General features: G+C 44.3%; 5 protein-coding genes and 1 long non-coding RNA gene across 11 annotated transcripts; 3 read left to right on the forward strand and 3 right to left on the reverse strand.

Annotated features, from left to right (window-relative positions):
- Window positions 1–52867: 52867 nt before the first annotated feature.
- Window positions 52868–68384, reverse strand: LOC123449305. 4 transcript variants are annotated; one of them, XR_006631991.1, is made up of 8 exons: window positions 68075–68379; window positions 67870–67959; window positions 67364–67424; window positions 64136–64165; window positions 63062–63246; window positions 62210–62341; window positions 53456–53559; window positions 52868–53359 (listed from the first exon to the last, which is right to left on the reverse strand). It is a non-coding gene; the product is annotated as an uncharacterized LOC123449305 (long non-coding RNA). The 4 variants fall into 4 exon arrangements; XR_006631989.1 differs by having other exon boundaries at window positions 63062–64165; window positions 68075–68384; XR_006631992.1 differs by lacking the exon at window positions 67364–67424 and having other exon boundaries at window positions 68075–68377.
- On the forward strand, window positions 54406–56612 carry LOC123449304 (zinc finger protein 8-like). The gene has a single exon (XM_045126469.1). The coding sequence runs from the start codon at window positions 55670–55672 to the stop codon at window positions 56519–56521; it is 852 nt and encodes a 283-aa protein (XP_044982404.1). The 5' UTR covers window positions 54406–55669; the 3' UTR covers window positions 56522–56612.
- A 233-nt stretch (window positions 68385–68617) lies between the features above and the next one.
- LOC123446786 (pentatricopeptide repeat-containing protein ATP4 homolog, chloroplastic) lies at window positions 68618–70882 on the forward strand. The gene has a single exon (XM_045123329.1). The coding sequence runs from the start codon at window positions 68690–68692 to the stop codon at window positions 70739–70741; it is 2052 nt and encodes a 683-aa protein (XP_044979264.1). The 5' UTR covers window positions 68618–68689; the 3' UTR covers window positions 70742–70882.
- Window positions 70883–72195: 1313 nt separating this feature from the next.
- Window positions 72196–76259, reverse strand: LOC123449306 (cysteine synthase 2). 2 transcript variants are annotated; one of them, XM_045126470.1, is made up of 6 exons: window positions 75970–76259; window positions 75799–75873; window positions 74979–75122; window positions 74118–74546; window positions 73795–74030; window positions 72196–72776 (listed from the first exon to the last, which is right to left on the reverse strand). In XM_045126470.1, exons 1-6 carry the CDS (start codon window positions 76183–76185, stop codon window positions 72557–72559), a joined length of 1320 nt encoding a protein of 439 aa, XP_044982405.1. In that variant the 5' UTR covers window positions 76186–76259; the 3' UTR covers window positions 72196–72556. The 2 variants fall into 2 exon arrangements, with proteins under 2 accessions (XP_044982405.1, XP_044982406.1); XM_045126471.1 differs by having other exon boundaries at window positions 75977–76175.
- A 25681-nt stretch (window positions 76260–101940) lies between these two features.
- Window positions 101941–103689, forward strand: LOC123449308. The gene is made up of 3 exons (XM_045126474.1): window positions 101941–102093; window positions 102908–103023; window positions 103122–103689. Exons 2-3 carry the CDS (start codon window positions 102927–102929, stop codon window positions 103346–103348), a joined length of 324 nt encoding a protein of 107 aa, XP_044982409.1. The 5' UTR covers window positions 101941–102093; window positions 102908–102926; the 3' UTR covers window positions 103349–103689.
- Window positions 103690–104003: 314 nt separating this feature from the next.
- LOC123449307 (microtubule-associated protein 70-4-like) lies at window positions 104004–109252 on the reverse strand. Of its 2 annotated transcripts, XR_006631993.1 has the most exons (10): window positions 108910–109252; window positions 106800–106885; window positions 106594–106659; window positions 106313–106483; window positions 106034–106204; window positions 105769–105924; window positions 105542–105688; window positions 105386–105457; window positions 104627–105291; window positions 104004–104388 (listed from the first exon to the last, which is right to left on the reverse strand). XR_006631993.1 is itself a non-coding variant. In XM_045126473.1 (9 exons), the coding sequence occupies exons 1-9, from the start codon at window positions 109013–109015 to the stop codon at window positions 104689–104691; spliced, it is 1578 nt and encodes a 525-aa protein (XP_044982408.1). In that variant the 5' UTR covers window positions 109016–109247; the 3' UTR covers window positions 104489–104688. The 2 variants fall into 2 exon arrangements, 1 of the variants encoding a protein (XP_044982408.1); XM_045126473.1 differs by lacking the exon at window positions 104004–104388 and having other exon boundaries at window positions 104489–105291; window positions 108910–109247.
- Window positions 109253–144179: the final 34927 nt, after the last annotated feature.

Consider the following 144179-nt stretch of genomic DNA (forward strand, 5'->3'; position numbering starts at 1 on the left):
CCCTCTCTTGATGATTTGCCAGCATATTCGATATGCTGACCTACACGGCTGCAACGTATCATGTTGCAGAGTACTTTTCCGACCAGGAGTGAGGCTACGGTTCTACGCTCAGCAACATGCCCTTGGAGTCGGATGGACTCATCTACCTGATGCTTCCGCTTAGTCTTCGTTAGATAATCTCATGAGTTTGGCTTTCAGCCACTTTATTGTACTCCGTTATTGTAATAAGGTACTCTTTATGAGATTTCGATTAATAAAGCTGTGTGATTGCACTCTTGAATATATACATTATGTACTGTGTGTGTACCAGCATGATCTTGGGATGGTACAGAAACACCAGAGGCTTGACTCGTTGAGTCGGGTCGCTACAGAAATGGTATTCAGAGCACACGCTGACCTTAGGACGTAACCTCTAGGAATGGAAAAGCCTTAGGAAGAAAACTATTTTCTCTAAAATCTTCTATTTCCTCTTCTGATCATTTCTGACTTCTCTCCGATTTTCCAATGTTTAGATGGCCACCTTCATCCCTGTTATGTTCACGGAGTTTTGCCAGCCCGACACCACTATGCCGTTCGGAAAAGAGCTGGTGCAGATCACCAAAGACTTGAGGATTGCTGTGCCGACTATCACAGGGAAGCCAACTTCATCTTACCCGGAGGATTCACGCTACAGGATCGAGGTGCATATTCCCGGAAGGACATTCGAGCCGCGCACTGAGCCGATGGATTTCAAGTTCATCGCACCCAACTGGATTCTCGGAAGGGACATGGCGATCCATTGTGCACTGTGTTACCAATCAATACAATTATAGCATGGATAATAAACGATTATCATGAACAAAGAAATATAATAATAACTAATTTATTATTGCCGCTAGGGCATATTTCCAACATCAAAGGGGTTGTCAATCCCTTCAAGATTGTTTGCAAAGTGAGATCTGAAGGTGGAAAGTGCAACGAAGTAAAAAGTGTAAGGCTGAAAATATGGTGTGGAGTAGACCCGGGGACCATAGTGTTCACTAGAGGCTTCTCTCAAAATAGCAAGTATCACGGTGGGTGAACAAATTACTGTCGAGCAATTTATAGAACCGCGCAAAGTCATGACGATATCTAAGGCAATGATCATACATATAGGCATCATGTCCGAGACAAGTAGACCGATACTTTCTGCATCTACTACTATTACTCCACACATCGACTGCTATCCAGCATACATCTAGTGTATTGAGTTCATGACAAACAGAGTAACGCCTTAAGCAAGATGACATGATGTAGAGGGATAATCTCAAACCAATGATGAAAACTCCATCTTTTTACGCTTGATGGCAACAAAATGATGCGTGCCTCGCTACCCCTTCTGTCACTGGGTGAGGTCACCGCACAGTATGAACCCAAAACCAAGCACTTCTCCCATTGCAAGAATCATAGATCTAGTTGGCTAGACAAAACCCACATCTCGAAGAGAATCATAGATCTGGGGCTGCTTGTGGGGCCCCTAGGCCCCCTGCCTTGGCTCTCAAGTCTCCTCATCTTCTTCCGTTACGGAAAAATTCTTTTCGAGGATTTTATTTCATTTGGACTCCGTTTCAAATCTCCTCTGAAAGGGGTCAAAACATGGAAAAAAACAGGAACTGGCACTTGGCACTGAGTTAATAAGTTAGTCCCAAAAAAATATATAAAGGCATGCAAAATATCCAAAGTTTGACAAGATAATAGCATAAAACTATAAAAAATTATAGATACGTTGGAGAAGTATCAAGAAGCCGTAGGAAATCCATCCGGGTCTCGCAGTCATGGGCCACCTCCTCCATCGATTAACCGGCATCACATCCGACTGGCAACCCTGCCGGCGCTGCTCCTCTCGGCGGGCTCCAAGCCCGCTCCGCCCGCGCATGTGCTTCCGGGAAGCAAGCTGGTCGGAAGAAAGATGATAAGAAGAAGAGTCGGCGAAACACAACAAACAAAAACGACGGCACTTACCAATGAACATGTCGTCCATCTCGTGGAAAAGCTTGAGTGGCAGGGTCTGATACATCTCCAACGTATCTACTTTTCCAAACTCTTTTACCCTTGTTTTGGACTCTAATTTGCATGATTTGAATGGAACTAACCCGGACTGACGTTGTTTTCAGCAGAATTGCCTTGGTGTTATTTTTGTGCAGAAATAAAAGTTCTTGGATTGACTTGAAAATCTACGGAGAATATTTCTAGATTTAATAAAAAATACCGACGAAAGAATCTACGGGAGAGGGGCCACCCCCCAGGCCACAAGCCTGCAGGGTGCCCCGTCCCCTAGACTGCGCCCCCTTGGCTTGTGGGGCCCCTGAAGCTCCATCGACCTTGTTTCCACTATATATATTCCCATCTATGGAGAAAAAAATTAACGAGAAGAGTTCATCACGTTTTACAATACAGAGCCACCGCCACTTCATGTTCTTCCTCGGGAGGGTAGATCTGGAGTCTGATTTGGGCTCCGGAGAGGCGAAATCGACGCCATCGTCATCACCAACCATCCTTCATCACCAATTTCATGATGCTCTCTATCGTTCATGAGTAATTCCATCATAGGCTTGCTGGACAGGTGATGGGTTGGGTGAGGTCTATCATGTAATCGAGTTAGTTTTGTTAGGGTTTGATCCCTAGTATCCATTATGTTTTGAGATTGATGTTGCTATGACCTTGCTATGCTTAATGCATGTCACTAGGGCCCGAGTGCCATGATTTCAGATCTGAACCTATTATATTTTGATGAATATATATGTGTTCTCGATCCTTTCTTGCAAGTTATAGACACCTATTACGAGTTATGATCCGCATCCCCCAGGGTGACAATAACTGGGATTCTTTCCGGTGATTACCGTAGTTTGAGGAGTTCATGTATTCACTAAGTGCTAATGCTTTGGTTCAGTTCTCTATTAAAAGGGGGCCTTAATATCCCTTAGTTTCCATTAGGACATAAGATGTCATGCAAGTTCTTTTCCATAAGCACGTATGGCTATATACGGAATACATGCCTACATTACATTAATGAAGTGGAGCTAGTTCTGCATCACCCTATGTTATGAATGTTGCATGATGAATGCCATCCAACATAATTATCCATCACTGATCCATTGGCTACGAGCTTTCCACTTATTGGTCTTTGCTAAGTTACTTTTCCGTTGCTATTGTTACGATCACTACAAAACTGCTACTGTTACGTTTGTCACCATTAGCTTTACTTCCATACTACTTTGCTACTAAATACTTTGTTGTAGATATTAAGTCTTTCAGGTGTGGTTGAATTAACAAATCAGCTGCTAATACTCGAGAATATTCTTTGGCTCCCCTTGTGTCGAATCAATAAATTTGGGTTGAATACTCTACCCTCAAAAACTGTTGCGATCCCCTATACTTGTGGGTTATCAGGGTCGCCTCCTGCTCCGCCCTCGCCTTAAGCGTCGTTGCCAAGCGCACCTCCTCCCCGAGATGAGCAACCTTGGCCCAAAGAGCCACCGTCAGCTCCTCGCTCATGACTGACGCGTGCGACGCCGCCTCCTTGGGTGTCGTCTCCTCCTGGAGCGCTCCAGCAAGCTGCTCCACCTCCACCTTCAGCTGTGCCACGGCCGCCTGTTCGGCCTCCAGCTCCTTCCTCAGCCGGCCGCGGTCCCCAGAAACCTCATTGTGCTTGCCCCGAACATCGGCAAGCGCACAACATAGCTCCTCCGCCTCGGCCGTCAGCGGGGACGCTGCAAGAATAACAAATCAGCAGCCGGCTCGGTGACAAAACAATACAAAGCAAAGAAGATTTGCCCTGGCTGCCACAAAGCCACGCAGCTGGCCCAAATATCGGGGACTACACCTAGTAGGTGTGCTCGCGTGCACCAACCACAACGAAAACTTACCCTTGTCCTTCTCCAGCTCGGTCGTCTGGGCTTCGATATCCTTGTGGATCTTGAAGTAGGAGTTCTTGTTGTAGCGACATAACATGGCCGCCTCCTGAAACAGCGCCTCGTGCTTCGCCAGGTCGGCCTAAGGAAAGACAACAAAGAAGATCATAAGTGAAGAAGATTTGGCCCGGCTGCCACGAAGCCGCGCACCCGGCCCGAATCTCGGGGACTGCACCTAGTGGGTGCGCTCGCGCGCACCCACCACAGAATACACGGAAAGAAAGGTTCCATGAAGAGCTTACCTGACCCGCCTTCTCCACCAGCACAAAGTTGCTCATCGCCGACTAGGCGAAGCTGGCTCTCCCGTGGTGGTACCGGTCCATCACGTCGGCGGGCGTAGGAAGCACCACACACTGCCCGCCAGTCGAAGAGCTCGCCTCGGTCGTCGCCGGGGCGCGGCTCAGCTTCCCCCACTCCTCCAGGACGGCGAACATTGATCGCATCCGACCGGCTTCGGCAGCACGAGGCGCCCCCATCGCAGTCGAGTTTGTTTGTGCCTCCGAAACGACCAAGGCCGAGCGTCGACACTCCTCGCCTCGGACTCGGCCCAGCGCCCCTGGCCGGACATCGGACTCAACACCTCCTCGGTCGTCGGCTCCATAGCCGACGGCACCTCCACCTCCTCGGTCGTCAGCTCCACAGCCAGCGGCGCCTCCACCTCTAGGGCCGGCTCCTGAAGCACCTCCACACACGCCGGTGAGGCCCCCAGGGTAGGAGCCTTAGGGGTCGCCGGTGTCATGGCCCCGTTCGTCACCCTGGCTAAAGGGTTTCCCGAGTCGACCGCCGCAGCCGATGCGACCTTCGCCTTGGCCGCATGAAGCTGGATGGCACGCTCCCGATCGAGCCGTGCCATTGCCGCATGCTCCACGGCAAGCGGCGCGACGATCTCGGCCCCAAGGACCGATGCCTCTGGCATCGGAAGTTTGATGACCTCGTTGTCAGAAGAAAGAGACGAGCTCAGTGCCACGCATCAGAGAAAGAAAGAAAAGAAAGAGGCACGAGCCTCCAAGAAACCTCACCCCAAACTGAGGGGAATCTCGAGGCCACCCCACCTAAGCCTCCTCCGCATCGGCAGAGAGGCGCCCGGTGGCAGCGCGGCCGACTGAAACTTCTTGGCGGACGGGCCAACGACCGGAACCTCGGTCGACCGTTTCTCCGTGCGGCGTTCCTCCGCTGTCTTGCGATGGGCCGGCTGGCTGGTAGTCGGCCGAACACCAGCCGGAAGCTCCGTGCTCCTCCCTCGACAACGGCCCCGAGGCAGCCACATAGCAGCCGATGGTGCCTCTACTACCCGCACGTCATCGTCGTTGTCGTCGGTCCAATCCTTCATAGTCCCGTGAGGGTCAGGATTGTTCGACGTCCCCAACCCGACGACCGTGGCGCCGACCGGCTTCTCCTCGTCCTCCTCATCCTCATCCTCCTCCGCCTCCTACGGCGCGTCCGGAACCTCGGGGCCGGCGGGGCCACCCCCATCCGACTCATAATCCTCGGTGTCGGAATCCGCGCGGTCCGGATCAAAGTTCTCCGGGTTTGGCCCGTCCACCGTGTTCGGCCGAGCAAAATGCAGAGGAAAGGTGCGACCACCTGTTAGATACCGCAAGAAATAAAAAGTAAGGATGACATGAGTCGGACGAGAACTCACCGCCAGCGCATGATTGCCACGGTGAAACGGGTCCATGCCAAACTTCCACTCCTCCTCATCCAGTTGGAAACTGCTGATGGTGTTCACCCTGGCGGCGACTTTGCCCGGGGGCAACTCCACTGTCAACAGCCAACATGGATCCGTGTGGTCGCTCATGTCGCATATCCGGTGTGGCCGTGCCTGTAGTGGCAGCACTGGGCATGAAATGAAGGCCGCCACCACATCCGAGGGCATCAGCCCCTCGGAACCCTTGAACTCCTGCAACAGGCACCCGATCGCCAGCAGCTCGCCGTTTGATACGTCCATTTTGCATCATGTTTACCTACTATTATTTATAAAAAAAATATGTTTAATAATGTTTTGGGAGTATTTCTAATGCCTTTTCTCTCATAATATGCAAGGTCTGCACAAAGGAGGAGGAATCCGGCAGCTGGAAATCTGGACCTAAAAAAGCTACGTCAAGTTACCTATTCTGCACAACTCCAAATAAGCTGAAACTTCACGGGGATTTTTATGAAATATATGAAAAATAATGGAGCAAATGGGTACCTGAGGGTGCCACCTGGGTGGCCACCAGCCACCAGGGCGAGCCAGGCCCCCAGGCGTGCCCAGGTGGCTGGTGGCCAACCCAGCCCACCTTCGGTGCCCCCTTATGGTATATGGCTGACTGAAGGCGGAAAGTGCAACAAAGTAAAAGAGTAAGGCCGGAAATATGGTGTGAAGTAGACCCGAGGGCCATAGTGTTCACTAGAGGCTTCTCTCAAAATAGCAAATATTATGGTGGGTGAACAAATTACTGTCGAGCAATTGATAGAACCGCACAAAGTCATGACGATATCTAAGGCAATGATCATACATATAGGCATCACATCCGAGACAATTAGACCGATACTTTCTGCATCTACTACTATTACTCCACACATCGACCGCTATCCAGCATGCATCTAGTGTATTGAGTTCATGACGAACAGAGTAACGCCTTAAGCAAGATGACATGATGGAGAGGGATAAATTAAAACCAATGATGAAAACCCCATCTTTTTACCCTTGATGGCAGCAACACGGTGCATGCCTCGCTACCCCTTTTGTCACTGGGTGAGGTCACCACATGGTATGAACCCAAAACCAAGCACTTCTCCCATTGCAAGAATCATAGATCAAGTTGGCCAAACAAAACCCACAACTCGAAGAGAATTAGAAGGATATGAAATCATGCATATAAGAGATCAGAAGAAACCCAAATAAGATTCATAGATAATCTGATCATAAATCCACAATTCATCGGATCTCGACAAACACACTGCAAAAGAAGATTACATCAGATAGATCTCCATGAAGATCATGGAGAACTTTGTATTGAAGATCCAAGAGAGAGAACAAGCCATCTAGCTACTAGCTATGGACTCGTAGGTCTATGGTGAACTACTCACGCATCATCGAAGATGTCATGGTGTTGATGAAGAAGCCCTCCCTTTCCGAATCCCCCCTCCGGCAGGGCACCAGAACGTGCCCAACATGGGATCTTGCGGAGACAGAATTTTGCGGCGGCGAAAAAGTACTTTCGATGATCTCCTGATTTTTCTGGAATTTTGGGGAATATATAGGCGAAAGACCTAGGGCAGAGGAGACCAAGGGAGCCCACAAGTCTGGAAGGTTCCCCCTGGCCGCGGCTAGGGGGCTTGTGGGGTTCCTGGTGGCCCCATGCCTTGGTTCTCAAGTTCCCTGATCGTCTTCTCTTTTAGAAAAAATCTTTTTGGAAGTTTCATTCCGTTTGGACTCCGTTTGTAATCCTCCTCTGAAAAGGGTCAAAAACACGGAAAAACAGGAACTGGCACTTGACACTGAGTTAATAAGTTAGTCCCGAAAAAGATATAAAAGGCATACAAAACATCCAAAGTTTGACAAGATAATAGCATGAAACCATCAAAAATTATAGATACGTTGGAGACGTATCAGTGCCGAACACTACATGCTCATCGGCGCGGGGCTCCGGCATGCGCTCATCGTCGGGCACGTGCGCCTTGACGTGCTCCGTGGGCAGGAGCTTCTATGTCCGCCCGAGATAGGCGATGTGCTTGTCGGTCATGACGGAGCCCTCCCACAAATAGGTGGGTAAAACGGCCATCTCGTCGTTCGCGGCGACGGTGCAAAGAAGAAGAGAAAAGAAACGCGGCTCCCCGGCGGAGCAACCGCAGGGAGGCCCTGCGTGCTATGGAGGGAGGAACGGTAGTAGTGAGCGCCGCGGGGGCTGCGGGCATGAGGAGGAAGGGCAACGACGGCGAGCACCAAAGTGATGGCAAGGCGGAAGAGGGAGTATGGGAAGCCCATGGTGAATCGGCCTCCCCACGTCCCCCTTTTAAAGCCCGAGGGAGATGTGGGGCGTGGGATTAGTTACACCCATGTCCCCCACTATCAACGATCTCCGCGAGAATTAAACCGCGCGGGAAACTCCATCCGGTGGCCCACGGACGCATAAGATCCCACGCGTGGGCCGAGGCATGTCAGGCGGGCCTGCGGGGATGTCTCATCACATGTGTAGTGGCAGGGCCTCCATCCACCACCGGCCCACACGTGGCACACGCCAGCCGGCGCCAAGCCCGAAGCGTCGCTGCGGGGCCCGAGGCACCACAACGTTCGACTGGGTCGTGGCCGACAGCTACCCTAGCCGGCTAAAGATACGTGTCTCCATTCGCCGGCTCCGGCACGCGCATCGACTTCAACAGCAAACCTCAGGAACGAAAAAAACCATTGGCTCCCCTTGTCCGGAGGCCTCCGGACCCCAACGGTTTCGGGGGCTACTTACGGGATACTACCCCTGGGTATACTCAAGTGGAGAGAACCCATCTCCAAGACATTTGGGGCCGACTGGCCACCCCTGGGCCGGCTGGCGGCCCGATTGACCGACGCGCTCCTGGCCGAATGATGCGCTCCTGGCCGTTTAGCGGAACTCGGCCTCGCCGGCTGGACCGTCGCCAGCTGGACGATTGGCTCCCATCCCATCCGATCGTACCCACGTATGGTGAAAAGGTCTGACGCATGATACAGAGGCGCTCGTGGTATCAGTACGCGCTCACAAGCTCGGCATGGCCTGCTACTGCAACAAAAGACCTTCCAACGGCGCCAGAAACGAGCGTGTTGACGGGAGACTATTCTTGTCTTGATACTCCTCAGCAACGGCACCAGGAATCCTTCTGCTACGGCTACGCCTTTAGGGACTTCCTTGGCAAATATGCAAAGGATTCCCCCATGGCCTTGGAGCCTTGCGTTGGTGTTCCCTCGAAGCGGAAAGGGTGATGTAGCACAACGGCGGTAAGTATTTCCCTCAGTTTTGAGAACCAAGGTATCGATGCAGTGAAGGAAGATCACAAGTACCTGCACAAACAAAAAGAGCTTGCTCCCAACGCTATGAAGGGGTTGTCAATCCCTTATAGATTGTTTGCCAAGTGAGAACCGAAAGCAAAAAATAAACAAAGCAAAGAAAAAGCGAAAGTGGAAATGATATGTGTGAATAGACCCGGGGCCGTAGTGTTCACTAGTGGCTTCTCTCATGAAAGCAAGTATACGGTGGGTGAACGAATTACTGTCGAGTAATTGATAGAACCGCGCAAAGTCGTGACGTTATCTATGGCAATGATTATATCTATAGGCATCACGTCCAAAACAAGTAGACAGATACTTTCTGCATCTACTACTATTACTCCACACGTCGACCGCTATCCAGCATGCATCTAGTGTATTAAGTCCATGAGAACAGAGTAACGCCTTAAGCAAGATGACATGATGTAGATGGAAAATCTCATATCTACGATAAAAGCCCATCTTGTTACCCTTGATGGCAACAACACGATGCGTCCCTTGCTGCCCCTTCTGTCACTAGGAAAGGTGACCACACGGTATGAACCCAAAACCAAGCACTTCTCCCATTGCAAGAATCATAGATCTAGTTGGCCAAACAAAACCCAAGACTCGGAGAGACTTACAAGGATATCAAATCATGCATATAAGAAGTCAGCAAAGACTCAAATATATATCATAGATAATCTGATCACAAATCCACAATTCATTGGATCTCGACAAACACACCGCCAAAGAGGATTACATCGGATAGATCTCCATGAAGATCATGGAGAACTTTGTATTAAAGATCCAAGAGAGAGAAGAAGCCATCTAGCTACTAACTACGGACCCGTAGGTCTGAAGTGAACTACTCATGAGTCATTGGAGGCGCGATGATGTTGATGAAGAAGCCCTCCAACTCCAAAGTCTGCTCCGGCAGGGCACCGGGAAGGGTCTCCAGATGAGATCTCGCGAAAACGGAAGCTTGCGGCGGCGGAAAAGTGTTTTTGTGGATCCCCTGATTTTTTCTGGATTTTTAGGGAATTTATAGGCCAAAGACCTAGGGCAGGGGAGCGCTAGGGGGGGCACAAGCTTGGTTGTCGTGGCCTCCCCCCTGGCCGCGGCAACAGGGCTTGTGGGCCCCCTGTGGGCCCACTTGCGTGGCCCTCAGCCTCCCGATCTTCTTCCGTTCTAGAAAAAAATATTTCGGGGATTTTATTCCGTTTGGACTCCGTTCCAAAATCAGATCTGAAAAGAGTCAAAAACACAGAAAAAACAGGAGCTGGCACTTGGCACTGAATTAATAAGTTAGTCCCAAAAAGATATAAAAGGTAAACAAAACATCCAAAGTTGACAAGATAACAGCGTGAAACCATAAAAAATTATAGATACGTTTGTGACGTATCATGGCCATGGGCGCAATGATGTAAGGGTCGGGGAGGCTACACGGCCCCGGTCAGTGCCGAGGCTGACCGAGAAAGGCGGCCCTATAGCCATGCTCACCCATACCTACTCCATGACAACTGTCGAATTAGCCGCTGAGATGCACGGTAGGCCAGCCCCGTGCTGGACAAGACCCGACAGCCGACGGACACCGCAGCCAGCCGGAGAGGCTGGGAGCTGGATCCCACCTCTTGTTTTACCCCCACCATTGTACACCTCAGGGTGCACTATAAAGACTCATCTTAGACCCCAGAGGGGGAGGGAGGGGAGACATCTGAAAAAGGTTCACACGCAACACACATAGAGAGACACACACCACGGAGGCACCAAGGACGACAACAAGAGATCCGCCCCCCTCCTCACGAATAGCTTAAGGAGCACCATTTGTACTGTGATCTCATATAGTCACACAAGCAGGACTAGGGGTCTTACCTCATCGTAGGGCCCTTAACCTGGGTAGATCGGCGTCATGTGTGTTGCGCCTGCACCCGTTCCCAGACGTCGCCGACGCCAGTCGGCCCCAAACCACGATCTAAGCCACCCCGTGGCATCTGCTGCGGAAATACCACAACAGTTGGCAACAGCGATGCGGCGGGAGATGAGCAGCACGGCCGCTTCGGTTATATTCATGCCACGTGGAGCTTGCGGCGGTTCAAGGGGGCGACGAATTGCTTTGAGGGCTCGGGAGTAGCCTTTTATAGGCGTGCGACGTCGATTCATCGGAGCTTGGGGATAAGCACGACGGCGACAGCTTCTGTTGTGGGACACGGGCGGCAGGGCTAGCTGGCAGGGCTGTCAGAGGAAGAATACACCGAAGGGGATAAGCTAGTCGAGCTAGGATGCTCAGAGGCATGGCATGTGGCCTGCTACCTCTTGAGCTTGCATTGGTTTTTCCCTTGAAGAGGAAAGGGTGATGCAGCACAGTAGCAGTAAGTATTTCCCTCAGTTTGAGAACCAAGGTATCAATCCAGTAGGAGTATCAGGAAAAGTCACCAATGTACCTGCGCAAAAACAAACAAACGTGCACCCAACGCTATAAAGGGGTTGTCAATCCCTTCACGATTAATTGCAAGGTGAGATTTGAAGGTGGAAAGTGCAACAAAGAAAAATTGTAGAGCTGAAAATATGATGTGAAGTAGACCCGGGGGCCATAGTGTTCACTAGAGGCTTCTCTCATCATAGCAAGTATTATGGTGGGTGAACGAATTACTGTCGAGAAATTGATGGAATCGCACAAAGTCATGATGATATCTAAGGCAATGATCATACATATAGGTAGACCGATAATGTCTGCATCTACTACTATTACTCCACACATCGACCGCTATCCAGCATGCATCTAGTGTATTGAGTTCATAACAAACAGAGTAACGCCTTAAGCAAGATGACATGATGTAGAGGGATAAATTCATGCAATAGATATAAACCCCATCTTTTTACCCTTGATGGCAACAACACGATGCGTGCCTCGCTACCCCTTCTGTCACTGGATGAGGACACCGCACGGTATGAACCCAAAACCAAGCACTTCTCCCATTGCAAGAATTATAGATCAAGTTGGCCAAACGAAACCCACAACTCGAAGAGAATTACAAGGATACGAAATCATGCATATAAGAGATCAGAGGAGACTCAAATAATATTCATAGATAATCTGATCATAAATCCACAATTCATCGGATCTCGACAAACACACCGCAAAAGAAGATTACATCGGATAGATCTCCGTATATCATGGACAACTTTGTATTGAAGATCCAAGAGAGAGAACAAGCCATCTAGCTACTAGCTACGGACCCGAAGCTCTATGTTGAACTACTCATGCATCATCGGAGAGGCAATGGTGTTGATGAAGAGGCCCTCCGTGTCCGAATCCCCCCTCCGGCAGGGCACCAGAACGTGCCCCAGATGGGATCTTGCGGAGACAGAAGCTTGCGGCGGCAGAAAAGTATTTTCGTGGATCTCTGTGGCTGTTTTGAATTGTTGGAGAATTTATAGGCGGAAGAAGTAGGGCAAAGGATCCACGGGGGGGCCCACAAGCCTGCTAGGAGCGCCCCCCCCCCAGGATGCGGCTAGGGGCCTGTGGCCTTCCCCTGGGTCCTTTGCCTTGGTTCTCAAGTCCCCTACGTATCTTTTGTTATGAAAAAAATCATTCCGCAGGTTTTATTCCGTTTGTACTCCGTTTAATATTCTCCTCTGAAAAAGGTCAAAAACATGAAAAAAACAGAAACTAATACTTGGCACCGAGTTAATAGGTTAGTCCCAAAAAAGATATAAAATAGCATATTCATGCATAGAAAACATCCAAAGTTGACAAGATAATAGCATGGAACCATCAAAAATTGTAGATACGTTGGAGACGTATCAAGCATCCCCAAGCTTAACTCCTGCTCGTCCTCGAGTAGGGAAGTGATAAAGACTGAATTTTTGATGTGGAATGCTACCTAACATATTTGTCCTTTGTAACTTCTTTCTTGTGACATGAATGTTCAGAGCCGTAAGATTCAAAGCAATAGTTTGGTATTGACATGAAAACAATAATACTTCAAGCAAACTAGCAAGGTAATCATGAACTTTTGAAATAACAAGGCCAAGGAAAGTTATCCCTACAAAATCATATAGTATGGCTATGCTCCATCATCCCCACACACATAGAATTTAAATCATGCACAACCCCGGTATTGGCCAAGTAATTGTTTTCGCACTCTTTCTTTCTCAAACTTTTTCAACTCTCACGCAATGCATGAGCGTGAGCCATGGATATAGCATTATGGATGAAATAGAGTGTGGTGGAAGTTGTGAGGCAAAAAGGAGGAGATGGTCACATCGACTCGGCGTATCAACGGGCTATGGAGATGCCCATATATAGATATCAATGTGAATGAGTAGGGATTACCATGCAACGAATGCACTTAGAGCTATAAGTGTGTGAAAGCTCAAAAGGAGAACTAGTGGGTGTGCATCCAACTTGCTTGCTCACGAAGACCTAGGGAAATTTTGAGGAAGCCCATCATTGGAATATACAAGCCAAGTTATATAATGAAGATTCCCACTAGTATATGGAAGTATCAAAACAAGAGACTCTCAATCATGAAGAACATGGTGCTATTGTGAAGCACAAGTGTGGAAAAAGATAGTAGCATTGTCCCTTCTCTCTTTTTCTCTCATTTTTTTGTTTGGGCTCTTTGGCCTTTTTTCATTTTTTTTGGTGGGCATCTTTGGCCTCTTTTTTTATTTCCTCACATGGGACAATGCTCTTATAATGATGATAATCACACTTTTATTTACTCACAACTCAATACTTAAAGCAATGATGACTCTATAGGAAATGCCTCCGGCAGTGTACTGGGATGTGCAACGATCCAACTTAGTGTATGACGTTGAAACATCTCGCTAGCTATCTTACGATCATGCAATGGCAATATGAAAGTGACGCCACAAGTCATGAGACGGAATGATGGGAGTTGCATGGCAATGTATCTCAGAATGGCTATGAAAATGGCATAATAGGTAGGTATGGTGGTTGTTTTGAGGAAGGTATATGGTGGGTTTGTGCACCAGCGAAAGTTGCGCGACACTAGAGAGGCTAGCATTGGTGGAAGGTAAAAGTGCATCTATACCATGGACTCACATTAGTCATGAAGAACTCATATACTTATTGCGAAAGTTTTATTAGTAATCGAAACAAAGTGCTAAGCGCATACTCACACAAAGGATGACAATTAATAAATCAATTATGCTCCGACTTCCTAAAATAGCGGTTCACCATACGTGCATGCTACGGGAATCACTAACTTCAACGCAAGTATTTCTAGATTCACAACACCCTACTAACATAACTCTAGTATTACCAAATCCATATCTCAAAACAAAATTGTGAGGAATCAAACTTCTCTTACTAATCAATGCACAAGAATATGGAAGTTTTTATTATATCCTCTTTGGATGCCTATCGTCTTTAGGACTACTTCCATAGCACAAGCCAATTACCAAGTTACTTAGAGAGAGCACTCTCAAAAATATATAAGTGAAGATCGAGAGTTTTTATTTCTACAAAATATGACATCGTCGTGCTCTAAAAAGTTCTAAGTGAAGCACTAGAGCAAAGTTATCTAGCTCAAAAGATATAAGTGAAGAACATGTGAGCTAAATTGCCTAACTCAAAATATATAAGTGAAGCACATGCGAGCTAAATTGCCTAACTCAAAATATATAAGTGAAGCACATGCGAGCTAAATTGCCTAACTCAAAAGATATAAGTGAAGCTCAATGAGTATTCTAGAAAATTCACGATGAGTGCATGTCTCTCTCAAAAAGGTGTGCAGCAAGGATGATTGTGACACAAAAAAAGCCTCCTATAATACACGACGCTCCAAGCAAAACAGATATCATGTGGTGAATAAAAATATAGCTCCAAGTAACGTTACCGATGGATTGAAGACGAAAGAGGGGATGCCTTCCCGGGGCATCCCCAAGCTTAGGCTTTTTGGTGCCCTTGAATTTGGCTTGGGATTCCTTGGGCATCCCCAAGCTTGATCTCTTTCCACTCTTTATCCCATTGTCCATGAGAACATCACCCAAAACTTGAAAACTTCACAACACAAAACTTAAACAGAAACTCGTGATATCATTAGCATAAGAAAACAAACTACCAACTCTTTAGGTACTGTAGCAAACTTAATTTCTATTTAGATTGGTGTTATATTACTGTATTCTCACTTTTCCATGGCTAGTACCCCCCCCCATACTAACCATCGTTTCATCAAAATAAGAAATCAACACAACAAAAATAGAATCTGTCAAAAACAGACCAGTCTGTAGCAATCTGTATACTTCGTATACTTATGGTATCCCAAAAATTATGAAAATTAGGGAAATTTGCATATCAACCAGCAGAAAAAAGAATCAACTCAAAAGCTCTTTCTGGATAGGAATTAAAAATAATTGCGTGAGCGCAAAGTTTCTGTCTTTTTTAGCAAGATCAAACAACCATCACCAAAACTAGTCATAAAGGTTTTAGTTGGCACAAACACAAAAATAAACACAAAAAACACAATAATAACAGAATTATGATGGTGTGGACACAACAAAACAGAAAGCAAAAAAGCAAAGATAAATTCATTGGGTTGCCTCCCAACCAGCGTTATTGTTTAACGCCCTTAGCTAGGCATAAGGCGATAGAATCAAGTATCGTCGTCTTTGGTGCTCAAACCATAAGTAGCCCTCATCATGGATTCATAACGCAATCTTATTTTATTTCTAGGAAAATGTTCCATGCCCTTCTTTAATGTAAATTGAAATCAAATATTCCCTTCCTTCATATCGATGACAGCACCAATAGTCCTTAGGAAAGGTCTACCAAGAATGATGGGACATGTCGGATTGCAATCAATATCAAGCACAATGAAATCTACGGGTACATAGTTCCTATTTTCAATAATAAGAACATCATTGATCCTTCCCATAGGTTTCTTAAAAGTATAATCCGCAAGATGCAAATTAAGAGAGCACTCATCAATCTCATTGAAGCCTAGAACATCACATAAAGACTTTGTAATAGCGGAAACACTAGCACCCAAATCACACAAAGCATTACATTCATAGTTTTAAATCTTGATTTTGATAGTAGGTTCTCACTCATCATGAAGTTTTCTAGGAATAGATATCTCCAACTCAAGTTTCTCTTCAAGAGATTTCATCATAGCATCGACGATATGATCGATAAAAGCCTTGTTTTGGCTATAAGCGTGTGGAGAGTTTAGCATGGATTGCATCAAGGAAATACATTCAATCAAAGAGAAACTATCATAATTGAATTCCTTGAAATCCAAAGTAGTAATTTCATCACTACTCAAAGTTTTGATATCCTCTACTCCACTTTCAATGATTTTAGCATCAAGATAAATAGACTCCGAATCATTGGGGAGTTTCTCAACCAAAGTGGATTCATATCCAGCCCCATCATAATTAGGTTTGACATTAGAAAACAAGGATTCAATAGGAGTCACACCAAGCACTTTAAGATCTTCGTGATTCTCATCACGAGAACACGCCTATTTTAGCCATTCATGTCTAGCACGAATTTGGGCGGTTCTTTCTTTACTCTCATTCATGGAAACATGCATAGCTTTCAAAGTTTCATCCATATTAATATTGGGAGGAGCGCATCTGAACTTCAAAGCATCAATATTAAGAGACATTCTATCAACGGTCCTAGCCAAGTCATCAATTTTGAGCAGCTTTTCTTCTATGGATGCATTGAAACTCTTTTGTGAGTTGATAAAATCTTTAATATTACTCTCTAGATTAGAGGGTAATTTATTGTAATTTCCATGAGCATTGTTGTAGGAATTGCCAAAGTTATTAGAGGGATTACTAGGAAAAGGCCTAGGAATAAAGTTTCCTCTATAAGCATTGTTGTTGGCAAAATTATTCCTACCAACAAAATTAACATCCAAGCTCTCATTGCTATTCTCAATCAAGGAAGACAAAGGCATATCATTAGGATCTAGAGGAACACCTTTACTAACAAACAATTTCATTAACTCATCCATCTTAGCACTCAAAGAGTTAATTTCTTCTATAGCATGCACTTTTTTACTGGTAGGTGACCTTTCAGTGTGCCATTGAGAATAGTTTGTCATGATATTGTCTAGGAGTTGTGTGGCTTCTCCTAATGTGATTTCCATGAAAGTTCCACTAGAGGCGGAATCCAAGATATTTCTAGAAGCAAAATTCAAACCAGCATAGAAGATTTGTATAATCATCCAAAGATTCAAGCCATGAGCGGGGCAATTTCTAATCATCAATTTCATTCTCTTCCAAGATTGCGCAACATGTTCATGATCTAGTTGCTTAAAATTCATGATATCATTACAGAGAGAGATAATCTTAGCCGGTGGAAAATACTTGGATATATAAGCATCTTTACACTTGTTCCAAGAATCAATGCTATTTTTGGGTAAAGATGAAAACCAAGTTTTTGCTCGACCTCGCAATGAGAACGGAAATATCTTAAATTTAATCACATCATTATCCACATCTTTCTTCTTTTGCATATCGCATAACTCAATGAAGGTATTAAGATGGGATGCGGCATCTTCACTAGGAAGGCCGGAAAATTGCTCTTTCATAACAAGATTCAGCAAGGCAGCATTGATTTCATATGATTCCGCACTAGTGGCGGGAGCAATCGGAGTACTAATAAAATCATTATTATTGTTATTCGAGAAGTCACATAGTTTGGTGTTTTCAGTCATGGTGACTTCAGCAAGCAGACAAGCACACAAGCGAACAGAAAGCAAGCGAAAGAAAAGGGCGAACGAAAAAGCCAAACAATTTTGTAAATTTTTGTTTTTCAGAAGTGGAGGAGAGGAAAACGAGAGGCAAAAGGCAAAAAAGTAAATGCAAGAGATGAGTTTGCGAGAGTTACTTGGATAAGCTTCACTTAGAATAGTCCCCGGTGCCAGAAATTGACACGTTGAAAGGAGACTATTCTTGATACTCCCCGGCAACGGCGCCAGAAATTCTTCTTGCTACCTCTTAAGCTTGCGTTGGTTTTTCCCTTGAAGAGGAAAGGGTGATGCAGCACAGTAGCAGTAAGTATTTCCCTCAGTTTGAGAACCAAGGTATCAATCCAGTAGGAGTATCAAGAGAAGTCACCAATGTACCTGCGCAAAAACAAACAAACTTGCACCCAACGCTATAAAGGGGTTGTCAATCCCTTCACGATTAATTGCAAGGTGAGATCTGAAGGTGGAAAGTGCAACAAAGTGAAAGTGTAGAGTTGAAAATATGATGTGAAGTAGACCCGGGGGACATAGTGTTCACTAGAGGCTTCTCTCATGATAGCAAGTATTATGGTGGGTGAACGAATTACTGTCGAGCAATTGATGGAATCGTGCAAAGTCATGATGATATCTAAGGCAATGATCATACATATATGCATCACGTCCGAGACAAGTAGACCGATACTGTCTGCGTCTACTACTATTACTCCACACATCGACCGCTATCCAGCATGCATCTAGTGTATTGAGTTCATAACAAACAGAATAACGCCTTCATCAAGATGACATGATGTAGAGGGATAAATTCATGCAATAGATATAAACCCCATGTTTTTACCCTTAATGGCAACAACATGATGCGTGCCTCGCTACCCCTTCTATCACTGGGTGAGGACACCGCACGGTATGAACCCAAAACCAAGCACTTCTCCCATTGCAAGAATTATAGATCAAGTTGGCCAAACAAAACCCACAACTCGAAGAGAATTACAAGGATACGAAATCATGCATATAAGAGATCAGAGGAGACTCAAATAATATTCATAGATAATTTTATCATAAATACACAATTCATCGGATCTCGACAAACACACCGCAAAAGAAGATTACATCGGATAGATCTCCATGAAGATCATGGAGAACCTTGAATTGAAGATTCAAGAGAGAGAAGAGGCCATCTAGCTACTAGCTATGGTCCCGAAGGTCTGTGGTGAACTACTCACGCATCATCGGAGAGGCAATGGTGTTGATGAAGAAACCCTCCATGTCCGAATCCCCCCCTCCGGCACGGCACCAGAACGTGCCCCAGATGGGATCTTCCGGAGACAGAAGCTTGAGGCGGCAGAAAAGTATTTTTGTGGCTCTCTCTGGCAGTTTTGGATTTTTGGAGAATTTATAGGCGGAAGAAGTAGGGCAAAGGAGCCACGGGGGGGCACAAGCCTGTTAGGCGCCCCCAGGTCACGGCTAGGGGGCTTGTGGCCTCCCCCGGGGTCATTTGCCTTGGTTCTCAAGTCCCCTGCGTATCTTCTGTTATGGAAAAAATCATTCCGCAGGTTTTATTCCGTTTGGACTCCGTTTAATATTCTCCTCTGAAAAAGGTCAAAAACACAGAAAAAACAGAAACTGGCACTTGGCGCTGAGTTAATAGGTTAGTCCCAAAAAAGATATAAAATAGCATATTCATGCATACAAAACATCCAAAGTTGACAAGATAAAAGCATGGAACCATAAAAAATTATAAACACGTTGGAGAGGTATCATGGTCTGCATGGCACCGACCACAACAGACAACGACGGCTTGCGCTCTGGCACGGCAGGGGGCTTGGCGGGACGAGGCTGCAAAGCAGGGATAAGGCTGGTTGGGGTTCGGCTCAACATAGCGTGGCTCTGCGGGCTAGCAAGATGCAACGGGCGCGGGGGTTTCGTGGACGCGGCTGCTCGGCAAAGTTGTGTGCAACACATGCGCTCGAGCCGCTCCTGGAGCACGCACTCCACGTGCTCGGATGAATGCCTCGCACTGCTGGAGGGCTCTAGTGGGCCTGCAACTTCCCAGGGCTAGGTTGCTGGCTAATACAAATCTCCTAGACATGATGTTTAGGTGAGGGTAGAAACTTCACAATGTAAATGCAAAACCATGCCAAATCTAGCCACGCACCCTAGGTGTTTGATGAAATGTGAGTAGCATCAATAGGGCTTTTCTAGCACCCAAACTTCCCAGGGTGATATCTCTTTGTACACTAAGAATGATGGTGGGGTTTTCTTTGAAAAATAGAGAACTTGCTAATGCAATCTTTGGAGAAAAATAGTTCTGGTCAAAAAATAGAGGTTGTTGTTTCAAGCACCTAAAATAATCCAATGTGGCTAAGCTCCTGGACTTAAGGGTTAGGTAGGATGAATTTCAAGCAGGAAAAATCTCATGGCCAAAAGGGCAAGTTAAATTAGGGTTGCAGTTCAAATTGCAAAAGAAGACCAGAATAGAAAAGGGGTTGCTTTGCTCAAATTTTCCAAAGAACACAAATGCGTTTCTGCATAAAAGGGAATCACACACATCACTTGACATATCCAAATTTTTGTGGAATTTTGGAATGAGTTCATGAAATGCTTGTAGTGCAATAGAGGCTCTTTAAAGAATGAAAATGCCTTTAAAAGAATTAGATTTGGTAAATGTTTTTATAAAAAATACTTCCCACTGAATTTATAAAATGGAATTCAGTGTATGCCTAAAAAGCATCCTAGAATGATAATATAATAGCATGGAACAATCAAAAAAATATAGATACATTGGGGAAGAGCATCACTTAATAATAAAAACTGAATTTTTAATGTGACATGCTACGCAACATGTAATCTCTTGCAGGTATGATCATTGATAAATGATGAATTAACAAACATCAACATAGTAATATCCATGAACATAAGTAACATAATCATCAATGTTCAGAATATACGATCCTTAAAGAATGTTTACCCCCATTCATTTTCTCATATTAGAATGGCATGGCTCCGTGTTCACCACATAAGTACAAATATCAAGCACCACAGTGTTAAGCTAGGCAATTGGATCGTACTTCTTAACGCGCTTTAACTAGGCAGATCAACGGGCTATGGAGATGTCCATCAATTAATATCAATGTGAGGAGTAGGGATTGTCATGCAACAGATGCAGTAGAGCTATAAGTGTATGAAAGCTTGACTTAAGCTAAGTGGGTGTGCATCTAACTTTCTTGCTCGTGAAGACCTCGCGCATTTCAGGAAGCCCGTCATCGGAATATACAAGCCAAATTCTATAATGAAAAATTCACACTAGCATATCAAAGTGACAAAACATGAGACTCCCTATATGAAAAACATGGTGCTACTTTGAAGCAAAAGTGTGGAAAAAGAGGTAGTAGCACTATCCGTTCTCTCTTTTCTCTCAATTATTATTATTATTTTCATTTCCTTTTTTTCCTTTCTTCCTTTGTTCTCTTTTCTTCCTCTTTTTTCTTTTTTTTTCTTTTTTCCGTCGAGAATCTCATCTCGGCTTGTGGGGGAATCATCGTCGCCAACATCCTTTCCTTAGTGAGACAGTGCCCTAATACTGAAAAGCATCATACTTCTATTTACTTTCAACTCGATATGAAAAACTACTAAACAATATGACTCTTTATGAACAACTCTCAAAGTATACCAGAATTTTTAATGATCTAGAATAAGTGCAAAACATGTATGATAATGATGAACGATGGCTTTGCCACAAATACTATGTCAGCTACATGATCATGCAAAGCAATATAACAAAGAGTGTACTAGTCATATGATGTGATGGTGGAAGTTGCATGGCAATATATCTCATGATGGCTATGGACATGCCATGATAAGTAGGTATGGTGGTTGTTTTCACGAAGATATAAGGTGTCTTATTTAAACGTCTCCAACATATCTATAATTTTTTATTGTTCCATGTTGTTATATTATCATTCTAGGATACTTTTTGGTAGTTTATCTACCATTTAATATTACTTTTCAACACTAAACTATTGACCCAGTGCCTAGTGCTAGTTTTTGTTTTCTACATGTTTTTGGCTTTTCAGGTTTATAGTACCAAACGAAGTCAAATTGCCACGAAACATTTTGTTTGTTTTTTCTGGACCAAAAGAAGACCTGGAAGCTTTGGTAGGAGGCTAGCCTCACTAAAGGAGTACCACACAACAGGGTGCAACGAGGGGGTGGGGGTGGCCAGGGGGTAGGGTGCGGCCAAGGGGGTAGGGTGCGCCCTATTGCCTTGTGCCCCCTCGATTTCCTCCTCGCATACCTCTTCGTCCTATAAATTCAAAAATAGCCCAATAACCCTAGAGGGCCTCCTGAAACAGTTTTTTCGCTACCGGAAGTCCCCGTTCCGACGTGTGCCCATCTGGAGCCCTTTTCCGGTGCCCTGTCGGGGGAGTGGGGTATCTATCACGGAGGACCTCTACATCATCCTTGCTGCTCCCATGGTGATGTGTGATTAGTTCACCATAGACCTATGGGTCAATAGTTAGTACCTATATGGCTATCTCTCTCTCTATCTTGATCTTCACTAAAATGATCATCGCATCTTCCCGTTGATCCATCAGATGTAATTTTGGGTTTATGTTTAGATTATTCATGATAAATATTCGAGTCTTCTCTGAATTCTAAATATGATTTGTATGTGCATGATCATAATAGCTTCGTAGATCTCTCTGATATATTATTTTCTTTGGCCAAGTAGATTGATCTTTCTTCAGTGAGAGGGGTGCGTTGTAGTGGGTTCAATCTGACGGATTTTTTATCCAAGTGACATAGTAGGGGACAAGGTACGTTTTTGAATTGTTGCCACTAAGGATAAAACGATGGGGTTAGTTCATATTAATTGAATTCTCTTTCTCTACATCATGCCATCGTTCTCCAAGCATTACTCTATTTTAGTTAATACTCTAGATGTGTGGTGGGTAGTGGTCGATGGGTGGAGTAATAGTAATAGGTGCATGCAAGAATCGGCCTATTTGCTTATGGATGTGATAACTATATATACATGATCGTTGCCATGAATATCACATAACCATGCGCTTTTCTATTAATTGCCCAATAGTAATGTGTTTACCCACCCTATACTTGTTTTCATGAGAGATGACACAAGGGAAAACTATGGCCCCCGGGTCTATTCACTTATATGTTTACATACGCTACTCTTCCTCGGTGCCTTCATTTACTTTTTATTTATTTTTCACTTTGCAACTTTCAACCACACTATTTACTTGCTTGCAAATAAGGAGACAAGGGGATTGACAACCCTCTGGCCCGTGTTGGGTGCAAGTATTTGCTTGTCTTGTGTGTAGTCGCTAAACACGGGGGTTGGTTGTCACACCCATTGGTTCGATAAATCTTGGTTCTCTACTGAAGGAAATACTTACCTACATTTTGCTAAATCAGCCTTTCCTATTCACGGAAAACCCTACGCAGATCACAAGTATGAGGAAGGATTTTGGGCGCCTTTGCGGGGGGAGTATCATCAACCTACTATCAAATAGCTTCACAAAAAATATCATTCACTTGTTCTTATTTTTATTTTATGTTATATTTTGCTTGCTTCATAAAAATTCAAAATACAAAAATATTCATCTATGCTTGTTGCTAGTTTACTTGTCCTGCTTGTTACTTTGCTTGCTTGAAACTTGTTATCATGTGTGAGTTTGAAATTAGTGATGCTTCTGCCTCTAGCGCGGAAGCCCATGAGTATCCAACTTCACCTTGTGATTAGAATGTTAAAAGAAATTTTGATAAAGTTGCTAAAGCAAAACTTGATAATCTTGCAAACGATGATCCAACTAAGGACGAACCTATTATGCAAGCAAAGAAACTCCGCATAGTTAGTGGTAATATTATTGGAAAAAGTGTGATTCAAGATTTTTTTCCACTTCTCAAGAATCGTTGCCCTTGATAGAAAGTTCTATTGTTTCTAGAACTACAAGTTACGCAGATGCTATATCTTTACTTATAGTACAATTGGAAAGGCAATTTGTGCACATGCATCCTTTCATGCAATGGTTGTTTCTAGAGTTCTCTAATATTCAGGAAGCATCTACCGAACATCTAGCGACTATATTTATTGTTCAAGAATTAGTAATATCATGCAAGAGGCTAGGGATATCTTTGGTCATTATAGGGTTAACAGTGAATGCCCACCCATAGAGGGGATTCTTTATGAGTTGGTGGAAATAAGAAAACTAAGATCCACGGACTATGTTGCTTATGATGAAAACCTTAATAAGAAGGTTTCCACCTAATGTCTTAGTTGCCAAGATTTCTGAACATAATGAACAATTTTCTTTACCAAAACTTGGATTGGGTTATGATCTTGAGAGAGAATTCAGAAAATATCTCTATGGAAACCTATGCAATGAGGAGTTGACTATCACTTACGAAAAACCTAAAGAAAAGCATCATATTCCTCCCGAGGTAGACCTCAAGGATCATTGTGTTGTGCAATTCTGTTCCTTCAATTTTTTCTTACCAATTAGAAAATTTTATGCTGAAAGGAGGAAATATGTTTATAGCATGTCGGGTCGTCTTCGAGATGAAAACACTTGAATCATTTGCATTATGCCTAGCTAGGGGTGTGAAACAATAGCGCTAGTTGGAAGGCAACCCAATAGTTATCTTTATATTTTTGTTTTTACTTTCTGTTTCTGTGTCATAACATGATTGTTGCCTCTATAATAATTGTGTTTTTGTGTTTAATTTAGTGTTTGTGCCAAGTAAAGAGTTTGGGATGATTTGGATAATAGTAGAATTGATGCAGTGCAAAAACATAAAATTTAGTGTCTACTGGAGAATTTCTCTGATTTTACAGGAATACATTTTTGATCGGTATTTTTTACATAGTATTACTACACAAATTACCAAGGTTTTCCTACTTTTTCAGAATTTGTGGAGTTACAGAAGTATTGTACTTAACTATATCTTTACAGATTGTTCTGTTTTAGCAAAATTCCGTTTTTGCTTGCATAGTTTGCTTGTTTTGATGATGCTATGGATTATATCGGGGGTGTAAGTCATGGAGAAGTTAGAATGCAGTACCCTATACAATAATAATATATGAATCAATTTAAAACAGTACCTAAAGTATTTGATATGTTTATTATACTAGCGGATCTCACAAAGTTTCTGTTGAGTTTTGTGTGTTGAAGTTTTCATGTTTTGGGTGTTATCGCGATGGACGAATAAATAAGGAGCGGCAAGAGCCTAAGCTTGTGGATTCCCAAGTAACCCTAGGGTAATATTCTAGGAAGACTCAAGTGTCTAAGCTTGGGGATGCCCCGGAACACATCCCTTCTTTCGTATCAATCCATTGGTATGTCACCTCGATCTACATTTTTATTCATCACATGATATGAGTTTTGCTTGGAGCGTTGTTTGCTTTAGTTTTCTTTTAGTTTTTATTTTCCACAATAATAGTTCTTTGAATACATCCACTTGAGAGAGACACACGATCACCATGATTTATCAGAATACTCGCTTCACTTATATCTTTTGAGCTTAGAAGTTGCTCTAGTACTTCACTTATATCTTTTAGAGCACACTCGCATATAGATTTTCTAGGAATAATTGCACTCTTGTTATTCACTTATATTTATTTGATAGTTAATAAACAGCGACGGTAATTTGCATGGGTTATAAGATTAGTTCAAAAATAATAGGTATTCAATGAGTGCATAATCAAAACCACATGTAGCACATAAAAGAGAAATCATGATTAATGATATTAATGTGGTGATGTGAAATAGAATTAGTGCGTGATCATTGGTTAATATAGGTATCATGAATTGGAGGTGTTAACTTGCCATTCATCCAAATATTTTTATGGCATGGTGATTATGTATGAGCATACTTATTCCTCTTTGAAATCCTAGTGTTGTTTTAGTTGGGGACGTCTGAAAGTTAATTCCTACCAACCTCCTCCCTAGGGGCATGCGAGTAGTGCTTTGCTTCGAGAGAGATAATAAAATCTTGCAATAAGTATACTAGTTCTTTATGACTAATTTGAATCCATGGATATACGTACTCTCACTTCCAGATATTTGCTAGCCTCTTCTATACCGTGGATTGCCCGTTCTCACCTCGAGGATCGGTGCAACTTTCACCGGTGCATCCAAACCCCATGACATGATATGCTCTATTCCACATAAGCCTCATTATATCTTCCTTAAAACAACCACCATACCTACCTATCATGGCATTTCCATAGCCATTCCGAGATATATTGCCATGAAACTTCCACCATCACATCATATGACTTATACTTTCATTGTCATATTGCTTTCCATTATTATAAGATAGCTAGCATGATATTTACATGGCTTGTTCATTTTTTGTTATCTTTTGCTATGCTAGATCATTGCACATCCCGGTACACTGCCAGAGGCATTCATATAGAGTCATATCATCATATTAGTTCTTCATATCGAGTTGTAAGTAAATAAAAGTGCAATGATTATCAATATTTAGGGCATTGTCTCAGTGATAAAAGGATGATGGAGTCAATGTTTCCCCCACAAGTCGGGAAGAGACTCGATAAGAAAAATTAAAGAAAATAAAAAATAGAAAGAAAAAAGGAATAAATGAAAAAGAGAAAAAGGAGAAAAAAGAAATAAAAACAAAAAGGAAAAAAAATAAGATAAAATAGAGAAGGGACAGCTCGATTACCTCTTATTCTACATTTGTGCCTCAAAGTGGTACCATGTTCTTCATATAGAGAGTCTCTTGTTTTTCACTTTCATATTCTAGTGGGAATTTTTCATTATAGAACTTGGCTTGTATATTCCGATGACGGGCTTCCTCAAATGCCCGAGATCTTCATGAGCAAGCAAGTTAGATGCACACCCACTTAGCTTCAGTTGAGCTTTCATACACTTATAGCTCTAGTCCATCCGTTGATATCTATTACAGACATCTCCGTAGCCCGTTGATACGCCTAGTTGATGCAATACTTTCTTCTCCACTTTCACCCCTTTGAAACCTATCATCATATTCTATTCCACCTTTATGTTATATCCATGGTTCACGCTCATATATTGCGCAAGTAACAAAAATCTTAAGCGTGTTAAATAGTACGATCCAATTGCCTGACTTGATGCCATGGTGCTTAACATTTGTATTTATGTGGTGAGGATGGAGCCATGCTATATTTATATGATAAAATGAATTGTGGGTGAACATTCTTCAAGGATATGATGCTTTGAAACTTGATGATTATGTTGCTTATGTTTATAGGAATTGTTATGTTGATGTTTGTTAATTCATCATTTCTCAATGATCAAACCCGCAATAGATTACATGTTGGCTAGCATGTCACATCAAAAATTCTCTTTTTATCATTTACCTGATTGAGGACGAGCAGGAATTAAGCTTGGGGATGCTTGATACGTATCTATATTTTTTGATTATTTCATGGTATTATATTATCATTCTAGGATACTTTTGTGAGTTTATGTACCACTTAATATTATTTTTGAACACTAACCTATTGCCCCAGTGCCTAGTGCGAGATGTTATTTTCTACATGTTTTAGGCTTTTCAAGTTTACACTATCAAACGAAGTACAATTGCTACAAAACTTTTTGGTGATTTTCCTATACCAAAAGAAGACCTGGAAGCTTTGGAAGGAGGCCAGAAGCCTCATGAGAGAAGCACCACACAACTGGGAGGGGCCAACGGGTAGGGCGCACCCTGTTGCCCCGTGCTCCCCTCGGTTGCCTCCTGGTGTACTTCTTCGTCCTATAAATTCATAAATATCCCAAAAACCCTAGAGAGCCTCCCGAAACACTCTTTCTCCCGCCGCAAGTCTCTATTCCACTGTGTGCCCATCTGGAGCCCTTTTTCGGAGCCCTTGCGAAGGGGGGTCAATCACGGAGGACCTCTACATCATCCTTGCTGCTCCCATGGTGAGGTGTGAGTAGTTCAACACAGACCTACGGGTCGGTAGTTAGTACCTAGATGGCTATCTCTCTCTCTTGATCTTCAATAGAATGATCATCGCATCTTCCCTTTGATCTATCTGATGTAATTCTTTTGTGCGGTGCGTTTGCTGTGATTCGATGAATTGTGGGTTTATGTTCAGCTTATTCATGATAAATATTTGATTCTTCTCTGAATTCTAAATATGATTCTTATGTGCATGATCATCATATCTTTGTAAATATCTCTCATCTATCGATTTGCTTTGGCCAAGTAGATTGATCTTTCTTCAGTGAGAGGGGTGTGTTGTAGTGGGTTCAATCTCATGGATTTCTATATCCCACTCACATATAGGGGACAAGATAAATCTTTGTATTGTTTCCACTAAGGACAAAAAGATGGAGTTAGTTCATATTAATTGAATTCTCTTTGTCTACATCATGTCATCCTTCTCCAAGCATTACCATATTTTACTTAATACTCTAGATGCATGTTGGATAGCGGTCGATGGGTGGTGTAATAGTAATAGGTGCAGATAGGAGTCAACATATTTTAGTATGGACGTGATGCCTATATATACATGAACATTGCCGTAAATATCACATAACTATGCGCTTTTCTATCAATTGACCAACAATAATTTGTTTACCCACTGTATGCTTATTTTCATGAGTTATGCCGCTAGGGATAACTATGGCCCCAAGGTCTATTCACTTATAAGTTTACAAACGCCACTATCCTCACTTCCTTTATTTACTTTTCACTTTGCAACTTCCAACCATACTACTTGCTTGCTTGCAAATAACGAGACAAGGGTGTTGACAACCCTCTTGCCCGTTTTGGGTTCATGTGCTTGCTTCTTTTGTGTGCAGTCGTGGAAGACGGGGGTTGGTTGTTACTCCTATTGGTTTGATAAACCTTTGTTCTCTACTGAGGGAAATACTTACGTACATTGTGTTGCATCACCCATTCCTCTTCATGGAAAACCCGACGCATATCACAAGTATCACTTATGTGCAACAAAGCATATCATCTCGCGGGGTTTGGGCGCACCGGTGAAGTTCGCACCGATCCTCGAGGTGATAATGGGCAATGCATGGTACCAAAGAGGCTAGCAAATATGAGGTGGTGAGAGTGCGTACGTCCATGGATTCACATTAGTCATGAAGAACTCACATACTTACCGCAAGGTTTTATTAACTCTCTCGAAGCAAAGTACTACTCGCATGCCCCTAGGGCGGAGGTTGGTAGGAGTTAACCATCGCGCGCCCTCGACCTAATCAGCACAGGATTTCAATGAGGAATAAGAATGCTCACACATCATCACCATGCCATAACCAATATTTAGATGGGCAGCGAATTACCATCCTTTAACTATCGATATTTTTACTAACCAACAACCATGCACTCACACCTTTTCATATTAGACATCAATATCATTACTCACAATTTCTCTTTTATGTGCTACATGTGGTTTTGATTATGCACTCCTTGAACACCTGCTATTGTTTGACTAGTCTTACAACCCATGCAAATTAATGTCACTATATATTAACTCTAAAACAAACATAAGGGAAGAACGATAGTGCAATTATTGATATAAAATCTATACTCCACCGTGCTCTAAAAGATATAAGTGAAGTAGTAGAACAACTGCTTAGGTTAAAAGATATAAGTGAAGCACATAGAGTATTCTAACAAATCATGGTGAACATGTGTCTCTCTTAGGTGGGTGTCTCCAGCAAATAATGATTATGGAAAACTAAACGAAATCAAACTATGATACAGGACGCTCCAAGCAAAACTCATATCATGTGATGAATAAAAGTATAGCTCCAAGTGACATACTAATGGATTGAGACGAAACAGGGGATGTCTTTCGGGGCATCCCCAAGATTAGACACTTGAGTCATCCTAGAATTTGACTTGGGGTGACTTGGGCATCCCCAATCTTAGGCTCTTTGCCCCTCCTTATCCCTTCATACATTGTGATAACACCCAAAACTTGAAAACTTCAGCACACAAAATTCTACATAAAACTCATGAAATCCATTAGTAGGATAAGTGAACCATAAACATTAGGTATTGTTATAAATTGATTCATAATTTATTATTTCATAAGGTATTGTATTCTAACTTCTCCATGGCTTATACCCCGCAATATAATCCATATCATCATCAAAACAAGCAAACTATGCAAGCAAAAACACAATCACACTAAAAAAGAACAGCCTCTAGTGATCAACAAATACACCCTACTTATGCAACTCTTAAATTCTTAAACATTAGGACAACCTGAGGAATAGTAATAGCAATACTATGTAAAAAACTTTAGATCAAAAATATGTTCCTGTAAAATCGGAGAAATTCTGCATTGGACGCAAAAGTTTCTATTTATGCACCGTATCAATTCTCCTCATCATTAAAATCATCACAAAGACTTTACTTGGCACAAACACTAATTTAAACATAAATACACAATAATTACAGTAGAAAAATCATGTTATCTCATACAAACATAAAATATTGGGTTGTCTCCTAACAAGCTCTTTCTTTATAGCCATGAAGATAGGCTTGGGATAATGATGATTCTCACGTAATAGATAAGAATTAAAGCACAAAGAGAGCATCATAAATTATGTGAGAAACACATCTAAGTCTAACATACTTCCTATGCAAAGGAATGTTATAGGAAAATAAATTATCAAGACAAGTAATATCTTTCATATGCAAATAAGAAGAGTAAAGCATTGATAATTTCAACACAAGGATAGGTGATTGAGTAACATGAAAATTCTTATAACCATATTTGCCTCTCTCATAATAATTACATGTAGGATCATAATCAATCTCAACAATATAACTATCATGTAGAACATTCTCTTTATGATCCATATGCATACAAGTCTTGTAATCTTCCAAGGTAGTGGGAATAACATCAACTAAAGCCATGACCTCTCCAAACCCACTCTTATCGATAATTACATAAGATTGATCATTCTCCAAAATAGTGGAATTATTATTACCTAAAGTTGTCACTCTTCCAAACCCACTTTTAGTACTACTACAAATATTATTATCAATAATATATTCATCATGAAGCTCAAATGAATTTTCAAGATCACAAGAAACATCATTAGCATAATTGATATTAATATAATTTATACTAGCAACATTGCAATCATGCTTTTCATTCAAGAAACTATCATGAATCACTTTATAAATTTCTTTTAATACTTCATCATAATTTTCAGATTCACATTTTGGAGGCAAGACCTCATAAAAATAATCTAGTGCACTCAACTCGCTAGCAATTGGTTCAACATAATCGGGTCTTTTGAAAAGATTAGCAAGTGGATGAGGATGCATTTATTTTAAACTTTTTGATTTATTTTCTGTTTTTGTGTGAAAAAGATAAAGATAGCATTGCTAAGAAAGTAGAGAGTAGAACAAGTGAATGCTAATTTGTATGAAGGTACTTGATAGGAAATTGATGATAGTCCCCCGCAATGGCGCCAGAAATCCTTCCTGATACTTGTGATCTGTGTTGGGTTTTTCTCTGAAGAGGAGGGGATGATGCAGCACAGTATAGATTAGTATTTCCAATGGTGAGAACCAAGGTTATCGAATCAATAGGAGAACCACGCAATTTCTTGTCTTCAGTGCCTACACACAAAAGAGCACACATTTGCACCAAACGCGGGCAAGAGGGTTGTCAATCCCCTTGAAATCGTTACTTGCAAGTAATAAGTAATGATAGATAGATATCTGAAATATATTAAATATAGAAATTAAATGCAAATAATAAAAGGCAGAGAGGTATTTTGTATTTTTCTATATATATTTGTGAATAGACCCAGGGGCCATAGTTTTGCTAGAGGCTTCTTTGTCATAGAAAGCATACAGTGGGTAAATAAATTACTCTCGGAAAATTGGTAGAAAAGCGCATAGTTATGCAATATTTATTCATGGCAATGGTCATTACATATAGGCATCACGTCTGTAAGCAAGTAGATCGACTCATGCCTGCATCTACTACTATTACTCCACCCATCGACCACTGTCCAGCATGCATCTAGAGTATTAAGTAAAACAGAGTAATGCTTGGAGAATAATGACATGATGTAGAGAAAGAAAATCCAATTAATATGAATGAACCCCATCGTTTTATCCTTAGTGACAGCAATACACATATGTGTCTTATCCCCTACTTTGTCACTAGGATATAGAACATCATAATATTGAACCCACGACAATGCACCCCTTTCATTGAAGATAGATCAATCTAGTTAGCCAAACCAAATCAATAGATGAGAGAGAATTACGAAGCTATCAAAATCATGCATATAAGAATTCATAGAAGAATCAAATATATTTCATGAATAATCTAAACATAAACTCACAATTCATCGAATCCCAACAAATGGACCGCACAAAGTGATTACATAAGATAGATCACCGAAGAATCACGACGATCATGGCAATGAGTAACATAGAGAGAGCCATCTAGGTACTAACTATGGACCCATAGGTCTGTGGTTAACTACACACTCCTCCGTGATTGATCCCCCCTCCGGCAGGGCTCTGGAATAGGGCCCCAGATGGGCACACGGCGGAATAGGGACTTGTGGCAGCGAAAAAGTCTTTCGGGAGGCTCTCAAGGGTTTTTGAGATAATTGAGAATTTATAGGACAGAGAGGGGCACCGGAGGCCAAGGGAGGTGACCTTAAGCCATTAGAGAATAACCACCCCCCCCCGGCACGCCCTATTTTCTTAGCGCAACCCCATGGGGCCTCCAGTCTCCTTCCAAATCTTCCAAGTCCTTATTTTGTCCAGAAAAAAATGTCAAAAAGTTTTGGAGTATTTGGACTTTGATTCGTACAATATTCGTGAAAAGCCAAAAACATGTATAAAACAGCAACTCGCACTTGGCACTGGGTTAATTGGTTAGTGCTCAAAAATAATATAAAACAACAAGTAAATGCCTAAAAAGCATCCTATAATGAAAATATAAAAGCATGGAACAATCAAAAATTATCGATACGTTGGAGACGTATTAGGGATCACGCCGGAACAGAGGTTTGCGGCGATAGAAAATGTATTTCGGGTGGCTCTCTAGTGTTTGATGTCCACTACGAAACCTTATTATTATTGACATTGTTGGGCCTCCAAGTGGAGAGTTTTGTAGGACAGCAACAAATTTCCCTCAAGTTGATGACCTAAGGTTTATCAATCTGTGGGAGGTATAGGATAAAAAATGGTCTCTCTCAACAACCCTGCAATCAAATACAAAAAATCTCTTGTGTCCCCAACGCACCCAATACAATGGCAAATTGTACAGGTGTGCTAGTTCGACAAAGGGATGATGATGCAAGTGTACTATGAATAATAGATATAGGTTTCTGTAATCTGAAATATTAGAACAGCAAGGTAACAAGTGTAAAACAGAAAGGAAAACGTTGTAGAAATGCTTGGAAATAAGGCATAGGGTTCATACTTCCACTAATGCAATCTCTCAACAATGCTAACATAGTAGAATCATAGGGTCATCACTCAACATGCAACGAAGAATCACTCCAAAGTTCTTACTAGCGGAGAACATAAGAAGAAGTCGGTATAGGCAGCGAACCACCTCAAAATTATTCTTTGTGGTCAATCTTTTGAGCTATTCATGTAAGTGTCACAAACAGCCCTATAGTTCGTACTAAAATAAAACCCATGATGCATATCAATCAACCCTAATTTCACCTAGATACTTCAATGTCACCTCAAGTATTTGTGGGCGAATTATACGACATGCATCAAACAATTTCAGATTCATCATATTCAATCCAACACAAAGAACTCCAAAGAGTACCCCAAGATTTCTATCGGGAACGTAGGATGAAAACGTGCAAACAACCCCTATGCATAGATCCCCAAGGTCACCAAAGTCCGTAAGTTGATGCCATAACATATATCAAATGAATCAATAGAATACCCCATTGTCACCACAGGTATCCGCATGCAAGACATACATCAATGTTCTCAAACCAAAATATTCAATCCAACATAACGAAATCTCAAAGACAAAGATTCAATTCATCACAACAAGATAGCAAGGGAAGAACACCATAGATCAAACTATATTAACAAAGCCCATGATAGATCAAGATCGTGCCATCTCAAGAACACGAGAGAGAGAGAGAGAGAGAGAGAGAGAGAGAGAGAGAGAGAGAGAGATCAAACACATGAACACTTGTACATATCCTCAGCCCCGAGGGTTTATATATATATATATATATATATGATTTTTTTGCGTTGGGATCATGCTAAACAGAGCCACATGGGCCTCACAAGGCATTAGGGCGCGACCGGGGGGTGGTCGTGCCCTTTTGCCATGTGGACCAAAGGTGGCTCCCCTCTGGTGGTTCTTTGCTCCAATATTGCTCATATGTTCGAGAGAAAATCGTCAAAAAGTTTGAAGCAATTCCGAGATCTTCCATTTTCTGCACAAAAAACAACACCACGGTAATTCTGTTGAATACAACGTCAGTCTGGGTTAGTTCTAAATAAATCACAAAAGGTGCATCAAAGCCATATAAAAATATTGTAACCATAGGAAATCGTGGTATGAATAGTTTATAAATTATTGATACATTGGAGACGTATCATCATCCTCAAGCTTAATTCCTACTCATCTTCGAGTAGGTAAATTATAAAAGAAATAATTTATGAAGTGTGAATGGTAGCATAGCATATAAGTGTGATCAATGATAATTCGAATAACTTTTTCTAGCATCATAACGAGAAAATGTTTGAAATATCATCATACTTGAGTAGCAATCAGTTCACATGTCATGGTTCAAACACTGCATTCTCTTGAAACTTAACAACCCATGTTCTTAGTCACCAAACAACTTCAATGCATCATCAAGCCTAAGTAAGAGCTCCACATACTTAATTATCATATACTATTATATGATTTCTAATACTCGAGGCATATTTTTAGGACAAACAACAGCCATCGAACATAGAGAAAGATAGGGGCTTAAAGTTTTCCTCCCAACATACTTATCATAAAGATAATTGTCAACAATAATGAATCATTATCAAATATACTTGACTAGATATATGTGTTTGGATTTTTCCCCACCACATGATGCTTGCCAACTAATAGATTGGGTTGGAATAAGAAGTTGACTCAACATGAAAAGTAAGTAACATGAAAATAAATAGATTATCTCTTCATAGAGGGAAGCAAGGATTTGCACAGGTGGGAGAGCTCATTGTTTTAAAAGAGAGATGCATATGTAATTTTGGGTAGTGTGTCTTTCATGTCAACATCACAACAGAGTTTTCAATATCTTTCATGCTAATCAAATTATTAGTGGTTCCCTAAGAGAATTGAAATTTTACTCCCCCTCAACCATTCAATCACATTCCATCGCTAACCGTATCCACGGGTGCCCTCCAAACAATCAACTTTCTAGGGGGGAGTTCTTGTTTATATATTTTGTATTATGTAGGTCCGGGAATCCTTTTTACCAACCTTTCTCATGCAATGACAAGTGAAAAAACACTCATCTTGAGAATAACTCACTTAGCATGGAAGATAATGACCGCCCTGTCGCTCCTTGAGCGGTACAAGCACACAAAACGGATGTTTATTTGAATGTTTAGAGGTGAGACATGCAAATTTACTTGGAATGGCACTGAAATACCATATATATGTAGGTATGGTGTACTCTCATGGAAGAAAATTTTCTCAAGGATTTGGATGCACAAGTAGTATCTGTACTTAGTACGAAGCTTTGGCTAGCAAAAGGTTCTAAACAAGCACCAAACGTTGGAGAATCCATGACAATATAACTTCTATGCAAATATACTCAAACATAATTGTTACGTTGTCTTCCTTGTCCAACTTCAACTATCTGATCAAGTTTGAAAATAATTAATGGGTATTCACAATCATAAAAGATGTCCAAGATAATATATTTGTATGTGAAAGTTCTCTTTCTTATACTAATCATTCATTATTTTCTTGTATGACCAATATTGTAGTTGTCAAACTTCAATAGTTCTTACTTTCTAAACCAAATGTGAAACTACTACTAATCATAAAGCACATTTATGATTTCAGATTTATGATAGTTCATTCATTCATAATTTACTCTTAGGATATAAGTGTAGCACAAGAGTAAACATCAAACTACTCTCCAAAAGATATAAGTGAAGATTAATGAGTAGTCAAATAAATAGGTAGCTGCGTGAGGACTCTCTCTCAATAAAGATTTTCAGATCTGATATTTTATTACAAACAACAAAGAAAAAATACACTCCAAGAATAGCACATGTTATATGGACAAATAAAAACTTAGGATGAACATAGGCTAACCGATATTTGTTTGATGAAGAGAGGTGGGATGCATAGCATCCCCAAGCTTAGAGGCTTGAGACTTCTTGAAATATTTACTTGGGGTGCCTTGGGAAACCCCAAGCTTGAGCTTTTGTATCTCATTCAATCCTCTCATATCCCGATTTCACCTACATCTCAAAAACTTCATCCACACAAAACTCAAAATGAACTCATGAGATAGGTTAGTACACATATAAGAATAAATCAACACTTCATGTACTACCAAGCCAAGTTGCATAATAATTTTCATACATTAGGTACTGTATACTATCATTTCCACAATTTATATATACCAATATAAGCTATGGAAACTATAGGATAAGTAGATAACAAAACTATGACAGCAATCTATCGAAACAGGGCACTCTATAGAAATTAATTCGAAAAGTGTACACATGTAACTCAAAAAATTATGAACATTTAGTACATGATAAATAATTTTTATAACAACACTGTGTAAAAACTTCAAAAAATTTCTATGTTCCATTAAAATCTAATGATTCAAATACTACAACAAACATTTCTGTTTTTGTACATCACACATCACACATGCAATTCAAGCATTCTAAAGGCAATTTTTGGAAATTTTTATTCAAAAACAAGATTATAAATAACATCTAACAGATAAATTCAAAATAAAATGACACTCCAAGCAAAACTCAAATTATGTGATGAATAAAAATATAGCTCCAACTAAGATATACTGATAGTGTTGGAGACGAAAGAGGGGATGCCTTCCGGGGCATCCCCAAGCTTAGACGCCTGAGTATTCCTTATATATTACCTTAGGGGTGCCTTGGGCATCCCAAATATTAGGTTATTGCTGCTCCTTATTCTCCTCATATTGGCATCTCACCCAAAACTTGAAATCTTCAATCACACAAAACTTAACGGATCTTCGTTAGATGGGTTAGTGTAATAAAGATATATCATTCACTTAGGTACTGTCAAGACAAGATTCACAATTGTTCTCACATAATAACTACTTTATTGTGTCATTACCATAATTTATATCACTCAATATAAGCTATGTAAACACTACAATAAGCAAACTATGCATGTCAAACAGAATCTGTCAAAAACAGAACAGTCTGTGAACATCTGAATGAACACCATACTTCCATGACTCTAAAATTCACACAAATTAGGAAAGCGCAGAGAATGGGCATAGAAAAATTTTGTAAAAAATCATAATTTTTCAATGCTCCAGTAAAATCATAGAAATTCTGCACTTGACGTAAAAGTTTCTGTTTTTGCACAGAATCAAACAAACATGTATCCACACTATCCCAAAGGTTTTACTTGGCACTTTATTGAAATAAAATGCATATAACATGATTAATACAATATATTAATCATGTGAACGCTCAAAAAACAGTAGGTAGAAGTATTGGGTTGTCTCCCAATAAGCGCTTTTCTTTAATGCCTTTTAGCTAGGCATGATGATTTCAGTGATGCACGTATAAGAATAGTAATAATTCAAACATTCAAGAGAGCATCATGAATCCCATGACAAGCACATTTAATTCTAAACCACTTCCTATGCATAGGGATTTTTCAAGCAAACAATTTATTTTAGCAAGAATCATCTTGCATAGGAAGTTGAAACAAGCATAACTTCAAAAGTTTGAAGACATGGAGAGGAAACTTGATATTGTTGCAATGACTACAAGAATGTGTTCCTCCCTCATAATAATTTTCAGTAGCATCATAAAATAACTACACAACATAACTACCACATAAAGCATTCTTATCATGATGCACAAGCATAGAACTTTTATTACTCTCCCCATAGTCAAGCTTCTCATACATAATAATGGGAGTATCATATGAAACTTGAATACTATAAATTTGTTCCACACTAAAGGAGTAATGTTCAGAAAAAGGGTATTCATAATTATGACAAGTTTTATAATAATAATCATCACTACTTTTTATAACATAAGTATCATCTCAATAGTCATCATAAGTAGCAACTTTGTTCTCATCATAATCAATTGAAACCTCTTCCAAGATAGTGGAATCATTACTAAATAAAGCCAACTCTCCAAATCCACTTTTATCATTATGAAAATATTCAACGCCCTTCAAAATAGTGGGATCATTAATACCTAGAGTTGACACTCTTCTAAACCCACTTTCATAAAAATTGCAATCATCATAAATAGGAGGCATGCAATCATCATAAAAAAATTGATCATTCAAAGTAGGGGGGCTAAAAATATCATCTTCATTATGCGTAGCATCCCCAAGCTTGGGACACACATCAATTGCATCAAATATATTCTCATATATATCATTCTCATCAAGCATAACATCCCCAAGCTCGTGGGTTTGCATATCATTAGCATAATCATCAATAGCATGAATAGCACCAATAGTGTAACAATTATTATCATCATAATTTTCCAATTTGGTGCCAAAAAGATTTTTAATATTATAAGGGGTATCATTATCTTCCCAATCATCCTCATCACAACAAGTAGTAGGTATAACAAAATAATCATCAAGTGTATCATCGTCCAGGAGGGTATTGGGAGACCTTAACCCCTTCATTAGTATTCCTTTTATATTCTATTGGTTTTCCCATCTTTCTATAGTTGGCAATATAAGCATTTTCATTGCAATTTACTATGCAAAACATATAGATTTCTTGTAGATTAGTTTCATTAACATTAGTGATAAGGAATATATCAAACCCCAAAAATAAACAAAGTTCATTGTAGAGTTCACCGAAGATCAAATTATCACATATTTGGAGAAGGTTTGATCATGAAAATGCATGCATTGGGAATTAAGATGACCAACCCTATTACAAAGTTCACAAGTAATGGGATGAAGAGAGCATAATCTTGTGGCAAATTCATCTATCACATTAAGCCACCAATTGGTTTTTATCATGTTTATGCTTCTTACAAAATCTGGCATCCCTATATGGCATGTCTTCACAAATTTTATTCACTCCACAAAAATTGACATGCTTATAGGAAATCTTTTTATCAAGACTAGTGAAATCATCATTAGCATCATGAATATTCAGAGAATTCATACTATCAACATTGTTATCATGCTCATCATTGAAGGACTTCACACTAAACATTTTCATAAATTCTTCCTCTACCATTGGGCAAAATTTTCTGAACCATCATTTTCACGGAAGACATTAAAAAGACAAAGCAAATGAGGCAACCTAAACTCCATTTTTTGTAGTTTTGTTTTATAAAACCAAACTAGTGAAAAACAAGAAACTAAAAGATTTAACTACAAGATATAAAGATATACCTTCAAGCACTCACCTCCCCCGCAACGGCGCCAGAAAAGAGCTTTATGTCTACTACGCAACTTTATTCTTATCGACGTTGTTGGGCCTCCAAGTGCAGCATTTTGTAAGATAGCGGCAAATTTCCCTCAAGTGGATGACCTAAAGTTTATGAATATGTGGAAGGTGTAGGATGAAGATGGTCTCTTTCAAACAACCTTGCAATCAAATACAAAAAATCTCTTGTGTCCCCAATGCACCCAATACAATGGCAAATTGTATAGGTGCACTAGTTCGGCGAAGAGATGGTGATGCAAGTGTAGCATGGGTAGTAGATATAGGTTTTTGTAATCTGAAAAAATAAAAACATCAAGGTAACAAGTGTAAAACAGCAAGCAAAACATTGTATAAATGCTTGGAAATAAGGCCTAGGGTTCATACTTTCATTAGTGTAATCTCTCAACAATGTGGGTTCATACTTTCACTAGTGTAATCTCTCAACAATGCTAACATAGTAGAATCATATGGTAATCCCTCAACATGCAACAAAGAATTACTCCAAAGTTCCTATTAGCATAGAACACAAGAAGTTGTTGTTGGCAACAAATCCTCAAAGTTATTCTTTTTTATCAATCTTTTGAGATATTCCTATAAGTGTCACAAACAGCCCTAGAGTTCGTAGTAGAATAGCACCCGTGATACATATCAATCAACCCTAATTTCACCTAGATACTTCAATGTCACCTCAAGTATCCGTGGGCTAATTATACGACATGCATCAAACAATTTCAGATTCATCATATTCAATCCAACGCAAAGAACTCCAACGAGTACCCCCAAGATTTCTATCAGAGAATGAAGGAGGAAAATGTGCAATCAACCCCTATGCATAGATCCCCAAGGTCGTCGGAATCCACATGTGTTAGGGCATATTTCTCCTAAGTGGTTTTAGTGATTGATGACAACTGTTGTGCGGACTAATCTTGTGTTTTGAGCATTTCAAGCTATTCTCTTCTAGGCACAAGATGACTCGACGCCCCTCGGAGGTTCTCGAAGACAGTCTTTCTTCTACGTTTCTCTTCTTAGTCTTGAGTCATAGGAAAGTCTTCTTATTAAGAGGGGGTCCGCATCGGAAAGGTTTGGGTGGAATCTGCACGTACACTCTTCATGCACCCTCCTATATTTTGGCCACAGTGGAGCTCAATGTGTGTTCTCAGTGTCTATGCGAAAGGGGTAAGCGGTAGTACCGCTGTACCAGCGGTAGTACCACTGACACAGCGGTAGTACCGCTCTCAGAGCGGTACTACCGCCCCAGGTGCGGTAGTAATTTTTTTACTACCGCTCCAAGGGCGGTACTACCGCCCTCAGTGCGGTACTATTATTTTACTACCGCTCTGACGGGCTTTTTCGCACACTCTTCCCCACGGAGGTGTTGGCACGGTAGTATCCCGATACTACCGTGGTTGGTGAGAAGCTGAGCGGTAGTAGCGCTCCAGGAGCGGTAGTACCGCTTGTATTTTTATGTGGTAGGTCGGTAACGGGTGGATCTGCCCCCCTACTATATAAAGGTATCTTCTTCGTCCTAGAGCTCCCCTTTAACCCCTCTAAGCTCCATTGTTGCTCCACAAGCTCATTTTAGCCCGATCTCTCTCCCTAGCCAATCAACCTTGTTGATTTTCTAGGGATTGCTTCTGAAGGCCTTGATCTACACTTCCACCAAAGGATATTTGATTCCCCCTACTAATCCCTTGCGGATCTTGTTACTCTTGGGTGTTTGAGCACCCTAGATGGTTGAGGTTACCTCAGAGCCACATTCCATTGTGGTGAAGCTCTGTGGTCTTGTTGGGAGCCTCCATGCATTGTGTGGAGATTGCCCCAACCTTGTTTGTAAAGGTTTGGTCACCGCCTTCAGGGGCACCTATAGTGGAATCACGGCACCTTGCATTGTGCGAGGGCGTGAGGAGAATACGGTGGCCCTAGTGGCTTATTGGGGAGCATTGTGCCTCCACACCGCTCCAACGGAGACGTACTTCCTGTCAAAGGGAAGGAACTTCGGTAACACATCCTCGTCTTCATCGGTTCCACTTGTGGTTATCTCTTACCTTTACTTTGTATGTGTTGTTGTTGTAGAGTATCTCTTACTTGCTTCGTTACTCATTGTAAGTAGCATCATATAGGTTGTTCACCTAGTGTCATTTTAGAGAACTTTTATGTTGCTAATGCTAATTTTTTAAGAAAAGCTAAAAATTGGTAGTTGCCTCAGTTCCACCTCCCATGGTCTATGGAGGACATGTTCCCACACCGCGTCTTAACCCTGTTGGTCCTCCTCCTAAGCTTGTTAAGGGTGATTTTGCTAACTGGGTGTTTTCTATTAGGTCTCATTTGAATCACAGCTCAACAAATTTATGAAGAATCATTGAGCAAGGCTACTATCCTCATGACCCAAGCAACCTCACTCCAAGAGAAGAAGCGGACAATCAATATAATCACTCTGCATGGTTTATTCTACAGTCTGCAGTGCCTCCTGAAGATCTTCCTCACTTTCGCCCCTTCACTCTGGCTAAGGACTGTTGGGAGCACATTATGGTGTTGTACAAGGGAAGCTTAAGCAATCAACGGTCCAACTATGAAGTGGTACTTGATAAGGCCGATGAGTTTGTGATGAAGGAAGATGAGGACCCTCGTGATCTCTATCGAAGGGTGACTGCTATTGTTGTTGCTCTCAAGGATCATGGGAGCAAGGATGTGGATGACACATGGATCGAGCGCAAGTTTCTCAAGGTCATCATGCCTTTCAATAAAGCCATGTCATCAGTCATTCGCCAACGACCAGATTTCCACTCCTTGTCTTCCAGTGAGGTGTTGGATGAATTCATTGCAATGTCAATCATGAATGAGACCGCTGACAATGCACTTGCTCGCGTTCGGTCAAAGACAGCTTCACCCAACCTTGCTTTAAAGGCAAAGGCTGCTTCTGAAGAAGAAGAAGAGGATGAGGAAGAGGAGAGCTGCCCTGAAGACACTAAGTATGCTTATCATGAGCACATGGCTCTTGCGTCAAGGAAATTTTGGGGCAACAAGAGGAACTCAAGACCCAACTTCACCAAGAACAACTCAAGTGGGTTCAAATCCAAGCAACGAGTGAGGACATGCTATAACTGCGGTAATGTGAGTCACTTCATGGAAGAATGTCCCTATGAGAAGAGGGAAGAAAACGGGGGCAAGCTCATTCGCAAAGACAAAACCAAGTCATTCCCAAACAAGAACAACTTTGTCAAGAAACCCCACCCAAAGGGTATGGTGGCACTTGAAGAGTACCCCTCCGATGATGATGACGATGACGATATGGTGGCAACTGCGACTGTCGCCATTGCCACCCCTTCTCCCAAGAATGTGCCTCTCTTCAACGCCCCCAACGATAACCACATCGCCAAGTGCCTCATGGCCAAAGGTATCGATCAGGTAACACCCATCATTAAGACCAACATCACTACTGCTCCTTCATTGTTGAATTGTGTTGATGATAGTGATGTTGTGGAACTTAATGAGCATGATCTTGACAAATTTCTGTGTACAATCAAAGGAGAAACCAAGAAGCACTTTGTTGCTCTTTTGGAACAACTGGGTGAGGCCAATGATTTCATCGAGTCTCATGAGGAGACCATCTCCAAGCTGCAAGGACATAGTCGTGACTATGCCGATGAGATTGATGAACTATCTATTGCACTAGAAAAGGAGCGCACTCTTTGTTTGTCTCTTGAGGAGTCATACAACGATGAATGCGCTAAATTGCAAAAGGAACTAGATCATGCTACTGTTCTTACTCGTATGCTTAAGTCTGAAAAGGATGCTCTTGGGGTTGGCCATGACAGACTCAAAGTGGAGTTTGACACACTTGACAAGGCTCACAAGGTCTTGAAAGGTGCTCATTTCTCCCTGAAAGAGTCTCATGATCAACTCCAAGCAAAGCTTACCAAGAAAATCTCTACTTGTCCTCCTTTCGTTTTAATTGATAATGCTTGTACAACTAACCCTTGTTGTGAGCATGTACATCTTGTGGAGGAAAATGCCAAGTTGAAGGATAAACTTGAGAAGGGCCTTGTGTCATGCATCCAAGGCGAGAAGAACCTGAACGACTTCTTGAGCAATCAAAAGGGTGTGGTAGGAAAGGAGGGACTTGGACTTACATCCAAGTCAAAAAGAAAAAGGAAGAACAGGAACAAACAATCCCCTACCCTCATGGACATCTTTGTCAAAGAGGGCGAAGGGACTCAGGAGGTGAACAGGAACAAGGTGGAAAATGGTAGCGTCAAGAAGGGCAAAACCATTCCTACCAGCACAGCCGGCAAACTCAATCCTTCCTATGTTTTATGTCGTGCTAGTGATGGGCATGTTTATGCCAGATTTGTTGGTTCTTACTATGAGTTCATTGAATGGGCTATTTGGGTTCCTAAGACCCTTGTCTCTAACATTAAAGGACCCATTCAAAAATGGGTACCTAAAACCAAGACTTGATCTATTGCAGGAGTTTGCTTCTGGTGGGGTGTCATGGTTGCTCGGTAGTGGAGCAACAAATCATATGACCGGAAGCAAGGACTTAGTGGTGGATGTGCATCCTTCCCCATCTATGCCCACCCATGTCCAATTCGCTGATGCATCATCGTTAAAGGTATTGGGATTTGGTAATGTGGTCCTCTCTCAAGAGTTATCTATTGAGAAGGTCATGCTTATTGAGTCCCTTGCTTACAATTTACTTTCGGTTCGTCAACTTGCAATTATGGGCTTTTCCACATTCTTTAATATTGATACTGTGGTCCTTTTGTGGAGCAAGACTCTTAAAGTAGCCTATGTTGGATATGTCGAAAATGGTCTCTATGTGGTGAACTTTTCAAAGCGACCCACTAAGACTGCGACTTGTCTAATGGCTAAAGTTGATGTGGGCTAGCTTTGGCATCGCCGACTAGCTCATGTCAATATGAGATCTTTGCAAAGTCTCCTCAAAGGGGACCATATTCGTGGACTAACGAATGTGAGTTTTGCCAGAGATCGTGCTTGCAGTGCCTGCATTGAAGGAAAGATTCATGAAACTGCTCATCATCCAACGACTCTCATTTACACTAAGAGGTCGTTGGAGCTCCTTCATATGGATCTCTTCGGTCCTCCATCATTTGATAGTCTTGGGGGCAGAAAGTACTGCTTGGTGATTGTTGATGACTACTCAAGATACACCTGGGTATATTTCTTCAAGAGGAAGAGTGAGACTCAACAAACTGTCATCAACTTTGCTAATGAAGCTCAAAGTCAACATGAAGCAAATATTTTGATGATTAGAAGTGACAACGGCACCGAGTTCAAGAACTACACCTTGGATGAGTTTCTAGGTGATGAGGAAATAAAACATCAATATTCAGCACCATATGCCCCTCAACAAAATGGTGTGGTGGAAAGGAAGAACCGGACGTTGATGGACGCTGCAAGAACAATGATGGCGGAATTCAAATCTCCATATAACTTTTGGGCCGAAGCCATCAACACAGCATGTCATGCGTCCAATCGGCTCTATATCCGCAAAGGCTTGAACAAGACCCCATATGAGATTCTCACCGGAAACAAACCCAATCTCAAGTACTTCCGGGTATTCGGGTGTAAGTGTTTCATTCTCAAGAAAGGTGCACGTTTAGCTAAATTTGATTCTAGAGCACAAGAGGGTATCTTTGTTGGTTATGCTACAAACTCTCATGCTTACCGTGTCCTCAACAAGTCCACCGGGCTCATTGAGGAGACGTGTAACATGGAGTTTGATGAAAATAATGGCTCCCAAGTGGAGCAAAGTGGTCTATGTGATGTAGGTGATGAAATTCCTCCCCAAGCCATAAGAAGAATGGGGATTGGTCAAATACTCCCCATTGAGGAACCATTTGTGGCCGAAGGAGAAGGACAATGCTCTACTTAAGTGGAGCCATCATCCTCACAAGCCCCACATGCTTTTGATGAACAAAGAGAAGACCCTCAACCAGTTGAACAAGCTCAAGGACAAGATCAATTGCTCAAAGATGGTGATGTGTCACATGATGTACAAGTGCTTTCACAAGATTCCGAATCTGCTCAAGATCAAGATCAAGTGCAACTACAAGATCAAGACAAAATGGAAGCACAAGATCAAGATCAAGAGCAACCACAACAACAAGGACAAACCAGTGAACCTGCTCAAGTCGAAAATCAAGTTGATCAGGATCCTGTCTCTCAATTCCCTTCAGCGGCGCCTAAGAGGGCTACTGGTGCCAAGGGAGGATCAAAACGCGAGGGCATGCAAAGTAATCAAGTTGATGCTCCCCAGTTATCCAATGCAGAACTCTTGGAGCGTTGCGCAACCAAGATTGCGGACAAGCTGAGAGTCAAGTCACATCTTATGAAGAATGTGCTTGGCAGTTTGAAAAGGGGAGTATCCACTCGTCAACAAATTTGGAATTATTGTGAGCATCACGCGTTTGTTTCGTATTGTGAACCTCAACACGTAGAGGAAGTGCTCGATAATGAGGATTGGCTTATGGCCATGCATGAAGAACTCAACAACTTCGAGTGTAATCAAGTCTGGAATTTAGTGCCAAGACCAAAGGAGGAACATAATGTTATCGGGACCAAATGGATCTTCAAAAACAAGCAAGATGCCAATGGGATTGTGATTCGAAACAAGGCAAGATTGGTGGCTCAAGGCTACTCCCAAGTCGAGGGTATCGACTACGGTGAAACCTTTGCCCCTGTTGCTCGTCTAGAATATATTCGCATGCTGCTTGCATTTGCCTCTCATCATAATTTCAAATTACAACAAATGGATGTGAAAAGTGCCTTTCTTAATGCTCCTTTAAATGAGTTGGTCTATGTCAAACAACCCCCGGGGTTCGAACATCCCAAGCTCCCCAATCATGTGTGCAAACTTAATAAGGCACTCTATGGCCTTAAACAAGCCCCACGTGCGTGGTACGAGTACCTTACTGAGTTGTTACAAGATCGTGGGTTTGAAATTGGGAAGATAGATCCCACTCTTTTTACTAAGAGGGTCAAAGGGGATTTGTTCATATGCCAACTATATGTTGATGATATCATTTTTGGTTCTCCTAACGAATCTTTCAATGAAGAATTTGCTGCACTAATGACTGAGAAATTTGAGATGTCTATGATGGGTGAGTTGAAGTTCTTCCTCGGGTTCGAGATTAAGCAAGGCTTAGAAGGGACCTTCATCAAACAAGCCAAGTACACTCGAGCTAGAGGATGTGAAGCCGGTCAAGTTTCCCATGCCAACAAGATGCAAGCTTGACAGTGATCCCAATGGTAAAGCAGTGGATCAAAAGGTATATCGCTCCATGATTGGATCCCTTCTTTACCTTTGTGCATCTAGACCGGATATCATGTTGAGTGTAGGGATTTGTGCACGGTTTCAATCTGTACCAAAAGAAAGCCATTTTATGGTTGTTAAGCGAATCTTTCGATATTTGGCTCATACCCCAAACTTTGGTCTATGGTATCCCAAAGGAGCAAACTTCAACCTAGTGGGCTATTCTGACTCAGATTGGGCAGGAGACTGTGTGGAGAGAAGCCAACCTCTAGAGGATGCCAATTCCTTGGTCGTTCACTAGTAAGTTGGTCTACAAAGAAGCAGAATTGTGTCTCACTATCTTCCACCGAAGCTGAGTATGTGGCAGCTGCAAGTTGTTGTGCCCAGTTACTATGGATGAGGCAAACTTTAAAGGATTCCGGTGTCACTTGTGACAAAGTTCCTCTTCTATGTGACAATCAAAGTGCTATCAAGATTTCCCTCAATCTGGTGCAACACAGCAAGACCAAGCATATTGATATTCGCCATCACTTCATTCGTGAACATATCAAGCTAGGTGATATTGAGATTCACTTCATCAACACTGAAGAGCAACTTGCAGATATTTTCACTAAGCCCCTAGATGAAGCAAGGTTCCTGGAGTTAAGGCATGAGCTAAATATCATTGATTCAAGTAATGTGGATTGAAACTAGGCACTTTGCACCTCACTCTGCATTACATATTTCTCTAGGTGTAGGCATGGACGTAGGGGGAGTGGTGTTCTCTCAATGAACTTTCCCTCCCCCCATTATGCATAAATCGATCACGTCTTTCACTTTGGCCATTATTGAATGGCACTTGTGCTTCAAAGACGAGCTATGGTCATGAACCCAAGGATAATTCTTCTTGGTGTCATACCATTTGTCTCAAACATAGGTGGCTTCGGCCACCGCCCTCTCCATTGGAGATTATGTGTTGCTTCTCTTCTTTCTGTGATCCTTCTTTGTTCCCGTGTTTTGTTTCTCTTGCTTTGATCAAGATCCTTCTACCACCTGAGGAGTTGAGAGCTCATTTTGCGGCTGATTTTTGACTTAGTGCACGGTACTACCACCCCAGCACGGTAGTAAAATTTTACTACCGCTGGGGGAGCGGTACTACCGCCCCCAGCACGGTAGTAATTTTTTACTACCGCTTGGGAAGCGGTACTACCGCGATGACTGCGGTAGTATCGTGCCGCCTCGTCCTAGGGGCTATTTAAAGGGCTGGGGAGGCCTTTTTCTTTCCCCTCAGCCCCGAGTTCATCTCTCTTTTTCTCTCTCCTCTCTCCAAGAACTGCCGAAAGGGATTGCCGGATCTCCCTATTCGGCCATCGTCCTTCGATTCCGACCGGTGGGATTCTTCCCCACGCGCCATGGACCCCGGTACTGCCCCTCATCCGCGTTCTTTTGCTTTCTTGTTGATTCAATCTAGGGTTAGGGGCATATCGTTGTTCCGGTCACTCATGGCATCGTTTCTTCATGTGATTGGGATTTAGTGGCAGTCTTGGTTAGTGTGGTCCCTTGGCATATGGGGTTTGTGTGTCTAGGAGTGCAAAGGGTTCCAGATCTGAGGTTTTAGATCCTAGTTCGCAGTTTTATTGTTCAAAAACATGATTAGATCTGGGCTTATGCTTCCCGTGCGGTACTACCGCCCCTCGTGGCATGGTCCGCAGTTATCAACCGTAAGGTCCCAATCTACGGTCCTTACCTGTTTTTCTTCATCAAGACCACTTGGGCCAAGACTTTTCCCGGTGTTGAGTTTCTTGCTCCTGCTTGGGTTCTCCATGAGCCCATCAAACTGCGCCAGGGTAGTACCGGCCAACACCTCCTCTCGTCCTGCTGCTCCGAGGGATTCTGATGAGGATGTGGCTGATGCTGAGGATGAGGCCCCTCCAGAGGCTCATCGACAGGGTGAGGGTTCTCATATGTCTGCCTCTGCGGAACCATCATGGGCCAAACGGCTCACTGACACGATGAAGACCTTGTTCTGCATGCAGGCCAAGGGCTAGTACAAGACCCATGTTGCTCAGAAAGAGAGTCGCCAGCGTGAAAAATTGATAATGAGGAAGCTTGATCTGCCCTTCTCCAGCGGTTCTGAGCACGAGATCACCCCGGAGGCTGAATGGATGGCGAAGCAACAGTTTCAGTGGGCTGCATATGAGGAGGACACCGACGATGACTCAGATGAGGAGTATCTTGATGAGGAGGACACCGACTGATGCCCTCGTTCTCTACCGTTCGCACTACCACCTGAGTCGTAGGGGTCCTCTCTGCCTTTTTGGTGTTCCGATGCCAAAGGGGGAGAGAGTGTAGGATTTGCTCGTTTTCTAGGTTTCCTGGTTATTTGGTTTGTTAAAACTTTGTTGCTTCCGTTATTTGCTTTTGCTTTATGGTTGAGACTATGAGTCGTCAGACCCTATCATGGTGTGAGACATATGCTTTATCTTCCTTATCCTTTGTCTCAGTATTATTTATCTTGTTATTAGCCTGTGAGACATATTATCTTGTGCCAGTATCCCCTTGCTCGCATGCTATGCCATGCTTCCATATTCTTGCATCTACTCTTACATATGTAGCAAGGATGGCTTAGTCTACATATTCTAGGGGGAGTGTTCTCTGTGTGGTTGGTTGTTGGTATGCACATACCCAGAGGAAACTAGTCTCTAGTTGTGTAAACATTGGAGTTTGCATATGCCTATCTATATCATTATGTGCAAATCCAGCATTGTCATCAATCCACCAAAAAGGGGGAGATTGTTAGGGCATATTTCTCCTAAGTGGTTTTAGTGATTGATGACAATTGTTGTGCGGACTAATCTTGTGTTTTGAGCATTTCAGGCTATTCTCTTCTAGGCACAAGATGACTCGACGCCCCTCGGAGGTTCTCGAAGACAGACTTTCTTCTACGTTTCTCTTCTTAGTCTTGATTCATAGGAAAGTCTTCTTATTAAGAGGGGGTCCGCATCGGAAAGGTTTGGGTGGAATCTGCACGTACACTCTTCATGCACCCTCCTATATTTTGGCCACAATGGAACTCAATGTGTGTTCTCAGTGTCTATGCGAAAGGGATAAGTGGTAGTACCGCTCTTAGAGCGGTAGTAAATTTTTACTACTGCCCCAAGTGCGGTAGTAATTTTTTTTACTACCGCTCCAAGGGCGGTACTACCGCCCACAGTGCGGTAGTATTATTTTACTACCGCTCTGACGGGCTTTTTCGCACACTTTTCCCCACGGAGGTGTTGGCACGGTAGTATCCCGGTACTACCGTGGTTGGTGAGAAGTTGAGCGGTAGTACCGCTCTCAGGAGCGGTAGTACCGCTCTAGGTAGCGGTAGTACCGCTCCAGGAGCGGTAGTACCGCTTGTATTTTTATGTGGTAGGTGGGTAACGGGTGGATCTGCCCCCCTACTATATAAAGGTATCTTCTTCTTCCTAGAGCTCACCTTTAACCCCTCTAAGCTCCATTGTTGCTCCACAAACTCATTTTAGCCCGATCTCTCTCCCTAGCCAATCAACCTTGTTGATTTTCTAGGGATTGCTTGAGAAGGCCTTGATCTACACTTTCACCAAAGGATATTTGATTGCCCCTACTAATCCCTTGCGGATCTTGTTACTCTTGGGTGTTTGAGCACCCTAGACAGTTGAGGTCACCTCGGAGCCACATTCCAGGTGAAGCTCCGTGGCCTTGTTGGGAGCCTCCAAGATTTGTGTGGAGATTGCCCCAACCTTGTTTGTAAAGGTTCGGTCACCGCCTTCAAGGGCACCTATAGTGGAATCACGGCACCTTGCATTGTGCGAGGGCGTGAGGAGAATACAGTGGCCCTAGTGGCTTATTGAGGAGCATTGTGCCTCCACACCGCTCCAACGGAGACGTACTTCCTGTCAAAGGGAAGGAACTTCGGTAACACATCCTCGTCTTCATCGGTTCCACTTGTGGTTATCTCTTACCTTTACTTTGTATGTGTTGTTGTTGTAGAGTATCTCTTACTTGCTTCGTTACTCTTTGTAAGTAGCATCATATAGGTTGCTCACCTAGTGTCATTTTAGAGAACCTTTATGTTGCTAATGCTAATTTGTTAAGAAAAGCTAAAAATTGGTAGTTGCCTATTCAACCCCCCCCCCCCCCCTCTAGTCAACCATATCGATCCTTTCAACATGTTGATGCCATAACATATATCAAGTGAATCAATAGAATACCTCATTGTCACCACGGGTATCCGCATGCAAGACATACATCAAGTGTTCTCAAACCAAAATATTCAATCCAACATAATTAGATCTCAAAGACAAAGATTTAATTCATCACAACAAGATAGCAAGGGATGAACATCATATGATCCAACTATAATAACAAAGCACCTGATATATAATATCGTGCCATCTCAAGAACAAGAGAGAGAGAGAGAGAGAGAGAGAGAGAGAGAGATCAAACACATAGGTACTTGTACATAACCTCAGCCCCGAGGGTGAACTACCCCCCCCCCCCCCTCCCCCTCCCCCTCCGTCATGGCCTCTGTCGGGATGATGAAGATGGCCACTGGAGATGATTTCCCTTCTCCGACATGGTACTGGAAAGGCTTCAGGTGGGTTTTTCATCAATACAGAGAGTTTTGGGGCGCGAGTTTTACAATATATACATTAAACGGCATATTTCCGAGGAAAATACACCCAAACCCCATCTCATAAGGTTTTCTGAAGATAACAAATCCAAGAAAACAGAAAGAAAATACATGGATGTGAGAAAACAGGTGAGCTCACGATTGGCCGAGGTGGGGCTGATGGGGGCCAGCAGACAAGTACCTTGCTCGGCCATCTAAGAGTGGCAGTGCAGCTGCAGCTGTGGAGTTAACCAAGATGATGTACGTACGTTTCACAAGCCCAAGGTGATGGATGGGAACTGCAGGGAGCAGAATAAAGGGGGAAGCTCTGTGCACAGTTATGAGAGGAAGAATAATTGCCTACGAGTCAGGCACTGCATCAGCCCCTCGGTAAAGCGTCCACCATACTCAGTTTGCATGATCATCGGCTTCGTACTCAAAGGATGGGCACTGCCGCATGCACTGGCTACCGGTCAGCAACATATAGGTTCATCATGGATATCTAACACAATTAGACTCTCCATATTTAGTCCATAAAGATGCTATGTATTTGGTTAAGGAAAATGATTCACACACCCTAAGTAAAAAATGTACCTCTCTCGGATGACGACGTTCCTCGAGTGCTAGTCGGGTGTGTGTGGTCTTCGCTGCTTTTTCTTAGTTAACCGTGCAATGTATAATTTTGGGTCCGATTTTCCTCATTAACTGGACCAACTCTCTTCTTTTTAATAATGGTATGAAAAACCATAGCTCTAAGTCTGTTTGGGAAAAAATTCAGGTCGATTTGATGCTTATGCCAAAATGGTCAGGATATATGCCATACATATGGTTCAATTTTAGGAAGCACCACTTGCTAATTTCTTGTTGTGTAACATGCACAGAAAAAAATGTTTAGAAACTTCCTCTGGAAACTTTTCAGGTTCATATGATGTTTGTGCGGAAACGGTCGTAAAAGTGTGGAGAATGCCCCTTGTAAATTCTAGTTTCTTGCCTATTTCTTCAGAGCATATGGTGGCAGCACACCGTATATAAGCATGCACACGCAGAAGATTTAGTCCCCACTTCGTTGAATTTATCATTATAGAGGAGGCCCCGCGTCTTAATGATCAAGTTGCTGTTTTGGTAGGAACACATGTAACGCCGCAGTTAAAAGTCAGTACACCCACATGTACTGCGCACATGCATGCACGAGAGCCGTCGTTAAAGAGGAATAATGAGCAACATTTCCGAAAGAAAGCGAGCGAGAGTAATGAGCAAATTCGCACAGGCAGCAGCCTTTGATCTTGCTAACAAAACTGACAAGATCCAATTTTCTCCTATGCCATATGACCCACCACCACTTTCAAAACAGCAAGGCTTATTGGTAGAGGTTGAACAAGGATGGTGGCGTCTTCTGTGAAGACGAAAGGAAGGTCCCCTTCTGATTAGCACAAGTAGCTGGTTATCAAGTGCTGGAAATGCTAGCTGCTGGTGAGATCTAGACCCGTAACCAACCACTAGGATTTGTATGTATTTGGTTCTGGTCAAGAGAGCCGTAATCAATCAATTTAATTAGCGACCATGCATTCTGTCTGTCTGTCTGAATCATTTGGTACGACTAGCTAGCCACCAGTACGACGCACAGCATAATTCGGTTCGCGAAATTCTGGACCTAGTGACCCTCTGCTGCTAGATCTTGAATTTATACACGCAACAACTGGTTCCACATTCACACTGCCATGCCGTGAACAGCTTTAAAATTTCCACGTAAACAAGGCGTGAGTACTCGGTCCTACGTACGTACACATATAAACACGTATGTACCAACTTGCATGTCCTAACCAACAGCCACACATTCTTCAAGTGCTCCTGATAAATACTCCAAGTTCTTGGGCCACTACTTCAAGTTCTAGTCTGATGCATGGCAAATAGCACATGAAATTAAACCATCTTTTCCGACAACAGAGGAATGATCTCCCGCGGCCTACGCACACAACAAATCAAACTATGTATCGTCATTTGTGCTACAGTGCTGGTCACACAGCTTATAACTAACGATGACCAATCATTATGTGGCTTCGTTTACAGCTGATGCCGAGTGTTATTCTTCTCTAGTCTTGGAAAGACACTAACGATCTCCAGCAGTGGCATGCATGATATCTTGATATGGACACAGGATCTATGCATGAGAGAAAAGCACCTGGGTGATCTTTTAACGGAGGATGTTATGCTTCATAAAAACAAAGCTTGTTGTCTGTTGATGAGAGGAGCACACCTTTCCATGTGATAGCACCCACATTGGCGCAGCAGAATCCCCATCGCCCTGGAACGTGGCTGCCCGGCCGGCCGGAGAAACAGCCATCTGCCTTTTCTTCCACCCTGTGGAACACATACGTGCTCGGTTTGTTTAATGACAATATATCCGTGTGACTATAGTTTAAGCATATTGCATGAAGTACAGTGATCAAGAAGTACGGACCCCCAGAGGCATTGAACCAGCGTGGAATGGAGAATAGCAAGGGAGGGGTCAGGGAAATTATGCAAAAAATTGGGAAATAATGTCAGGGGGATGATGGTAGAGAGAAAAAATCGCCAGGTTTTATATCTAGGAGGTGTGAAAGTTTCAGAAAGGCGCTGCAAATGACCTTTGTTTTGCTGTATCTATACGCACGCCACAAATGATACCAATCTTACAATGGCACCACATATAGATGTGCCCAGTAATGACTCAATGGCAATGCTAAACCATCTGTGATGATGTGGTCTAGTTTCCTGTACTATTGTTTTCTCTTTATTTCCCCTCCATGTCATCTTTAGTCCTATGATACCACCTATAAATACCTCTGACGTCACATCATTGTTTGTGTCCTCAGAGAAAAAGCTATTGTAAAAATTTTATTCTTGGATCATCCAATGAGGCCAGGCTCCCGCAAATCATGCATGTGTCCGCTATCTCAGGTGGCCTCCCTTTAATTGTAGGGACTAAAAACACAAAGTGAGTGCTGAGTAGCTTCATTATAGCAAAAGAACAAAGCAGGGCCTATAGCATGATGAACCTAGCTATACACGCACCGTCTAGTTGCATGTATTAGATGAATATATATTCCGTGGTAAGTACATATTCCCTCCGTTCCTAATATAAGTCTTTCTAGAGATTTCATTAGGGGACTGCATACGGAGCAAAATGAGTGAATCTACACTTTAAAGTATGTCTATATACATCCATATGTAATCCTCTAGTAAAACCTCTAAAAAGAATATAGGAACGGAGGGGATAGCTTGGTAGGTGAACAAGGCAACATGATTCCTGCATGGTTAGTCATGCAGTTCCCGCTTAACAATAACAACAACCTAACTAGCTAGGATAATTGAGGGGGTATAGTTAGTTAGCTTTTGAGATGCATGAATAGCAGTGGTAACAGGAGTAGGGAGATATTTTAGGACGCTCCCATATAAGGTATAGCTTAAGAATAGAGAAAGCAAACAAGATAAGAAACTAAGACAGCAGCAGAGTATAGTCTTTTTTTGGAGGTGGTCGAGAGAAATCGATCAGTCACGCAGCTGCAGCTGTGCTAGCGTAGCCACAAGGAGGCTGCCACCGCTAGATCTGCACGACAGGACCACTTCCAAACACAAGCCTGCAGCTCCAGATGTAAAGAAGCCAACAGCTATAAAGAGCCCCCATAAAACAGCCAGTACCACCCCCACATAGCTGCTATATAGAGCGACAGGCCCACGCTCAGAGCTTGTCACGTACTCACTGATGCCTACACATGCATGAAAGCCAGAGAAATGAAGAAAGCAAAGAAAAAGAGAGAGGAGAGAGAGAGAGAGAGAGCTCTCGTGAGAGTGAGGGAGTGAGAGAGATGGTTTTCCTCAGTCTCAGTGACAGGTACTTGTTTGTTATGTGGGAGAGCCCAAAAGCCTCCTAGTGCAGTGCAGTAGTACTTGCCAGAGCTTATTGTGTACTATGGGCTCCCCCAAGGCCCCAGCCCTTCCCCAAGAATTTACTACTGTACTACGGCATCGCCAAGGCATGGATGGACGATGCATGTATCCACATCTCCCCTCTCCCATCTAGCAGGACGCCCCCACCTCCCCCTAACTAACCACGCACGATAGTAAGGTGACAATTACCCTGCCCCATCCGTCGGCACCCCATTCCTCTCACCAAGCATGCGATGCGAAACCTATCGCTTCTATACATTTGGCACTCCTCCTTTGAGAGACATGAGCGCCAGACCTTCTTCTTGCCCTTTCTATTCCCTACTACCTTCTCTCTCTCCCTGGCTCTCCTCTCATGCCCCCGCCGGCCCCCTCCTTAACTCCATGACATTCAGGGCCGGGGTTCCTCTTCTTCCCAACAGCTACTCACTGCTGATGCCGCTAGACTAGCAGCTGAGCGTGAGATATTGTTTTCTACTTCCAAGGAGCTGTTAGATAGCCTAGGAAATTCTGCAGCTTTCTCGATCCACCTGGTTCTGGTTGCATGGGCGGTGACGGAGGTGGTGAAGGCGGTATCGGTGGTGGCGCGGCGAGCATGCGGGAGCCTCATGACTTTGGCAACGTTGCGTCCTTCTCCGAATTGCCATTCCTGCGCTCCGGTGCTCCTCAGCGAGAAAGCCCCAACTCTGGCATCCGCCTCTTCGGCATTGACGTCCCGCATGCATCACCTGAGGGCAGAATTAAAGAAGACGCCGCTACCAGCAGCGCGACCCCTTCAGCCACCAAGCAGAGCAGCGGTGGCGCTGCCATCACCGCTGCAAGCGCCGCCCCTGACAGCAACCGCAAGTTCGAGTGCCACTACTGCTGCAGGCACTTCCCGACGTCGCAGGCGCTCGGGGGACACCAGAACGCACACAAGCGCGAGCGGCAACACGCGAAGCGGGTGCAGATGCAGTCGGCGATGGCCGCGGCAGCGGCGGCTGCTGGCAGCGCGCACCACCACCACCATCTCCTTGGCTACCCGCAGCACCGCTTCGGCACGACATTGTACCCGTCATGGGCCACGGTGAGTAGTGGTGTCTCCTACGGACACCAGCAGTTCTACAGAGGGATCGGGTCGGTCGGTCAGCCGATCAATGGGAACCCTCTGCCTGGGGCGCTGTGGAGGGGGCCGATGGCTGCGCATGGCAACACAGGCATGCCGTTGGCTGGAGAGCGGCGGACAGTCACGCTGCCCATGTTCAGAGGAGAAGAGCAGAAAGCTTCGGCTTCTCTCGGGGCGGCCTCCCCCTCCTCCTCTTCCTCTTTGGTGCTCTCCCCGCAAGGTCAGTTTGCTTGCGAGCAGCCAGCCACCACCGCAGCACCCGAGGGTGTGAGCTTAGATTTGCATCTATAAATGCCTTCTCCTTTGTTTTTAGTGGATTATTATTACTCTGAGAACTGGTTTCCTAATCTTTTTCTCTGGTTGAAATTACCTTCTTACTGAATTCGGATCGGACCTGGCTGAGATTAGCTTTTTCCACTCGCGGCTCGTGACACGTGAGAAATATGTCCATCCATCAAAGCTTCGATCCTGCAGCTATTTGCATGCACATAAAGAACATTGTGGGTTGTATGATTAGGGTTTACCTTTTAGATTTATAACTTTCATGCAGCATAACAACTTTATACTCAACTGAAAATTCTTTGAAACTCTTTCAGTTCAGTTAAGCTGAATTACACAAAAACTGTTGGATATACAACATGCATGTGATTAGTTTTAGGAAAGATACACATTTTTACTTCTCACCATTAGATAACACTCAGTACAAAGTCTTAAGCATAAAGAAGAGATGAATACTCCCTCTGTCCGGAATTACTTGTCGCACAAACAAATAAAAATGGATGTATCTAAAATTAAAAGACATCTAAGATACATTCATTCTTATGACAAGTATTTCCGGGAGGAGGGAGTAGTATTTTTGTGTTTCTGAATGACAATATAAATTTGAAGAGACCGGTGGATAAAACAGATTGTTGTCTAGCATCCATTTATAGGAAGGTTATCTTCCTTTTGGTGGGAATTTTACCTTTTCATCTTTAATATACTATACATTGAGATAATGACCCATCCTCAATTAGCTGCCACCACCTACAGATCTGTCGTATGAACCTGCAGCTTAGTTAAGAAAATATACATGTGAATGCATATAAAGTTTTAAAAGAATACACACACAGATGCAAATGTTAAAATGTTTTGAGCCCTACCAGGGTTTTAACCAGTACGTACGTTGGTATATATGTGAGCAACAGCCGCTGCAACTTGGATGCCCAATATAAAGGCTGTAGCTTTATAGCGGTAGATTCAGCATTCTGGTGTGTTGATTCAAGATAGTTTGCACGCACTAAAAAAAATATAATATGATTCCATTACAGTTGACTAGGTATGCACAGTGTTGACCCTATCTCTATCTAGAAAGAGCTATATATATATATGTTTAAACTTTAAACAATGTTCTAGTCCTAAAAAGAGAATCAATGTCTCGTGTGGTCTTTTAATATGTGCCTACTTTTGAATGAACTATATTATATTAAGAAAAGACCAGCAAAGTGCATGCACAGATATATGCAAGAGAAAGATAGGCGAGGGAAAGTACAGGCATGAGAAGGGAGAGCAGGAGGGATAACGAGTTCAGAGTTCAGACAGACCAGGCACATGAGAAATCGCAGCTCAAAATGATGAATATATTCCCTGGGTCAGAAAGCTAGCCACCCATAATTATTCCCCAATACCCATCCCAGACATTAGTGCTGCTATAGCATACGAAAGCAAAGATGTATACATGGATCTCAGCCTGTTGTTATCCTAGGGTTTCGCCCTTATTAAGGTATGAGATGTCAGGCTCACATCTTATGTAAATGTCTAGTGATGAGAGACTAGGCAATGAGTACTACTCTTGTGTGATTGTCCAAACTGAAAGAAGGCCATCAGCTGGCTGTGCAGAGATTATATGAGATTCATCTTCTCTCACAGGAGAATAGTTAGGGTCGAGCACTTACCTCAAGATGCAGATTAGTTCGAAGTGTTATGCTGGCCGGGCGGTATTGGGCCATCTTAGCATGAAAACGAGAAGAACTTGTACGGTGGAAAATAGCTCAAGGAAAATGAAACATTATTTAACGCTAATACCAGTAGATGCATGTAGGATTAAACAAAGCTTCCAGAAAATGGGATGTTTACAAACCGTGCAGCAGATTTGCTGGCAGCCTGGTCGTAAACACCGCTTGTTTTAAGTTAAGTCGTCTCAGGGCAGGTTAATTATCATATGAGTGTGCCGTCCATTGAAGCTTTTAATGTCCAGTGGTATCATTTTTGATGTTGCTGCTGCAGCAGTGCTCTTCCTGTCGCTATTATTGGTGATAGATCCGATGCGACTTCAGGAGGTGTCGTTTTCTCCATTCTGCGTGCAAACAGGAACTGTCCACAAAAATTCAAAAACGCTAGCAGCACCAACTTTTTTTCTTGCATGCGCGAAATATATCATTGTACGTATCCTTTTAGACATACCAGTATACCACAGTACCTGGTAGGTAAAAGTAGCCGATGCAATCGCCAGCTGACACCTCGATTATTCTCACTGCATTGCCAAGTAGTCGCCATCTTTGTTGGCATATTCCAGTGACACTAGCCGTGAGAACAAAAACCAAAGCAGGTACAGCTACTCGGCTAGTTGCGAAGGGCAGCAAAGCGAGGAAAAGAAACAAATACGTAGAGGTTGTTTGAGTTATATTTATAACCGTGTATATTATTTGTAATTCAAAGTTTCAAATAACCGGCTATAGCCACGCTATAGAGGTTTGAGCATGGTGCCGTTAAATGGTATCCATGTACAATTATCCGGTAAAGTTACAAAACAGCGGGTTATAGCCACAGTATAGCTGTTTGAACAGGGTGCCAATATTTGACATAGCCCGTTATTTTCCCCTTAAAACTATGATATTTTTCACTGTTGTATAAAGGGATTTCTACCTATTTTCCTTAGATGTACGTGTATATTATGGAAATACAAGTTGCATATTTCCAACATAATATCAAAACCCTACGTTTTCTCCTGAATGCCACAACTTTTCCTTGATTAGACTTTTTTTATCTCTTGCGCTTTTCCTGTCCGAGATCGTCCACACGCGGCGCTCTCACCTAGATCTTGAGGGTCCCTCGTCCAGATCGAAGGTGGCGCTCGTGTGGCTCGAGGGCCAGTCATCCAGATCGAGCGAGGCCACTGCTACAAGCTCATGCTTCACTGTCTTCACCGGGCTCCCCTACCGACCGTTGCCTCAGGCATCTGGCCTCTACCCTAGATTGCCTCCCCGTCGGCTGCTCCTAATGCATTTCCCTGCTGGGCGCCAGAATCTCGGATGTATTACACCCGCCTCCCAAGTTGACTCATGCCGATGCTCACTCATGGGCCACCCCTGCCGAACCGCCACTCCCATGATGCAACGTGTCACTCATGTTGAGTCACGCTGTCCCACGCACCTACCCTACCTATTAGTGCACGGTTGAGACTCCACTGGAGCTCAACGCCCACCTTCGCACTTCTAACGATGAGATTTTGTATGATCCAACTTGCTACTGTCATCTTGTTGGGAGTCTTGTCTAGGTATGTATATTTCCTATCATGTTCACATTCAGTGTCATTTCGTCTCTGCTCCCACTTCGTTCCACTACTAAGGGTGTGTTTGGTTACTGTCATCAAGTGGAATGTAACGGGTCCATTCCATTCCGACGGATCGTTCCCGTGTTTAGTTGGATAGAGGAACCGGAACCAACTGATTCTCCGGAACGGCATATTCCCCCAAGATTCTGAATGCGCTGGTACCTCCAAATCGGAGGAACCATGCGGAACCATCACTCTCCCTCTCCCTCTCCATGGCTCTCCCTCTCCCTCTTCGGCGCTGCCCTCTCCCTCTCCCTTTCCGGCACCGCCCTCTCCCTCTCCCTCTTCGGCGCCGCCCTCTCCCTCTCCCTTTGCGGCGGCTCGAGGAGCAGGTGCACGGCGGCGCGAGCAGGTGCGGCGGCGGCCCGAGCAGGTGCGTCGCCCTCTCCCTCTCCCTCTCTGGTGCCGCCCTCTCCCTCTCCCTCTTCGGCGCCGCTCTCTCCCTCTCCCTCTGCGGCGGCTCGAGGAGCAGGTGCGCGGCGGCCTGAGCAGGTGCGGCAGTGGTTCGAGGAGCAGGTGTGGCGGCGGCGACGGCCCGAGCAGGTGCAACGGCAGCGGCGACGGTAGGCCCGTTCCATCTATTGTTTCAACCAAACATAGGAACGTAACATCGTGGATGGAATGTCATGGAATATCATGGAATCATTCCATTACGTTCCACCTCGTTCTTCAACCAAACACACCCTAAGTCACCTCCTTCGTGTTCTATGATATCTTTGTGGGGACTCTCTCTCTCTCTCGCCATCTCTTCTTCACAGACTCCAGTTCGTTCTAGCTTCAGTCCTATTACAATGCTACTTGGGCTAGTGATCCTTAGATCACCGATCCCTTTTTGCTTATTGTGTTTTTCTTGATGTTTCTCCCATGAGGTCGAAGACAAAGAATTAGACTACAGTGTCCCATTTGAATGCAGAGACCGAGTTGCATGCATGGTATGGCTCTTTTGGCAGTGGCGGTGACTTGGCTACAGTGGTTACTAGAGGATTTGGGAGATTTTGTTACTACACTACTACTCCCTTGTCGGACAATATCACAATACATGTATTATCAATATTGCACGCTTTCAGTGAAGAGCTTACCAAGCCTACTGGTGTTGATGCTTCCTTTGTGTCCTCCAGTGCACAGGATCACGCGATTGCTTTCCAAGTTACGTTTGGTGGATTTCTTCACAAGGCCCAGAAGCACACCACACCACAGGTTCTATCTCTCCAAATTGAGGATAGTGAGGGAGTACTAGAGTTATATAGCCATGAACATCCTTTGTATTTCCCCAAATTGTATGCGCTCCGGATCGCATTTCGTGGATTTCTTACAAGGCCCGGACTAGAGCACACTACAGGTTCTATCTCTCCAAACTAAGGATGGGGAGGGGGTGCTAGAGTTATATAGCCATGAAAATCCTTTGCATTTTCCCAATTGCATAAGAGGTTTTCTGCACATTTTCCTAGTGTATATGTACAGGGCTATATGACTCCATGACAATACATGTTGCATATATTTTAAAAAGTGATAACATCACTATCAATCATATGTATACCACTATACCTCCGTTCATCCCCAACAGTTCCCAAGTCTAGATCGAAATGCATGGCGGGCCTAGTTATCCTAGTACGTCTCTTGCTGCTGTGTTTGCAACCGTACGTACTAGCCCCATACCCATGTTATACTAAACATAGGATCTTGAATGTGCATCGCATCCTGTACATAGGTCCCTCCCTCCCGTACGCAAGTCCTTCGCAGGGCAGCAAGCCTTTATTTACCTCCAAGATTGGTCCACCATTTTTACTTGTGTACTGTACTGCATATATAGCCGACCAACTCAGTACTAAACCTAGCTATGTGTAAGTAGGCTAGATATCCGTCTGAAAATGAAAAAAGGTGCTAAATACAAATAGGTTGGTCACCGGCTACCTCAGCCTACAGGAAAACCGCGTCCATTCTAAGTCGAGCGCGGGGCCTGAAACCGAATTCCAATGTCTCAGTTACAGGGTGCATTTCTTTAATTTGACGTGAAGATGAGTAAGGAGCAAGGACTGGGCCGAAGGTCTGAAACCCAACTCTGAAAACTTGAGGGCATGCAGGAGCCATCCTGTGAGCTCCAGACTACGGCCTTAACAGAATTAATTAGGCCGGGGAAGATGATGCTACAGTCTGTACGTACAATGCTCGTATTATTGGTGCCATGGCAGGCTTTGGCGCAGAGTGCACCAGTTAAATTCTGGTTCATCTGGTCACGAAAAAAGCTGGGCACCTTAACAGGCATCACCATGCAAGGAACACACGCGGCAGGCCTCCTGACACCGAACTCTATGTATTGTTCTAGCTCCAGCTCGCAAAGAAACAGATCACCCGTGCAGTTTTCCAGGTCAGAGTTTGCAACTGCTAACCTTAGTTTCAGCATGAGCCTGTAATGGCCGTGCTCCGCGAGGACAGGCGCCCATGTGCCTTGTGCCGTACACTGGAGTCGGACGACCGATGTGATGCGTGTGCGGCCCGTCTACAGCAACTGGTGTTCCATCCTGCATCCCCACAAGAAAACCAAATAATTGGTCGATTAAACGCAGCCCCCAACATCAGTTAGAAAACAGAATAAACATGTCAGGTAAAACTGAGTAGAGTGACCGATGTGATGCGAGTGTGCTCGTCCACAGTAAATGGTATTCTGCTCTGCAGGCATATAGGGATTAGGGAAACCAACTACTCCGATAATCACACAGCGACAGTTCAGAAACAGAGGAAGAGAAGATATCAGGTAAATATGAGGACAGTAAGAACTGCTCTGAGTAAGGAAACTCGTAACTTCCTGGAATAAAGTGTAGATTAAAGTTCGGATGGCATGCTCTGCTAGACTTAAACAATGACCCTTCTATTAAAATTTATAATTCCTCAGTAATATCAAACTTATAAATCTTCAGGCCCTAAAACTTGTGTGACCTGACATTATTATTATCACTTTAAGTCAGATTCATAAGATACGGAAATCAGCATTTTTTAACCTCTTGGGCCTATATGGGCCAGTCTGAGTACCATAGCACACAGATTGTTTACCATTATTCTTTTCAGATTGGATGTTTAAGCCAACGAATGATTTTATTTTCATTATTCAGAACAGCACATTGTAATCTGGCGGAAATAGTGCAAATTATCTGAAATCGGTGAATGTGAATTCAGATGCATGCATAAGTAGCCACTGAATATTCATCCTCACGAGGACGGCCTTCGGTGAATGACCTGCTTACCAAGATCAAGGATGAGGCCGCCCTTTGGGCCAGCACCGGTGCTTTAGGGCTTCGTGCCATCACACCCCAAACATGGGACGTTCATTGATGTGCTCACGAGCATTGTAAAACCCAAACTCCCTCTTTTCAGTGCAATGAAACGCAATCTCTCTTGCGTTTTCTCAAAAAATATTCATTCTCATGGTCTGGCAAAACAAACATATATATGAGCCGTTTGTGGAAATACACTATTGGTACAGAAAGTACCATGTATGCTCACAAGACACCAAAAATATACCTTGGACACATGCTACTTACTGCCTCAACTCATGGAATCCAATGTGCAAGTCACACATCTATTTGCTGCTACTCTCCTTTCATTTTCCTTTTTTGGTAAATATTTCTAGATGGGAAAATGTTTCGTGTCTCCAGTACTAAAGTTTGGTCACATGTACAATAGCAATGAAATAAACTAGCACAAACATTACTTAGTCCTTAGTTCATAGACCCAAACATGAAGGATGACAATGGCTCTCTAAGTGAAAAATAGAACTGGAATATAATGTAGCAAAAGTTACATGAGGTGAGAGAATGGGCACATATATTAATTCCCAAGAAACATTATATAGGTAAGATAGCAGAAGCACACACTGGTACAACTACAAATAGTTTCTGCATGAATGCATTCAAATGTAATACTCCCTCCGTCCCATAATATAAGAGCGTTTTTCACACTAGTGTACTGTCAAAAATGCTCTTATACTATGGGACGGAGGGAGTAGTATACAATGGAATATGAAAAGGAATTTTACCAATTTGAACATTAGTTTCTAAGTAAACTTGGTAAACAATTTTGCCACAAAAGGATTAGCCATTTAAGATTGTTTTTTTTAATGAGCACCATCATGAGAACATCAGTGCTGGACAACATCATGAACAACACACATCCATTTAGGAACACCAAACACCATTCCATGCATTCATTGTATTAAGCTACTGAAATATTTAACCATGAGTGTTCCAAAAAGAAAAGGGAACTTTGCAGACTGAATGAGTTGACATGTTGTTCCCAAGGGCACTTAAAGAAGTACAAACCTTGTGATGACTTTCCCCACTGTTTGCAGCCTGCAATATTCATGACAAACATGAGTTCATGCTTGACTGGCTGAAATAATTAGATGAAAGATTGCATAGCGATAATGGTTCTAGCTTTAAAGTTTAAAAGTTATTAACACAGGGTAGTCATGCTTAAAGAGATTAGGACTGAAACTATTCTTCCATGATCATCAAAAGATCTCTTTCACAAATCGATTATACCAGTTAGCAAGATTCTCCAGTCTTGCCGATTACAGGCCCATAAGCCTGATCCACCTCGTGGCCAAGGTCTTCGCTAAGGCCCTGTCACTACGCCTCGCCCCCAAGCTCAACGACCTCGTCAGCGCGAACCAGAACGCATTCATCCCTGGGCGCAGCCTGCACGACAACTTCGTCCTCGTCCGGCAGTCTGCGCGCCTGCTACACCAACTCGGAGCCCCGCGCGTGCTCCTGAAACTGGACCTGGCACGCGCCTTCGACTCGATCAGCTGGGCGTTCCTCTTCGAGGTCTTGCGCCAATACGGCTTCGGCAATCGCTTCCTGGACTGGCTGGCGATCCTCCTCTCAACAGCCAGCACCAAGGTGCTCTTGAATGGCGCGCCTGGCCCCGCAATCTGGCGCCGCGGCGGCCTGAGACAAGGCGACCCCCTGTCGCCCCAGCTCTTCGTCCTCGTGGTGGACACCCTGGGGCGCCTGCTACACCGCGCCACCGAGCTCGGCATCCTACGGTAACTACACCCCCGCCGCTCACTCCCTGTCGTCTCGCTCTACGCCGACGACGTGATCCTCTTCTGCCACCCCTCGCGCGGCGACATCAAGGCGATAAAGAGCATCCTGCAACTCTTCGGGCGCGCCCCTGGACTCCAGGTTAACTTCCTGAAGAGCACAGCCACGCTGATCCGCAGCGACCCCGCCACAGCCACGCCTGTTGTCGACCTGCTGGGATGCCCCATCGTGGACCTCCCCATCACCTACTTGGGCATCCCATTGACACTACGGCGCCCAACTGCAGCCCAGCTACAGCCCGTCGTCGACAGGACCGCCGGTATGCTCCCGTGCTGGAAGGCGCACCTCATGAACAAGGCGGGTCGCCTCGCATTCGTCAAAGCCGTCCTGAGCGCGATCCCTATCCACCAGCTCCTCATGCTAACTCCACCGAAGAAGACAATCAAAGCGCTGGTGAAAATCCAGCGAGGGTTCCTGTGGGCGGGGCGCGCCAATGCCCAGGGCGGTAACTGCCATGTCAATTGGCAACGCGTCGCGCGGCCAATTTCCTTGGGTGGCCTCGGCGTCCGGGACCTGGAGCGCTCCGGCCTGGCACTACGCATGCGCTGGCTCTAGTTTAGTCGCACTGACAGCACCAGAGCCTGGAGCGGCCTCGACCTGCAATTCTCGGCGGAGGAGCGCGACTTCTTCTTCGCCTCCACCACCATGCAGCTCGGCAACGGCCAGCAGGCCCTTTTCTGGGAGGACAGATGGCTTGAGGGGCATGCCATCCGAGAAATCGCGCCCCAGCTGTATGCATGCATCCCCAAACACCGCCGCAAGCTGCGGACTGTGGCCGATGGGCTGCAGGCTCATAAGTGGGCACGTGATATCCATGGTGTGCTGGGGATCCAAGAGGTTGGGCAATACCTTCAGCTCTGGCACAAGATCGAACCCGCGACACTCTCTGCTGAGCCTGATCGCCTGATCTGGAAGTGGACCACTAGCGGCACTTACACTGCGCAATCGGCCTACAAGACTACCTTCCACGGCTCCATCCCATGCGATGCCTGGAAGCTCACCTGGAAGTGTTGGGCGCCGCCGCGGGTCCGCTTCTTCCACTGGCTCGCCTGGCTCGATCGTTGCTGGACGGCCGACAGGCTAGCCAGGAGAGGGCTGCAGCACCACCCACGATGCCTCCTCTGCGACCAGGAACCGGAAACTATGCACCACCTCCTCCTCGCCTGCCCATTCTCCCGACAAGTATGGCATGAGACCCTGGCCTGGCTAAGGATCCCCTGTCGCCCACCTGATGGCGAGGACTCGCTCAATGCTTGGTGGTCCACCGCGAGACGAGCCACGCCGACACTTATGTGCAAAGGCCTCGCATCCATGACACTACTCGTACCTTGGATGACATGGAAACACAGAAATGGCTGCGTGTTTGACAGCGAACGACCCTCGACCACGAGCCTGATTGCGAAGATCAAGGAGGAAGCGGCGCTTTGGGCCAGAGCCGGCGCGCAAGGCCTCAAAGCCGCGATCCCGCAGACTTGGGATGTTCACTGATTTTCTTTTCCTGGCCCTGTAACCACCTCCTAGGAGGATTGTAACCTAAACCCCTATCTTTTCAATACAATGAAACGCAAAAGTCTTTTGCGTTTTCTCGAAAAAAAAAAAGATTAGGAGCGCATCATATTGCAAAGTATAGTTACCAAATATATATTACAGAAACTATTCTTCCATGATCATCAAAAGATCTCTTTCACAAATCGATTATACCAGTTAGCAAGATTCTCCAGTACAATGGAAAACAATCTGGCAAATTGGAATTGAACGTTATAGTTGAACCAGAACCTTCTCAGTTCTTACTACCAGAACTGTTGTTGAAGCGAGGTATGAACTGTGGCTGAGTGGCTACCTAATAGTATGGGCATTGTATGATACCCGAATCCGAATGTTCAGCAGGGTCCCACCCAACCTGTTATGTCAGTTTCCATTCTCTATCATGTAATTTAAATTGGAGTTAGTACTAGGATAGTGGAAATATTATCGATTTCCACTTATAGTGAGTACTTTATTTCAACTAATGAACCTGGAAAGGAGGCACTCTAGACTCCATACTTCTGGTAGACCTGGGAGCAAAATTGTGCTCATTATCTCCAACAATCCTACTACCTTGCCTCCTATGTCCATGTTCTGGTTCCGTGGCAGCGATGAATCTCCAATGGCTTGGGACTGACGTGTTGGTCGTTTGTTCATTTTTTGTTCTTTGAACGTTGTGCTCCATTTCTATCTATCAATTGACATGCAGTCCTCCTTTAAGTATGTCACTATGCTTTTAGAACGGATAAAAAGAATTAATGCAAGGGAATAAAACTTCAAACGGTAACAACATTGGTCAGAAAAATAACTCAATTCAAGAAAAGGTTACAACTGATAGCATGCTCGATGTCTATAGGGCAGCCAGTATCATACAATTCACGAGGCTCAGCTAGAAATGGGCTGAAAAAGAATACGAACCCGGGGACTGAAATTTTCACCCATCTGAATCGAGGCGTCAACTCACGTTATTCACCCTAACCTACGATCAGAATATCACTTCCATAAGCACATACGTTTCTATGAACATACAGACTCATTGATTTACGGAAACAACATGAAGGCAAGTGGAACTCCAACAATTTAATTATAGTGCCAAGTCATCCTCGGCTCACATCATGTAAGCAGTTTTCTGTGTACGAACTATTTGAATTGTGTAACTTCCCCACCAATATGTGCCCAAAAACTGTTAACAAGGGGCAAGGTCGTAAACAGAAACGATCATTACTGTGATTTTTACACATAACCTTAACATCTATGTATTCTAAGGAAGTACCATTACCATCAGGACGGTTTGTTCAGCTAACTGAAGCTTACTTTGTAGGAGTATAATGGTAAAAACATCAACATATATTTGCTACAAGGCTAGGTAGCATCGTTAAAAACAAACAAAAAGGCTGAAAACTGGCTCTCCAGTGTCATAGTACCTGTGCAGATTGCATAACTGAGCAGCTTTGAACTAGAGATTCGTCACTGATGCATCATGCCCTGAAATCAATCCCAGTGCCGTACAGAACCTGCGACCATGGAACACAAAGCTGCAGGTAAGCCACTCTCGAGCACTAGAAGGTCCTATAACACGAATGATCCCGGGGAGAAACTCCGGACTCGTCAATTTCGTCGAACACCTACCGCGCCCTCGTGAGAGCAGACGACTTCGCCTGCGTGAATCACGCGTCCGAGGCCAGGGCAATGGCAGCCCACGCTTCGGCGCGTTCCATCCAGTGCAGGACCGGGCCGCGCAGGATCACCCGCGAGAGCGAGCGGCTGCACCGCACGGCTCGGTGGCGCGGAAGGCACGCGTGAATCGGACGCCGATCCCGCAGCCGCGGCGGTGGTGGGCGCGAGAGGAGTCGGGGAACGCGTCGATCGGGGTGGGCGCGGATAGGAGCCCAGCGGGGTAATCGGTGAGGATGAGAAGGTGCCGTCCGATCGGCGAGGGAGGCGGCGGAGGGGGTGGCGCCGCCGCCGCCGCCGCGGTGGAGTGCGAGGGACACTGCGCGGCGCGGCGTGTGTGCTTTGGCAGTTTGGGGTCTCGCTAGCGGGCAGCGGCGGGAAGAGCGCCTCGCCTCGGTCTGACCAACGCGAGGTGTCCCTGGCATCTGGACCCCACTTGCTGACAGCAAGACACAGTCGCGTCGTCACTCACTCCCCAACCGAAGCGAAGCTCTGGACAGTGGGCACCCCCACCCCACAATCCACCCACAGGAGAGGAGAGGAGTGAGGAGAGCAGAGCGGAGCAACGAGATGTCTTCCCTACCCATCTGCCCCTCGTCCCCTTCCTCCTTCCTCTCATGGCCGCACCGCCCAATCTCGCTCTCCTTCCAGCCCAGGAACCACTCCTCCTCCGCCTCGCCGGCCGCCGCACATGTCGCCGTCCAGGACTCGCCGCCCCCCTCCGACCCGGGCCAGAACCCCAAGATTTCCAGCACTGCGAGGTTCCTCTGGGTGAACCCAAACAGCCCGCGCGCCGCGGAACTCGCCCGCGCGCGCGCCGGATCCGGCCGCCGGGCCCGCCTCGCCGCCGCCGCGGCAGCGCTCGCCGCGTGCGAGCCCGCCGACGCGCCCGTCGCCGCCGCGCTCGAGGCCGCCTTCCCCGAGGCCCCCTCCGAGCAGGACGCCGCCATCGTGCTCAACACGGCCGCCGGCAACCCGGCCACCGCCGTGCTCGCGCTGCGCTGGTTCCTGGAGAACGCGGAGGTCCGCAGCAAGGTCATCCTGTACAACGTCGTGCTCAAGGTGCTGCGCAAGCGGCGGCGCTGGAGCGAAACGGAGGCGCTCTGGGACGCGATGCTGCGGGACGGCGTGCAGCCGGACAACACCACCTTCTCCACCGTCATCAGCTGCGCGCGCGCCTGCGGCCCGCCCGGCAAGGCCGTGGAGTGGTTCGAGAAGATGCCGGAGACAGGGTGCTCGCCAGACATGCTCACGTACTCGGTCATGATCGACGCGTACGGCCGCGCCGGGGACGCCGAGATGGCGCTCCGCCTGTACGACCGTGCTCGGTCCGAGAGATGCCAGCTCGACCCTGTCATATGCGCCACGGTGATCAAGGTGCACTCCACCAACAGCAACTTCGACGGCGCGCTCAACGTGTTTGAGGAAATGAAGGCCGTCGGCGTGAAGCCAAACCTGGTCGTGTACAACACCGTGCTGGACGCCATGGGCCGTGCCATGCGGCCGTGGGTAGTGAAGACCATCCACAGAGAGATGGTCAGCCAGAAGGTGCAGCCCAACAGGGCAACCTACTGTTGTCTCCTGCAGGCATACACCAGGGCACGCTACGGTGAGGACGCGATGATCGTGTACCGGAAGATGAAGGACGAGGTGATGGACATCGACGTGGTGCTGTACAACATGCTCCTGTCAATGTGCGCCGATATCGGCTACGTAGAGGAGGCCGAGGAGATCTTCAGAGACATGAAGTCGTCCATGGACACCAAGTGCAAGCCTGATAGCTGGACCTACTCATCAATGGTGACGCTATATTCCTGCACTGGCAATGTCCCTGGTGCAGAGGCCATACTGAAGGAGATGGCAGAGGCAGGTTTCAAGCCCAACATCTTCATCCTCACGTCGCTCATCCGGTGCTACGGTAAAGCGGGATGCACCGACGACGTCGTCAGGTCATTCGGCATGCTAGAGGACCTCAAAATCACGCCCGACGACCGGTTCTGCGGCTGCCTTCTTACCGTGGCAGCAGATACGCCGGTGGAGGAACTCGGCAAGGTGGTTGAGTGCATCGACAGGAGCAACGCCCAGCTTGGCACCGTGGTGAAGCTCCTGGTGGACAGGAAAGCCTCCACTGAGTCCTTCAAGGAGGCAGCCAGGGGCATCCTGAGCGGCGTCCGTGGCGTGGTGAAGATGCCCTACTGCAACTGCTTGATGGACCTGTGCGTGAACCTGGGGCAGATGGAGAAAGCCTGCGCGCTCCTCGACGCCGCGCTGCAGCTCGGCATCTACAGCAATGTGCAGACGAGGACGCAGACGCAGTGGTCGCTGCACCTCAGAGGCCTCTCGGTCGGCGCCGCCCTGACCACGCTCCATGTCTGGATGAATGACCTGTACACGACGCTTCAGAGCGGCGAAGAGCTGCCGCCGCTGCTCGGAATCCACACAGGAGAGGGGAGGAACATGTACTCAGACAAAGGGCTGGCCTCCGTGTTCGAGTCGCATCTCAAGGAGCTCGACGCGCCCTTCCATAGCGCTCCCGACAAGGCCGGCTGGTTCCTGACGACGAGCGTTGCTGCCAAGCACTGGCTGGAGGCGAAGAAGTCGTCGGAGCTAGTCGCCGTGTAACGTGCAGAGTCTAGGAGGTATATAGGATTTACTTGTTTTTTGATTTGTTTAAAAGTAATCTGTGGGTGTTCTGAAATCTTCATAATCCACCCTTCTGGTGACAGATGCTCCTTTGAGATGCTAATACCAGTTCTTTCGGTACTTTTACCATTAGCATGATACATACAATGATGAATGATCTGTTAGAACACCTAGAATAGTTATCGCAGAGACTAGTTGATGTGTGTTGCCATCTGACAGAACCAAGACAGTACAAGTATAGATGATTGTAAATACTACTCCCTCCGTTTCATAATGTAAGGGCATGTATAATGATTGATAAGACAGTTTTATCTTAGGCCCTGTTTGTTTCATAAGTCCTAGGACTTTTTTAAGTCCCAACTTATAAGTCATAAGTCCCTACCTGTTTGTTTACAGGGACTTATAAGTCCCGAGTCCCTACATGTTTGTTTACAGGGACTTATAAGTCCCGAGTCCCTACTGCAGCGGCGACGGGGCGGCAACCGAGGGAGACGAGGCGGCGGCCGGGCGGCGATGGGGCGGGCGGGCGGCGACGACTGGGCGGGCGGGCGGCGGGGCGGCGACTGGGCGGGCCAGCGGCCGGGCGGCGACTGGGCGGGCGGGCGGCGACGGGGCGGGCGGCGACTGGGCGGGCGGGCGGCGGGGCGGCGACTGGGCGGGCCGGCGGGCGGGTGGCGACGGGGCGGGCGGCGACTGGGCGGGCCGGCGGGCGGGTGGCGACGGGGTGGGTGGCGACGGGGCGGGCGGCGACTGGGCGGGCGGGCGGCGGGGCGGCGACGACTGGGCGGGCCGGCGGCCGGGCGGCGACGGGGCGGGCGGCGACTGGGCGGGCGGGCGACGGGGCGGCGACGACTGGGCGGGCGGGCGGCGGGGCGGCGACTGGGCGGGCCGACGGCCGGGCGGCGACGGGGCGGGCGGCCGGCGGCGATTGGGGAAGCCGGCGGCGGGCGGTGCGAGCGTCCTGGAGTCCTGAGCGATCGGGGCAGGGCGGTGCGAGCGTAATGGGACCAGAATAAGTCCCAATAAGCTCCTATTAGAGAGTCTTATTTCATAAGTCCCAGTTAACCATAATAAGTCCCAATAAGTCCCTAGTGTTTGGTTTAGGTGGGACTTATAGGGACTTTTTTAAGTCCCAGAACCAATAAGTCCCTGGAAACAAACACCCTCTTAAGCCTTGCATGTAATTTAGAGATGACAAAAAAACATGTCTACAATGGATCATCTCTTAGCTTTATCTTAAAAAAAAACTAGTTATTTCTAAAAACATAATGAGACATATTGTGCTAAGAGGTGATCTCTTAAATAAGAGAAGACAATTTTTTCTTATGATTTCTCTCTCCTCCGCATCAATGTTTATCCTAAGTGGCACTTCTAAGATAGCATCATTGTACATGCCCTAAAATGTTTCTGCAAACATCTTATATTGTGGGACGGAGGGAGTAACTGCGTATGCATAGAAAGATGAATTGGTGACTTGAGCAGTGTACAACAGGCTGAAGAAAAACAGCAAGATTGGCAGTGTACAACAGTCTGAAGACAAACAATAATACTAACAGGGTTGGCTATCCCAACCCCTACTAAAAGGTAATGACAACTACTCTAAAGTACATAACTATATCTTCCAGAGAAACCTACGATCAGGGTGACATAAAATTTGAGGTCCATTATCTGGAGCCAACAGTTCCCTTGTTTGATGGAATGTTTCAGCGCCGCGGTGTTCACTCGTCAATTGCTTTCAGACAGAGACCGCAGAATGACAAAATTGCTGAAATCGTGCATTCCCCTGTGACGTTTTCACTGATCGAGAAACTCCAGACCAGTAGCAGTTGGTGTCAACCCATGATTGGCCAGATATTCATCATTGAAGAACTTACTTAGATGCCTCATCCCACTGTCGCAGAGAATTGTCACAATTGTATGTCCTGGACCTAAATCCCGGGCAACTCTTACAGCCCCAACACAATTCATGGCTGAAGAACTCCCAACAAATAGTCCATCTCTTCTCAGCAGGAATCTAAATTAATGTTTCAAGTAACTGAGGTCAGATGGATGGAAGTATTTTCACGGTTCGGTAACATACTTGGTATAATATAGAAGAATGAACAATGGCGAACTTTCCATCAACTACCACGGCTAAGGCGATTAAATAAATACTCCCTCCGTTCCTAGATATAGGGTGCATAGTTTTTTGAGAAAAAATCCAGAATATACAGTGTATATCCTTTGTTGACAATTTTACCCCTCCATCGATAAGCTCCCACACATGAAATCCACCCCCCCCCCCCCCCAAAAAAAAGGAGATGATTTATTTGAAAGACTCCACCATGTGTTAGCTTGCATGCTGCATGTGCGGCGGTTAGAAAAAAATGCATGTGTGGTACAATCCCTTATAAATAAATCATGGCTGGGAGTCTTCTAAATAAATCATCCCCAGTTTTTTAGGGATTTCGTGGCTGATCAGTGGAGGGTTAAAATTGACAACAAAGGCAATACACCCTATATTCCGGATTTTTTTTTTCTCAAAGAACTATAACACCCTTATCTAGGAACAGAGGGAGTATACAAGTCTTTCTAAAAATATGCTTAACGAATGACGACTGAGGCTTCTACTGAAGTTTGAGAAAGGGGTGGGATGTGTACTCATTTTTCTTTCTTTTTGGAGGGGTCAAAGGACCCAATAACCCAAGACATAATAACATCGTCATCAATATGTATCTAAGTTGTAGGGAAATATTACAAGATTCGTCCAATTGGTTGACGGTTAACGGCGGAATGCATTAAAAAAATGTTGTAATCTATACAACTAAACAAAATCCAAGCTTCCTCTTTCAGATAATAACTGCTAGAGCAACGCTATCCAATGTATATATGATCTTAGTGCAATAAACCACCTACACCAATGGATTGAGTCATTCTTTAAAATTGTGTGGCTTGGAATTGCATCATACAGGAACTGCACATCAAAGCCGTATGCATAGCTATTCCGAAACTGCTGAAAGGCAATAAAAAATTAAAACTCAGAAAGTATGTACCTTGACATCTCGACAGCTTCTCTATCTGTTCCCCGGTAAGCGCCATCCAGTTCTGCCATCATAAAATTTGCTGTGACCCTGTTGATTCCAATTCCTTCAGTAATAGTGTCAAAAGGGTTTTTCAGCCTTTTGCCCTCAGCCTCCTCTTTTGTGTACATAACCCCTCTAGTTACCTTATTAAACAGACCAGATCCAGGTGGATCCATTAAAAAGCATCGGACATTTCTGTTCATTTCCTAAGTAAATAATAGCATAGCAATAAAAAATTAATTGAGCCAAGAAGAAAACATATGTAGAAGAAATAAAATAATAAGCATACAAACCTTAAGATATCGTGAAACTCCAGCAATCGTACCGCCAGTACCAGCTGCAGCAACAAAGGCGTGGACAGTCCCTTTAGTTTGCTTCCATATCTCAGGACCAGTCCATTCGTAATGCGCTCGATAGTTTGCCATATTTTCAAACTGGTCAGCAAAGAAACCTCCCTTCGAATCAGAATTAGGGTAACATTTGCCAGTGTCAGGCACTTCAGAACTGGCATGTGCTGAACCGTTAGTCTGTCTAGAGTTCAGCGCTTTAGTGTCATGATAGGCTGAACCGTTAGTTTGTATGTCATTAGGTTCCGTTTGTGCTGATGCTATATTGGCTTCCAATGCCCTTCTTCTTGCAATATTGACAAAATGGTCTCTGTGAGTGATTGAAACAGGACGCACTCGTTCCACAGTAGCTCCAAGCGCTTCAATAATTTGAGACTGGAAAGCAATCTTTTAAGTAAAACAACATAGCAGGAACACAAGCAACAAACAGGATTGAAGTACTGTGCAACATTGTTAGGAGAAATTCCCACTGGAGCATCTAAAATATCCCAGCCAGGCCTGTAAAGCCCCACACCCTTGAAAGGGCAGGCTCAAGTCTAGACCAGACCCGGACTAAACCCCAGAATATTGATACTTGGAAATACAATCCTATGGTGTTATCTTGATTTATTTTTTGTGACAGGTCTTGGGTCCAATGAGAGCCTGATTTCAGACCCGGTCTAACTGGTCTGATCTAAATTAGTTCATCACTTCATCTTATTATATAACAAGACACTTCCAGTAGAAATTCTGGATGCTACGGCAGAAGAATGTCCTAATTAGTACACCAAGAATTCTCGAACAGAGCAGAACAGAACCTCCAAATACCTTCTCAACGGCAGCATCATCAGGAATAACAACATGACACCTGCAGCCATAAGCAGGAGCAACAGTGGCCAAGCTAATAGCCGTGCTGCCGGCACTCCCTTCCGTTACTACACCACCACAGACAAGATTCCCAGATTTCAGAGCCTAATCACAATAAAAATCCCAGTGTCATGTTAAGTCAAAAGAGAAAATAAATTTCTATAGGATCAATATACTGTAGCAAAAACTGAATACATCAACAAAGTATCTCATGCCTTGTCCATTGAAATCTAAACAATTTAGCTAGATCCAAGTATGCAAGGAAGTAATTCAATAGTATCACCTACTTGTATGCATTTCAAGCCAAAAAAGCAAAATTCAAAAACCCTTTTCTTTAATACTCGAACCCAAAACTAATGGTGCTTTCCATGAATGCTTTGTTCCAGAACAACTATGGTTGTTCCTTTCGAAACGTAATTTTACATACTTATAATTGTAGCAAATGAAAAAAAGGTACATATGCTAGAACTACACTTACTACTCCCTATAGCATATCCTTTGTTAAGGAAAAACTCGCTACATGAAATTGACCACACCAAATGACTAACAACATGCAGCCTTCGCCAACATTGCATGAATTGGTCAGGAACTTCACACCACGAACTCTATCTACTTCACACTTCTCACTTGGCTTCTACTCCCTCTGTACCTAAATAATTGTAGTTGGGAAGAACTGGTCTAGTTCTTCCTAACTAAATAATTGTAGTTGGGAAGAACTAGACAGGTAGAGAGGGAGTATAAACTAACCGAATCAATATTATACACAAGTTGCACAAATTACCTCCTCGATGATCTTCACCGCCACGCGGTCCTTCACGCTGCCTCCCGGGTTCAGAAATTCGGCCTTCCCCAGAATCTGCAGCCCAGTCGAATAACAAATCCAGTACCTCAATACCTTAAACCGAAGGCAGCAAAGGGGAGCTGCACAAAAGGGAATACCCCACGAAAATACCTCGCACCCGGTGGCGTCGGAGAGGCTGTTGATGCGGATGAGGGGCGTGTTGCCGACGGCCTCCACGAGGCCCTTCCGCCGCGTCCTCCGGTCGTCCGCGCCGGTGGTGCGGGTCCATGGGAACTTGGAGCCGCTCTTGCCGAAGAGGAGGTAGTACGCAAACAAGGATATGGAGGCGGCCGCAGCGGCTGCTCCTGCCGCCGTCGCAGCCGCCATCGCGAGGCTTGAAGGGGGCCGGGCAGCGAACCCTGGGGTTCAGAAGTTCAGTTGGGCTGTGGAGGTTGAGAGGGGGAGGAAGGAACCGACTTGGTTCAACCCGGGGGTTGAAAAAAAAAACTGAAAAATAGGGAAAGGAAAGGGAGACGCTACGCGTCCACCACCGGATAAGTAGGAAAAATCCATCATCCGATATAGCCGTTTGATATACGCGCGCACAGCCGTCCGATCTGACCTTTCCGACCAAACAGAACCTGAAACAACTGCCCAGTTTCACAAACAATCAATCGATCCCGGCCCCGACACACCTGCACAAACTGCGGCGGCGCCCGCAACCACCGCCCCGCGACCACCACGGCGCCGCTCGCAACCACCACGGCTCCGCCCCCGATAGGCCTACGCCAACCTCGTCCGTCAGTTTCAGAAACAAAGCACTCTGTCCCGCAAGCAGCCTCTCGGCGCCGCCGGCATGGTTGAACTCCATGGCGCACCACATCGCGCGTCAGATGGATCGAATCGTACGCCAACGTAGATGACCGAGGACCCGTGCTTGGAGAACGCGCCCGGTCATCTTTCTCAGCACCAAGCCCCTTCGGGGAGCTTCCGTCGCGAGCTGGATCTTCTAGTTGGTTCACAAATCCCTTGGTGGTGTTTCCTGAAGCTACATCGAGCATATCCCGTCAACAAACTTCGGTGAGACCTCCTGTTTCTCAAACTGTAGCTCTGATCCAAAGTGAAAGCATCACCTGTCTGAACAAACAGAACGATGAACCTGACAAAATTTAGTTGCAAAAACGAGCCTCTCAAAAACAAAGCAAATGAGCCTTTATAATTCCTGTAACACCTTGCTCTGCTCAAAAAAACATGTCCAGCTTGCTTTGTATATAAGAAAAACATGAGACACTCAGCCTGCACTAGTTAGTTGGTCCCTCTGCTTCCAATTTCAGTTTCTGTTGCAAGTATCTGTTGGGTGACAATAGGAAAATATTATGTGATAAAACCAAACACCGAAGTTGATGTTGAATCCCACGAGATGCTTTCCTACAAGTCAGCCCTCATCCTGTTATAAGGAGGTAAAAATAGCGCTTCTATTTAATTTCTCAAGTGGGTGTAAGATATTGTTTCTCAAACTACATATTGTGCAGCCAATCATCTCTTTCTAGCCCACTTGGAGGGATGTCTCCATTGGATGTCCCACAAGTCAGCCCTCGCCCTATGACGAGGAGGTATTTTTTGGCTTATGTTTAATATCTCTACAAATGTATCATGTTTTTATCTTAAATAATGCATTTTTGTGTAGTTAATCTTCTCTTTATAGCCCTCTTGGGGGCTGTCTCCATTGGCTGTCCCACAAGCTAGCCCTCGACCTATGATGAGGAGGTTATTTTTTCTGGCTTATTTTTAATATATCTACAAATGTGGCATTTTTTACCTTAAACAATGCTTTTTTGTGTAGTCGATCATCTACTCGTAGCCCTCTTGGAGGGATGTCTACGTTAGGTGTCTTGGAAGCTAGCTCTCGACTCATGACGAGGAGGTAATTTTCTGGCTTATCTTCAATATCACTACAAATGTGCAATGCTTTTAAACCATTCATTTTCTGTAGTCAATCATCTCTTCATAGCCCTATTGGAGGTACATCTTCGTTGGTTGTCGTACAAGGCAACCCTGTTTCAATCATAAGGAGGTGAAAAGAAATCTGATGTTTTCCTTGAATTGTGCATAATATTGATCTTATTTTCTAATGCATGTAATTGATGTATTATGTAAGCAACTTTTTATGGAAACAGAGACTCCCGCTTCTCCGCCAAAAGTAGTTGTGAAGGCCGCAAAAAAGCTTACGCCAAGGAAGAGAAAAGTAGTATAGCATGCCATTTTGCGATTTTGTTACGTGTTTAGTGATCTGCATGAAGTTGATGCCACTTCTTCAAGAAGTCAATCATTTCCGATTGAATTCCTGTTTTTCATTGTTTTGTGATCTTGTCATATGTGAACTGAGATGATTATTCATTTTATGCTTTTGGATGCAACTTCTTAGACAAGGGCTCACCGTATGCTTCAAATATATATATATTCTTGTGATTTGGCTAAATATATGATATAAAGATACAGATAGGTCATGTCAAAAAATTAGGCAAAATTTATGCTGAATTTTGAATTATATATATCACTAAATGTTACATCCATCCAATCTAATTTTTGATTCCATCCATACAAGTATCCATATCTTCTTGTAACAGTTGCTACAACTCATCAACACGTAATAAAATTATTAGTGTGTGTCACTAGTATTTAACCCATATGCTAATTCGTTCTAGCAACCGGAAAAACGAGCTACTGATGGAGCAACCAGCATGTACAGGAAACGACCTAGGGCCAAGTTCGTCCTAACAAATATGAGGTATGGTCCTAGATGTGGAAAAGTAGGGAAAAAATCAGTTTATGCTATTTTATACAGCTACCACTCAAACGTGTGATATTATATATATATATATATATATTATAATAATAATAAAACAACTACTGCTTCTGTCGTCCGTCGTGGCAGTTTTGCAGAAAAGTCCCTGAGGTTTTAGATGTTCAACCTGCAGTCCCTGTTTAAGTGGCACTATAGAAAAACGTTTTGTTTTTGTCTAAAAACCATTGCAATTGTTAGAAATTATGCCAGCAACCCTTATCTCTTATTGGACTGGGTCACCACCGCGCGTCTCCCGGGCACGCGTCGCCGGCGCGAGCACGAGACCCATTTTAAAGGCCGACAACTACTCAATGCAGAACGACGACGGCGGCTGCTCGGCAGGGGCTGGATCCGTGCGTTGTAGAGGATTGGGAGGCCAATTTGGAGGCGGGTGTCGAGGGGGATCCGTGTGTCGTAGAGGATTGGGAGGCCAATTTGGAGGCGGGCGTCGAGGCGGGGGTTGCCGGTGACAAAGAGGAAGGCCGGAGCATGGTTTCCCGGGCATATCCATGGCATCTGCAGTTCGTGGGTGGAAAGAAGAAGGCGAGGGAGAGAAGAAGGAAGAAAGGAGCGGAGGTGCAGCGTTGCAACTCCCCAACCCCGGTCTTCATCGTTGGTGTAGTAAGTCATTCCTCCGTTCACCACACCCAGCGAGATCCCAGCCAACGCCCGGTATTAATTCTTGGCGCCTCCTTGGTTGTTTCATCCTCTGTGTAGCTGCCTCTCAGGCTGCAACAACCTTCACACGAGGCCACTGTGGCCCCACCAATGATGTCCTAAAGTTTTGTCAGATTCGTCAGTTTCAGTTTCGTCAGATTTAGTTTCATCAGATTCAGTAAATCCAGCTCATCAGTTTCATCAAAGCATTATCATGAACATCAGGTAAGAAGCCCATCAGGTAACTACAAGCCGTTGCTGATTTGCGTTTGAAGAGGTGCAGCTACCGGAGAGCAGCAACTAAGGGAATCGTCGGTTCAAAAAATAATTACATGATGCACCGTTGGATTATCATGTGTATAATGCCTCTTATTGAAAAAAGTGATGGTTTGCTCTGAACTTGTGGGTGTAATCTTTTTGCATTTTCATTGCTTTTTGGTGCACTGAAGAATAGTGAAATATTGGCATCTGATTCATTTTACAGGCTATGCTTTTAACTCAGCGAAAATGTGCATTTTTAGTTGTTCTTACAGTCTGTTTGTAGCTAATTTGGGGACGAACATGGGCAACGAGAGATATTTTGGTAACAGTACAATCAAGGACTCACATGTTCACTGATGAATCTACCTCTGTTTGGTATTGTATATATACTTGAAAATAGTTGCATCATCTTTGCATAGTTATTTTCTGAATCACCAACACTGTATTAGGGTCTTCATCGGCAATGTGCATAGTGATGCTTACCTGTTGGTTTGAATTATTCTATCTACATCAATCTACTAGAAGGTACATGTTGTAAAATTAGGTCCTGGTTTTGCGTAGTTTAATCTCTTCCAACCATCTTTCAAAGATAAAATCGTACAACGAATGAATCAATTTGACATAAAAGATAAGTGGGCATCAATCGACAAAATTTGATATGTCAGGGTATTGAGCCATATTTATTTGGTTGTGGCATAATATTTTTGTCTCCCGTTGCAACGGACGGGCGTTTTTGCTAGTATAATTCAATAAAAAGAAATGTGTGTTATGGAAGCAAAGTCCCATGAAACGTGTGGCATTTTCTCAAATTGCCCGAGAAACCGTGGTGTTTTATTTGCAATTTTCACGGTGCTGCCGCCTTTCCTGAGGTGTGGGCAGGGGACCCATGTTAAAGGCCGACGACTACTTGATACAGAACGACAGCGGCGGCTGCTCGGCATGGGCCCGATCCGTGCATTGTAGAGGATTGGCAGGCCAATTTGGAGGCGGGCGTCGAGGCGGATCCGTGCGTTGTAGAGGATTGGGAGGCCAATTTGGAGGCGGGCGTCGAGGCGGGGGTCATCGGTGACAAAGAGGAAGGCCGGAGCATGGTTTCCCGGGCATATCCATGGCATCTGCAGCTCGTGGGTGGAAAAAAGAAGGCGAGGGAGAGAAGAAGGAAGAAAAGAGCGGAGGTGCAGCGTTGCAACTCCCCAGCCCCGGTCTTCTTCGTCGGTGTAGCAAGTCATTCCTCCGTTCACCACACCCAGCGAGATCCCAGCCAACGCCCGGTATTAATTCTTGGCGCCTCCTTGGTTGTTTCATCCTTTGTGTAGCTGCCTCTCAGGCTGCAACAACCTTCACACGAGGCCACTGTGGCCCCACCAATGATGTCCTAAAGTTTTGTCAGATTCGTCAGTTTCAGTTTCGTCAGATTTAGTTTCATCAGATTCAGTAAATCCAGCTCATCAGTTTCATCAAAGCATTATCATGAACATCAGGTAAGAAGCCCATCAGGTAACTACAAGCCGTTGCTGATTTGCGTTTGAAGAGGTGCAGCTACCGGAGAGCAGCAACTAAGGGAATCGTCGATTCAAAAAATAATTACATGATGCACCGTTGGATTATCATGTGTATAATGCCTCTTATTGAAAAAAGTGATGGTTTGCTCTGAACTTGTGGGTGTAATCTTTTTGCATTTTCATTGCTTTTCGGTGCACTGAAGAATAGTGAAATATTGGCATCTGATTCATTTTACAGGCTATGCTTTTAACTCAGCGAAAATGTGCATTGTTAGTTGTTCTTACAGTCTGTTTGTAGCTAATTTGGGGACGAACATGGGCAACGAGAGATATTTTGGTAACAGTACAATCAAGGACTCACATGTTCACTGATGAATCTACCTCTGTTTGGTATTGTATATATACTTGAAAATAGTTGCATCATCTTTGCATAGTTATTTTCTGAATCACCAACACTGTATTAGGGTCTTCATCGGCAATGTGCATAGTGATGCTTACCTGTTGGTTTGAATTATTCTATCTACATCAATCTACTAGAAGGTACATGTTGTAAAATTAGGTCCTGGTTTTGCGTAGTTTAATCTCTTCCAACCATCTTTCAAAGATAAAATCGTACAACGAATGAATCAATTTGACATAAAAGATAAGTGGGCATCAATCGACAAAATTTGATATGTCAGGGTATTGAGCCATATTTATTTGGTTGTGGCATAATATTTTTGTCTCCCGTTGCAACGGACGGGCGTTTTTGCTAGTATAATTCAATAAAAAGAAATGTGTGTTATGGAAGCAAAGTCCCATGAAACGTGTGGCATTTTCTCAAATTGCCCGAGAAACCGTGGTGTTTTATTTGCAATTTTCACGGTGCTGCCGCCTTTCCTGAGGTGTGGGCAGGGGACCCATGTTAAAGGCCGACGACTACTTGATACAGAACGACAGCGGCGGCTGCTCGGCATGGGCCCGATCCGTGCATTGTAGAGGATTGGCAGGCCAATTTGGAGGCGGGCGTCGAGGCGGATCCGTGCGTTGTAGAGGATTGGGAGGCCAATTTGGAGGCGGGCGTCGAGGCGGGGGTCATCGGTGACAAAGAGGAAGGCCGGAGCATGGTTTCCCGGGCATATCCATGGCATCTGCAGCTCGTGGGTGGAAAAAAGAAGGCGAGGGAGAGAAGAAGGAAGAAAAGAGCGGAGGTGCAGCGTTGCAACTCCCCAGCCCCGGTCTTCTTCGTCGGTGTAGCAAGTCATTCCTCCGTTCACCACACCCAGCGAGATCCCAGCCAACGCCCGGTATTAATTCTTGGCGCCTCCTTGGTTGTTTCATCCTTTGTGTAGCTGCCTCTCAGGCTGCAACAACCTTCACACGAGGCCACTGTGGCCCCACCAATGATGTCCTAAAGTTTTGTCAGATTCGTCAGTTTCAGTTTCGTCAGATTTAGTTTCATCAGATTCAGTAAATCCAGCTCATCAGTTTCATCAAAGCATTATCATGAACATCAGGTAAGAAGCCCATCAGGTAACTACAAGCCGTTGCTGATTTGCGTTTGAAGAGGTGCAGCTACCGGAGAGCAGCAACTAAGGGAATCGTCGGTTCAAAAAATAATTACATGATGCACCGTTGGATTATCATGTGTATAATGCCTCTTATTGAAAAAAGTGATGGTTTGCTCTGAACTTGTGGGTGTAATCTTTTTGCATTTTCATTGCTTTTCGGTGCACTGAAGAATAGTGAAATATTGGCATCTGATTCATTTTACAGGCTATGCTTTTAACTCAGCGAAAATGTGCATTGTTAGTTGTTCTTACAGTCTGTTTGTAGCTAATTTGGGGACGAACATGGGCAACGAGAGATATTTTGGTAACAGTACAATCAAGGACTCACATGTTCACTGATGAATCTACCTCTGTTTGGTATTGTATATATACTTGAAAATAGTTGCATCATCTTTGCATAGTTATTTTCTGAATCACCAACACTGTATTAGGGTCTTCATCGGCAATGTGCATAGTGATGCTTACCTGTTGGTTTGAATTATTCTATCTACATCAATCTACTAGAAGGTACATGTTGTAAAATTAGGTCCTGGTTTTGCGTAGTTTAATCTCTTCCAACCATCTTTCAAAGATAAAATCGTACAACGAATGAATCAATTTGACATAAAAGATAAGTGGGCATCAATCGACAAAATTTGATATGTCAGGGTATTGAGCCATATTTATTTGGTTGTGGCATAATATTTTTGTCTCCCGTTGCAACGGACGGGCGTTTTTGCTAGTATAATTCAATAAAAAGAAATGTGTGTTATGGAAGCAAAGTCCCATGAAACGTGTGGCATTTTCTCAAATTGCCCGAGAAACCGTGGTGTTTTATTTGCAATTTTCACGGTGCTGCCGCCTTTCCTGAGGTGTGGGCAGGGGACCCATGTTAAAGGCCGACGACTACTTGATACAGAACGACAGCGGCGGCTGCTCGGCATGGGCCGGATCCGTGCATTGTAGAGGATTGGCAGGCCAATTTGGAGGCGGGCGTCGAGGCGGATCCGTGCGTTGTAGAGGATTGGGAGGCCAATTTGGAGGCGGGCGTCGAGGCGGGGGTCATCGGTGACAAAGAGGAAGGCCGGAGCATGGTTTCCCGGGCATATCCATGGCATCTGCAGCTCGTGGGTGGAAAGAAGAAGGCGAGGGAGAGAAGAAGGAAGAAAAGAGTGGAGGTGCAGCGTTGCAACTCCCCAGCCCCGGTCTTCTTCGTCGGTGTAGCAAGTTGTTCCTCCGTTCACCACACCCAGCGAGATCCCAGCCAACGCCCGGTATTAATTCTTGGCGCCTCCTTGGTTGTTTCATCCTCTGTGTAGCTGCCTCTCAGGCTGCAACAACCTTCACACGAGGCCACTGTGGCCCCACCAATGATGTCCTAAAGTTTTGTCAGATTCGTCAGTTTCAGTTTCGTCAGATTTAGTTTCATCAGATTCAGTAAATCCAGCTCATCAGTTTCATCAAAGCATTATCATGAACATCAGGTAAGAAGCCCATCAGGTAACTACAAGCCGTTGCTGATTTGCGTTTGAAGAGGTGCAGCTACCGGAGAGCAGCAACTAAGGGAATCGTCGGTTCAAAAAATAATTACATGATGCACCGTTGGATTATCATGTGTATAATGCCTCTTATTGAAAAAAGTGATGGTTTGCTCTGAACTTGTGGGTGTAATCTTTTTGCATTTTCATTGCTTTTCCGTGCACTGAAGAATAGTGAAATATTGGCATCTGATTCATTTTACAGGCTATGCTTTTAACTCAGCGAAAATGTGCATTGTTAGTTGTTCTTACAGTCTGTTTGTAGCTAATTTGGGGACGAACATGGGCAACGAGAGATATTTTGGTAACAGTACAATCAAGGACTCACATGTTCACTGATGAATCTACCTCTGTTTGGTATTGTATATATACTTGAAAATAGTTGCATCATCTTTGCATAGTTATTTTCTGAATCACCAACACTGTATTAGGGTCTTCATCGGCAATGTGCATAGTGATGCTTACCTGTTGGTTTGAATTATTCTATCTACATCAATCTACTAGAAGGTACATGTTGTAAAATTAGGTCCTGGTTTTGCGTAGTTTAATCTCTTCCAACCATCTTTCAAAGATAAAATCGTACAACGAATGAATCAATTTGACATAAAAGATAAGTGGGCATCAATCGACAAAATTTGATATGTCAGGGTATTGAGCCATATTTATTTGGTTGTGGCATAATATTTTTGTCTCCCGTTGCAACGGACGGGCGTTTTTGCTAGTATAATTCAATAAAAAGAAATGTGTGTTATGGAAGCAAAGTCCCATGAAACGTGTGGCATTTTCTCAAATTGCCCGAGAAACCGTGGTGTTTTATTTGCAATTTTCACGGTGCTGCCGCCTTTCCTGAGGTGTGGGCAGGGGACCCATGTTAAAGGCCGACGACTACTTGATACAGAACGACAGCGGCGGCTGCTCGGCATGGGCCGGATCCGTGCATTGTAGAGGATTGGCAGGCCAATTTGGAGGCGGGCGTCGAGGCGGATCCGTGCGTTGTAGAGGATTGGGAGGCCAATTTGGAGGCGGGCGTCGAGGCGGGGGTCATCGGTGACAAAGAGGAAGGCCGGAGCATGGTTTCCCGGGCATATCCATGGCATCTGCAGCTCGTGGGTGGAAAGAAGAAGGCGAGGGAGAGAAGAAGGAAGAAAAGAGTGGAGGTGCAGCGTTGCAACTCCCCAGCCCCGGTCTTCTTCGTCGGTGTAGCAAGTTGTTCCTCCGTTCACCACACCCAGCGAGATCCCAGCCAACGCCCGGTATTAATTCTTGGCGCCTCCTTGGTTGTTTCATCCTCTGTGTAGCTGCCTCTCAGGCTGCAACAACCTTCACACGAGGCCACTATGGCCCCACCAATGATGTCCTAAAGTTTTGTCAGATTCGTCAGTTTCAGTTTCGTCAGATTTAGTTTCATCAGATTCAGTAAATCCAGCTCATCAGTTTCATCAAAGCATTATCATGAACATCAGGTAAGAAGCCCATCAGGTAACTACAAGCCGTTGCTGATTTGCGTTTGAAGAGGTGCAGCTACCGAAGAGCAGCAACTAAGGGAATCGTCGGTTCAAAAAATAATTACATGATGCACCGTTGGATTATCATGTGTATAATGCCTCTTATTGAAAAAAGTGATGGTTTGCTCTGAACTAGTGGGTGTAATCTTTCTGCATTTTTCATTGCTTTTCCGTGCACGGAAGAATAGTGAAATATTGGCATCTGATTCATTTTACAGGCTATGCTTTTAACTCAGCGAAAATGTGCATTGTTAGTTGTTCTTACAGTCTGTTTGTAGCTAATTTGGGGACAAACATGGGCAATGAGAGATATTTTGGTAACAGTACAATCAAGGACTCACATGTTCACTGATGAATCTACCTCTGTTTGGTATTGTATATATACTTGAAAAATAGTTGCATCATCTTTGCATAGTTATTTTCTGAACCACCAACACTGTATTAGGGTCTTCATCGGCAATGTGCATAGTTGTGACGCCCCGGGAAAATTAGGCTACAATAATCACACACTAATTCTCCCACGTCATCAAGTTTGTCTAAAATAAGTTGTCACTTAAATAAAAGCAAAGCAATTATCATATCTAATTTAAAGTCAAATGAGGGAAGTTTCGAATGCAAAAATAAAAATGTCCGATGAGTTACAAATATTCCCAAATGATTTGTGAAGTTGAATCATGCATTTTTAGAAATGATTTAGAGCCTCTAAATGAATAAAACATAAACTATAAAAAATTAACTAAAAAGAAAAAAAAATACAAATCCCACCGGCCCAACTGGGCCACCGACCCAGCAGGCCGGCCCACGCAGCCAACCACCAGGCCCCCCCCCGCGCCCCCTCCCACTAAACCCTAGCCCCTCTCCTCGCTACTCCCTCCCCCTTGGGCGCCGCCACGCCCCCCCCACTCCCCCGTGACCACCCACCCCACCGACAGGAGCCCCACCCCTCCCTCTCGGCCCCCCCCTGCGCCAGATCCCCCACGACCCCCTCTCCCTCCCCACGACCCCCGCCACCCACCTCGGCTCCCCTCCCGTCGCCCCCCTGCCTCCCGCCGGCGAGCCCGCCTCTGCACCGCCTCCTATCTCCCGCGGCGAGCCCCCCCTCACGGCCACCTCCTCCCGCCGGCGGCCTCCTCCCCCCACGGCCACCAACTCCCGCCGGCGGCCTCCTCCCCCCACGGCCTCCTTCCTCCCGCCGGCGGCCTCCTCCCCCCACGACCTCCTCCCTCACGCGGCGAGCCCCCCCCCTCGGCCTCCACCCCGCCGGCAGGGGCCCCGGCCACCTCGCCCCCCCATCTCGGCAGCCGGCCCCTTCCGGGAGGTCCACCTCCGGCGGCCCTCACCTCTACGGTGGCCGCCCCTCCCCGTCGGCGGCTCCATCTCCGGGGGGCCCTCCTCACCGGCTCCTCCTCGCCGGCACACCCGTCTCCACCGTCATCTTCGTGCGAACTCCGGCTTCATCGGGCCGTCTCGTCACCGTCGGTGAGCCCCTCCTCGGGCTCCTCCCACCATGTCGATCTCCTCGCCGTCCCGGTTCCGTTCCGGCAAACGGGGCCTCGATCCGTCGACGGTAGACTCCGGTAGGAGGATTTGAAGTTTGTGTTCTTCTAGGTGGAGTTAGAGAGAGTTCTCTCTCTTGTTAACAGAGAGAGAGATGAGTGTTGTGAGAGAAAAGAAAAAAGAAATAAAAACAATTGATGTATTAGATGTGTATGTATGTATGTATGAGATGTGATGTATGTATTAGCGTATATGGATATTTAGAGGAATACAGTATTTGCACGGTTAGGTATCTAATAAAAAAATGGGAAAATAGCCTTAGGCCACTTACCGGTGGGGCCAATGCACCCGCTGTCTATGACAGGGAGGCCCCACGCGTTAGTTGAAATAAAAATAAAAAATAACGTTTTGTTAAATAGATAAATAAATAGATATATTAGTTAAAATAATTAATTAACATAATTAGAGTATGACACGTGGGTCCCTCGTTGAATTAATCTGATTAATAAATAATTAATCTTAATAAAAACTTGTGCCTATGACGTTCGGGACCCGCTGGTCAGTTGACCAGTCAAACGTTGATGTCAGCCTGACATCGCGATGATGTCATAATAGGATTTTATTAAATCATTTAAATCTGTTTTTAATTCCTAAATAATTAATAAAACTTTGAAAATTAATATTAAATAATCCGTAAGTCAGATCAAAATAATTTTTAACATGAAAGTTGATCAGCAAAGCGAGACGAACCCGGATACACGGCCCGTTCGTCTGTCACGCGTCCCTAGCATAGCAAACATGGAACTTTTCCTCCGTTTCCAGTATAACCGGTAGTAGCCCGAGACCCGGAAAATATCGTCAGATATTCTTCCGACCCGTCTATGACGGATGTTGCTGCGTTAGCTCATGTCTAGCCTGCATATTTCCATGTCATGCTTTGTGTTGCATCGGTGCTATTATTTATTGTTTCTTCCCCCTCTTCTTACCGGTAGACCCCGAGACTGACGCTGCTGCCGGGTACATCTACGACCCTGCCGATCAGTCCTTTGCCGCAGAGCAGCAAGGCAAGCAAACTCCCCTTGATCATTCCTATATCGCCTATGTCCTTCTTCCTACTGCTTGCATTAGTATTTTGCTATTGTTGTAGTTAGCTCCTATATCTGATGCATAGCCTGTTTTTGATGAACTGCTACTTTCAGTCCTGTACTTTTAATATGTTTAGTATAGGTGGAGCAGTCATCCCCTCTGACCCGGTAGCTCAGTTGCCCCGCTTGTTTTCAAATCTCGATCTTTGATCGACGAGCCAGACCCGACACAACACATTCACCCCCCTTCGTTGTACGACGCTACAGGGATACTATCGGGTACCGAGGGTGACACCTCGCTAAGTACTCCTGATGATATCTCTGTAGTATAACTAGTCGGTCGTGGTTATCGAGGGTGATTCCTCTTTCACCATTCCCGATGACGCCTCTGTCGTGCAACCCCGAGAGTGTGGGACCCCCGAGGGTGATTCCTCTAAGCCCACCTTGACGGGTACATCGTTCGGGATCCAACGAGGGTGATACCTCGGATTCCCCCGATGTTACAACCACACAGTTACTCGACCATGTTACTGGGATCATTGGTGTTTAGTTGTAAGCCGGGTGGATTCCCGTGAGACTGTGTTGCTGGCCTAATTAAAATGCTAATGGATTTGGGTATTTGATCTGGGTTGGTCGGAGACCTTTTCGCACTAACCGGCTACGCGGGAAGAATTATGGGTACTCGGCGTCGCGGTATCAGCCGAAGCTTTTCAGATGCCAGCAGTGTAGCGGCGCGCGCCCGAGTGGTCCCGAGATGCATCGCGCTTGTGATTAAGGGATGCTAGGACTGACGTCGGCCGCCCACGCCACGTGCAGGAGCGTGAAGGGGAACTGGGCCCACGAACCCTTTGTGCTTAGGATTTAGACCGGCGGGCTGGCCTCTCTGATTAGTCTTAGGTGGGGCTGCGACGTGTCGATATTCCGAGGCCGGGCAGGACCCAGAAAAGTATGTCCGGCCAGAGTGTTATCGAGCGTGACGGGACATGTGGTGCACCCCTGCAGGGATGAAAATTAACTATTCGGATAGCCGTGTCCACGGTTACAGGACGACTTGGAGTTGTGCCCCGATCTTTACAACTACAATTGTTACTTAACTGGAATTAGTTTGCCTCGGGATTGCTTCCTCGCAGGGAGTCGAGGGAGGATCTTTAGGCGTGACCTCACTTTAATATTGCTACAACAATATGACTATTAATGTGTTACCCCCTGTTCTACTCTCGTCTATTGCTGCAAGACCCTGAAGATGCTAGTCTTCGATAGGACTAGGCCTTCTCTCTCTATTCTCGCATTGCTGCAGTCAGTCCACATATAACCCCCTTCTTTGATACTGATGCATAATTAGAATAGTCCTGATGTAAGACTTGCGAGTACTTTGGATGAGTACTCACCGCTGCTTTGCTCCCCCCTTGTCCCCTTGATCCGTTTGCTGCGACCAGATGATGGAGCCCAGGAGATGGAGGTCCCCGCCACCGACGACTGCTACCCCGACGGTGCCTACTACTACGTGGAGGCCGCTGATGATCAGGAGTAGTTAGGAGGTTCCCAGGCAGGAGGCCTCGCCTCGTTCGATCGTTGTATCTTTTGTGCTTGCCTTCTCTAAGGCACCCCATGTTGTTTTATGTCTGTACTCAGATATTGTTGCTTCCGCTGACTCGTGTGCTTATCGAGCTTTCGTATTCTAGCCCTCGAGGCCCCTGGCTTGTAATATGAAGCTGATCTTATTTTATTTGTGTCTAGAGTTGTGTTGTGATATCTTCCCGTGAGTCCTTGGGTTTGATCGTACGCATTTGCGTGTATGATTAGCGTACGATTAAGCCGAGGGCGTCACAAGTTGTATCAGAGCCAACTGCCTGTAGGTAGCCCCCTTTCCAACTCCGTGGTCGAAGTTGAGTCTAGTGTTTGAAAAACTTAATAACACTGATGTTGTGGCTTACGGGCCCACATCTCAATTGGGTGGTATTAGTATCTTTTACTCCTTTCCTATACTCTGGGCTCTACTTTCTCTTCTCTTTCGGGTCAAAGATTTTACTAACTCTAACATTAGGTTCGCGTAAATATTTCCTCCCAGGGAGTCCCGTATTTCAGACGATGGCTTGATCTATCAGAAGACTCCGAAGTTACTCTCTGATGTTATCTCGAGAACTAGTGCCTATCGCTCTTGCGATTTCCTTTCCCCCGACTACCACTATGGATGACTACATACATATGTCGTTCATACTTTATTCTCCAATTGTTCTTGTTATTACGAGAGGCAATGAATTTTCTTATCGGGGATTCGTCCATCATTAGTTGTCTGGGTTTCGAGAGTTCTTCGAATTACTAATTGATCTTTCGGAATCCCTTGTAACCTATTGCTTTTGACCTTTTTCACCTGCTTGTGTTAGGGTTAAATCCATATGTCTAGCCGCATTCATTAAATTCCTTTGTGAATTTCCTCTGATCTTATCGATTCTACTTTTGTATGAATGCACACAATCATCTGCAGACACTCTTGAATTATCTTCCGGCGCATACGTCCTTCCAGACAGAGCTGGTTCTCGACAAATCAACTGTGGTGGTTGTCCATCTAAATCCATTCAGCTTACTTGTATTTGACCGGAGCATCTGATTATGATACACCAATCTAGAAATCTTAATTCCTTTGGTAGTTAAGTATCGATATTTTTCAGATGTTCTATTAACACGATGCATTGCATCCTATATCCCTCTGATTGAGTACCGTTACTCACATCAGATCATTTGTGGATTGTCAGACTCATTTGAGTTATTATCCGACGGCATCCTTTGCTTTAGAAAATTCTTGTGATTGCTTCCCCTAACACATGATGCCATTGGTAAATTGTGTCTTCTCCCTTTGATAAGTTGTACCATACGAATTGTCAGCCATGCCCTTCAAGCATGTGTTAGTTACTCTTGAAGTTTGTGGTATATGTTCCTAAGATGCCCCGATGGGTTGGACATGTGCCTTCCTTAATCAATATGACCTGAAGAGTTTTCACAAGTCTTGCTCTTCTGGTGTTTTGCCGAATGTTCTTTTAAAGCTACAACTTGATCAAAGGCGAGGAATAAATGGCAGGTGATGCATTGATGAAGTGGGAGTCGGCCTTGAACATTGTGTTCATGCCCATGGAAACGACGTTGATCCTATCATAGAAACTTCTCGTATAAATAATCAATTCATTCTGTAGTTCAAATATGGGATCTGTGACCTTGTCCTTTGCAGTCGTGGTTCCGACCATGTTGTCGTACCTTGATTTCATTCTCGGACGAGTTAAAGTACTTGTCTTCTTCAGATCGACACGCCGGTCCAAACCGTAAAGTTGATCTACCTCCGAGTATAATTCCTTGTAGCTCGAGGATATCGCGGAGCTATGGAACTTCTTGTGAGCTCCTCATCAACTATGATATTTTCCTTAATTCCAGTTGCCTCGTGTTTGAGTTGTTGGACACGCGAGTACATCGATATCTGAATCGAATATGCATTGCGATTCAACAATTTTTAGTAATCTTCCTTGTTTACGAGTTTGTACTCGATCTTGTCATTCCAAGCTGTTAAGCTACGTCATCATCGTCATGTTGGAGCTCGATCATGCTATCTATAACCTTCATCCCTCGAACACAATTCCAACTGTGCGTTAAGCTTGCATCGAGCTTTCCACCTCATGATTGGTTGTCTTGAAAGGCAATCTCAATTCTAAGCGAGCAGTCTTATCTGTGTTTCCGACAACCTCTTGCTTCATCATTCCCTTGCTTGATGTCGTCGCTAAACGATTACATCTTCATGAAATTTCTCGACAAATGTGTCGTGATCACCATCAGCATTCGGAGCTCTTGGAGGGTAACAATTGAATGCATGTTGAGAAATACCACCCCTTTCCCTCGATGATTTGTATTATCATCGACACTCGTGTTGCTTTCCCTCCAACACAAACGTGTTCATGTTTTGTGTTGTCTTTTGTGTTACTCACTATCCAGCTTATGTTATCTTCTACCTTGGAGTATTACTATCTGGTATGTCAAGAATGTCGTGAAATTTGCACGCGTATTAAGAATTCTTGATATAGTAATACTTCTTGCCATCACCATTCATTTCTTGGTCCCGTGTTGTTTCTGACCGGTATACCGACAAATGAACTCTGATGTGTGATTCCCATACTTCTGTCAACCCTATCCCCTTGAGGTTAACAACTGATTGTTTCCTTCTTGGTGTGTTGGGTGTTGACGCATCATTTTAGCATTGGTTGTGCTACTCAAACCGTATTTCCGAGTGCACCCTTCGACCAATGTTTAATTGTTGTTGTTCCCTCGAGCACACGACATTATACCATTTGATTTGACAAATGCTATCTCCTTAATATTATAAATTTTGGAAGTTCAACACTGGTAAAACCTTGAGGGATTGCTGTTGAGCCTATCAGCCACACCCTCAACTCCTCTATGTACCACGATGAAGCTCTTGAAATCATTATCCTTGTGCCTAGCTCATGAAGAATATGTGGATAGTAGGAGTGTATTTCCCAAAGTTCACGTGCACTCTTTCCGCCGTGAATATGGAAAGTTTTGTTTCGCTTCCTCTCGTGAAATACCAAATCATTCACGCATGTGCGAAGTGTTATATGTTTTGAAGATTTGCTATCCTCACTCCATATAATTTCTCTTAGCACGCCAAGCCACCGACTGATTTGATCAAGGAAAATAAGCTCTTTCATAAGAGCTAATCCATACTTACACATGGAGCCTTGTTATCCTCGATGATGGTGTCCGAATGAGAACCCAGTTGCATTTTGACGTACAAATTCTATGTGGGCACGAATGTCTTGACATTGTGTTCATATGTATTAAATCAAACTCTTGATTCAAGAATTGCTTGTGTAGTTCATATCATGAGAATCTTGCGTCTTCATTTTTCTTCCCAGTCATCTTGAGTGTGAGGTGTCCCGGCACCAATCAGATCTAATTCTCTGGCAGATATGATGGTTATGACATTTTCCAAATAATTATAACTTTGGTCTTTAGGTAAAGCGGTACAGTGATGTCTTGTCTGGCACACTGGGTCGGAGGACCTATTGTTATAAATCCTTCCATATGTAAGGTTCGCCATTCTACCATGAGGGAATTGTATGACTTAGCTTTGTAAGTTGTCCCTCCTGGTTCCTCTTTGTATACCCATAAGTCCAACCTTTATCTGATGACCATGTCGATGCTACCCCAAAGCACGGATGTGGTACTTTAAATTTCAACAGGAACATTCGAAGCGCGATGCTAAATTGTTCCTGATCAATTATCCAAACCGCATGGTATGGATAAACATGTGGATTCTTCTTGTCTCTTTACCAAGATGGTTATGTGTTGGATGACCTATCATGTATACCATACTCTATGATTTCCTCGGGAATGGTATACTCTAATACTTGTGTGTGTGTGAACACATTTTCCCTCCCATTGGTCTGTTTGATTTTTATTGTGGCATAACTTATCTAAGCAGTGTTAATCCCCTGCTTAGGTAAAATTCTTGGTTTACGACTCTGTCGGTAAGACACTGCTACTATTATGGATAACATTCCGGTAGCCACCGGTGGACGAGAACCTTGCCTATTGGCCCGCCTCGTTTCAACGAGCAGGAAAATGGTTCTATTCGTTCCCCGCCCTTGGTATCGACGATGTTGCCAACATAACTGACAGGTTATCCTCTCACATGTCTTATTACCAAGACCGTATAGTATGTCACCCCTCTACCTACTCTCGGGCCACATGGTGGACCCATAACCCAAAGTTCCACAGGATTGAAACCTGACTCTCCTGTACACCTTTGATTCCAAGGTATCCCTTATACTTGGCTTCGTATGAAATTCCTGAGCCACCGTTCAAAGTATCGATCACTCTATGGTCCAGATGTTACCCAACATGTTGAAGATCAAGTCCGCATTATTCACGAGAATCTGAAGGCTGCTCAGTCTTGTCAGAAAAGTCAGTATGACCGTCATCATCAAGATATGGTCTATCAATCTGGCGAAAAGGCTTATCTTCGTGTCACCCCAATGAGAGGCGCACACCGTTTTGTAACCAAGGGCAAGTTAGCTCCTCGCTATATTGGTCCTTTCACTATTCTCGAAAGGCGTGGAAAATAGCTTATCAATTGGAACTGCTGGCGAACCTTCCTCAGGTTCACGGTGTCTTTCATGTGTCTCAGCTCTGTCGCTGCTTCAAAGATTTTATTCGAGCAGTGGATCAGGGATATACTTGAGCTGCAACAAGACCTCTCTCATAAAGAGCATCCGGTCCGCATTCTCGACCAGACTGAACGTCAGGCTCATCGCAAAAGTCACCAAGTTCCTCAAAGTGAAATGATCAAATCATTCTGAAGATGAGGCCACTTGGGAACGCGAGGATCATCTTCGTGATGAATAACCCGAGCTCTTTCCTTCTACCTCTAAATTCTCGGGACGAGAATTCTTGTTGGTAGGGGAGAGTTGTGACGCCCCGGGAAAATTAAGCTACAATAATCACACACTAATTCTCCCACGTCATCAAGTTTATCTAAAATAAGTTGTCACTTAAATAAAAGCAAAGCAATTATCATATCTAATTTAAACTCAAATGAGGGAAGTTTCGAATGCAAAAATAAAAATGTCCGATGAGTTACAAATATTCCCAAATGATTTGTGAAGTTGAATCATGCATTTTTAGAAATGATTTAGAGCCTATAAATGAATAAAACATAAACTATAAAAAATCAACTAAAAAGAAGAAAAAATACAAATCCCACCGGCCCAACTGGGCCACCGACCCAGCAGGCCGGCCCACGCAGCCAACCACCAGGCCCCCCCGCGCGCCCCCTCCCACTAAACCCTAGCCCCTCCCCTCGTTACTCCCTCCCCCCCTGGGCGCCGCCACGCCCCCCCACTCCCCCGTGACCACCCACCCCACCGACAGGAGCCCCACCCCTCCCTCTCGCCCCCCCCGCGCCAGATCCCCCACGACCCCCTCTCCCTCCCCACGACCCCCGCCACCCACCTCGGCTCCCCTCCCGTTGCCCCCCTGCCTCCCGCCGGCGAGCCCGCCTCTCCACCGCCTCCTACCTCCCGCGGCGAGCCCCCCCCCTCACGGCCACCTCCTCCCGCCGGCGGCCTCCTCCCCCCACGGCCACCAACTCCCGCCGGCGGCCTCCTCCCCCCACGGCCTCCTTCCTCCCGCCGGCGGCCTCCTCCCTACCGCGGCGAGCCCCCCCCCTCGGCCTCCACCCCGCCGGCAGGGGCCCCGGCCACCTCGGCCCCCCATCTCGGCGGCCGGCCCCTTCCGGGAGGTCCACCTTCGGCGGCCCTCACCTCTACGGTGGCCGCCCCTCCCCGTCGGCGGCTCCATCTCCGGGGGGCCCTCCTCACCGGCTCCTCCTCGCCGGCACACCCGTCTCCACCGTCATCTTCGTGCGAACTCCGGCTTCATCGGGCCGTCTCGTCACCGTCGGTGAGCCCCTCCTCGGGCTCCTCCCACCATGTCGATCTCCTCGCCGTCCCGGTTCCGTTCCGGCAAACGGGGCCTCGATCCGTCGACGGTAGACTCCGGTAGGAGGATTTGAAGTTTGTGTTCTTCTAGGTGGAGTTAGAGAGAGTTCTGTGTCTCTGTTAACAGAGAGAGAGAGATGAGTGTTGTGAGAGAAAAGAAAAAAGAAATAAAAACAATTGATGTATTAGATGTGTATGTATGTATGTATGAGATGTGATGTATGTATTAGTGTATATGGATATTTAGAGGAATACGGTATTTGCACGGTTAGGTATCTAATAAAAAAATGGGAAAATAGCCTTAGGCCACTTACCGGTGGGGCCAATGCACCCGCTGTCTATGACAGGGAGGCCCCACGCGTTAGTTGAAATAAAAAAAAATAACGTTTTGTTAAATAGATAAATAAATAGATATATTAGTTAAAATAATTAGAGTATGACACGTGGGTCCCTCGTTGAATTAATCTGATTAATAAATAATTAATCTTAATAAAAACTTGTGCCTATGACGTTCGGGACCCGCTGGTCAGTTGACCACTCAAACGTTGATGTCAGCCTGACATCGCGATGATGTCATAATAGGATTTTATTAAATCATTTAAATCTGTTTTTAATTCCTAAATAATTAATAAAACTTTGAAAATTAATATTAAATAATCCGTAAGTCAGATCAAAATAATTTTTAACATGAAAGTTGATCAGCAAAGCGAGACGAACCCGGATACACGGCCCGTTCGTCTGTCACGCGTCCCTAGCATAGCAAACATGGAACTTTTCCTCCGTTTCCAGTATAACCGGTAGTAGCCCGAGACCCGGAAAATATCGTCAGATATTCTTCCGACCCGTCTATGACGGATGTTGCCGCGTTAGCTCATGTCTAGCCTGCATATTTCCATGTCATGCTTTGTGTTGCATCGGTGCTATTATTTATTGTTTCTTCCCCCTCTTCTTACCGGTAGACCCCGAGACTGACGCTGCTGCCGGGTACATCTACGACCCTGCCGATCAGTCCTTTGCCGCAGAGCAGCAAGGCAAGCAAACTCCCCTTGATCAATCCTATATCGCCTATGTCCTTCTTCCTACTGCTTGCATTAGTATTTTGCTATTGTTGTAGTTAGCTCCTATATCTGATGCATAGCCTGTTTTTGATGAACTGCTACTTTCAGTCCTGTACTTTTAATATGTTTAGTATAGGTGGAGCAGTCATCCCCTCTGATCCGGTAGCTCAGTTGCCCCGCTTGTTTTCAAATCTCGATCTTTGATCGATGAGACAGACCCGACACAACACATTCACCCCCCTTCGTTGTACGACGCTACAGGGATACTATCGGGTACCGAGGGTGACACCTCGCTAAGTACTCCTGATGATATCTCTGTAGTATAACTAGTCGGTCGTGGTTATCGAGGGTGATTCCTCTTTCACCATTCCCGATGACGCCTCTGTCGTGCAACCCCGAGAGTGTGGGACCCCCGAGGGTGATTCCTCTAAGCCCACCTTGACGGGTACATCGTTCGGGATCCAACGAGGGTGATACCTCGGATTCCCCCGATGTTACAACCACACAGTTACTCGACCATGTTACTGGGATCATTGGTGTTTAGTTGTAAGCCGGGTGGATTCCCGTGAGACTGTGTTGCTGGCCTAATTAAAATGCTAATGGATTTGGGTATTTGATCTGGGTTGGTCGGAGACCTTTTCGCACTAACCGGCTACGCGGGAAGAATTATGGGTACTCGGCGTCGCGGTATCAGCCGAAGCTTTTCAGATGCCAGCAGTGTAGCGGCGCGCGCCCGAGTGGTCCCGAGATGCATCGCGCTTGTGATTAAGGGATGCTAGGACTGACGTCGGCCGCCCACGCCACGTGCAGGAGCGTGAAGGGGAACTGGGCCCACGAACCCTTTGTGCTTAGGATTTAGACCGGCGGGCTGGCCTCTCTGATTAGTCTTAGGTGGGGCTGCGACGTGTCGATATTCCGAGGCCGGGCAGGACCCAGAAAAGTATGTCCGGCCAGAGTGTTATCGAGCGTGACGGGACATGTGGTGCACCCCTGCAGGGATGAAAATTAACTATTCGGATAGCCGTGTCCACGGTTACAGGACGACTTGGAGTTGTGCCCCGATCTTTACAACTACAATTGTTACTTAACTGGAATTAGTTTGCCTCGGGATTGCTTCCTCGCAGGGAGTCGAGGGAGGATCTTTAGGCGTGACCTCACTTTAATATTGCTACAACAATATGACTATTAATGTGTTACCCCCTGTTCTACTCTCGTCTATTGCTGCAAGACCCTGAAGATGCTAGTCTTCGATAGGACTAGGCCTTCTCTCTCTATTCTCGCATTGCTGCAGTCAGTCCACATATAACCCCCTTCTTTGATACTGATGCATAATTAGAATAGTCCTGATGTAAGACTTGCGAGTACTTTGGATGAGTACTCACCGCTGCTTTGCTCCCCCCTTGTCCCCTTGATCCGTTTGCTGCGACCAGATGATGGAGCCCAGGAGATGGAGGTCCCCGCCACCGACGACTGCTACCCCGACGGTGCCTACTACTACGTGGAGGCCGCTGATGATCAGGAGTAGTTAGGAGGTTCCCAGGCAGGAGGCCTCGCCTCGTTCGATCGTTGTATCTTTTGTGCTTGCCTTCTCTAAGGCACCCCATGTTGTTTTATGTCTGTACTCAGATATTGTTGCTTCCGCTGACTCGTGTGCTTATCGAGCTTTCGTATTCTAGCCCTCGAGGCCCCTGGCTTGTAATATGAAGCTGATCTTATTTTATTTGTGTCTAGAGTTGTGTTGTGATATCTTCCCGTGAGTCCTTGGGTTTGATCGTACGCATTTGCGTGTATGATTAGCGTACGATTAAGCCGAGGGCGTCACAATAGTGATGCTTACCTGTTGGTTTGAATTATTCTATCTACATCAATCTACTAGAAGGTACATGTTGTAAAATTAGGTCCTGGTTTTGCGTAGTTTAATCTCTTCCAACCATCTTTCAAAGATAAAATCGTACAACGAATGAATCAATTTGACATAAAAGATAAGTGGGCATCAATCGACAAAATTTGATATGTCAGGGTATTGAGTCATATTTATTTGGTTGTGGCATAATATTTTTGTCTCCCGTTGCAACGGACGGGCGTTTTTGCTAGTATAATTCAATAAAAAGAAATGTGTGTTATGGAAGCAAAGTCCCATGAAACGTGTGGCATTTTCTCAAATTGCCCGAGAAACCGTGGTGTTTTATTTGCAATTTTCACGGTGCTGCCGCCTTTCCTGAGGTGTGGGCAGGGGACCCATCTTAAAGGCCGACGACTACTTGATGCAGAACGACGGCGGCGCCTGCTCGGCGTGGGCCGGATCCGTGCATTGTAGAGGATTGGCTGGCCAATTTGGAGGCGGGCGTCGAGGCGGATCCGTGCGTTGTAGAGGATTGGGAGGCCAATTTGGAGGCGGGCGTCGAGGCGGGGGTCATCGGTGACAAAGAGGAAGGCCGGAGCATGGTTTCCCGGGCATATCCATGGCATATGCAGCTCGTGGGTGGAAAGAAGAAGGCGAGGGAGAGAAGAAGGAAGAAAAGAGTGGAGGTGCAGCGTTGCAACTCCCCAGCCCCGGTCTTCTTCGTCGGTGTAGCAAGTTGTTCCTCCGTTCACCACGCCCAGCGAGATCCCAGCCAACGCCCGGTATTAATTCTTGGCGCCTCCTTGGTTGTTTCATCCTCTGTGTAGCTGCCTCTCAGGCTGCAACAACCTTCACACGAGGCCACTATGGCCCCACCAATGATGTCCTAAAGTTTTGTCAGATTCTTCAGTTTCAGTTTCGTCACATTTAGTTTCATCAGATTCAGTAAATCCAGCTCATCAGTTTCATCAAAGCATTATCATGAACATCAGGTAAGAAGCCCATCAGGTAACTACAAGCCGTTGCTGATTTGCGTTTGAAGTGGTGCAGCTACCGGAGAGCAGCAACTAAGGGAATCGTCGATTCAAAAAATAATTACATGATGCACCGTTGGATTATCATGTGTATAATGCCTCTTATTGAAAAAAGTGATGGTTTGCTCTGAACTTGTGGGTGTAATCTTTTTGCATTTTCATTGCTTTTCAGTGCACTGAAGAATAGTGAAATATTGGCATCTGATTCATTTTACAGGCTATGCTTTTAACTCAGCGAAAATGTGCATTGTTAGTTGTCCTTACAGTCTGTTTGTAGCTAATTTGGGGACAAACATGGGCAATGAGAGATATTTTGGTAACAGTACAATCAAGGACTCACATGTTCACTGATGAATCTACCTCTGTTTGGTATTGTATATATACTTGAAAATAGTTGCATCATCTTTGCATAGTTATTTTCTGAATCACCAACACTGTATTAGGGTCTTCATCGGCAATGTGCATAGTGATGCTTACCTGTTGGTTTGAATTATTCTATCTACATCAATCTACTAGAAGGTACATGTTGTAAAATTAGGTCCTGGTTTTGCGTAGTTTAATCTCTTCCAACCATCTTTCAAAGATAAAATCGTACAACGAATGAATCAATTTGACATAAAAGATAAGTGGGCATCAATCGACAAAATTTGATATGTCAGGGTATTGAGCCATATTTATTTGGTTGTGGCATAATATTTTTGTCTCCCGTTGCAACGGACGGGCGTTTTTGCTAGTATAATTCAATAAAAAGAAATGTGTGTTATGGAAGCAAAGTCCCATGAAACGTGTGGCATTTTCTCAAATTGCCCGAGAAACCGTGGTGTTTTATTTGCAATTTTCACGGTGCTGCCGCCTTTCCTGAGGTGTGGGCAGGGGACCCATGTTAAAGGCCGACGACTACTTGATGCAGAACGACGGCGACGACTGCTCGGCATGGGCCGGATCCGTGCATTGTAGAGGATTGGCAGGCCAATTTGGAGGCGGGCGTCGAGGCGGATTCGTGCGTTGTAGAGGATTGGGAGGCCAATTTGGAGGCGGGCGTCGAGGCGGGGGTCATCGGTGACAAAGAGGAAGGCCGGAGCATGGTTTCCCGGGCATATCCATGGCATCTGCAGCTCGTGGGTGGAAAGAAGAAGGCGAGGGAGAGAAGAAGGAAGAAAAGAGTGGAGGTGCAGCGTTGCAACTCCCCAGCTCCGGTCTTCTTCGTCGGTGTAGCAAGTTGTTCCTCCGTTCACCACACCCAGCGAGATCCCAGCCAACGCCCGGTATTAATTCTTGGCGCCTCCTTGGTTGTTTCATCCTCTGTGTAGCTGCCTCTCAGGCTGCAACAACCTTCACACGAGGCCAGTATGGCCCCACCAATGATGTCCTAAAGTTTTGTCAGATTCGTCAGTTTCAGTTTCATCAGATTTAGTTTCATCAGATTCAATAAATCCAGCTCATCAGTTTCATCAAAGCATTATCATGAACATCAGGTAAGAAGCCCATCACATAACTACAAGCCGTTGCTGATTTGCGTTTGAAGAGGTGCAGCTACCGGAGAGCAGCGACTAAGGGAATCGTCGATTCAAAAAATAATTACATGATGCACCGTTGGATTATCATGTGTATAATGCCTCTTATTGAAAAAAGTGATGGTTTGCTCTGAACTTGTGGGTGTAATCTTTTTGCATTTTTCATTGCTTTTCAGTGCACTGAAGAATAGTGAAATATTGATGATTTTAACTCAACGAAAATGTGCATTGTTAGTTTCTCTTACAACCTGTTTGTAGCTAATTTGGGGACAAACATGGGCAATGAAAGATATTTTGGTAACAGTACAATCAAGGACTCACATGTTCACTGATGAATCTACCTCTGTTTGGTATTGTATATATACTTGAAAATAGTTGCATCATCTTTGCATAGTTATTTTGTGAATCACCAACACTGTATTAGGGTCTTCATCGGCAATGTACATAGCGATGCTTATCTGTTGGTTTGAATTATTCTATCTACATCAATTTACTAGAAGGTACAGTTGTATAATTAGGTCCTGGTTTTATGTAATTTAATCTCTTCCAACCATCTTTCAAAGATAAAATCATACAACGAATGAATCATTTTCATAAAAAAATAGGGCATCGATCAACAAAATTTGATATGTCAAGGTATTGAGCCATATTTATTTGATTGTGGCATAATATTTTTGTCTCTAGTTGCATTTTTGCTAGTATAATTCAGTAAAAAGAAATGTGTGTTATAGAAGCAAAGTTCCATGAAACGTGTGGCATTTTCTCAAATTGCCCGAGAAGCCGTGGTGTTCTATTTGCAATTTTCACGGTGCTGCCGCCTTTCCTCAAGTCCCACCTCCGCTTCCGCCTCACCGGAGCCCGGATCTGGCGCGCGACCGCGGCCTCCTCACCGCTCGGCGCCCATCGCTCATCGACGGCGGAGCAGGTAAGGCACCTCCTCCCATGCCAGTAGAGACCTGCTTCAGCGCTTTTATTCACTTGCTAAGGCCGGGTATTCGATATGTAGCTAATTCGTGCGTGTTAACAAGAAATCGATCTGTTCGTGTGACAGTTTGTATTCCGTAGGAGTTTTACTGCCAAATTATCTAGTACAAAGGACCCAATTCGACCAGTCTAGTTTCAGTGTGGTGCGCTCTCAAGATTAATAGTCGATCAAAGGCATTTTCGTATTAATCCTCTTCGGGCACCTACTGTTTGGTAGATTTAATTGTTGGAATACAAGCAATTGCAAGGAGAATATAATTTTGATTTGTAACAAAGTAGCAGTTCATGGGCAAAACAACTTGATAATCTGAACCTCACCTGCCCAGCCCTGCCTTGCCCAAAATCTAGGCTAGGAAGAGAACCAAACATTGCTTTGCCAAGAAGTAGAACATTATAAAATTTCAGAGAATTAACTCACAATGATGGAGTTGGGTAGAAACCGTGAGGGTTGGATAATTACCAGTGTCAACTCACAGTGTTGGCTGGCAAATGAGATGTATTTGCTTGAGAAGGATGTTGCGCACAATAACTGCAACTGATAGGGAATTAGGGATGCAAGCGGCCTTCTTGTCCTGCGGACGGTAAAATTAGCACTAATAGGGTACGGGATATGCGGCGCGTTGCTTGCATCCCTGGAAACCATGGTACTTCTGTTAGATAGTTCTATCTATCTTACAAGATCATATCTGTCCTAGTCTCCCCGGAGTTTGCTGTATGTTAAACTCATGGTGTTGTTCATCTTGTCTTTGTATCAGTATTCCATTGGAAGAAGCAATGTCTGGAGTAATAATTAAGTTCACCGTTACATCGATGTTCATGTGGATGGCCCCAGTCGCAATTATTTATGGGTTCTACCACCAGATTTTTCCAGGTTTGTTTGTTGTTCTTTCCATGTTACGGTGTTCTTCATCTTTTCTATGGAAGTGAAGTGCATACGTGTGCAAGGAAACAGCATCTCACTCTTGTCAGGTATTAGTGAGCTTTCATCCTCAGCACGAACTCTGGCCAGTGGGTTCCTTGCTGTCATATCGGTTAATATTGTGATTGGCTTCTACATATACTCCGCGATGATGGAGACTCCCTGTCAAGAGCCACAACCTGATGCAACCTTCTTAGAGAATGCTAAAGCAAGTATTAACCATCCAGCATCTTCTCAAGTCAGTGATGATTCCAAGGGGAAGGGGAAGGTGGAGTAGGCAGTAACACAACTTGACTTGGGTTTTCTTTCCACTATACACATGTTGTTCAGAATCAGTTGTGTCATGTGCATAAAGCAACATCACAGCCTTTCATTAGATGCACTGCTATCATTTTTGAAAAGTAGGAAGGCAGAACATAATATTCCGTATGTTTAACTCTGTGCTTGCCTGAGCTCGTAGTGAACAATGTGTCCTTGCTAGAGGAGTTTGTTTACAAACCTTAACTAGTGAATTTATGTTCTCTCCCTGAAACAACTATCTCTCATATCGTTGTTGTGTATTCTTTTGGTGACTGGTCGCTGTTGAATATATTATGTTGATTATCATTGGAAGGGAAAGATTCATCTTGTACTTGCTTTTAATTTGCCTTGCACTCATTTTGTCACCAGAGAGCCATTTCATTGTTGCTTATTTTCCCTCCCAAATGGGCACATCTTATAATTTCTGCTTTCTGACATGTTTATATGAATTTGGCTTTTGATCAATTTCTAGTCTTAATCTGTGAGTGTACATGTTTCCTATGCTCGCTGTCCTGTTAGAGTTGGCCAATGAGCACTTCTCATCTTTATGATGTTGTCACTCCATTGGGGTAACAAAAAGAAAGAAGTTTTCAAAATAAATAAATAAAACAGAGAAATTCCACAAGAATCTCTGACTACAATATACATTCAAATCCATCGTTATAAGGGACAGTGATGAACTGATCTTTTACATGAATAAAGGGACGGAAAATGGAAACAACAATACTAGTTATTGAACATAGATTCAAATCAATGTAGAGAAATAAGCATCCCTTCTCTTCGTATTGCTCCCAGTCCCATTACATTAGCACCAACTTTCTTATATTAAACAGCCCTTTCTCAAAACACCACAACTGCATTTGTATTTTTTTATAGGCACAAATTGCTTTGCTGTACAAGAGAGAATAAAGAAACAGAACAACATGCCTGCTGGTTTTGTTGTTCAAACAATATCCCAAGTTGAAGAAAATTGCAGAGAGGCACACATGTTCTTATAAATAAATTGCCATGCTGCATCTGTATGAAACAAAGAAACGGACAATTTTAGATCCAAAGAAGTTCAGGTGCAATTTTGGGTCCTATGTATTCCTTGGAACATAGTCTTAAAAATTTCTGATGATTGTCAAGCAATAGCAACAGAATTGTTTTATTGTTTAAAAGTACAAGAAATAGTAATATAATTGTTTACAAGTACAAAAAATGTCTGCAAATACTTTTCTAAGAGTGCCTGCGAACACTAGAGGAGATCACTTACCAGTACATGATAACTATTATTCACCCTTCTTGTATTTGGCATCCTCTTGCAAAAGAAATTCCTTAGTTTCCCCTGTTGCCACCCTGGGTACTCTCTGCATTCGAAGCATCCACTTTTTCATCATCCAAGTTCTCCAAATCCATGGCTTTGTGATGTTCACTGCACTGAACTCCACAGTCCCCATTCACATCAAATACTACAGCTTGTGGCTTTGTGCTATCATGTTCCTCCACATGTGGAGCACTTGAATGTGGCTTGTAATTTGGATTCTGCTCCTTGTTCTCTTTGCCAGCATCACTGGTCACTTTACTTGTCGCCCACAGGTGATTTTTCACAGGACGATCCTTTCTAGCAGCAGCTGTTCTTGCTCTTGGGCTGCCAGGTTGTTTAACGTTTCTCGCCTTCTCTGCAGGCTCAGTGTCTGAATTAGGTTGCCTCAGCACCTTCCCTGCTGTGGCCACCCTTGGTTGAGATATTGGTCTTCTCTTGTCAACAATGCCTTCAAATGAAGCCAATTGCTGTGACATTCTAGGTGTGCTTGGTTGTCTTGGTTGAGATGTTGATCTTTTCAGAGTGCTTTTCCTGTTGGTCTCAATGGAAGGTGCGTTGGGTTTTCCATTTCTCATGTCCTCTTCCAATGATTTCAATCTCCTTTTGAGTTTGTCCTTTTAACAGAATCAAAACAATAAAAGTTGAAACAACGAGGTAAAAATTGAGTGCCGATGATTGCTTGGGGTAGTTTCTCGCAGAATTTCTTACATTCAGCTGGGCTTCCACCTTTGCTGACCTCTCTGCTATGGCTATCTTGTCGCGCAGCCGTTGTATCTCTCCCTGGATGATCGGTATGACATATTTAAATTCAGATAATGGAATTGCGGCGGCGTTACATATGTGCTCACTCCATCTTTTCTGTACCTGCAGGAGTCTTCGTTCTTCCAGCCATCTCTTTACCGGCATCAGTTTATCAGCGTCGTCCTTCCATTCGTTTGCTGTTGTTGTCGCCACACGGTTGACGTAGACTTTAGCCCGAGCCAGCTCCCTCTCAAGCGTCTTCTTCTCCTCCTACAAGTTAAAGATCGTTATGAAACAAACTAGAATGGGATCGATACTAACTTCTGAACACTGACATCGATCTAACTTACATTCAACCTGGTAGCCTGGTTCTGGTAGAAGTGCACAGCGTTGGCAACATCTCTGGTGGTGAGAATGGACTCCTCAAGCTCACCAACGGTGTGGGTGAGCTTCTCAATTTCCAGGACTTTCTGCCTGTTGCTCTTCTCCAGAAGCATGTTCTCCTCCTGCAGGTTCAGGCAAACAAGAAAAAAGAATTCAGCTATGCAAGTTTTTTTGCATAAGAAAAATGAGATCTGGCCGCTATGTCGATAATGGATTGTTGTGTGCACATACATGGTAGATCTCCATCTGTTTCTTCAGCTCAATATTCTGGTTCTGGACATCCTCTACGATCAGCGCTCTCTCGAGTGCGCTGCGCAGAATGTCCCCAGCCTCAGCGAACGCCGCCTCATTGAGCTTCAGGTGCCGTTCGAGCGCCTTCTTGTCGTCCTGGAGCACCGCAATCTGGCAAGAATCAAACGAGCAGCCACAGGTAAGCATGATATGCAACTATGCAGGCCTTGTTACTCACTCTGCTCAAATGGCACCGAATCGAACTTCACATTTCTGTACCTCATGCTTGTACTTCTTGATGTCAGACTCCAGGGGCCCTATGATGGCATCAAAGGGAACCACTTCCTCTTCTCTCTGGGCCGAGTGGATCCTCCTGAGCGATGCCTCAGCAGCGAACTGTGCAGACAACGCTTCCTTGCGCTCATTGCATAACCTTTTCACATCCAGATTCTGTCATATCAAATCGAATTTATCCATCATGTAACCGAAAAAAGAAGAAGAATAGAGGTAGTTGATCTGATGTCAAATCAAATGAGCTAGATAAGTAAGCACTAAGCAACCTTCTGCTCAAGCTGCTTCTCCAGGATGCTCAGCTTCTCGTCCTGTTTCTTCAGTTCCTTGCTCAGCTGAATGCAGACGTCAGGTAAAGTTAAGTCCAGGTTGCATCCAGTTTGCAGCGCACAAAGTTATCTTAAGCTCGGAAGAAACAGAGCGCAAGTTAACTTGTAAACGACTCAAGGAAGCTGACCCGTGAAGCAAATTATACCTCGGCAATGGCCTTGTCCTTCAGAGCTTCTGTCACCTTCATACCTTTTATTTCACTGTATGCGAGTCCAAGTTCTCGTTCCTTTTCTGCAGGAAATGACCAAAGTTTACAAAAAGTGTGGCATCCTATTTTCTTTCTTCCTTCCTCGATTATTCTTTTCTAGAAGAAAGACACATATTTTGGTGGAAAACATTATGGAGTGTAGTGTCTTCTTGGAAAGCTTATAGAAGAAAAAGTAAGTAATTATTGCTCCTTTCACTTTGGGGCGAAAAAGTTAGCTTGTTTCTCTTAGTGTTCGGAGTGAAACAGAAGTTATTTGAATCAGCATCTAGTGGTTGAATGAGACGGGTGACAGTAACAGTTTTGAACAAGGAGTCTTGGTGAATTTTTTTTGCCTGCTGGAGTACTATTTATTGCAGGTTTGGCATGGAATTCCTCGAGGAACATGTTAGGTGAATCCACAGTTAATAGAAAAGTCCGAAACAGGAGACTTCATGTGTCCATTCAGTTGTCAAAAAAAAAAAGTTGTGTAGATGAATTAGCACTGTGCATCTTACAGGTCACACAGGTCACAGCGCCCTGTACTGTCGGCACAAGTGACTGTCTCGAATATCTGGTGACGATTAAGCTGCAAACTGCAGTTCAGTGCTAACCAAAATCTGCACCCTGCCAACTATCCATACTAAATTACACCAATTCTCAGCCAAGCTGACATCCTACCAACCGCAGGCATGCTAAAAATTCCTTTGTTTTGTCACACCTGTATCTTAGAATCTGGGCAAATTTCTTGTAGCCTACTTTTTTGGTGTCCCTGTCTTATTATTATTTTTCTGGTTGGAGAAAAGCCAGGTATGCAAAGACCCAATAAGATGGCTTAGAAAGACGAATAGTTTATTTTCAGAAGATATGAACATAATTTAACCTGCTTTGGTGTTAATTTGTGAAGTAAATTTTTTGAGTTGCATCAAGAATGGGGTACTAATTAATAAGCTGGCTTTATGCACCATTTCTCCAATACCATTTTCAGCATGCAGCATATAGTGTGTCACAAGTCACAAAGCAATACATATTGCATAAGTAAATTAATCGTGTGCTATACTATATATAGTGTTACTTAGGACAAAAAAGATCTGCTCCCTATTTACTAAGAAGTTCAACATCCGCGAACCAACCTGTAGTTGGATGGTTAGAGGGACTGTGGTATCCCCGGTCCATCAGAGTTCTAGTCCTGCTGTTTATATTTATTCTTGTATTTATTTCAGGATTTTCGGCGATGCATATTCAATGGAAGGACATGTTTTCATTGATGACGAAGTGTCTACGGTGACTTCATAAATTTCAAAATGATAAGCCGTCTCAGTCTCTCAGGGTACTCATAGGGATAAGTTGTACTCCCTCCATCTCAAAATAATTGTCTCAACTTTATACTAGCTCTAATACAAAGTTATATTAAGCTTAAGACACTTATTTTAAAACGGAGGGAGTACATGTGTGTTTATAGGGATGAGTGTATACGCGTATATAAGCGCTTGCGTCTCTACCGTGTTTAAAAAAAAAGTTCAACACCCCACGTCCACAACTATACGTGTACTGCGGCACTTATGAGACCATTTGGATACCAACTTTTCTCTCGGATTCGATACATGGAAGTGAAATGATCTAATAACCAAGAAAAACGTATCTTGATTAATTAGCTCGCACACAACCACACTGCACCCGCACACAAGCAAAGTTGCACCACGATAATATATACAAATATTTTCAGGCCATATGTTTTCACCAATAACTTAACACATACACGCACGCATGCCTGCTCACAGGAACCAAGTAAGCTTAGTTCTGAGAATACAACACATGAACTAAGTAAGCTTAGTTCAACCAGAACCTGCATGCATCTTAATTGGACTCGAATTAATATGCATGGTTGCCTAGCCACTTCTTCTTGGCGACATATGGTACCCATATTAATATGATGCATGGCAAAAGCCCCAGTTCACCATGCTCCATGCATACATGCACCGTTGCACTCGGAGCTATGCGCATACAAAACGATATATACGGAGTATCAGTCTTAATTATGTCAAAGCCAGGAGTAGATGACGGAGCAAACCTCTGAGAAGATTCTCCAGCCTGTTGAGCTCGTCGACGACGGGGTCGGGGTGGCCATGGAACATCTCCCTGCCGCCATGGCCGACCTCCGATCCCAAGCTACCCATGTATCTTTCTCTCCCTCTCTCGTCGATCGCCTCCTTCCGCCCTCTCTCTTGCAACCTGCAGGTAGGTACGTACGTGCACACCCCTAGCTACTACTAGCTAGCTAGCAAGGCTAGCTACGGAGAGTCTGCTAGCAGTTTCTCAGCCTACGTGCTGCCCGAGAGAAATTAAGGGTTAAACGGGGAGGACACGGAAGCGTTGCTGCACACGACGAGTAGTGGGTGGGTTTGGTTGTGATTTATGGTGCTGGACCGATGGTGCTGGCTAGTGTGTCTTGAGGAGCACCCCATTGTCGCCCCGCGCTTTGGGGTTGCGCGCGCGCGCGGGGTGGGACGAGGTTGACTGCGAGAGGTGGTGGGACGAAAGAGGATCGAGGGGAGGGAGGAGTGCGGTTGAAGAGATCGGAGATGGCACGCACGCCCGGCCCGGGCCGGGGACGAGACACATGGAGGCAGCCGCGCCCTGGAGCCGGCCGGCTTACCGCGCGGAGCTGGCACGAGAGGGACACCGTTTTTGGTGACCGTTTCCACGGCCCCGGTGCACGAGAGCGGTTGATGGACCCAACTGTTGCATTGCATTGCAATAGTCTGGTTCACATATATGTATGGGCGTTGTTTGCTTATAATTTCTGTTGGAGAAATGAAGATTATTTTCCCCATTTGGATGGTGCATATACGGCCATGTGTTTCCACCGAACTTTAATGGAAATGCTAAAAAAATAATCTGATGTTGGATTTTTAAGCATGACAAATCTAGCCTTTTTTGATGGCAAATTACATGTCACGAACATGACAATTTTTGCCAGGATTTGTCATGCGTGCGGAAGGGAATTCTCATGCCCGCGATATAGAATTTGTTGTAAAAACGATCGATTTGCCGTATTTAAAAATCCAACAGCATATTTGTAGCAGGCTAGCGGCTCCAACTTTAAGAGAGGGTACACGTTATAGAATCATGCAAACTATGCATACAAATTTCTGAAAGAAAATCACAACCTTTTAAAGTGTGAGAAATGAAATCCAAACATCATGTACACATCCATTAGAGGAATAAAGTTCATTCAATTCTTCAAGAAGAAAAAAAGAATGAAGTTCATCCCTGGTCTCAAGCGTCACAATCCACAAAGCATGGGGTTTTCAAGATGAACCAATTGGCATTTTTTCGCATGACACATATGGTTTATTTATTTTAACCAAAATTGCATAGGTACATGTTATAAGATGATGCATATCTACACAAATGTCAACACTTATGCATATTTTTAAATGAAAATTGCATTTCCACCATTGGGTGGACCGTGATCAACCATATACGTGATGGAGAATTGGAGATCATGGATGGATTTTATGGTGGACATGTAAAAATCAGCACCGTCTTGAGATGCCTTTTAGAGATGATGTTGGCGACCGCGTGATAATTGTTGTAATATCCTGAGATTCAACTATTATAGGATCTGTTTCGATGATAATCCCCCATATAGCAGAGATACACAATCAACAGTGTCGATGTGTATGTTTTCCAGGAGGCGGTTGTGCCATGATCCTATCGCACTAACCCTCAAGAGATCCTATTGATCATGATATCGACAATGTTGGCCATAACCTGTTGTCTTCATCTTCGCTCCAAAGAAGAGAAAAGAAGCCAGACAAAATATCTTTGATGGTTTGGTGATTTATTAGTATATTTTTTCCATCATGTCCTTGTCCCCAACCCTCTCTCAATAAGGAATTACTACAGGTCGTTGTGAGAAAATATCTTCAACTACTATACGGTGATTTGTACTTTTACGTACATAGCGTTTTTAGTGAATGCCTTTTACAGTGTCCCAAAAACGCAGAAGTCAGGAGTGTCTTTACTTAGGAGAAGAAAGTAGTGATGGTTTTACTTCCAGTGAGATTTCACTGAAATTTATTGAAATCCAATGATTGCAGTAGTCATTGAAATATTTACCTTTTGGTCCAAAAATTCAGCAAATCCAGTAGTACAAAGGAATTTAAATATTTCCAAAAGTCTCAAATATTTGGTTGAATTCAACTGAATGTTTTGTCCCTTTGGCCGAAATGTAAACCGAAATCCCTGAAATTCACCAAACTTCAGGGATTTTAGTTGTTGCTGAAATATTTCTGAAAGTGAAAGTCAAAACCACTGCTGCCACAACTGTTAATTGCATAGTATTTCGTAAGATCATTTGACAGTACTACCGGATGTGGTTGGTTGAACGGCAATCTTTCTCCGGGCAACACGTTTTCAACGAAGGAAAAAAAGAGAGAGCAAGGAATCGTGTTAAATTAATGCGGGGCAATGATAATATCTGCTCTATCTCTTCTCATATACGCACTGTGCCAGGTCCATAAGCAAGCAACTGCGTTTCGTAACAGTCACTGAGAACAGATAAAGCGGTTACGTTGACGCACACTAAAGGCCGGGTGCAATATAACTAAGCGTGTAACGCCCCATGCCGATGCCGACGAGCCTTCCCGTTGTCGTTTGCATCGCCGCAGAATTACTCCAGATTGGACGAACACTCCTAATGTGTTCCAAATGGCAAACAGAGGCAGCACTAGAAGCTAGCATCGACCAGTCTTCAAACTTTAAAGGTAAGGACAGTAGGCTTTGCTTCTCTTATGGAAAAATCTGACGCTTCCAAGGCACTAAAGAGCACAATAAATAAGAATCAACCTAACCTAGCTTGCTAATCGATCAGGCAGTTTGTAGCTGAAGCTGATTTATATAGTTATTTGTCTAAAATTAATGGTAACAGAAGGTGTGGGATGCCAAGGAAAAAAATCGGATGACGCCTTGACTAATCAATCGGTTCCGGGTTTTCAGAACTTGTGGATATGTTCTTAATTAACATGATGTCTGCCTAGCTTCTGTAGGAATCTGTGTTATTTGTTGGCTCGTTGGACTGCAGATGGCAGCTGATAGCTAAGAAGTTAGCAACCGAGCACGCTGTCTGGTCGAGATGTAGAAACGTAGAATCATGGACGATGTCTTCATCGAGGCACAATTCATTTCATTTTATTTTTTATCTTGTCTTTCATCAGGAAGCCAACACAAAAATAAGAGCATCTCTAACGGACCACTTAGAGCATGGTTAATAGTACAGCCAACTGCTGGCTATAAGCCATCTTATAGCTCATCTTATAACTAGCTTGTACAATACTTAGCTACAAAAGAGTACTACTTTTATCATATATGGTTCACCTTTCATTCTCACAAAGCACTTAGGAGGACGTGATAGAGCTAGGTCTTCACGAAGAGTCCGCTTCTCTTCTCTCTCCTCTTCTCTCTCATCCAACTAAGCAAAAATATAGTATTTTAATTCTTACAGCCTGCTGACTGTACCTTATTGTACTTGCTCTTATATCGCGAACCTTTATAGTACATTTGCAGTTCGCAAAAAAACGCATTCTGTTTGGCCGCAACCCGCGCCAACCCGCAAACCGAAAAAATCAAATTAGACAATTTGACCGCAATTCCAATGATTAGCTTCAAATCTGAACAATCAAACATAGTTTGCACGGAAAATTAACCATAGTTTTCAATCATGACGTCCAAGAACCTCATGAAAAAACAACCACCACCTTCATCACCATGTTCATCATGGTAATCGCTCTCCACCACCGCCACCGAAGCCACCATCACCTCCATGACCATCATCGTCAACATCATCACTCTCCACCACCGTCACCCCTTCCCCCACCAGCACCGAAGCCATCAGACCATGCGGCTATCATCCTTCTCTTTAAGATCTCTCTCCTTGCCATATCATGTCATTTTTTGGTGATGTCGTCCATGTCATTGCGGTTCATAGTCATGATCTTGTTCTCCTCGGCATGAAGCTTGGCCAAGGCCTTGTTCTCCTCAGCAAGGGCTTTTTTCTCTCCTCAATGGCGCCCTCGCGCAACCCCACTTCCTTGAGTAATTGCCACTTTTCTTGTTTCTCCTGCGCGTTCTTCTTGGTCAACTCCTTTGCCTCCAATGTCTTGGCCACCATCAACTCGTTTGATTGCACGATGTCATCTACCTTGTCACACAAGTTTGATGCCTCCGATTCCCTCTTGATCTTCTCCTTGGCCTTCTTATTTCCATCGGGCTTGTTATTGTTTCTTGGGTCATCATCATCTTCATCATCATCATCCATCTTGGCGAGTGAACCAACCAACTCTCACTTTTAGCTATGCCAAAGCAATTCGGACAATGCTCTAGTGTAAATGACCTGTCATTGGAAGTTTACATGTCCTTGTACCTTTCTTGCGCAATTCTGTCCTACGAAATGAAAACAATGTAAAAATATGTCACATGCTAGCACTCAAACGGTACAAATCATTTGCACTACAATGTGAAAACAAACTCACATAATCGGATTCAACGGTACCACTTGGAGGTGCATTGCGGACTTGGCTCCAAGCGAGCAGCCCAACGGCTACAAATCGGCTTGATCACGTCCCAATGACCTTGAAGTGACCTAAAGGTGCGTGGTGTTCTGTTGGAATACTTTGCCACCATGCGGAAGAACTAACCTCCATCCTTTGCCAATACCACTTGGCGGTTTGGCCAGTGCCGGTGCACGCATCAAGAGACACCGATTCCCAAGCCTTGATCAAAATTTGATCTTCCAAATACGTGTAGTTATTCGAGCTTGCTCGTGCTTTTGCTTCTCTTGGTTGAACACCCCCTTCTCAACCTCCTCCACCTCATCTTCTTCCTCACCGTGACCATGCACGCCACCATGCATCTCATTGTAATCATAATCACCAATCGGGGCTTGATCGGTGTTGACGGTGTTGTTGTCCAACCAGTGCACAAACTCAACAGTCGCATCATGCAAGCCGTCGCTACAATTTCACGCAATAAGTCACAAACAAACGCAATGGAGAATAGCGAAACAAGTAGAAGAAATCGAAGTATCATACCTTGTGCCCATTTCATCAAACACGTTGGCGGCCGCGACAACAGTGTTGTCAGTGGGCATCCTTAGGGTAGATCCTGCCAAGGAAATAGGGGAGCTGTTGGCGGGGTAGCTCTCGTGCTGGCCTTCTTGCATTTCAAACTCGAAACCTTGCCTTTCTTCGCTGATGCGGGCCAGACCAGATTCGTAGCGGCGACGACGGCGAGCGCGTGTGCCTTCTCGGTGGGGGCCGCGACAACGCCGCCCTGGATGACGACGTTTCCTTGCGGCTTACGGGATGCGCAGTGGAGCCTTGAATGGCGAGGGATGCGACATGGCCGGTGACGAGATCTATTGGAGGGGTTGGTGCATGGATGACTTCAATGGTGACGGGCGACGGTTGGGAGGCTTCCATGGCGACGAGGGCGGCTGGGGAAGGTGGTCCGAAGCGGGCGGAGGGGGATCAATGGCGGCGGGGGGAAGGAGAAGCAGGAACTACCGCTCGGAAATGTCTGTTCCGCCAAAAATCGCTGTCGATAGGGGTCGAGCTCGGGTTAGCCTTCCGGTCTATGTATCTAAAGGTTGAGGGCGAAGGTTTACCGTGCCGTGCAATTTTTTTTTACAGACCGCGGTCCGATAGAGTGTTTGTTCGGGTCACTTTTTCACGCGGTCGATGCAATATAAGGGGTCTGTTAGAGATGCTCCAAGGACCTCTTTGATTCGCAGAATTCTCAAAATGTGGGAATAGAAATAAAATGGAGGAATGGAGTGTCATGTCCTCTTGTATGATTTATCTTATGCGATAACAAGCCTACGTAAAATTGGATTGAAGTTTTCTTGATAGCACATGAGAAACAAAGAATTCTTCTAAGAGGTTGAAGGGAGGAATTTCGTGAAACTTTTCATAATCTTGTGACATGTCTATCTTGTCCTCCACTGCCACGATGTTTCTTTTCTCTTAAAGAACTATGTGGCGCTTTGGCTCATAGTATGATGTATTCGCTTCCTTATCTTTTCTTTTTCTCGGCCTGGTAGACATGTGCTTCATATAGAAAACCTGCACCACATCATTGGCTAGGACGAATGGTTCATCTGTGTACCTGAGATTGTTGAGATCCACTATTGTCATTCCGTACCGCGTGTCTTCCTTGACCCCGCCTCCTTTTAGATTGACCCATTTGCACCCAAAAAAGGGACCTTCAAATTGTTTCCATAGTCAAGTTCCTATATCTCCTCTATGTAACCATAACATGTCTCCTTTGGCCTATTATTGTTGGTGTTTGCTGCATCAAAGTGGGCACCACTGTTTTGGTTGGTGCTCTTTTTATCTCGGGCGATCTTGTAAAATGTATTCCCATTTATCTCGTACCCTTTGAAAGTCAATATAGTCGAAGATGGTGACTTGGCTAGCAAGTACATGTCATCTCGTACCCTTGGAGATGCTTCCTTCTCGCCTAGCACGGTTGCGAACATATTTATTTAAGACTCCCATGAACCTATCGAAGGGGAACATATTGTGTAGAAATACAGGGCCCAAAATGACAATCTCTTCGACTAGGTGAACTAGGACATGTGTCATGATATTTAAGAAGGATGGTGGGAACACCAACTCCAAACTGACAAGACATTGCACCAAATCATTCTGTAACCTTGATAGGATTTCTAGATCGATTACCTTCTAAGAGATTGCATTGAGCACATAGCTTCACAATGGCTGATCGGACGTTTTTTGATAGAAGCCCCCTCAATGCAACCGGAAGCAATTGCGTCATAATCACGTGGCAGTCATGAGACTTTAGGTTCTGGAATTTTTTCACTGCCATATTTATTATTCCTTTTATATCGACGAGTAGCCAGACGGGACCTTCATATTGAGCAGGCATTCAACGAAGATTTCTTTCTCTTCTTTGGTAAGAGCGTAGCTGGCAGGACCTTCATACTTTGGATGCATTGCCATCTTTTTCGTGAATGACTCTTGACTTAGAGTAAGTTTTATCATTCTTACAGACAACACATGGAGACATAAAACCATCCCGCTGGTTTGCCTCAGCCGCACGTAGAAAACTCTGCAAGCCATCAATGAACTAGGGAGGGCATCGGTCATCATACATCCATTGCCGATTCATCTTCATTACACAAGACCGAAAAGACCAAATTAATACAAGTTCACACATAAAGTTCATACACACCAATTCTCATAAAACAAAATACAAGAGTTTCTAGCTAAAGCATTTAAATCCAACAACAAATGCAATTAAGATCGCAACTAAGTTAACAATTGATCCAACATCATAGTGATACAAAGTGTCACGCCCAAGATGCGACCCTATCCTCAATTTGGCACGAGGGCCTCGTCAGGGATAGAAGCGCATCTCGTCGTGTCACAAGAATGGATATCGTTACAAGTACATGTACTGAAAAGAAGAGATATATATAAAGAATTGGCTTACACTTGCCACAAGCTACATCAGAGTCACATCAGTACAATACATTAACATCATGAAGAAGAGCAGGGTCCGACTACGGACGAAAAACAAATGAGAAAAGAAGAACGACGTCCATCCTTGCTATCCCAGGCTGCCGGCCTGGAACCCATCCTAGATCGACGACGACGAAGAAGAAGAAGCAACTCCAAATGAACAATCAACGCGCTCGCGTCAAGTAACCTTTACCTGTACCTGCAACTGGTGTTGTAGTAATCTGTGAGCCACAGGGGACTCAGCAATCTCATTTCCAAAGGTATCAAGACTAGCAAAGCTTAATGGGTGAGGTAAGGTTAAGTGGTGAGGTTGCAGCAGCGGCTAAGCATATATTTGGTGGCTAAACTTACGAGTACAAGAAATAAGAGGGGGAAGATCTACGCATAGTGGACGTGACTACTGTTGATCAAATGAATGATCCTGAACACATACGTACGTCAGACATAACCCCACCGTGTCCTCGATCGAAGAAGGAACTCACGAAAGAGAGAGTCACGGTTATGCACACAGTTGGCAAGTTTTAATTAAGTTAACTTCAAGTTGTCTAGAACCAGTGTTAAACAAAGTTTCCACGTTGCCACATAACCGCGGGCATGGCTTTCTGAAAGATTTAACCCTGCAGGGGTGCTCCAACTAGTCCATCACAAATTACCACAAGCCGCATAAAAATCCTCGATCAAGACACTCGCGATCTCGTCGGATTCCTTAGTGGAAAACCTCAACTCTGATATTACCCAAAGCATCACCAGAATCCCGATGCACAAGATATCTCGTCAAAGGTAAAACTAATCCAGCAAGGCCACTCGACGTGTCGACGATCCCGATAGGAGCCGCGTATCTCGTTCTCAGGACACGAGGGATAAGCGAAGCGTACGGTGGCCTGATAGAAATCTCCCGAGTTGCCCCGGGTTGGCCCCGCACGGTGCTCTGTTTTGGACCAGCAGTGGCCCGCCTGTATTATGTAGAATTACTCCTTGGGTAGCTCTAACTCCCTATGCATTTCAGTTTAACATAATTATTATGTTGGGCAAAAGTAGTACCAATGTTGGGCCTTGCGAGACCATCTTTAATCTAAAACGAATTATCAAGGGGGTCCCCATAACAACCCCGATCGTGTTAGGAGTGCTCAATTATAGAACATAACACCAGTAGCCGAAACTAAGGGGGCAAAGGTGGAACAAAACACCAGGCTAGAAAGGCCGAGCCTTCCATCTTTTACCAAGTATATAGGTGCATTAAAATAGATAGAATTTAATATGGTGATATAAAAAGGAACCCATGTTAACACATGGAAGCAACTGCACCTGCAACTAGCAACGCTAACACAGGGTTAAGCAAGCGGTAACATAGCCAATCAGTGGTTTGCTAGGTTGAACAAGTTGAAGGTTTTCATGGCATTGTTGAGAGGCTGTTATTTAACATGTGGTAGGCAACGAGACATAACGATAGAAACGGTAAAACTAGCATGGCAATGATAGTAATGGTATCTGGAGAAATGGCCATCTTGCCTGAGGTCCCGCTTGGAAGAAGAATGACTCCGTGAAGCAGACGAACCGATGTAGTCGAACGGGTCCTTATAATCCGACACGTCGAGACGAAGGAAACCGGAAACAAGAATCAACACACGATATTCACCACATGATGCACAACACATATGATGCATGAGCAGCTGAACACATGCAAGACACGGCATGGCAATTCACAACACTCAAACACTACACATTAAGTGAAGTTCAATATGCAACGAGTTGCATATTGACGAAACTCCACATAGGGGTTATTTAGTTCTATCCCGATTAGGTACACGGCAATATTAAAGGTGGTTAAACATGGCAAGAGGTGAAGCGTAATTAATCTACCTATCTAGGCATTTTAAATGAGGTCGGAAATGACATATAGCACCTCCGAAACGACCTCACATGTTAATTTACAATTCTGTCTAGATCTGAACTAACACATTTAGTTAGTTGTGAAACAGAAAAACAATTAGGTTCACGTGATTCTAAGCGTCGTAACAAGCAATTTACACATAGAGAACATCTCCAACGGAGCTACGGTTCAAAAGATACAAGCACTGCAAGATATGATGGCATGAATGCAATATGTGTGCAACGACGGTCACGAGCACATCAAAACATACAACCAACAAGAGAAAATGAAATTACACGAGATTCTAAGCAAGTTTCATATAGGACACGATCAAATCGGAGCTACGGTTCAACAACTACGAGCAAAACAAGAAATCACTACAGTCTGCCAAAATCAGCCACATAGCATTTTCTACGCCCCACAACTACGAGCTACTCAACTCAAATAAACTCAAGCAAGGCATGCACGCAAGAGGGCAAGAAGCACTACTACAAACAACTAACAACAACTAGCATGGCATCAAGGAACACTAGGGAAAGAAGTCACAAAATGGCATCTCACACACTCTTTCAGACTTAATGAAAATTACACCTCATGAAAGTGCAGTTTTCGATCTGAAGCAATATTGACAACAGCCAAACCTATAGCTACGTGACTCCAAATGGCATGAAAATTCACAGCATGCTAGAGAAACACAAGGGCTACAACTAACTCCATTGCAGCAACCTCAAAAGAGCTACATATCAAAAGATACAAGCAAGACAAGACAACAACAAAATATAACAAATTCCAGATCATAAGAAATATTTCAGCTCCTCCAAATCAGCACTATTTCTAGCAACTTGAGGGCAATCAAATCACACCTAAACATGCATTTCTATTGCAACTAAAAATACCAGGGGCTAGTCTAAACACCCAAGAACAGCTCCCTAGTTGACAACTTAATCAAACGGAGCACGGAGTAAATCCTATGAATTAAACAAAAGGGCATCACGGCAAAATATCACGCGAACTAATTTACTCAAAAGCTAAAACTAATACGGTTCAAAAGATACAAGCACTGCAAGATATGATGGCATGAATGCAATATGTGTGCAACGACGGTCACGAGCACATCAAAACATACAACCAACAAGAGAAAATGAAATTACACGAGATTCTAAGCAAGTTTCATATAGGACACGATCAAATCGGAGCTACGGTTCAACAACTACGAGCAAAACAAGAAATCACTACAATATGTCAAAATCAGCCACATAGCATTTCCTACACCCCACAACTACGAGCTACACAAACCCAATATGCTCAAGCAAGGCATGAGACGATAGAGGGTAAGAAGCACTACAACAAACAACTAACAACAACTAGCATGGAAGCATGGAACACTAGGAAAAGGAGTCACAAAATGGCTTCTCACACACAGTTTCAGACTTAGTGAAAATAACACTTCATGAAAGTGCAGTTTTTGATCTGAAGGCATATTGACAGCAGCAAAACCATAAGCTACAGGACTCCAAATGGCATGAAAATCCACATCATGCTAGAGAATCACAAGGTCTACAACTAACTCCATTGGACCAACCTTAAAAGAGCTACAGATCACAAGATAGAAGCAAAACAAAACAACAACAAAATATAGCAGATCTCAGACTTGGAAATATTTCAGCATCTCTAAAACATCACTATTTCTAGCAACTTGAGAGCAAGCAAACCACACATAAACATGCATTTCTATTGCAACCAAAATTACCAGGGGCTAGACTAAACATCAAAGGGCAACTCTCTAGTTTACAACTCCTTCAAACGAAGCACGGAATAAATCCTACGAAATAGACAAGAGGGCAACATAGCAAAATATCGGGCGAACTAACTTGCTCAAAAGCTAAAACTAAATACACAGAAAATCCCTATGTATTTTTTTCTACCCCGAAAACATATAAAACATGTGGGGTTGCACAACAAAAATATCGCCACACGTAAATGCGGGATTATGTCCTAAACACGAAAGATAAACTAGCAGCAAATCCCTACATGCAAAAATACCAATGACCACTCTAAAATACATGGAAAGGGGTTCCTAAAACATGGACATTTTATCTAAGGCATTCGAGCTATTCGAACACGCGCGGAAAATAAATGCGGGCACTATCCTATTAAGGCAGGACGTAAGACATAAATCTAGGCATATGGCGGCTCAAACTACGTCAAATAAATATGAAAGTTATAAATTCGGATTCTACGTGAAAGTTTACACCAAAACCATATACAATATGCCTCGTTCTGACTTACGGATTAAAAGTTACGGGCATTCTAAATATCGTCTATTTCCTGAAATCTATTTAATTCGAAAACTCCAAATAAACCTATTGGGCCGAACCCGTCTACGGGCCTAAACAGAGGCAACGCAAGATAGCAATTGCTCGCGTGGGGCGAGGGAAAAGAGGGAGGGGGAGATATCACCTTGGGCCGGTCGGGGAGCTGTTGGAGATGGGCCGGGGCCTTCTGGGCCGCGGGAGGAGGCCGGGGCTGCTAGGCCGCGGGGCCAGGAGCACGGTCAACGGCCTGGAAGAGGGATTCCCTCGTCTCCCTCCCGCCTCCTCCTGGTCTGGCGAGACCACGAGGCCATGGCGGCGCTGGCGGCGAGCACGAAGTGAGGCAGGGCTCAGAACCGGTGGGGAAGGCCGAGGGACGCGGGACTGGTCGGATCTGACGCGGGAGACCGAGGGCGGCCGACGAGCTTCGGGCAGGCAGCGCAGAGAGGACCTGGACGACAGCTGCTGGCCTTGGCGGCGAGTGGGGTAACCGGCGGCGGCGGGAGGTGGCCGGAGGAGCCGGACCCGGGTGGCGGAGGAGCTGCGGGGCTCCTCGGCGAGGGGCTTGTGGGGGTGCCCCGGCGAGGCAGCCCCTCGGAGGAGGAGCTCGGGCAAGGAGGAGTTCCTGTGGTTGCCCGTACATGTCCGATTTGACCACGGACATGTCCGGTAGGTGGGGGTTAGGGTTAGGCAAGGATTTCGAGGAGAGGGGAGAGGGGGCTGTCCAAAATAATAGGAGGAGGGCCTATTTATAGAGAAGAGGGGGCTAGGTTAACCGGAATTTCGTTTCGGATCCAACCGTGCGGTCGGATTCGAACGATTCCGCACGTGGAAATGGGTACGTGGCTGTGAAGAGTGGTTTACCAAAGACGAGAGGGAAAACGGGCGGCGCGGCAACGATTTTAAAACGTCGACAAACGTCCGACGAATAACCGAAGACGGTGCCCCTACGGACGACCGTTCGGGTACCATACGAACTCCGATTGCGACGAAACTTGACAGGTGGCCTACCTATATTAAAATAACACCACACATCAAATCTCACCCCAATCAGAGAAAGTTTTACACATACTTTTAAGAACAAGATTCGAAGGATGCCGCGGGCGCGTGCGTGTGTGGTCGGCCTCAGAAGGACAACGACGAGAATCGGCAACTAACAACGGATGCAACTTTTGAAAACTGGCGGCAACGAGGTGCCGATGCAAAGCTGATTATGCGCATGATGCGACGAAACAAAATAGAAACACGACGAAAACGGAATAGAAGGGGAATCTTCTGGAACGTCGGCATCGGGCTATCACAACTCTCCTACACTACAAGAGGATCTCGCCCCGAGATCCAAGAATGGAAGGGGGAGAGGATGAGAAAGAACATGAGGTAAAACTTAGTCGCTTCTTTGACAAACGAGTGAAACCAACGATCCTTGAAGGTTGCAAAGAGATGAGGAATGATATGAGAAGCAAGCAAGAATTCACGGAACTTTCGGCAACACTTCGGTAGGAAAATGGGACAAAAAAATTCGATAAGATGGGAGAAATAGACAATATTCATAACAAACAACTAAATAGAACAAGGGAACACCATGAACTTGATAGAAAGACATGATAGACCCAAAAGAGCAACATCACAATGCCTCCGGAACAATAGAATAGGAACTAGCTCATACGGGAGAAGAGAATGAATAAAAGAATGACAACTACTATCTCAAATGAACTTTACAAGCATCCTTGCAAGAAGAATTGAACGGAGTTGTAGGAAAAACAATCAACGAAAAAGAACAAGATAGTAGTGGGCTTATGGAAACCTTTCAAACTAATGAAGTGACAACAAGCCACTAACAGAAACAAGGATTGGTTGGGAGAAACAAGATATGGACAATTTCTTACACCAAGAGGATACATTGAGAACTTGGATTAATGACAAGCACCATGATAGCAACAATCCATAGGAAAAGCTTTAGGTGAAATCCAAACTAAGATAGCTCAATGAAGAAATCATGGGTTGAAACATGTCTCATGATCATAGAATTTGTGGGTTTAATTATCTCATTCTTGAAAGGAAATCTCTTCGAGACTCCTACACTAACAAGAATGCTATAATACTACCTCAAAGGATAAGGAAGAACAAATGCACTGGAAATGCAAGAGAAAGAATACTTGAGGTACTCCAACAAGAATCTTGAAGAACACTTTGAGAATGAACTGATATCATGAGCCACTCCGGAAGAAGAATTGAAATCTCTTGGAAGAAGGAAGAACAAGAACAAGAATTATGTTATGCTCATCCTTCATCAAGTTTAATTGATGACAAGCAACGGATTTAGCGTGCCACTTATTCTTCTAGAAATGATCGAGGAGAGATATGTGAGCACAAACTAGAAGAATCTTGAAAGAGGCACCAGTGAGAATTGAAATGAATGAGGCAACCATGAATAATGAAGATACATGATAAATAAGAGATCATGAGCCACTTGAGAGAAAACTAGAACAAGGCACCGGATAATCGAGAGATGAACGAAGAGACAACAATTGAGAATAATTGAGGATGAAAGCTGAAAGCTGAAAATGCAGAATCTTCTGAAATGATGTCCTTCGGAGGATCGAGAATGAAAACAACTCAGAATACACCGGATATTAAGAAAGGGATTACTCACGATTGGAACAACTAAGATGATGGCACCAAGCTGAAATGATGAATCTTCTAGAGAATGGACCAAGATTTGAGTGAAACACTCCTTCAGATTTCCAAGCTGAGAATGATGACGAGAAACAACACCACGAATAACTGAGACACTCCGAAATAATGAAGAATGCAAGGTTGAGCCAAATATGAGAATTAATACGAATAGATCTTGAAGAAGTAATATGATTGATGGAAATCAATCTTATTTCACATTGAAAAAGAATTAGAGAGCACCGGAAAGATTAGAAGAGACAGATAAGATCCTGGGAAAAACCTGTGGGTTATGGGCCCACTCAAGAAACCACCGTAGAAAAGATTGCTCAGAAAGGGAGATATTGCACCGGTACAAATGAAAACTTGATGATGGTGAGCACCTCGAAATAATTGACAAGATTGGAAACAAGAACTATTGACATAACTTCAACACACCGGATAGAAAAGAGATGAATGAATAACAAGAAGACTGATAAGAATTTCCAACATGGGAAAAATTACAAGGATGAATAGGATATAATGAACACGGATAATTAAATTGAATTCACCAGGAAAAGACCACAAGAATGAATAAATATGAACATGAAGCTCCTAAGAATCTTCACAACAAATCACCGGGTAAGAGAGAAAGAACAGGCAGCGGAAGCACAATGAAAAGAAAACTCTTGGATGAAAATTGAATCACTGAGAAAAGGGTGGGAGGGTGGGAAAAAACAAAGACAACTTGGGCTAGATGAGATGAACTCCGGAATAAAATGAGAGAATGATCTTGCAAAAAATTAGAGAGGATTGAATTCAGTTGAAGAGAAGCACACAGTTTAAAGGAATTGATACGATGACTCTGGTTGAAAAGGAATTGATAAGACAACTGATTGAGCAAAAGAATTAGCATTCACATAAAAATATGAGAACACCTCTTGGAAAGATCTGAAATCACCACTTGACATCGAAGCAACTTGAATTACCATATTCCAACAAAACAAAGGATGCGGCTTACGAAACAAGCCAGAACAAACTCATGAGAGAGATTTCCGTTCGATATTTTCATGGACAGGATTGCACGGGCTCGAACCTTACAGTAGCCATCAAGTGCAAGGCAGTGCACCCGACATACGAAGCGTCCCCGAGTCATAGCAAGCTACAAGGACTCTTTAAGACACAAAGAGAACCGCTGTAAGTCGACCGTCAACAAACGAATCCACTAGATGTCGAACCCCAACCTAACATCATGCATTTGTTAGAAGATTGTCATATAAGCAACTACTTGAATTCCCACCTAAGAATTCCCGAAATATCTGGTCATGCAATCTGGTACACGGATACAAGGAGTAATATCACACAACTCCTATACTAACCCGTCACCTGTATCACATCCGTCAACACACAACCAGAATCTCGGACCTTCATCTACAACAGACCCTCGTGATCACAACGATACAAAGTATGACAGTACTCCCGGACAATCTACACCAGTACTAGGGACATCGGGGTTATCTCGCCACTACTAGTATTGAAGCAATTACGAACATCCTTCGTCCTGAGATACTAAGAAATCTGAATGATAACGATGTGCTCGAGAATCCCCTGGGGCTCAACTCCCCGGAATAAATCAAGTCAGACAGGAGGCACCAAGACAGAACTCCGTCACATCGGCATCATATAGATTCCAAAAATATCCGCGTGATCCTAATTTTTTTTGAGTGAGAAGAGGAGTAGAACAAATTATTACGTCAAGATTCCTCACCAGAGCAATGAAGAGGAGAAAAAAGAATCCTACTCTTTGATATATAACTAGACTCAAAGTAGTTTTTCACTAGGCTCGACTCGGCGAAGTTCGATCAATCAAGGGGGCTCCTAGGTCGGTACTACTCTGATACCAACTTGTCACGCCCAAGATGCGACCCTATCCTCAATTTGGCACGAGGGCCTCGTCAGGGATAGAAGCGCATCTCGTCGTGTCACAAGAATGGATATCGTTACAAGTACATGTACTGAAAAGAAGAGATATATATAAAGAATTGGCTTACACTCGCCACAAGCTACATCAGAGTCACAACAGTACAATACATTAACATCATGAAGAAGAGCAGGGTTCGACTACGGACGAAAAACAAACAAGGAAAGAAGAACGATATCCATCCTTGCTATCCCAGGTTACCGACCTAGAACCCATCCTAGATCGACAACGAAGAAGAAGAAGAAGCAACTCCAAATGAACAATCAACGCACTCGCATCAACTAACCTTTACCTGTACCTGCAACTGGTGTTGTAGTAATCTGTGAGCCACAGGGGACTCAGCAATCTCATTTCCAAAGGTATCAAGACTAGCAAAGCTTAATGGGTGAGGTAAGGTTAAGTGGTGAGGTTGCAGCAGCGGCTAAGATATATTTGGTGGCTAAACTTACGAGTACAAGAAATTAGAGGGGGAAGATCTACACATAGCGGACGTGACTACTGATGATCAAATGAATGATCCTGAACACATACCTACGTCAGACATAACCCCATCGTGTCCTTGATCGGAGAAGGAACTCACGAAAGAGACAGTCACGGTTACGCACACAGTTGGCAAGTTTTAATTAAGTTAACTTCATGTTGTCTAGAACCAGTGTTAAACAAAGTTTCCACGTTGCCACATAACCGCGGGCACGGATTTCTGAAAGATTTAACCCTGCAGGGGTGCTCCAACTAGTCCATCACAAATTACCACAAGCCGCTTAGAAATCCTCGATCACGACAGTGAGATTACCCAAAGCATCACCGGAATCCCGATGCACAAGATATCTCGTCAAAGATAAAACTAATCCAGCAAGGCCACCTGGCGTGTCGACGATCCCGATAGAAGCCGCGTATCTCGTTCTCAGGACACGACGGATAAGCGAAGCGTACAGTGGCCTGATAGAAATATCCCTAGTTGCCCCGGGTTGGCCCCGCACGGTGCTCTGTTTTGGACCAGCACCATCAACACTGGCCTCCCTGTATTATGTAGAATTACTCCTCGGGTAGCGCTAACTCCCTATGCATTTAAGTTTAACATAATTATTATGTTGGGCAAAAGTAGTACCAATGTTGGGCCTTGCCAGACCAGCTTTAATGTAAAACGAATTATCAAGGGGGTCCCCATAACAACCCCGATCGTGTTAGGAGCGCTCAATTATGGAACATAACACCAGTAGCCGAAACTAAGGGGGCAAAGGTGGAACAAAACACGAGGCTAGAAAGGCCGAGCCTTCCACCTTTTACCAAGTATATAGGTGATTAAAATAGATAGCATTTAATATGGTGATATAACAAGGAACCCATGTTAACTCATGGAAGCAACTGCACCTGCAACTAGCAACGCTAACACAGGGTTAAGCAAGCGGTAACATAGCCAATCAGTGGTTTGCTAGGTTGAATAGGTTGAAGGTTTTCATGGCATTGTTGAGAGGCTGTTATTTAACATGTGGTAGGCAACGAGACATAACGATAGAAACGGTAAAACTAGCATGGCAATGATAGTAATGGTATCTGGGGAAATGTTCATCTTGCCTGAGGTCCCGCTTGGAAGAAGAATGACTCCGTGAAGCAGACAAACCGATGTAGTCGAACGGGTCCTCACAATCCGACACGCTTGCGAAACTCTATCGAGACGAAGGAAACCGGAAACAAGAATCAACACACGATATTCACCACACGATGCGCAACACATATGATGCATGAGCAGCTGAACACATGCAAGACACGGCATGACAATTCACAACACTCAAACACTACACATTAAGTGAAGTTCAATATGCAACGAGTTGCATATTGACGAAACTCCACATAGGGGTTATTTAGTTCTATCCCAATTAGGTACACGACAATATTAAATGTGGTTAAACATGGAAAGAGGTGAAGCGTAATTAAGCTACCTATCTAGGCATTTTAAATGAGGTCGGAAATGACATATAGCAGCTCCGGAACGACCTCACATGTTAATTTACAATTCTGTCTAGATCTGAACTAACACATTTAGTTAGTTGTTAAACAGCAAAACAATTAGGTTTACGTGATTCTACGCTTCGTTACAAGCAATTTACACATAGAGAACATCTCCAACGAAGCTACGGTTTAAAAGATACAAGCACCGCAAGATATGGTGGCACGAATGCAATATGTGTGCAACGACGGTCACGAGCACATCAAAACATACAACCAGCAAGAGAAAATGAAACTACACGAGATTCTAAGCAAGTTTCATATAGTACATGATCAAATCGGAGCTACGGTTCAACAACTACGAGCAAAACAAGAAATCACTGCAATCTGCCAAAATCAGCCACATAACATTTCCTACACCCCACAACTACGAGCTACACAAACCCAATATGCTCAAGCAAGGCATGAGATGATAGAGGGCAAGAATCACTACAACAAACAACTAATAAGAACTAGCATGGAAGCATGGAACACTAGGAAAAGGAGTCACGAAATGGCTTCTCACACACAGTTTCAGACTTAGTGAAAATAACACTTCATGAAAGTGCAATTTTCAATCTGAAGGCATATTGACAGCAGCAAAACCATAAGCTACAGGACTCCAAATGGCATGAAAATACACAACATGCTAGAGAATCACAAGGTCTACAACTAACTCCACTGGACCAACCTCAAAAGAGCTACAGATCACAAGATAGAAGCAAAACAAAACAACAACAAAATATAACAGATCCCAGACTTAGAAATATTTCAGCATCTCTATAACATCACTATTTCTAGCAACTTGAGAGCAAGGAAAACACACCTAAACATGCATTTCTATTGCAACCAAAATTACCAGGGGCTAGACTAAACATCAAAGGGCAACTCTCTAGTTGACAACTCCTTCAAACGAAGCACGGAATAAATCCTACGAAATAGACAAGAGGGAAACATAGCAAAATATCGCGCGAACTAACTTGCTCAAAAGCTAAAAATAAATACACAGAAAAATCCTATGTATTTTTTCTACCCCGAAAAAATATAAAACATGTGGGGTTGCACAACAAAAATATCGCCACACGTAAATGCGGGATTATGTCCTAAACACGGAAGATAAACTAGCGGCAAATCCCTACATGCAAAAATACCAATGACCGCTCTAAAATGCATGGAAAAGGGGTTCCTAAAACATGGACATTTTATCTAAGGCATTCAAGCTATTCGAACACGCGCGGAAAATAAATGCGGACACTATCCTATTGAGACAACACGTAAATCTAGGCATATGGCGGCACAAACGTCGTCAAATAAATATGCAAGTTATAAATTCGGATTCTACGCGAAATTGTACACCAAAACCATATATAATAGGCCTCGTTCCGACTTACGGATATAAAAGTTACGGGCATTCTAAATATCGTCTATTTCCTAAAATCTATTTAATTCGAAAACTCCAAATAAACCTATTGGGCCGAACCCGTCTACGGGCCTAAACAGAGGCAGCGCAAGATAGCAATTGCTCGCCTGGGGCGAGGGAAAAGAGGCAGGGGGAGACCTCACCTTGGGCCGGTCGGGGAGCTGATGGAGATGGGCCGGTCGGGGAGGTGCTGGAGATGGGCCGGGGCCTTCTGGGCCGCGGGAGGAGGCCGGGGCTGCTAGGCCGCGGGACCTAGGAGCACGGTCAATGGCCTGGAGGAGGGATTCCCTCGTCTCCCTCCCGTCGCCTCCTGGTTTGGCGAGGCCACGAGGACATGGCGGCGCTAGCGGCGAGCACGAGGTGAGGCAGGGCTCAGAACCGGCGGGGAAGGCCGAGGGACGCGGGACCGGTTGGATCTGACGCGGGAGATCGAGGGCAGCCAGCGAGCTTCACGCACGCGGCCTAGAGAGGACCGGGACTGCGAATATTGGCCTTGGCGGCGAGCGGGGTAACCGACGGCGGCGGGAGGTGGTCGGAGGAGCCGGACCCGGGTGGCGGTGGAGCTGCGGGGCTCCTCGGCGAGGGGCTGGTGGGGGTGCCCGAGCGAGGCAGCCCCTGACAGGAGGAGCTTAGGCAGGGAGGAGTTCCTGTGGTCGCCCGGACATGTCCGATTTAACCACGGACATGTCCGGTAGGTGGGGGTTAGGGTTAGGCACGGCTTTCGAGGAGAGGGGAGAGGGAGTTGTCCAAAATAATAGGAGGAGGGCCTATGTAGAGAGAAGAGGGGGCTAGGTTAACCGGAATTTCGTTCCGGATCTAACCGTGCGGTCGGATTCGAACGATTCCGCACGCGGGAACGGGTACGTGGCTGTGAAGAGTGGTTTACCGGAGACGAATGGGAAAACGGGCGGCGTGTCAACAATTTTAAAACTCCGACAAACGTCCGACGAATAACCGAAGACGGTGCCGCTAGGGAACGACCGTTCGGGTACCAGACGGACTCCGATTACGACGAAACTTGACAGGCGGCCTACCTATATTAAAATAACACCGCACGTCAAATGTCACCCCAATCAGAGAAAGTTTTACACACTTTTAAAAACAAGATTCGAACGAAGCCGCGGGCGCGTGCGTGCGTGGTCGGCCTCACGACGGACAACGACGAGAACCGACAACTAACAACGGATGCAACTTTTGAAAACTGGCGACAACGGGGTGCCGATGCAAAGCTGATGATCCGCATGATGCGACAAAAGAAAATAGACACACGACGAAAACATAATAGAAGGGGAATCTTCTGGAACGTCGGCATCGGGCTGTCACACCAAGGCTCTTTATTAAGGGCATATTTTCTAATCCTTCTAATCTTCAAGCGCATTGCATCCATCTTGATCTTGTGATCATTGATGACACCGACAACATACAACTCCAATTTCATCTTATGTTCTTCAATTCTTTTCAATTTTTCTTTCAAATACTTATTTTATTTTTCAACCTAATTTAACTTCTCGACAAGAGGGACGGTTGCAATTTCCGCTTCACATACCTCCTAGATAGAAATATCTATGTCAACTTGATGGGCATAATTGTCATATAAATGAGAAATGCAACAAATAGTTATAAAAGAGAATATACCACATCCGAATCATAAACCGGACGAGGGCTCACAGTGACGGATATCAAGACCATGGCACTATGTATAACAAACAATCATACAGGTAATAAAACTATCTAAATCATAAAAATAAGATTTTTGTGGAATAAAAAGGATAAGAACAAGAGGATCACCAAGGTGGTGCCGGCGACGAGACGGTGCAGGCGTGGGCGTGGTTAGGAAGGGGACGGGAAGGCAGTACGTAAACCACACCTACACATATGCAAACTAAGAAGTTAATTTGAGATCAAATTGCATATAAATCAAATAAACTCCCACATAATTACTCCCAAACTAAAACCCACAAATCTCTATAATTATAGAGCATTGCACGAGCTAATATAGTAATGGGTGATGAAAGGACAAAGTTGCTAACCTTTATGAACACTAGGATGGATGGAGTGTGATGAGGACATCAACACCATTGTTACACCCACAGCCCCAGTTGCTATACATACTGGACCAGTTACTAGAGCTCATGCATGCCAATTGAATTACCAGGTACTTTCATTTCTTGGGAATACTTCTAATGTTCATGAACGCTGCCTAAGTTAGATACTTTTGTTGTGCTCATGAATGAAGGACCTAGAATGGACAAAAAGGATATCCGTTGTAGCGGGATCAAGCATGGAGAAGAAGGTGCATGCGCGGGAGAGAACAATGGAGCTTCCACTGGTGATTTTCGCACTCTAAAGCCACCATAAGGAGAGTATGAAGGCTTTGGATGAAATATTCAAGACGACACTTTATAAATTTCGTCCATAGGCTATTATAGGTGTTGCGCCACCTTATTTTTGGGCCAGGCCCATGTAATTTCGAAATACCATAATATAGGTTATTTTTAGAGTCCATATGTGTGGGGAAACCGAGTTCAGGGCTGTTTTCGGACCCCTCCTTCAAGGGTCACGAAATTGCCTCTTTATTCCCTCATATATACAACCCTTAGGGCAGCATTTAGATTTGGGTTTTGTTTAGATTACAAGTTTTCCATAGCTGCAACTTCGTGTTCTTCGTTTGTGTTCTATGACCAGACAAAGGCGTCACAGAACCCCACCTTCATCAATAAAGCTTTCCTCTTATATTCGCAATATCTTGATTGCAATCTTGGTTTCTTGCTTGTTCTTTAATTGCGTGCAGAAAACAGACCTTCGTGGTTAGGTTGATCGTGCTCCGGTGTGATCAATAACCTCTCGGAGTTGGTTTTGCGATTGCTAAGGCGCGATGTGCTCACACGTTCGTAGTCGGATCGTCAAAGTCTACTCCACCAAAACGATACCTACGATCTCATTGAAAGACAGGGACAACTTCGCCTCTATCAAGTGGTATCAGATTTCCAGGTTGCTCGGTGAGATTTTACCAGTTTTTCGTAGTTAGATCACATCTGTTCTTCATACCTATAGTCCACAAAAAAGCCAAAAAAAATATTAGGGTTAGATCATCATATCCGAACCAATCTGAGCCTTTGCATAGTATTTTCAGTAGTTTGCTTTGTTGAAATTGCGGTTACATCATCGTGTGTAGTTGCTGGTCTTAGTGTCTAGTTAGTTAAAGCTTCGAGTTTTGTTCACAGGTTATCACGCCGCCACCGCACCATCTTTCATCGCTGCCATATACCACCTCGATGCTACCATCATCGCTGCTGTCGTATATCACCACCACGCCACCATTATCCTTGCTGTCATATACCACCACCATATATCCACCACAATCCTTTTCGCTTTAGGTTAATTTTGAGATGTTTTGTTTTCGGTTTCGCGATTCCTTACCTGAGTAGGTTTCGAAAAAAAAGTCTGACACGCTTTCCAGAGCACTTTCTAGGCCAAAATTTTGACGGGTGATTTTTCCCCTATCGTTTTTAGGCTTTTTAGAGAGTTTTGAGACACTCGCCATCATAGTGATTTTGGTCGCAATTTTTGGTCGTCGCAGTCCCAAATTGTTCCAGAAATAAAAAAGAAATTGTCAATTTTTTTTCGTGCCTATCCTATTTTTGGTGCTTGGGAAGTGTTTTGAGACACTCGCCATTAGTAGAAAAAAAGAGAAATAATTCAGAGTGGCTCTTCTCTTGATTAGTACATGCCGTTGTGACTTCGTTGGTGTTCTAGGCTCGCGTCTCTAGTACGGTCTAGCCTAGGACCAGCACGGTACCGTCGTTGAGCGTATTTTCAATTTTGCATCTCTGAACTGATTATTGCTGACCCTTCTTCCTACCATATTATAAGCCTTCCCAGCTCCACATACATGTGTTTGACACCACCTTGCAATCGCTCTATCCAAGCTTTGAGAGTTTTGACTACACCGGTTGCCGATCGCGACCTGCTTCTGGGTAAGAATTGGTTAGAAATTGAGATTTGCTTGACGGATTTGTGACACACCACCACCACCAGTTCCTAGTAGCCTGTAGGTTCATATTCTTCTGTGTAGGTATGGAGAAGAAATTCAACACCAAGATGAACGCCAAGTTCGATGAGGTGCTTGCCCGTTTACCACCACCAGCTGCAGCTGTTTTCCCTCTTCAACCACAACAACGGCTACGAGCGCGACGCGTGCCTGTCGGCCAAGTGCATAATTTTGGTGTTGTTGCTCCTACTACTGCTGCTGCTGGTCCTGCTGCTGCTCCGCCTGCTGCTACTACCTAGGTTTCTGTGGCTGAGCAGAATGAGGAGTATGATGATGATTATGATGGTGATTACGATGATGAGGGAGAGGTTGCTCTAGTTCAACTGCAGGAACAACAACCACCCCGACAAGCCGCCGGTCGTCCACTTGGATACAATCGCAACGGTAGGGATGCACCACACCCTTAGATACGGGATCATGACCATCTCCCTAAACTTAAATTGAATATTCCTACTTTTGATGGTCGATATGTTCGTGATATATATCTTACTTGGGAGTTAGAAACAGAGCAATGTTTTACATGCTTGCAATTTCCTGAAGATAGACGTGTTGCTGCTGCTGTTTGTTCTTTCACTAGTTTTGCTTGTGTTTGGTGGTCTGAATATTGTCGAATACATCATGCTAATATTCCAACTACTTGGCCTGCTTTGAAAACTGCTATGCATACTCGTTGGGTTCCACCATATTATCAACGTGAATTACTTCAAAACTTGCAGCGTTTAAGACAAGGAAAAAAGTCTGTAGAAGAATATTATCAGGAATTACAAACTGGCATGATTAGATGTGGTATTGTTGAGGACAATGAAGCTATGCTTGCACATTTTATGGGTGGGTTAAATAGATATATTCAGACTATTCAAGATTAAAAGGATTATAACACTATCACTTGTTTATTCCATCTTGTTTGCAAAGCTGAACGTGAAGTGCAGGATCGACAGGCATTGGCGAGAACTAACTTTTCTGCAGGTCGGACTTCCTCATGGATGCCAAGAACCACGTCTACTTCCATACGTCCTCCTGCATCCACACCGCCTGCTTCAGCCGTCAACTCCACCAGAGATACCAGGAAACAGGCACATGGACCACCCTTCACCAAGAGCACACCTTCCGGGCCCGCACAGAGCTCTTTTTCATCCATGGCATCTACAGGGAAAACACATGAGGTTATCTGTCGTCATTGAAAGGGTGGATGTCATTATTAGATAGAGTGCCCATCCAAGCACATGATGATTATTACTGAGGATGGTGGATATGACTCCGCCAGTGATTATGACGAGGAGACCCTGGTTCTTATTGCAAGTGAAGAACGGGGTGTTGATGATATTGGACAAGAGACACAATACATGGCTGCTGACTACGCTGACAGGTATGAAAGCTTAGTTGCTCAACGTGTTTTAAGTGTGCAGGTAACACAGGCTGAGAAAAATCAGAGGCACAACTTGTTCCATACTAAGGGAGTGGTAAAGGAATGTTCTGTTCGCGTAATCATCAATGGAGGGAGTTGCAACAACTTAGCTAGCATGGAGATGGTGGAGAAGTTGTCTCTCACCACCAGACCACATCCTCATCCTTATTATATCCAGTGGTTCAACAACAGTGGCAAGGTTAAGGTAACACGTACTGTTCGTGTGCATTTTAGCATTGCTACATATTCTGATTTTGTTGATTGTGATGTGGTACCCATGCAAGCATGCTCCGTTTTACTTGGTATACCATGGAAATTTGATAAAAATTATGTACACCATGGTAGAACAAATCAGTATACTCTTGTTCATAAGGATCAAAATATAACTTTGCTTCCTATGTCTCCTGAACATATTATGAAAGGTGACATTGCTAGAGCTAGTAAAGCAAAACAAGACCTACATAAGAGTGAAAATCAGATTGTAGCAAAGGAATTTGAGCAACATAATAAGCCTGCTAAATCATCATCTAGTGTTGCCTCTGAAATAAAACTGAAGAGTGGTTGTTTACTTGCCACTAAATCTGATATTACTGATTTGGATATTACTACATCTATTTGCTATGCTTTCATATGCAAAGAGGTATTATTTTCATTTGAGGACATGCCACCCTCTTTGCCTCCTATTGTCATTAACATTTTGCGGGAGTTCGCTGACGTCTTTCTACAAGACGTGGCACCGGGATTACCACCTATTAGAGGGATTGAGCATCAGATTGACTTAATTCCCGGTGCATCGCTACCCAACCGTGCACCATACCGTACCAATCCAGAGGAGACGAAGGAGATTATGCGTCAAGTACAAGAGCTGCTCGACAAATGTTATATACGTGAATCTCTTAGTCCTTGTGTTGTTCCTATTATTCTAGTGCCAAAAAAGGATGGCACATCGCGTATGTGTGTTGATTGTAGAGGCATTAATAATATTACTATTCGTTATCGCCATCCTATTCCTAGGCTAGATGATATGCTTGATGAATTAAGTGGCTCTATAATTTTCTCCAAAGTTGATTTGCGTAGTGGATACCATCAAATTCGCATGAAATTGGGAGATGAATGGAAAACGACATTTAAAACTAAGTTTGGCTTACATGAGTGGTTAGTTATGCCTTTTGGATTGACTAATGCACCTAGCACTTTCATGAGATTAATGAATGAGGTTTTACGTGCTTTCATTGGACGATTTGTGGTAGTCTACTTTGATGATATACTCATTTATAATAGATCTTTGGAGGAACACTTGGATCATTTGCGTGCTGTTTTTACTACTCTACGTGATGCATGTCTATTTGGTAACCTTGGGAAGTGCACCTTTTGCACAAACGAGTATCTTTTCTTGGCTATGTTGTTACTCCACAAGGAATTTAAGTTGATAAAGCCAAGATTGAAGCTATTGAGAGTTGGCCGCAGCCGAAAATGGTCACGCAAGTGAGGAGTTTCCTTGGACTCGCCGGGTTTTATAGGCGTTTTGTGAGAGATTTCGGCACCATTGCTGCACCTCTCAATGAGCTTACAAAGAAGGATGTGCCTTATTCTTGGGGTACCGCACAGGAAGAAGCCTTCATGGTTTTGAAAGATAAGTTAACACATGCTCCTTTACTCCAACTTCCTGATTTTAATAAGACTTTCTAGCTTGAATGTGATGCTAGTGTAATTGGATTAGGAGGTGTGTTATTACAAGATGGTAAACCCGTTGCATACTTTTCTGAAAAATTAAGTGGGTCTAGTCTGAATTATTCTACTTATGATAAGGAATTATATGCTCTTGTTCGGACTTTGGAAACATGGCAACATTATTTATGGTCGAAAGAATTTGTCATACATTCTGATCATGAATCTTTGAAACATATTACTAGTCAAGCAAAACTGAACCGTAGACATGCTAAATGGGTTGAACTCATTGAGACTTTTCCGTACGTCATTAAACACAAGAAGGGTAAAGAAAATGTTATTGCTGATGCTTTGTCTCATCGTTATACTATGCTTTCACAACTTGACTTTAAAATATTTGGTTTGGAGACCATCAAAGATCAACATGTGCATGATGCTGATTTCAAAGATGTGTTGGAGAATTGTAAAGAAGGGAGAACATGGAACAAGTTCATCATTAATAATGGATTTGTGTTTCGTGCTAACAAGCTATGCATTCCAGCTAGCTCTGTCCGTCTTTTGTTGTTACAGGAGGCGCATGGAGGAGGATTGATGGGACACTTTGGCTTAAAGAAGACGGAGGATGTACTTGCTACACATTTCTTTTGGCCAAGGATGCGACAGGATGTTGAGCATTTTGTTGCTCGCTGCACGACATGTCAAAAAGCTAAGCCACGACTCAATCCTCATGGTTTATATATGCCTTTGCCTGTACCTAGTGTTCCTTGGGAGGATATATCTATGGACTTTGTTTTAGGTTTACCTCGAACAAAGAAGGGGAGGGATAGCATATTTGTTGTCGTGGACAGATTTTCTAAAATGGCACACTTTATACCATGTCATAAAAGTGATGATGCCGCTAATGTGGCTGATTTGTTCTTTCGTGAAATTATTCACTTGCATGGTGTGCCAAATACGATTGTTTCAGATCGTGATGCTAAATTTCTTAGCGAGTTTTGGCGATGTTTATGGGCTAAGTTGGGGACAGAACTGCTTTTTAGTACAACATGTCACCCCCAAACTGATGGACAAACTGAAGTAGTCAATATATCTTTGTCTACTATGCTTAGGGCTGTTTTGAAGAAGAATCTAAAACTGTGGGAAGAATGCTTGCCTCATATTGAATTTGCTTATAATCGTTCGCTGCATTCTACTACAAAGATGTGTCCTTTTGAAGTTGCGTATGGTTTCCTACGTCGTGCACCTATTGATTTGTTACCTCTTCCATCTTCGAAGAAGGTTAATTTTGATGCTAAAGAACGTGCTGATTTGATATTAAAGATGCATGAGTTAACTAAGGAAAACATTGAGCGCATGAATGCTAAATATAAACTTGCTGGAGATAAGGGTAGAAAACATGTTGTCTTTGCACTCGGAAATCTTGTTTGGTTGCATTTGCGTAAGGATAGGTTTACTGATTTGCGCAAGTCAAAGCTAATGCCGCGTGCTGATGGTCCTTTCAAAGTGTTAGAGAAAATAAATGATAATGCATATAGACTTGAGCTGCCTGCGGATTTTGGGGTTAGTCCCACTTTTAATATTGCAGATTTGAAGCCATATTTGGGTGAGGAACATGAGCTTCCGTCGAGGATGACTTCAGTTCAAGAAGGGGAGGATGATGAGGAAATCAACACCATTGTTACACCCACATCCCCAACTGCTATACATACTAGACCAGTTACTAGAGCTCGTGCACGCCAATTGAATTACCAGGTACTTTCGTTTCTTGGGAATACTTCTAATGTTCATGAACATATCATGCTGTCTAAGTTAGATACTTTTGTTGCGCTCATGAATGAAGGACCTAGCATGGACAAGAAGGATATCCGTTGGAGCGAGATCAAGCATGGAGAAGAAGGTGCATGCGCGGGAGAGAACAATGGAGCTTCCACTGGTGATTTTCGCACTCTAAAGCCACCATAAGGAGAGCATGAAGGCTTTGGGCGAAATATTCAAGACGCCACTTTATAAATTTCGTCCATAGGCTATCATAGGTGTTGCGCTATCTTATTTTTGGGCCAGGCCCATGTAATTTAGAAATACCATAATATAGGCTATTTTTAGAGTCCGTATGTGTGGGGAAACCGAGTTTAGGGCTGTTTTCGGACCCCTCCTCCAAGGGTCATGAAATTGCCTCTTTATTCCCTCATATATACAACCCTTAGGGCACCGTTTAGACTTGGGTTTTGTTTAGATTACAAGTTTTCCATAGCTGCAAATTCACGTTCTTTGTTTGCATTCTACAACCAGACAAATGCGTTACAGAACCCCACCTTCATCAATGAAGCTTTCCTGTTATATTCGCAATATCTTGATAGCAATCTTGGTTTCTTGCTTGTTCTTTGTTTGCGTGCAGGAAATAGACCTTCGTGGTCAGGTTGATCGTGCTCCGGTGTGATCAATAACCTCTCAGAGTTGGTTTAGCGATTGCTAAGGCGCGACGTCCACACACGTTCGTAGTCGGATCGTCAAAGTCTACTCCACCAAAACGATACCCACAATCTCATCGAAAGACAGGGACAACTTCGCCTTTATCAGAGTGCCTCAAAGCTTGAAAAATCTAGGAAGAAATTAAGGATGAACTCGAGCAAGGAAAGAGAATAGAGGATAGAAAGAGCTTGGGCTCGGGCTGGACGAAGCACTATTTATAGTGATACTTTTAGTCCCGGTTGGTGATATAAATCGGGACTAAAGATCTATCTCTAGTCCCGGTTTGTATTACCAACCGGGACTAGTTGCCCTCGCAGGGGCCCAGTCATTCAATACCCTGCCACCACCCCTTAATCCCGGTTGGTAACACCAACTGGGACTAAAGGTTCCTAATAAACCGGGATATAAAGCATGCCTCACGAACCGAGACTATTGGCAACATTAGTCCCGGTTTAAAAGCAAACCGAAACTAATGCTTTGAACCAAAGCCCTGTTTTCGACTAGTGGTCGCCAACCCATGCATTCGCACGGGCTAGTATATATATTGTTTTTTAAATGTATTATTTAATACTATATTAATTAACATGTAAACTAAAATAAGTGTTATGCTGGTATGCGAGAGAATACCAGAGTAGCACCGTAGAACGGTGATCCGTATTACACAAAGCATCATGAATATATACATTCATTTCTATGATTTGTATTTCGTTGTTGGCTTGCATGCTTAAAATAAGCCTTTACAAAGTTGATTTATGCAGTATAAATTAACAAACAGAAAAGATTGATCAAATAATATTGTAGTCTATTAACTAATGTCCTTGCATATAAGGTATATTACTAGATCTAATCATACCGTTATTGTGAGAAAGCAACTGCTTGGGAGCAAAGATGACAACAAAATGTGGCGAGTATCCAAATTGTGTAATAATGCAATTTAATATTTAATTATTTTTTAATATATGTAAAACAAGTAACGTGAGGTGCATGGGTTGATGAGTAATCAAATAATAAATGCTAGGACCTCATGGGTTGATGAGTAATTAAATAATAAATGCTAGGCTTTAGGTTATTATAAAAAATAAGTATTATGCAACCACGAGGCATTAGTATAATCGTACGTGTCGATCAAATTGTATATCTACTGAAGAAGAAACGCTTAAAAATAGCCAATGCCTGTAATGGCAAACTAACAACTTCTTAAATCAATGGATATTTATACATGTCACACTAAGTAATTTTCTTGCTAATCTTATGGTACTAACTTATGTTAATAACCTTGCAAGTTGGTATGAATTTGATGCATACTTTTTTATTGTATTTCCATATTAAACAATACTTTTGTGCTATTACGGAATTCACCTGCCTATATATGGCTCGTAGTGCATTACATTTGTTTATTTTCTTATTTGATTAAGGAGCCCAAATTATTCTTATTTTATTATTTGATGCAAAGAATATTTGTCAAATAAGTGGTATACGCATGGATTTCATTATTCTCAAGGTTAAAAATGAAGATATGAAAGCTTTATAACCTAGTATATGTTATATATTTCACACCAAGAAATTCACGCTAGACTAGTGAGAAATTTCAATGAACATCCCCAGCAACATATATAGTAATCTCAAAGGCAACAGATTACATCGTACTCTCGTAAAAAAAAACTGCTTACATCGTACAATTAGAAGATTAGATAGGAACGAGAGTATACTTGCAACCTACATGTATGGAGGCAAAAAACGGTGCCAACACCCATCTTCTTTTGTTGGCAGCTCTTCAACAATCCGTATTTTTTTCCTCGCAGCTGGTTTAATTTAGAACGTATGACATAAAGAGCAAAAGCGCTCATGCATGCTAGGAATTCTCTCAAAGATGACTGCAAGTTTTTATAGTTTGTGTACTTTTGCATCAGGAGAGAATACTATATTAGTTTCCCTTGAAATCCAAATGTAAATAACAAGTAACAACATAATGTATGGAAGTAGGAAATTTAGATTCAACACAGTACGATAGTTCTTGAACAAATATTAGTTTCTAGACCAAAATGCATATATACTCGGTGTCCTCATGGGTCGTTGTTGCCTTCAAAATATTCCATAACAGTTTATAGGTTTGTCCAATATAGCGAAGGTTGTCTAGCTGTCGGTAGGCATCCGTACCGTAACCCGTCAATTTTGGATCCAATTCGGGATTTTTCTTGGGAAGTTTCGGGAAGAAATTGGAATGGAATAGGCAGATGCTTGCACTATTCACTTAAGGCTGGGTTGGCTTCTGAGTTAAGAAGAAGCAAACAGTTTGGCCTGATTGAAGACTAGCGTTTCTTGTCCTCGCATCTTGTGAAAAAACAGAGTAAAAAAGAACAAGAGCATGAGTTGGGTCTGTGATTCCTGTTCGAGAAGCGGTTCCAACATCTGCCTTCAGGGTCTTGGTTAGCCAGAACTATAAATGCCGGGATGGTTAGCGTTTCGCTCCGTCGATTGCGGGGGCGATTAAGGTTCTGGTTGCCAGGTTGTTGTTTCCGCGTGCGATCATCGTCCACCCTGTCCTAGTAGCGATCAAACCCGGATTTGAGTAGCGGATCCAACCCCAACCCCTCCACATCACAACCTTTTGTGCAATCCTAGGGCGCGCGGTCGTAATACACCTTGAACCATTGGCGGTGGCGGGAGGTGGCGTGGGGATAGGAAGATGGAGGGAGTTGGGAATATGATGCGCACGTTGAAGTTGTCGGGGGAGGAGGAAGGGAGTCAAGATCCGGATGTCGATCAAGGAGAAGGGGAAGAACTCTGAACCACATGTTGTAGGCAAGGTGTTGTCAGAGAAACCAGCCCATCTGGATGTGATCAACCTATCTCTTGGTCGTGTCGGGTGCCCTATAAAGGGGATAGATTGTAGGGAGGTAGGGGAAAATCTGTTCATGATCACATTCAAGCAAGAGTCAGGTAAAAGGAAGGCACTGGAGGACGGGTCGTGGATGTTTGACCAAGACCTGGTTGTTGTGGAAGATTATGATCCGAGAAAGCGGCTAGAGGACTGTGAGTTCAATGATATACCAATTTGGGTGCGCATTTTTAGGCTCCCATCGGGCATGATGAATGAGGAGGAAGTGGAGGAGATAGGTAATATCATTTGAATGTTTGTGCAAGTGGATGCGGGGGCAAATGGGAAGGCAATAGGGAAGTTCAAGAGGGTCAAAGTTAGGATGAATATTGAGAAACTAATCATGCAGAGTTTTACTCTATAGGATGAAGAGGATCAGCACAAACAGAAACAAAAGAAAACAATGAGTGTTGATGGTGTTGAGGAAGAGGAGGATGATGGTCTATGGTGTCGCTTCGAGTATGAGTTCATGCCTGACTTCTGCTACACATGTGGGATTATTGGACATGGTGATAAAGAATGTGTGATCAATCTGAAGGAAGGAAAGCGGGCGTAGTTTGATAGCTGGCTCAAAGAGGACATGTGAAGGAGGCGGGCAGTCTACGATGAAGGTGGGAGCTTGAAAGAAAGAAGTAGAGGAGGGGAGAATCACAGGAGCTACGGGTTAAGTCGATCTAGTGGCAAGTCTGCCAGTGGCAGTGATAGCTTATCTTGGCATAAGGAGGGGGCAGAGTGATGGTGGAAAGGAGGGGGTCATAGAGAAAGGAGAAGAAGTCACCAGCCATCACAAATTGGTGATTGAACCTACCAGGTCAGGGAACCCCAAAAACCTCGATATTGAGGCTATAGTGGTACAGGAGGTTGTAGGGCAGGGGAAGACAAGGAAGGAGCCGGAGCAGAATGGAAGAGCAGGTGGAGGAACAATAAGGAAGCTACATGCAATGATGATGCCCGCATGTTGGTGATTGAGCTGCAGCAGAAGGGAGATGGGAGCCAGTTTGAGAAGTTGGATAAGGGGAAGGGTCAAGAAGGCGATAGCAGCAGGCAAAGTGAGGGATTGAAGAGATACAAGAAAATCCACAAGGGGATGGGACTGGAACACCTAACAACCGAAACCGTGAACAATTGCTTGGACAAAAGAGGTGTAAGGAAGGAGAGGATGTTCTTATGTTGGAGGCAAAAAGAGGAAAGACGGCGGGGAAGGAACTCCAGATGCAATGAAAATCATCGGATGGAACTGTCGGGGACTTGGAAATGGCCCGGTAGTTCGCTCTCTTCTCGAACTGGGAAGAGTGGAAGATCCCGACATTTTGTTTCTGTTAGAGACAAGGCTGTTTGAAAAGGAGTTATAGATCTTTAGGTGGATGTTGGGGCTCGCTAACATGTCTCTGTGGAACCCGGTGGGCAGAAGCAGGGGGGTTGCTATATTTTGGAGGTGGGGAACAGATGTGACTCTCAGGTCGTATGGATGAAGACACGTGGATGCCAACGTTAAGGAGGAAGATGGCTCGATCTCGAGACTAACAGGGATGTGTGAAGAATCAGAATCTGGGGGGAAGAAGGAAACATGGAGGACACTAAAACTTCTCAAGCAACAACATGAACACGGACGGCGGTGGCTATGTCTGGGTGACTTTAATGAAATCCTCTCGGAAGTGGAGAACGTGGGAGGCACCCCTAGAGTGCAACATATGATGGATGGGTTTAGAGAGGATTTGGAGGTGTGTGAGCTCTTGGATCTGGGATTTGAAGGCGATATCTTCACATGGCGAAACCACAGCAAGATTCTGAACACCTACATCTTTGAGAGACTAGACAGGGCTATAGGGAATGCGGAATGGAGAATGAACTTCCCTACGCACACAGTTTTCTATGGGTTGCCCCACCACTCTAACCATAGACCAATCATTATTCAAACACATGGGAAGATAGGGGTGGATGAGGGGAGATAGAGGATTCAGATTTGAAGCCCAATGGCTACAAGAGGAGGGTTGTGAAGATGTCTACAGGAGGCGTGGGAGAGAAGGAGGGAGTGGAGATCAGGAGGTGTGGTGGAGGTGTTGAGAACGGTCGTTGAGAGGCTGCCGGTATGGGATGTAGATGTGGTTGGTGCTCTGGAGGGTAGACTGAAGAAAGCAAAGCCTGAGCTGGAAACATGTATGAGGGCTAGGGTGTCACAGGAGAAAATACACGAAGAAGCAAGGATGAGGTGCTTGGTAGAAGAGCTGGAAGAAAAGAATAATACTATGTGGAAACACATAACCCATGTATGGTGGCTAGTAGAGTGAGATAGGAACACACTGTACTTTCACCTTGTGGCATAGGGAAGGAGAAAAACTAACATGCTCAAGGAGCTTAGGAGGGAGGATGGGACGGTAGTAGCGGAGGAAGAATTAACCGATTACATTTGCTCTTTTTTTCAAGATCTATTCACCTCGACAGCGGGGGACCGTGTGGAGGAACTTATCGACACGGTTACTCCACGTGTTACTGTTTCCATGCACGATGTAATGAATGTTGAATTCAAGAGAGAATAGGTGAAGGCCACCCTGGAACATATTGGAGACCTCAAGGCTCCGGGTCCGGATGGGATGTCGTTAGTCGTCTTCAAGTGTCATTGGCATTTTATGAGGGACTATATTGTGGAATAGGTGCTCAAGGTTCTTAACGGAGGTGATATTCCGGTAGGATGGAATGACAAGCTGATGGTCCTTATTCCCAAAGTCAAAAATTTGAATAGGATTAAGAATTTGAGACCCATCACCTTATGTAATGTGGTGTACAAGCTGGTCTTCAAAGTGCTTGCAAATCATCTGAAAGTGGTGCTCCCTGATTTAATATCAAAGAACCAGAGTGCATTTGTCTCGGGCCGTTTCATCACAGATGATGTGTTGATTGCATATGAAATATCTCATTTCTTAAGGAATAAACAAAGTGGACAGGAGGGTGTTGTTGCGGTCAAGGCCGATATGGGTAAAGCATACGACAAAGTCGAGTGAAATTTTCTCGAAGAAACGATGATAAAAATGGGGTTCAGTCGATGCTGGGTCAATCTCATTATGAAATGTGTTCAAATTGTGAGATATCACATAAAGGTCAAT

The sequence above is a fragment of the Hordeum vulgare genome, chromosome 4H (assembly GCF_904849725.1).
Source record: "Hordeum vulgare subsp. vulgare chromosome 4H, MorexV3_pseudomolecules_assembly, whole genome shotgun sequence".
Lineage (NCBI taxonomy): Eukaryota > Viridiplantae > Streptophyta > Magnoliopsida > Poales > Poaceae > Hordeum > Hordeum vulgare.

Excerpts from the sequence above, each read along its gene's own strand:
- LOC123449304 (XM_045126469.1), top strand. The coding sequence starts at position 55,670 with ATGGGCGGTGACGGAGGTGGTGAAGGCGGTATCGGTGGTGGCGCGGCG.
- LOC123446786 (XM_045123329.1), top strand. The coding sequence starts at position 68,690 with ATGTCTTCCCTACCCATCTGCCCCTCGTCCCCTTCCTCCTTCCTCTCA.
- LOC123449306 (XM_045126470.1), bottom strand. The coding sequence starts at position 76,185 with ATGGCGGCTGCGACGGCGGCAGGAGCAGCCGCTGCGGCCGCCTCCATA. Across the intron at positions 75,874-75,969 it reads CCGACGCCACCGGGTGCGAG|ATTCTGGGGAAGGCCGAATT; the intron begins GTATTTTCGTGG and ends ACTGGGCTGCAG. Across the intron at positions 72,777-73,794 it reads GAAGCTGTCGAGATGTCAAG|ATTCCTGCTGAGAAGAGATG; the intron begins GTACATACTTTC and ends ACATTAATTTAG.
- LOC123449308 (XM_045126474.1), top strand. The coding sequence starts at position 102,927 with ATGTCTGGAGTAATAATTAAGTTCACCGTTACATCGATGTTCATGTGG. Across the intron at positions 103,024-103,121 it reads CTACCACCAGATTTTTCCAG|GTATTAGTGAGCTTTCATCC; the intron begins GTTTGTTTGTTG and ends CACTCTTGTCAG.
- LOC123449307 (XM_045126473.1), bottom strand. The coding sequence starts at position 109,015 with ATGGGTAGCTTGGGATCGGAGGTCGGCCATGGCGGCAGGGAGATGTTC. Across the intron at positions 106,660-106,799 it reads AGGACAAGGCCATTGCCGAG|CTGAGCAAGGAACTGAAGAA; the intron begins GTATAATTTGCT and ends GTCTGCATTCAG. Across the intron at positions 106,484-106,593 it reads AGAAGCAGCTTGAGCAGAAG|AATCTGGATGTGAAAAGGTT; the intron begins GTTGCTTAGTGC and ends TTGATATGACAG.